The sequence below is a fragment of the Macrosteles quadrilineatus genome, unplaced genomic scaffold (genome assembly GCF_028750875.1).
Source record: "Macrosteles quadrilineatus isolate MER2022 unplaced genomic scaffold, UCM_ALF_1.0 Scaffold_8__2_contigs__length_117827958, whole genome shotgun sequence".
Taxonomy (NCBI): domain Eukaryota; kingdom Metazoa; phylum Arthropoda; class Insecta; order Hemiptera; family Cicadellidae; genus Macrosteles; species Macrosteles quadrilineatus.
This window is the reverse complement of record NW_026542601.1, coordinates 79,270,502-79,375,730: the sequence shown is the minus strand read 5'-3', so window position 1 is coordinate 79,375,730 and position 105,229 is coordinate 79,270,502. Positions and strand designations below refer to the sequence as shown.

Genomic DNA, 105,229 nt, shown 5'->3' with positions numbered 1-105,229 from the left:
TCAATTATGTTACATTTTGTATAATTTTGTTCTACTAATCAAGCCGTTTTCGGATCTTTAGTTAGTTCAAAGTGCAACAAATATTATAGAACGTAAAATATAACGTTAGAATTGTGTGAAAAAAACAATTTTCTATAAGGATTTGGACAAACCAATTAATTTATGTTACATTTTTCCTTTACCTTTCCAAACTTTAATTTTGTACAATTAAAAGAATATCGGTATAATTAAAGGTTTTCCCTCTTTCAAGTACACAACAGTATTTTTACACTGATTTGTATTTTTTGTATTTTTTACTGTAGCTTTAAGTTACAGTATTTTTGTTTTTTAAATAAAATCCAACAGAATAAATTATTTATAACATTCATAGCCATAAATTAACTTTTTTCACACACTTTTTCTACGCAAACGACATTCTACTCAATTGTTTACTCGTGAATTTTATCTGTTAATCACCAAGTGTTTATACATCTCGAGGAACAAGACGGTACACAAGGTAGAGCTCCAAGGAGCGGTGCAGCACGCTCCCCCCCACCAAGGGGGAGGGGCCGGCCCGCCCGCCAATAAAAAACCCCTCATCAACCACCAATACGAGGCGCGCTTTCCAATAGCCGGCCGCGGCGGTCAAGCCGAAATCAAGGAGGAAATTAACAATAGCGTTGTCATAAAGTCTTCGGTGAGTGTGGCGGAAGGATTTGATCGCGAAGCTCCTCCCTACCTCCCCCCCTGTCATCGGATTGATCCCCCCTCGCGATCCCGTAACTTTTCTAATCCGAGCGGAGTGTGGAAAAATGGCAGCAGTTTGCCGCCGAGCGTGGCCGCGTGTGTGAGTGGCGTGTGGAGACATGGAAGGATGATGGACGAGTGTTCTCTGAGGCCAGGAGCCACAGACTTCTCCATCGCCGCGATCATGGCACGACAGGACAGACCGAGGACCAAGAGGAGTTCCAGGAAGGAGGACTCGTCTCCAGGTAAACTAGGAATAAGTTACCTGGAAAATCATCGGGAAGATGCTTTAGAAATGAGATAAGTATTCTAAAAGGAATGACAATCATAATACCATGGTGATAAGATAAACATGTTAAGTAAAGTGTAGTTAGGAAGTGAGGAAGGATATTCTTAAAGACTTCTTAAATTAAATTAAACTAATATTAACCATAGAAGTGAAAAGATCATGTTAAGTCAAGTGGAATTGATAAAAAGTGAGGAAGGATAAAGAAATTTAACTAGTAAGGCCTTCTTGAATATTGTACAACAATCAAAGTGAGGAAGCTTATTCTTAAAGACTTCTTAAATTAAACTAAACTAGTAAGAACTTCTTAAATACTGTACAGCAATCAAAGTGAGGAAGCTTATTCTTAATGACTTCTTGAATTAAATTAACCTAGTAAGAACTTCTTGAATATTGTACATCAATCAAAGTGAGAAGGGATATTCTTAAAGACTTCTTAAACTAAATTATACTAGTGTTAACCACAGAAGTGATAAGATAAACATGTTAAGTCAAGTGTAATTGATAAGAAGTGAGGAAGGATGAAGACTTCTTGAATTAAATTAATTTAGTAAGAACTTCTTGAATATTGTACATCAATCAAAGTGAGAAGGGATATTCTTAAAGACTTCTTAAACTAAATTATACTAGTGTTAACCATAGGAGTGATACGATCAACATGTTAAGTAAATTGTAATTGATAAGAAGTGAGGAAGGATAAAGACTTCTTAAATTAGCCTATATTAAACTAGGAAGAACTTCTTGAATATCCATTGCAAAACAATGAAAGTGACTAACTTTGTTTACTTAAGATGTCATAGCAAATAGACCACGTGTAGCTAGCATGTTATATGTTATATAATGTATTTATATGATAGGCTTCATGTTATTGCATTCATAACAGTATTGTCAGTGGATCTCATACTCACTGGAGAACTAATTCTAAATACGTATGACTAAGTAAATAATACTGTCATGATGAGAAGTTATTGTCATTGATGTTTATTTTACCTCCTCATTAACTTGTACAAAACATTTCACACATTTGAAAATACACATGAACGTCTATGATAAACTATTAAAGCAAAAACATTCAATTAGTGTCATGGTACCTACACTGTTAATGTCAACATACCAGGTAAAGCCTGCTGGGAAGTCATAAAAGCACAAACCTTAAAATGTTGACAACTTAACTTTAGAAAGCATGATCATAAATTATTCGTATTAACTGTATCACAGTTGGTCTATCTTAGAGTTCTTCTTCTTCTTTTTCCTGTTTCAAATAATACGGGACATAGCCATAATGTTCATTTAAAAAGTGCTACATATCCATTATAGTAAAAAAATAAAGATAATACAGCAATATTTTTACTTTCAAAGAGTTCCGCACTTTTTAAATTGCATATTGTATAAAAGTATAACGACGATACTTTAAATAGACAAATGAATTTAAATCTATTCACTAATTGTATTGCTTGCAAGTAGTTTGAATTTTAACTCAAATTTTAATCTAAAGATCAATCAATAATCTCAATTTACACGATTGAATATTATTTTTATATTTGAGTTTATAGAATTATGCCATAAACATCTAATATGATAATTGTGATTAAGACAATTAATCAGAATTTAATACCTATAGGTCTACGAGGATACATTTATCCCTGTACAAATTGTATACATGTAACTCACTTGCGGCCTTTACACTATATGTTTAATAAAAATACATGTACACAATATCCCAACAATAATAAAATGAATATTTATTTAAAATACATCGATCCTGGCATAAAACTAAATAAGATCACAATATAACCTTAACAATCATTACCATTACCAGAATAGTCTAATTGCTCTATAGTGTATTGCACGTTGTGGTCCAAAATTTTAGTTTACAATCAAATGATAAATTGCTCTCGTTGCCACAAAATATAGCCTTTTAATTTGTCAAGGAAATTCCGAAAAAAATATGTAAATTCAAATAATGAAGTACTAAAATTCACAAATTTCCACATGTACCTATATTTAAAAAAAATCAGAAATTTTAAAACCAGACAAGTAGTTCAGCAGAGTTGCCACACGCGTACAGTGCTGCGCTCGCGGTAGCTGCGGCGGCGAGCGGAACTACGATGTTTGTTGTCAGAAGTCCGGCTCTACCACAGATCACAGAACCTGCACAAACAAAATATGTTTGTTGAACTAAGTGAAACTTGGAAATGTCAAAAATAATCATCTAAAATAATCCAAAAATTGGGCGGTCGATTAACTAAACTAAATTTTGCTCGATTTCGAGTGACAAACATAGGCCTACTAATTGTTATATCGATATAATACTATTGTTATAAAGTTGTAGTTTACTAAATCTTTCACCAAAGATTCGGTCATTGTATAATTCTTTGAAATGTAGCGGTACATTTTTGAAAACGTAATATTTGCAATGGAAGGTAAGGAATTTTGAACGAACAGCAAAAAGTGTTTATCAACCATCCTAAATGAACAAACAGTATGAAGGTTTTTTTATAAATTAACTTATTCACAGCAACATTATTCATAATATAAATTATCATTAAAATTGTCATTATGAAATTTAGAAGCCACCTAGGCGCTGTTGTGGCCCAAAATGTGAGTGAAGGATGAGTATGGAATGTGAGATGATCTGTGTCGCTTTGTGACTGACTAAAATCAGCTGTTTCATTAGTCAGGATCATTTATTCAAAGCCAAATATTCATGGTTATATCTAGGGCCTATTTCAGCATTTTATCATATATTCACTTTATCATCATTATTAAACACCAATTTATTCAAATGTTTCACTTTCTGTAATTAATTGTTTAAGTACATTTTGAATTTTTAGCAGCATATTGTTTACAAATAAATAAAGGTACTTACTCTCTTAGTTTGTTGGTTTATTTGTATCGTCACTACCAGTATTTTATGATATATAAAAACCTCTTCTGTCTACAGTAGGCTACTAGAATCTACTATGTATAAACTAAAATACAGTAATCTCTTGAATACAAATTTAAAAAATTGAAAATTAATTAAGCTTTTTAAGCTTGAGGTACATGATAAATTTTTAAATTTTCTATTCATAAACAGCTGAATCTTAAATAAAAAAGGTTAACGCGTATCTAGGCTACTACAATTTCTTATTGGTCCGGAGCCGTCGATTTTTAAAGTTCCATAATAAATCTACAGCTATGTTGATAAAACGTCATTTGCACTATTCAGTTAAAAGGTTTTACAGAACGGGCACTCCCTTCTACAAAAATAATAAACTTTCGCATACAGTACAGATTTTTTTTTTTCATTTAAATATGTAGTTTGATCATTTCAACATATACTTTAACCCCTATCACAAACTAAACCAATGGAATAGGAAAATGCCAAGTTGAACCTTGACAAATAACATTTAAACTTTTAATTTATGCGACCCACTTTTCAACAGGGTAAATAAGAAAAGTCGCCTCGCAAGAAGTTTGTTCATAAACATCTGATCTTGTGTTCGTTCTGTTCCACTTCCTTTATGACCACCTGATAAGAAAACATGCAAGAGCTTAATGAATCTAATGAAGCATTTATTCTGCCCCGAATAAGTGGGTAAAGTGCAATATATCACTTCTTTGCTTTTTATGGATCTTAGCCTGCCTGTTTTAGCCTTGTGGTCTAGTGTTTGTTATGTACGCATTGAAAAAGAAAAAAAAAATATTTTGAAAAAGTAAAAAAAACCATAAAATTTATGAAATGTAATAAGTCATACCATTATGGAAGTAAAATTTTTTTGTAATTTTATTTAAATTCCTATAAGGTGAAATACAATGAAAATAATAACATTCTGTCACTACAGTATTTTTAGCATACATATTTCCATCGATGTATATAGATACAGTAGACTAGCCACCAAATGTTAGACAATATATCAATGTACACCCTATTACTGTTATAAAAGTTATTACTGGCTTATGTGAATTTTCCATATATGAAATAAATTGTAGATGCATTAATACATATTTCTATTCAATTGTACATATATAAATTCAATTGGACTGATATTAGTACGGATAATATTACTGAAAAGTTTGTCTAAAATTAATTATAAGAACAACAACTAATTCTAAAGCTGTTTGAGACCTTCAACATATTTATTATAAATTTATTTTAACATTATTATTTTATTAGCGAATTTCCCTATAGGGAAGTAGCTATTACCGTAGGTGGCACGGTAATACCTAGACCCGGGACCGATTTACTTTTTCATTTTGATGTCCCCAGAGGCCAAAAACACCATTCGTTCAAATTTTTATATATGTATATATATATAGACTTATATATATATATATATACGTCCGTGAACGCGATAACTTGAGTAATTTTTGTCCGATTTTGATGAAATTTGGTTTAAAGGTGTAAAGCGGGATAAACTTGAATGAGTTCGCGAACCAGCACGATCGGACCATGGGAACGGGGCTTTACGGGGGGTTTTATGGGGTAAAAATTGGTTTTTCTCACTTTTGACCCTCAAAACACAAAATTTCCCGATTTCTCTTTAGACCTTTTTAAAGAGCTTAAAAAACAAATAATTTAGTATATAAAAGTATTTTTGTTCAATTATTAGTAACGGAGAAAATAAAAAAAAATTGTAAATTTAAAATTCCCATGTTATTCTTATGGAGAATATTGTCAAATGTTGTAGTTTGCTTGTTTATGGATATATTTTGATCAAACTTGGCAAATTTATTTATTTTGTACTAAGCTATCAATATTTTACTCAAAAACACGCTTTATTAGTTTCCTTGTAGCAGCAAACCTAGGTACTCGTTAAACCTAATGTTATTAAAATATATTTAACTGAAAATCAATTCAGACAAATGGAAATTCGCTTAGTCGGCAGGTTTGCTGCGGCGGGGGTATTTTATTTTTAACATAACGAGCCAACGCACAAAATAAACTAGTCCACAAATATCATTATCAAAATAAAATGAAACCTAAATGTTAAAAAAAGGTATAAGTTGTAGTATTTTAGAACAAGCGAACTATTGGTATAGTATTCCGATTCTTATAAGTCCACTATGAAAATTACAAAATTTTATTCATTCAGTTGGTTAATATCAATCATAAATGGCTATTTTAAAATTCACTACAGGGTTTTTATGATAGTCTATCTTTAATATAAAGATGCATTTAGAATACTAAATAAAAATGTATTATGCACCGATATTTTTTGAAGGCAATTTTTCTGGATGGAAGTCTAAATTGGTTGTTTTGTAAATGAAATAAGCTACTTTAATGAAAGCTGCAACACTGTGCAAATAAGTTGTTGTTATATAGTAGTGGGTAATTATTATTTGTTGATACTGGAAAGCCTAAATGATTAGTGGAAAACATACAGGTGTTCGAAACATTTTCTGATCCAATACAACAACATTTCTAACCTACTATATAAACACTACCTGAAACACTACCTACTATATAGGCTACACTACACCTACGAGACACTTAAAATATTAACAGTACCGTATGTTAAGCTTTTATTAACAATTAATCTAGAAAACGACTCACATATAGGCGTTGAGGCTACGTTTAATATTGTAATGTTTTAAAGCTGCTCGTTAATTAATTTCTACAAATCACAGACTATATTTGTCCAAACGTAAGTATAACCACTATAGCCATAAGCTTAACCAGTGCACCAAGGTAAATCATTATTACACCTTTAAGTTAATAGTACGAAGCAAAACCAATCAACAAGGCACAAAACTAAAAGAAGGCACTAACATGGATAAACTAGATAGAAACTGGATAATTTTAATGCTACGTTAGTAATTTTCTCAAAATCCCGTGGATCTTTGTGTTTAATGAACGAGCATTTTCTGGAGTTAGCATTCTTGGTCAGAAGAAATCGTTAAATGTTCATGTATTTGATTTGTTATGGCTTTTCGAACTACATTAGTTTAAAAGAGGATAATTTAAGAGCCTTTTGGTAGTATCAAAGAAGCATATGATTTATGAAAGAAGTTGAAATGGTCGAATATGCTTACCTGATTAAGTTAACTCTACAATGCTTTGGGCTGTGATGAGAATTTGAAGAGTGTTTCAACACTTTTCAAATTCAAGTTATCCAGCAGAAATATCATGAAAGTAGAAATCTATATTACATGAAGATTAACATATATACAAACATTCAATTTTGTTAGTTAATCCATTTATATGCATAAGAATGATTGATAAAAATGTTTTCACGTTAATAGAGTTAGAGCCCTAATTTATATCTTTAGGATAATAGATGTATGTGGGTAGTGGTATATTGTAAGGCTAAATTTTATCACTTTACGTCTTAGTCGATTTCATGTAGCCAAATTAAGTTAATAATTTTAAAGGTTTAAACAATGGACTTTTAATTGAATAACTAACATCACATGTTTCTTAAGGTTGTGTAGTACCTTTGACCATTTCGTGTTTTAATTATAATGTATTATAATTCGTATCACCTTTTAATAGACCTCTTCAGTTATCTGGCTATTTTTACCCAATCCTACCTACATACAGGGGGAAAATACACTGTAGAGACTGCTATAAGAAAGAAACATCAATAAGTCTTACGGCTAAGATTATTAAATTTAATTTATATTATAAATAAACAGGATCAAAATGTTTCCTTTCATTGGGAACATATTTGTGAAATCCAACACTATCCTTCGGTAGGATGCAATCCAAATAATAGATAGAGTTTTCAGAATTTACCTACACATCTCCTAAATAAAAGCCATAGTATTTATTGCGTTAAAAGTGGTAGTTTGACTTTGTATTATTTTAACAAGCTAGAGCTATTTTTTAGCTTAAAGTTAAAGTTAAAACTTTTAGGGGGTTGTCACAGAGATGAATTTAAAATTGGATATTAGATGTTCTTAGTAACTCTATACTTTGTCTACGCCACTGTGAGTTCTATGTTTCACATTCAAATAAAAATCTTTCACATCTCTTGAAATACTTTAACTACATTTAAGGTTAGTGATAACTTTCTCCTTAAAGTTAACAACTTAGATTATTTTAATTTTAATTTGAATCAAAATTATATAAGGAACAATATTTAGTTTTGCAACAGTAGCTAGAATATTTTATTTTTTCCTTAGAATGTTCTTTTTTCGCTTTTTAAATGTTCATATTCATTCCCACCCACTGCAGTTGGCTATTGATAGTGTGGGTGGTCTACTAGTAGCTGTTGTTGGGTGGCCTGCTACTAGTAGCTGCTGGTAGCACATTCTATATCCCACGTCTATAATCACCGTGCTCCAATAATGAAGCTTATGCAATCTTGAAGATTAGAGCGAGCTGGTCGATCGTGTACTTAGTTACCTGTGTCTAGAGAAACTAAGATATCAAAGTGAGTGCTCAAAGTTACAACAATCTTACTGTAGGATTAGCTAAAAAATAATCGTACTAGCTGATTCGTGCCATTGTTATACCATACTGTAATTAATTGCAGGGCGAAAGATTATTTAGACAAGGCAGTAGAAACGGTTTAGTGTATTCGGTTTAGTAACATCACATTAGTAACTTGATAAGTTTTTTTATCTATTCAAACTCAATGTCCCAAATAAATTTAACGAAAATAAACCTAAGATATGAAAGTAGATAAAAGATTTGTTTATAAATTTGAAATTTCATTATTTAGTTTACATCGTGCTGAACAAAGTAATGAATTGAATAATACATTATATTTATAGTTTTTATTGGCTTACATAGGAAATGTATATTAACTAGGAAACAATGCTAATATTGTGGTTTTGCAAAAGATAAAACACAGTAAAAATATATTGACATGATCAAAGTGAACCTATTGTCCTTATACTGTAATATATAATCAATCATCAACTTGCCAATGTTCAAATTAATCAACATTTCTTGTCGTTAAACTACGTTATATTTAAGACAGTTACTACAATTGTCTAAGAAGCATTACTGAAATTACAGTGAAGTATTAAATTAATTCTTTTTCATGAAAAAGATTAAGCCAGGTTTAGAAAATATGTATAGAAGATACGATAGTATATACATCACTGACGTAGTTTTTGTTAAAAAAGTTTAACATTTTACCACACCGAACTGAAATTGCAAATCATTATAAAACTAAAGCATCCCTACGAATTATCATTGTAAGAGAAGAAAACCTACCTAGTAAACGAGTAAATATAACTTAAATAGTTAAGACAGTCTCAATTTAAGAGAACCACATTAAAACAAGTGCTCCTTTGTAACAAACTGGCTACAGATGGTTAATATGGAGCACTTTAACTTCAAGTCAACAATACAAAGTAGAACTAGCGGAAACTTTATGATTAGAATATCAGCCAAAGGTTAGAAAAAGTTGGATAACCTTTCAGTGTATTCTGATTGGCTGCCGAGTTGCCTGATATTTGCAAATAACAATAATTTACTATTATACTGTGGAAATGGTTAATTGGAAGAGCGAATGATGCCATTAATAGGTTCACTATCAAACAAACGGTTTTTTTAACGCTTTAGATGCTCTTGCTGTACAAAGCCTTCTTGATTATTCTAATGCGTCAAGATGTTTTGTAATGAATTCCGTCAAAAATACCTAATGTAAAATCCATTATTTAACTTATGATTCCTTTCACCAATTCCGATACATGGACGGATTCAATATCAATGGCTAATTTTCAAACTGCTGTTTAAATCCTTAATGCAGTATTGATCAAGCAACGGTACTTTATCTGAAATAAAATATAACCTTTTAATGTTCATGATTAAAGATTTTATATTGTCAAAATCATTAAATTGTGATTCATTCCACTAGAACAGATACCATAATTAGGTCCAATATCCATAACGTTTTAAACCACTAAAAAGTAAAAACTGTACCGATATTTGTTTTACACAGACTGTCTTGAGTATGGTAATAAGCTTAGAAAAAAATTAAATGTTGTACGACCTGAAACCCTGTTAAAACTATTCCATTCGATCTACGATATTTTGCCAATATTGGCAACATGATTAGGCTCAACATGTATTACTGTATTTTTTATGTGGAAAACTTAATGGTTTTAAAATCTTTAAAGCAGTCTTAATCCTGATATATGATATGGTTCTTTTCTTCGTTTGAAAAGAGAATACTAAACAAATTTACGGTGAGACATTCTGATGAAATCTTAGCTCTAATTGCGATTATTATTACCAATACTAATACCATGGTTAAAATCAATATCTAAATATTTTAACCTGCATAAAAATCTCTCTTTCTAATATTCAAAACCGTCTAAATCAGGACGTGATACTTAATTTCAAAGACAAAATAAATTTTTCGTCATACTGCAGCAAAAACAGCCGTTTTTAAAGTATGCGTTTTTAGTCTCTAGGGAGTAAAAATCAACTGTTGTAAAGAGTTGTAAATTTCGGTTGTGACAATCTTATCGATCGAAATAATTTATCGATTGATTTATTAGGCAAGGCTTAGCCTTTTGTTGTCCGTCGCTCTACATTATAAAATTATATAAAAGATTATTGAATAAAAATATAACGTTCACACTTTCATACTAAACAAAAACCTTTCTCGATCTCCAATCTTCAACCCCTTCTTGATCTAGATTTTAATGCGCCTTTACAAAGATGATACTTGATGGTAAACAATCAGAAATATTGTCAAAATATAATTTCATTGCGGTTCCCCAACACGAGTTCTACGTGTTGTCGCCAGTGACACGACCGTGCGATGGTATCCGCCGTGTTGCCGTGTCGGTGTCGGTAGTGAAGACTATAATTATCCATGGTTTATCGGCAGTGTACGTTATAATCGTGCCGCTCGCCGCACCTCACTGTATAAACGCTAAATACCGCCGCCATCTTGGGGACGGACCTATTTAACTTATAGCCGGGCAATGATACTGAACTGTTAGTAGTTAATGTAGTCCGTGGGAAAATACGGGGCTGTAAAGATCAATGGTTAAAAGAAATTATGAGGAAGTCGGTTGGTTGTGGAGTAAAATAGTAGGTATACTGTGTTATTAAAGGTTAGATTGTTTGTGTGAATAAGTAAGCTAGTTTCAAAACTTTTATTTTGACTACCATGGATTTAAGCGTACTGTATGGATATAATTTTTTAAGGTTAGTTTTTACCTATAGTACTACTATGTCTGTTAACTATGTCTGTATATAGCATAGTAGTTTATAGGTTAGTAATACCTAGGTGCGTTGGTAACTGCTTTTTATTTCTTCGTATTTATCCAGAGTTAAAATATTTAGTGTGTACTACCACTGTCCTGTGGTATGACCGGAAAATAGAGGACACACTTTATCACAGACAAGTATACCAATATTTAATTATTTTTTCTATGGCACAAACCAAAGAAATTATTAAAACAATTATTCTTCAATAACATTCTCGGCCATCATACAGGCATCGTATCGTAATGTACTGTAGATGTATATTTACATTAAAAGAGAAATCCACTTAATTAAGAATAAACAATTAAGCTAAACTAAATATTTTGTATTCAAATAAGTTTATCTGGAAGTTTTAGATACAAATGTTGTGGTACTTGACTGTGTTTATGTTAACAACTTTTAAGAGTTAGGAAAAGCTGCAAACCCTAACCTTGTTATATAATGTTAAACTTCGTTAGGAAAATCATAATAATTGCTAGCTTAGTGATTAATTTCCCCCTAGAATTCATCCTCCTTAGTTGTCAGATGTGTTCATTTATGAAAATGCAGCAGCCAGTTAAATCCAGACTCACCTTGCTGGCACGAATCCCACAAGGTAATTGCTTAGAAATATCCCAAGGAGCTCTAAATAATTGGGATAAAATAACTGTGTCTATCACTCAAATCATGTGTGGCCCCTACAAAACGTATTTTGGTAGTTTGGTAGATATGCTCGGTAATTAGAAGGCTGCCGGTTCGAGCCTGAGAAAAGTCAGTATATTTTTGTTGGTTCGAAACTGTTGCACTTTGGACTTTTAAAAATGTTGCTGGGTATAATTGGTTGTTCTTAGTCAGTAACATCCACAGATCATCTCACTCCACTCTACACTAATCTTTCACTCATATTTGGGTTACACACCTAGGTGGCGTCCCCATCTCAATTGATAATGATAGTTAAAAACAGAGATATTATATAGTTAACTTTACACAAAATGACTTCGTCGTAAAAATCCAATCCAGTCCAAATCTAAATAACCTTGCTTTCTCTCCTCCTAAAGACAAACTAAACTGCCAAAAAACCCAAAATACACATTATTCATCACAAAACTCTCACACTCTCCTTCATGTTGCAGACGACAGCCGGCGGAGGGACCGCGACACTCCACCGGAGATCTCGTCGTCGACGGGTGGCCTGGGGGACGACTCTGGCGCGGGAGGTGCAGGACCAGGCTGCCCAGGAGGATTCCCCAACCCTGCTCTTCAGGAGCGCTGCAACTGTGAGGAGTTAAGGCACGTCACGTGTCATCTGGAGACCAAGGAATTGTGGGACAAGTTCAACGAGCTGGGAACCGAGATGATCATCACCAAGACTGGCAGGTTAGTGATGTTTGAGAATCCTTAGGGTAAAGTGGCTGGGAAATAGGGCAAACGCGCTATTTAGGATCCTTATCTGAACTTTCGAGTTGTTCCCCTGACCTAAAGGGGCATCCAAAGAAACGTCCGAGTTGTTCCCCTGACCTAAAGGGGCATCCAAAGAAACGTCCGAGTTTTTCCCCTGACCTAAAGGGGTATCCAAAGAAACGCCCAAGGGATGTACGATTTTAAGTGGCATAAAGTAGATGATGGAGTTTACGTTTGAAGGAGGAGGCAATATGTGTAGGATAGTATAAAGGGTTAAAGGATAGTTTTGGGGAAGATAGAAGATGTCTTATGTATGGATTGGAGATGGAAAGGGGAAGTGTATATGGTGTACTGCAGGAGTGTACTGCTAAGAGAAGCAGTAGGTATGGTAGCATCCATTGGGGGTGTACTTCATCCATGATAGTAGCATTTTAAACATCGGACGTTTGCCTGATAATCAGAAGGTCGAAATTTTCGATCCTGGGAATTGTCAACAACTTTTTAGATTAGAAATTTGATAAGACGTAATTGATTACTGTGTTTTAATAACCCCCCCTAAAACAATGCGATTTTTGTTAGTATAAAGTTTATCGTCTTTACATTCATTCTTTACATTCTGCGCTTATCCTTTATCTTCATCTTAAAATACATACCCAGATGTGTCACCATCGTAAAAATGGCAGATATGTGCGAATTTAATTGGTATTAAAGTGCAGAAATGGTGGTGACCGAGTTTGGGTTAAGGGTGGAGGTAATTGTGTGTGAGATATTGGCAAAGGTGTAAGAGTAGGGATGCTGATAGAATGAAGGGTTGTGATGATCTTAGGGAGGGTACAAAATGTCTGATGTACGGAGGTATGGGGAAGGGAAGAAGGGTGAATATTGTGTTGAGAAACAGGTTTAGTAGCATACATCAAGATGTATAACTAAATCTCTACTAATATAATAGATATAGTAATTCGATGACGTATTTGCTTTTTAAGACAATTTTATTTGTCTTTTGGCGAAAATATTAGTTCTACTTACTTAAGTTTTGGTTCGACAGATAAAAATAGGCCTATCCATTATTAAACAACGTATTTTGCGTTACAGTATATTCTAGCTAATGCACAGACTACTTATACTATACAGGGTGTTTCCAAATTGTCTGGACATATTTTGTGGACTTGTTCCTTGGGCTAAGACAAACATAAAAAGCCATATAAGTATGGGTCTAAAATGCCTAGATTTCTGTTTGTCGGCCTGTTTGTGATTTTAACAATTATTTTATATCTTGGCAATTTTTCAAGATAGAAACTTCAAAATTAGTAAAAATGTGTATTTTAGTAGGTAAAAAGAGCTTACAAAGTTTCGTTCCAAAATCTGAAGCCGTTTCAATATGGCGACCATTTTTAAATTCTCTAACTTTTTGATCTGAAAATACAATTGTCTTAATATTTATAGTTTTCATGAAATTTGCATTAAAGATTTTAAATGGCCGCCATATTGAAACGGCTTGATATATTGGAACGGAAATTTGTAAGCCCTTTTTTAACTAACTAAAATACACATTTATACCAATTTTGAAATTTCTATCTAAAAATGCCCAAGATATAAAACAATTCTTTTAAATCACAAACAGACCGACAAACTGAAATCTAGTAATTTAAGACCCATGCTTATATGGCATTTTTGTTTGTCTTAGCCAAAGGAACAAGTTTACAAAATATGTCCAGACAATTTGGAAACACCCTGTATACTTGTTCACATATACTTTTCTACAAGTCTAAGCTTACAAAATTCCAATCAAACCCTCTATGTTACAATATTAAATCAAATAAAAGCCTAACAAATTACAACATACATTCTCGGCTGCATGTGAACGTTGTTAAACCTCGGCCTGGGAACCGAGCAGCGAAGCTGGGATCTCGGAAATATTCATTAAAAGCAGTCCAAAAATATGGACTCCATTGCGGGATAATCCTGCTATTAGTCCCCGTTGTTTAACACGTCCACTGTGCGTTCTCATCGTGGAATTATCACTGTCGATAACTTGTTCTGGCTAATTATAGTGGTTGGAATTGCGATGTATTCAAATTTATCTTTATATTGATATCAACAAAATAGTGTAAACAAAATTGAAAGTATATATAGTAGTAGGTTAGAGAATAATTACTTTTAGTTACTAAATACCAGTACAATTAAAATTTAGAGTGTAGGAAATTAGAGGGACGTGCTAAACGTCTGAAACAGAGGAAAAGTATATTTTTCGTGTCTTTTAAAAGATCAGACTAAAAAGTACACGAACTTTCATCGGTAAAGTTGTGTACAAAGTTGAACTATAAATACCTTGATATAGCTCGTGTTGGGAAAACTATAATGTACTCTATCGATGGTTAGGGAAAATGTACGAAATAAAATATGTCTTCAACCTATACCTTGATTACGTGGGTGACAGTGGTGCATACATTTACATTTTTTAAACTAACTTATACAATAAATAGTTTTATAAGAATTATTTAAAAATTCATCTTTGGATAGGGATACAAATTTGTTTATGTGCCTCTACTTCAAATGGACACTAACAATTTTATTTTATTTTACTAGAAATAACCTCTTTGCCATTTTTTAAATTTTAATTTAAATTAAGGGCAATGAGAGAAAACAAACGATAACATAGGGGAAAAAATTGTGTACAATGTGTATTAAATATCTTTAAGTAACCAACATGTCATTAATCTTAAACTATCAGTAAAACGGATGTACAACTATAGGTCGGCCGCTTAGAAAACGACCTCCTCCAGCATTTGTTTAGCATTAGCGCGCAGGTCGTTTTCTAAGCGGCCGAACTATATAATTTTAATCCCAATGTTTTATTTTGTAAACACTAATTAGTCACATCAGCTTGTGAAAAACACGTAAAACGACCTTCCTCCACCGTGTCTACTTTACTAAATACACCGGATTAAAAACAAAACAAGCACATGACGCCCGGGGCGTAATATATTCTGGAGGGGGTCTTGCTGAACACCCTGTATACACAACAGATGTGGCGGATAAATAAACATAGCGACAGACGGGACCCTGTTAGGATGGAAATGCGTTGTGATTGACAACAGGGGCTGGTTGCCGGGCAACCCCCTCTACTCCCTCCAGCCACTCCAGAGAGCGGAACGGTCGGATTATTTACAGAAGCGGCGTTAAAAAAACGTGCGAGTAACAAACTAGACTTGCGTGTCTGACGTCACGGTGGGCAACGGACGAGGATTGACGGATGAACGGGGGTGATGTAAATCGAAAAATGCTCAAGGTATGTTGACAATATGAGATATTCAGATTACTGTAGATATGTCCAAAAAATTATAGATTCTTCGTTTATTTATCACTATAACTACTTCTTAGTGGACTGCAAAACGGTATCAGGGTGACCAAGAACTCTGCACATGCAAAATGTAAGATTTTATAGATAAGTACCGGGGGGCCGAGCTTGGTCTAGTTTATTTCGACTGTAAAAGCAATATGAAGGAAACTCACGTTTTTTATAACTAATTTTGGCATTTATTATTTAAGTTCCAGTGGAATTTCAATTTATTATGAATACAGATGTCCAAATTATGTATAAAAAGTGTATACAAATTGTAAAATCTACCCAAATAAGAGTGAAAGATTGAGTTGACGACAGTGCACTCAAATGGTGCCAACACGAACACTCATCAACACTGACTTGCTCTATCTCCCCTACATCGAGTAATCTTCAGTGTAATGTTTGCTAAATGGTTACAACTGATGTTCTTTTCCCTTTGTACTGTATTTTATAATTTGCTAGTATACTGTGGATGGCTTGTTATAAACACGTGTGACAAGCCTTTTGTTTACTATTTACTTGTTCAACTAATATTGTTACTTGGCAACCCATAAGGCCAATGTTAAATTTTTACATTTTCAAATGAGTTGTGTAGCAAGAAACGAATTTTCCTGAGGTAGTGGCTGTTGAATCACATTTTTAAGGCTGTAAGTCCATTCCAAATCCTTCTCGAATCAATTGAACCTGTATAGGTACAAATTCCAAAGCAATCCTGTATACAAAAGGTTGACAATTTCCAAACAGCTCTGTTTACTGATTGACATGTTTACATCACAGACGTTGAAGGTGAGCACGTGACGTCACTATTGCAGGAAGCCACGGTGATCTATTGCCGAAATTGTTGATATTAAGCTATCAAGCGATGCGTATTCACTGCGAATCAAAGTGAAACTTCCGTCCGGTGTTTTGTACTCGTGTCCAACGTCAGCGGTGTGTGGTGGACAGGTTGGCGAAGGAAGCAGCTGTCACTGGACACGGCACGCGACTGAGGGTGTCCACGGGTAATGTAGGAAGTCGTGGTCTGGACATCCTAGAGTCTCTGGAGCGCGGAGGTTTGTGATGCAACTGAGGCGTTTAAGACGCACTATCGATCTTTCCCCCGATCAAGACCCTGATCCGAGCAGGGATAAGGGAGAAGGGAGGTCGAAGGGAGCATGTTCGATAGTGTGTCAGGAGTCCGTACACCGATCCAGACGGCGAACCAGACATCAGGACGAGCAGGGAGACGAGCGGTCTGGAGGCGGTGTTTTGGTGAAAGGTAAAAGAAAAGATCGGTCCGATGTACGAACTACGGAGTGATGTACGATACGTCACGGTATACTGTATTTTTGCCCGCGGCCGCCTGGGCTAGAATGATAGTTCTAATTTAATATGGAAATAATAAATAAATGTTGGGTAATATTTTGCCTTTATATATTATAATTAGCATTTTTGTTGTAACTTTGTGGTTTGTTTGGTCAAGGTTGAAAACTGTATTTTACAAGTTGAATCGTTAAATCAATGATATCAATAATATAGTAATTGATGTTATACTTAAATTCTTTCAAAATTAATATAAACTTCAATATTATTAAAGGCAATGAAAATGATCATTCTGTAACATGTTATTCCATGTTTTATTACCGTTTTATTTATTACTGCCTCCGCGCTCTCACTAACACACGCTCTTCATCTCTATCTAAACTCCCTTTTGCCGCGCTCGGTAGAATTCGTCTTGGTCTTGTTCGGGGAAATGTTCGGATTGAAATTTTGGTGATATTTACCTCCCTTCTCCCTGTTCGGTTCGGGGTCTTGATCGGGGAAAAGATCGATAGTGTGTAAGACCTTAGTGCCTTAGTCGCCTTTAGTGTGAAAGACGAGTCAATGGGTACAGAAGACGTGTTGTCTTGGCATCCTAGAGTCCAATAGCCTATATACTCGGGATCAATAGTCAAGCGACTGGCGAGAAGTTTTATTGTCCAAAATAGACGAAATCCATTTAGACTTCCGACTGCGATGCGATCCAATTTGAATAATCGTTCTCGTAATGGAAAGATTGCGTCGAATACAGCGAACGTGAAATGCTCAGCCTTCTGTGGAAAATGATTTCCCCGAGGAAATTACTCCGCTTTTGATTATGGTTTTATTGTTGATCACGTGGCGAAACTAATCATAACCTGTGAGAATTGTGATTTCAATGTTGTGAAGTGAGTTAAATATCGGCTGGATTGTAAGTATTGTTGCTAGAGGTTTATTTAAATAAATTCAAACTGGTTTTATGTATTATCCCTTTGCAACATTTAAATAGTCTCTGATAAATATTGACTATGAGGTGTCGTTTAAACTGTTTAAAAAACTTCTATTACAATAATTAAAAATTGTATTTTAAGAATCTTGATAAATAGGTTTTGGGAGAGTGTTTATGGACATACATATTTGGAAGTGGGAATTAATACAGAATTGTTTCATTGAACCTGGTAATTTTATGTATTTGGACGCACAACATTTTATTCAAGATCCATTTTTTTATACTATATGCTTAACATTATTTATATTTTGAAACTCTTGTGTGAACAATTTTGCCATCTTGTACAAACTAAGTTGTATTTTCCTAATAGGCCACACTTTAGTAGCACAGTGTCTATTGTTATATTATTTTACTAGTTTACTCAGTGCAATCAGTTAAGGAAAACAAAACTCACAACATATTAAAATAATCAAATCATAATTGATCATTAGCTAAACGTCTGCTTCAAATTAACTTAGAACTTTCACCATGACTACTATTCTATTTGTGAGAATTTCTCTAATTGATCATGCAATTCCTTTGCGAGTTACTAAACAATAAAGTCAATATTTAAGATTAATGAAAAAAGACACCTTGCGATTTAGTACATTTTAAAATTCAACGTTTGCAGTAAATAAAAAAAGTTGCATCACAACGTTAATATAAGTCGGTACAAATTTTAAATATCTTTCATTTGGTACCAACTGCGTGTAATACGGTCCAGTAGTATGGCCAGGCTAGCTGTCATAACTTTTGAAAACGTCTTTTTAGTATATAAGATTGAATCAATGATTAACCCGTGTAACTAAAACTTTGAAACCACGCACTTTATTATTCACATAACTATTTTTTTCCAACCTCATCTTAATTTTACTCCACAACAACTTCTATAATATTTATCGATAGATGGAGTTACAACTTAAAACATGTTTCTCCGCAGTGATAGTGTTACGCCTCTTTCACACGACGCGGCGCGCGCCGTGCGGCGCCCGCCGGATCCGGCGTAGGGCTATGGGAGTATATGAGTCCTTTCACACTATGTCCGGCGCGCGCCGCGCGGCGAATTCGCCGCACGGCGCGCGAGTTACCGCCGGATGCACCTTGAGCCGGACGACAGCGCCGCGCGGCGTCCACGCCGGACAACTCGGTGAAGGTGCATTGGTTCTTATGAGAGCTTTCACACGGTGCGGCGCGCGCCGCACGGCCCAACCCCTACGCTGCCTCATTTTAGGCAAACTACCTGACCAAGAGGGTGCAACAGTTAATTAAGAAATCATATATCGTTGTATCGGAAAATAATATATTTAAAGTTATTACAAAACATACATTTTTATGTTAATCCCATGCAAATCGACCAACTTAAAGTATTAAAACAAAAATTTTCCTTTAATAACTAGAGGAGAATATTTAGTATTCAATTAATAATTTAGTAATTTATACGTAATGAAACATTTTTTTTAACTTCTAGAATACAATATTTTCAGATATGACGAATACTTATATATAATACGTGAAGGTGATTTCTACGAAATACTACTCCTCCGTCAATAATGACAGATTTTTACAAACGATGTGTCAAAATTAAGTATTTGTTGTGTACACGCCCCCTTTCTTCAATTCCTGTAGTAAAAGTCCTCGGGCTTTGCCCCTCAGGCCATCAAAATCCCAATGTATATCTTATGAAGACAAGATTTTGTTTAGTTAAACGGACGAATAATTTGTATTAATTACAGCTGTTCATAGTACACACATGATACACACAAGAGTTTTCGTTTTCAGTTTCGATAGATGGAGTGGATTGAGCGTTCGTTTTCAGAGTTTTTTTTTATCAGAATTTATTTTACAATCTGTTCGCTCACTCCACTCCATCTATCGAAACTGAAAACGAAAAGAGTTCGTTTCCAGTTTCGATAACTGGAGTGGAGTGATTGGTTACATTATCTTTGAGTTGACTCTCACACGTCAACGGAAATAGTGACAGTTATTCGTAAAAAAACACCTTTAATATTTTGCAATTGCTCAAATTCGAGCAACAGGTGCACTAGTTTATTATATTTAAAATTATCCTATTCATTTAATTTGAACTTTTAAGTGGAGTATTCATTTAAAAGCCACAACTGAACAGAAAATAATAAATATTTAGGAGTGCCGTACGGCGCGCGCCGCACGAAACCGTACTAGTGTGAAGACACACGCTTGTCCGGCGCAGCGCCGCGCGGCGGACGCCGTACGGCGCGCGCCGCTTCGTGTGAAAGAGGCGTTAGGGTTGTGCTGTGGTGCTATTGGGTGGGGGGGGGGGGTGATTAAGCCCAATATTGCCGCCGCTCGATTCGTTATCAATCGTAAACAATTTGCCGGTCTTTGTCATTAGCCAATGGCGCAATAATTCCATTGTTAATACGAACGCCGCCGCGCCTTCGGCTAAATCGGTTAGGCGCGATTTTCCAATTTGAAAGTGTTATGCCGCTCGTGATATATTTTTTCAATTTACCAGAGACAAATATTCTATTTGTCTATGGTAATATATATCTCGAAATCCAGAAGGAGGGTTTTGACCAAATTTTTAAATTAGGGAATTATAGCCCTAAAACGTGATAGGCAACAGCCACTACCTCAAGAAAAATTCGTATTTCGCTACACAACTTATTTGAAAATTTAAAAATTTTGAACATCAACATTTGGCAACCCTAATGGGTTGCCAAGTAACTATGATGGTTGAATAGAATAACAACCATGAGTGATAATCATCATTTGATGTATTTGTCGAGCAAAGATTACATTCAAGATTACTTATAGAGCAAGTCAGTGTGGAAGAGTGTTTCGTGTTGGTGCCGTTTGAGTGCACTGGCGTAAATTCAATGATTCACTCTTATTTAAAAAGTATATTTTACAATTTTTTATATTTTACATAGCTTGGATAGCTGCTGTATTGATAATAAAATGAAATTCCACCGGAACTTAAATAATAAAAGCCAAAATTTTAAAACGTAAGTTTCCTTTAAGCCCTGCACACACCAGAGCGATACTCCATGCGATACTGGAGCGGGCGCGATACTTTTTCTTGGAAATTCTCTTGCGATACCAGTGGTCCGTGCGATACCATAGAGCCTTATGGAGCCGCACACACCAGAGCGAACCGCGATACGCGATACCGAGGCGAATGCGATACCGTAGCGATAGTATCGCGGTAACGCTGCATGCACTGTTTGCAGCGCTGTATCGCGGCGATACCAATGTGGCCAAACGATGAACTACTCAGTTTTGTCTTTTCTCTGTACGTGTAAAAACAACAACATTTCGTGTATCACCGAACATTTACTTGAAGTTGTTTATACATACCCGATGCACTATGATTTATATCACGTTTTAGCAACTAGAAATTTAAAATAGGGTTCGTCTTCATTATTTGTTATTAAACTACGTTTTTCTAAAGAATTTACAATAGAATTCCCAAACATTCAGACATCTTGGATTTATTAATTATTTTAACACTCAAACATTTGATTTGAATTATCAATAGTTTTTCCAGTGCCGCTGTCAATCCAATGTTGGGTGATTGAAAATTAAGAAGTTAAACGGGGCAAAGCCCGCGGGTTACAGCTAGTTACTATTTAATAGTTCATACAATATTGTATTAGCTATAGCACAGCATATTGTAGAGGTTTTGCTAGTCAGACTAGACGAACTAGAGAGATGGTAGGTAATGGTAATTGTAATGGAGGTGGGTGGAATGCTAATTGATCCGTCAACTCATTGAAAAATATATCTACATACCAGTCTTACCTTAAAGTGATTGGGGAGCGAGCAGGCGTAGTGGTTAGAGCGCGGGACTTCAGTCCCTGAGGTCCCGGGTTCGATCCCCGCCAAGTCACCAATGGATTTTATCTAACTGGTAATGCCGCAACCCCTAGGTCTAGCCTGAAGTAATGTGAAAAACAATCCCAGGCTCGTGCCTAGCGTCCTAGAAAAAAAACCTTAAAGTGATTGCTAGCCGTTCTTCGGCACTCGCTTCACGGTAGCGGGTACTTTCCTTTTCGATAATGCCAGAAATCAAACTCAGCAACTCGTCAAAACATTCCTGATTAATTCCAGAATATGTAGAATCTTGTTTAATCTTTTCTTAACTGGGTCATGAGCGTATATGGTACTCGACCAAATCGCAGCCGTTCTTTATTTATGTCGTATACCCACATTTTCCTTGCTCTCTCATCTTCTATAATAGCACGGCTAGTTAACAGAAAAGCTTCTTCTTCATCAGACCATGTCATAGTTTTAAGTTTACACACAGTACAGTATACAAACACTAACTATAACACAACACTTTTGCAACTAGGGAGTCTCACAACCACCGCACCCTCTGAGGTGTACTGGCTTTCCCGCGCGTCCCTTTCCCGCTCTGGTGTGGAAGCACCTGTTTTCGCTGCGATATTATCGCCCAAGTATCGCAGATAAAATTCTAGGAATAGTATCGCGCGTCCCCAGCGATAAAGTATCGCTCCGGTGTGTACAGGGCTTTATATTGTTTTTACAATAGAAATAAACCATAACGAGCCATGGCTCAGTCCCCAGGTACTATAGAAACCAATTAACATTGACTATTAAATAGTTATCAACAGTCATGCTCTATCCGACTGGTTTTAATGGACTACTACTTGTATGTCATTATGTATGATAAATTTTAGAGTAGCTTAACTTGATTATTTGAGACACCTTGTCTTAATCATAATATGTACCTATAAAAGTTGTATCTAAAGAAATTTACTACACATTGTGTTGGATGGTTGATAATGATATTATTCTATCCAAATAAATTTATCTAAGTCGGTTGATCTTTACTTTTAAAGCCATTGTCACAAGCCGAGATGTTGTCATATTACGGTAGGTCAAATGACAAAAATATAAAGTGTACGCTAACAAAATATCATGTTTTTTACATTATAAAGAACAATTAACATTTATTTTCTTAAAGCTTAAAATAAGATTTCACTTTAGTTTTTACACTTTAAGATTTTAAAAATATCCCATGTTGCATAAACAAACAAGTACTAAATCATAAATGACATGTACTAACTGTGAAAAGTGTTAAATTTATTTAATAAATAACTTACAAGGATCCCAGTAAATCTAGGGGTAAACTTAATTTTCTTATACGTATATCTGAAAAATTATTATTTGCATAAATGTATTCGGTATAAACGTTTAAATAAACGTATAAGTTGTCTTAAAATTATACGGGGCCATAAGAAACCGTTTCAGGACTTTGGTATATGATTCCAAAAGAAAGAAACAGACCTATTTATTTGTTTTCTTAACATACATCTCTTCAAATTTAATATACATACCACGTTTTTTAAACATCAGTTAGAAAGTTTTAGAAGATAACAATTTATATGTATAAAAGTCAAAATGGCTGATATCTGGGTAAATATGCGTCTTCGGACGTACCTTCATAATTGTGTATTTTTTTCTTTCTTTTAGAATGAGGAATCATATCCTCCTGAATGCAAAACATTATCAGAAAAGAAATTTATTTGATGTAGTATAGCATAGATGTTGTTAAACAATAATATTGAAAAAGGTAAAACAAAAAATTTAGTATTTTTATGCTACTAGCTTGTCATAATTAAACTTTAACACCCTTACATATTTTGCAAACTTTAATACATCCAGCCATCTAAATAAAACACTTAATACTCCTATAAAATATTTACCAGAAAAACATAAAAATCGTGCACGTGAATTTCATTCCAATTTCCAATTTCGTGAATTTTTTTGAAATTCATTCCAATTTTTACTTTTGGTGAACATCATACAAAACATGATTGGATAAGAAATTAATTTCATTTATAACATAGATGTCCAACAATATTGAAAAAGGTAAAACTGATAATTTAGTACAACAGTGATCACATAAAAACGATATCTATCCAACTTCGGCAAAAATTAAACTTTGACAGAGATTTTTCGCACCAGTCTAAATAAAACATTTAATTTACTACTTCTATAAAATATAACCGGAAAAAAATAAAAATCGTGCACGTTTGACATTCAATTTTTTTTTACTTCTACCTCTATTCGCTATAATTGATTCCAACGATGTGTACGTAGTTAATTAGTAATTCCCGATGTACAATTATCACCGGTAATTGCTGGCCAATTAGTCTCAACAATGCGATAATTAATTAACAAGCCGCCGTAGAAGGACAGTAAAATCGCAAGGTTTATCTGACATCGGACGTAGTTTTTGCCCCAAAGCAATTCCACAGCTTGATCACGATAAATGGCGCGCTGATATTCCACCCCTAAAAATGGCGGGTTTTCGCGCCCGCGCTTTTTACAAGGGTGTAATCGCTCCCGCATCGACCGCCGTATCAATTAGACTCGTTATCCGAGACATAAATACTTGTAGCCTGCCAATACCTGAGATTGGCGTGTCGTGTCTGACGGCGATATCGTTACAAATTGTTTCCCCAAATCCGGCGCCGTGATGGACACCTTTACAAGCCGATGTGTTTGAGTTGGGATTTGGCTGTGATTTATCTCTTCGGGCTTTTTAAGTTGAGAGTTTTCAAATGTTTAGCTGACCCGGCGAACTTCGTAAATTCCCAAGCTAAAATGCGTTAAATTTTAGTTGGCGTGATTTTGAGTGATAAAATTAATTGTTAATGTTAAGTTTACTACAAAAATGGTAACAAAAAAAATTAGGCCATGCTGCAGCACGGGCAGCGCAACACTACGTCACAGTGGTGGATAGTTGTACTAAACTCTTACCATTAAAATCTTACAAACAGCCAGCTTGTTTATTTACCCAAAACATATTATATATGGGAATGGTGATGGCAATGAATTTATCAATTAAATCCATCCACTAGTGTGACGTCATGGATCCTGCAGCATGGCCTGGGTTCAACCCTAAATGAAATGTGGCCTTTAGTGTTAAACTCAAATAGCATGCATTTGATATAGGAAAATTAGGTTTTTTGTTATTTACACAATACCTAAAAGAGATACGAAGTAAGTGTAAATTATAAAGTTGTTAAGAATAAAAAAAAAACTATAAAATGATGTACCACTTGACGTATGTTGCTATTTGAAAATTTTGAACGATGGGCATTTGCAAATTTAAAAAAATCAATTTTTTTATTTTTATTATTAAAAACCCGTTACTTGTAGCATATCACAGTAAAGCTAATTTCATAACGTGTAAGAAAGTCCAACCGGAGAAGGCCTAAGTACATTGGTAAAGGAAACACTCATAAATATTGTAAAATGATAAATTTTATATTATGTAATGGCATGCAAGTTGTAAAATTTGCAAACAGTTATGTTTGTTTGAAATGCCACTTTCATATATTAAGGAAATTCTGTAAATTTTACGTTATTAATAGTAACACTACTTAGGTAAACTGAATGTTTTAACCAATGGTAAAGACCTAAGGTAGCACCATATTTATATATTTTAAAGACTATAAACAACAAATACTCATATTAAAGTTCAACTATCGCCAATCTATAGCTATAATTTTTTTTTAAATAGATGAGTAATAAACTAGACAGCTCCACGATAAGGTCCATCCCTTGTCTGTTTATCAGCCATTTAAATGTACGCGTGTGTGCAAGGGGTGGGTGATTGTAATGGGCCATTTACTCGGCTAATCCCCTCTCGTCACGGGCCGAATAAAGGGTTGTTTAAGATGTTTAACCGTGTCAAATATTTTGACTTATCCCCCTCCCCTGACGAATGGGATTGCGACGAACTGCGGTGTCTGAAAGGAGGCTAGGGGATCAAAATGATAAAGGCTCTTTGTAGCTTGATTTCACAGTTAAACTATCCATAAATCGTTAGGGGTGATTTGTGCCGTGTGAAATTTAAGGGATTTGTTTAAACTACTGTATATAGATAGTAGATGTTTGAGTATACACAGATTTCTGTACAGTTATAATATAATGTTACAAATTAAAGGTGGGCAATGATAAGTATGTAATATTGAAAAAAAGTTTGTTCATTCTGCGAATTTAAGATGACTGTCACAAATTAATCAAGACCTTGATAAAAGGTTTGGGTAGTTTGTTTTTATATACTCATTGAAACGTACATTGGTATAGAGTTTTATTGCTTGGTAAACCTTTGGTTAACATATACCTACAGTATTTAGGCAAGTACCTTTGGTTGAGATAAGTTTTAGGGAAAATAATTTGTGCCGATAGTATATTTAATACATTCTGGGAATTTTCGGATTGATAAATTAAGATTAAGAGAGTCAAAATCGTAGATTTCTAAATAAATAAAACACTTCATAACATTTTTAGCGAATTTCCTTATAGGGAAGTAGCTATTACCATAGGTCTCATGGTAAGACCTAGGCCCGGGACCGATTTACTTTTTCATTTAGATGTCCCCAAAGGCAAACAACGCTATTCGTTCTAATTGTCGGCAGGATTGCTGCAGCGGGGGCATTTTGTATACAAACTGGTCACAGGATTGACTTATATGATTAAAAGATAAAAATGCAAAGCAACCAATATGTTTCTATTAAAATCCTCAACTAATTTTTATATTCTGATAGGTATTTTTACAATACATTTTATACAGATAAAGACATTGAGGAATCCAAACAAGTAGCCGACCTCCAAAATAATGTATTATTCTAGTATGTCTTTTGGTTTCATTAGTTATAAAATTAAGATTAGCATGTGGAATCTTAAACCCAATTTTAATTTTTCCTTATTACAGTATATTTGCAAAACTGCTGAATATTTATGTGCTTAAGAACATCCTAGTACGGTAAATTATGGTCAAAGAACATTTAAATTGAGATTAAATTTAAATTTTTTTAAATTATTTTGGATTAGATTGTTAAACTTATTTATCGACTGGAAATTCTTGTGTCGTTCAGTCCCGCTGTAGTCCACAGTTAATTATTAAACGGTGTTGTCAAAGTTTTTAGTAAGTAGGCTAAGAAGGGTTCTCTAAGACCTGAGATTTGATTTATGTAATTAATATTAGTTGTCGAAATTGATTGTAACGTATGTAATTCAATGGTGGATAGATAATTAATTTACACTACGTAGGAGTGCGTATATTAACGCTAAAGGGACTGAACGTTGAGTGTTGCATGAATAATAGCTTTGCTGATTATGATCAGCTTAACCTTTAGCTTGACCGTTAAATATTGACCGTCAGAAACAGCTGATTCAGTTTAGAGCAATCATAAAATATATTGACTTTTCTCAGGATCGAGACTGCAATCTTCAAATACTAATGAGAAAAGACAATAGTATTTTGATAGTTCGAAAATTGACCCAGCTGTCCCAGTTAAAAATGATCCTGTCTAATGAAACAGCTGATCTTAGTTAGTAAGAAAGCTACACAGATCATCTAACAACATTCTACACTCATCCTTCGCCCAATTTAGGGCTATAATACACAACTATAAAAAATAGGTGGCGTCCCCATCTCAATGATCGATTATTGATAATACTGTTTTTGTCAGCAATTACTGTGGGCGGGCATTAATTGCGCCAACTGACCTGAGTCTGGTAGTCGGGTATTCCTGAATTGCGGCAACTACTCCTGGGCACAGAAAACATGTCCTGGGAACCTCCCGATACGTTCCTTGACTGCGCCAAGTGCCCCTCTTTGACTTATTTAATTTAGTATGGTTAGGTTAGTTTAGGTTAGGATGAAACGTAAGCTAGGGCATTCCTTCTGCCGGTAAACTCACCCCTACCTGGCTACCGAACCTTACTGAGTGTTTTGTTACATTTTGATTTGTAAAAGTACAAGTGAACTTTTTAAAACCCCTCGAAGTACCGACCCCTAGCCGGGCCTACCCCTCTTCCCTGAGGATACACTCGCTTCGTTCCACCCACTGACCACAGATTGCATGTTCTCCCCTCTATATTTAATTGATCTATTCATTACCATCTAAATGTCCCGCCATTGTAGTACTGTCACTGCTGCCGGATTATTTTACTGCATAATCTGTCTAAGCCCTCTAAAGTCAACACCGCCAGCTTGTCCATGCTGTGTGGTCCAAGATGTTGCAGACATAGTTTCTTTCAGCTTTTGTTTCTAACACGAAATAGGATATTTGACTAGTTAGTTGTATAAAATATGGGAATTGACGAAATTTTCTAAAAGCATGCACGATACTCGAAAATGACCCAAAGAGTTTCCTTCAATCATGGAAATGCATTTATGAAATCAATTCAATTTCAAATTGTTTGCAGATTTTCCTAATATCGCTTTTTTAGTCAAATCTGTCCCGCTAAGGTAACCTAAAGAACTTTGATTGGGTGTTTTTTTTTTGTTGGGTGTGTTGCGCTTCAGTTAGTGTCGGGGACTTCGGAATGAAAAGGAGTTCGATAACGACGTATCGGCAAAAATATTGATCGGGTTGAACTTCCTACGAAAGCTTTTAATTTTGACAATTACAGAGCGTCAATATCGTTGAAACAACAAAAGTGTGACTGTAAACTATTACCTTACCTTACCTCCTTGGCCGTTGAAACCTCAGATGGGTTTTGGCCTTGCCAACGATGCTTCTTACTCTTCTCTATTCTCTTCTGCCTCAGGAGTAGTGTCCAACACAGCCACATCCTTTAGCACCTGACTCCTTAATCGCAGTCTCGGCCTGCCGAGTGGTCTTCTGCCTTCTGGTTTGTTCCGGTCCACAGGTTTTATTCATGATTAGTTCTCTCTCAGTAAACTATTTAGTCATTCTTAATCAAGATTCTGGTTTATTGTACTACCCCTCGAGTCCTCAAATTTGCTGATTCACAAATATTAAACTGATTTATTCATGTGACATTTATTTCAACGTTTTTTATTCCTGAGGTTCTGTTCAAAGAAGATCTACACACTCTGAAATTCCATAATTTCCAGACATGTTTAAGACCTCTAGTTTGTTGGTGTTTTACTTATTACTGCTTCTGAAACTATGAATGAACTCTTGCACATTACTCCTTCGTGGCCAGTCAAGTGATTTAAATTTCACAGTTGTTTCGTGCACACCTTTGGGTGTTCTGTCCTGAAGACGATCCTACACACCAGAAACTCCATAAACTACATGACAATGCGGTAGACGTATCCCTACAGTGTACTTCTGCTACAATGAATGAACCTCCTACCCAGCACATTACTCAGTGACCAGCGGTGCCCGGAAGCCCGCGCCCGTGAGTGTGTGTGCGCGTGTGGAAGCCACCCCAGGGTGTCCGCAGCCGAGGATCCGCAGGGGGTCGGTTAGTCCACGGGTTATCCGCATTCATCACAATTAGTCATGTTTTTTGTGTTCAGCTTAATCCGGCCGATTTGAATGACGCTTCATTTTCATAAGTCCACACTGGGCGTGTTTGATTCACGATTGGTCACATTTAAAAGGTTTTGAGGCTTTTGGGAATGGAGAGTGCCAGATAATGGGTGGGATTTTATAATCAATTATTGCCCTTGGGTCGTGGGTACGGGTGATATGGGTGTGCGCCAGGATGAAGCTGTGATTTGGGTCTTGATTTTTGTGTTACTCGTAACTTTCTTGGAGTTTGAGGAGTAATTATATCGTTGATGAACTGTAAGTGCATCGTGGCTAAGTGAGTTTTCCAGAAGGAAATAAACAATAACACCACATTTTCTTCACGGCGAAACCTTTGAGTTCCTTTACTGGTGTAATAAAAACTTAAGACTCAAAGGATAGCCGATAGGTCGATGGTTCTTGAATGAAGTTGAGACTTGCAGATTTTAATACCTTGGGTATTCTAGTGTTAATTTGTATGGGGTAACTCTTTTATTTGTAAATGAAAAATAGTAGGCTCTAATCTTTTTATTACCTTACAGACGCTTAAGACGATACCAAAGTGGTTCGTCCAATTGAATTGTTGCATCGCCATCTAAATGTTTAAAATCTTTAAAAACTCCTCAATTAAGTGTTAGCTGTAAAACTTCTACATCGTGAATCCCATCGTATCTTCACTCAGGACTATTTCGACTGGAGATTATTTCGTGTACGAAGCCTACTATTTGTTTTGAACAATGTTTTCGTGTCAAATAAAACGTCAGTCGGTGCTTACATCGTAATCTTGCTGTCAGGGTGACGACGTGGCCTCGGGCTCGCCTCGTAATTAATGTGCACTCGCCGACTGACCTGATGATGGCCGGCGTTCCTTGTAATTCGAAACGTTCCGAGTGATGCGGACATAATGTGTTTTGGGCCTAAATGAAATCTTAATGATGCTATCATGGAGGAAGTTAACAAAGCTTCCGTCATACCGAGGTTGTAGGTGTTTGGGATGTCAAATTCCTTGTATTTTAATTTTTAATTTGTAATTATGAGTGTAATTTGATTTACAATATGCGTGGTGATAACTTGGTGATGATTAAATCTTTATGGAGTTATTTGGACGATGATGAATAATTTTTCTAGCTCACATAGTGGTTGTGCATTTAAATCAGCAATGGTATAGTTCACCATTTTATAATTTCCGTTCATATTTATCATGTTGTATATAAATTAATTTAAACTTTACATTCAGCTTATGGATGTAGAGAGAATCCTGTACTTGGCAAGGTAAAATAATTACCCTAATTAATATCAGACATCTATAAATACATTGGTTAGATGAAAAGGTCCCAGCTCTAGGATCCCGTTCTTTGAACACACTCAACTAGTAAAAACTTGAACTCCAACGAAACAGTTACTGAATCAGCTCAAAGATAATAGACCACCTATTTATAATACAACATTTTTTGCAGTAACTGCGCAACTTATTTTTTGTTAAATTTTATTTCTCTGAGTCGCCTATTACTAATAACACTCAACTAACAAACCTACACGCTGGTAAAGATCTTCACAATTTCACACTTTGACTTGAGGAATCTCCAAACGATGCGGTTTAGTTACCACGTAACTGTTACAGCATAATATGAAATAGGACAAATATCACTTAGAAAACTCGAGAACTGAAGGACTGACGTTACAAGAACTTTCCAATTCACAAGAACATCTGTTATTTAAAGAGTTGAGACGTCAGACAAGCGACAGACGAAGGAAAAATTGTCGACTTGCAGAACTTTCAACTCAGCTCTCGGGGCGTATTAAATAAATCAGCAAGAGCAGGAAGTGCGGTTCGTCAGTTATTCAAAAAGTTTCCAACTTGCTGGATAAGGAACGACGGATCCTGAACTGTTGGTTGACACGGGAACGACGGACGCGTGAATCGACGATGAGGGTTGTTCGATATGCAGCTTGCCGCTCCGAACACTACTGCCTTTTACGGCGTTTCCAGCTTTTGCTATTTTGTGACAGGTTATGTTTTATGCCTTGGTGAACTTTTGCAAACACACGTTAAATATGTAACAGCTTACGCATTCATCTAAATCTACTCTTTAGTTTACTACCTAAGAATTCTTCGCCTCATCCTCAGGAATTATTGCCTTTAAACGTCCATACACATAAGCTAAAGGGTAATTCTTGCTGCTATTATGAAATTTTTCTTTGTACACGATTAAAATTAAAATCCCCTAATATTTTATTGCGGGGAATTAAACACTTTAGAGAGACCCGTGTCATTCATAATTTATTAGGATGTTCCAACTTGCTGGATAAGGAACGACGGATCCTGAACTGTTGGTTGACACGGGAACGACGGACGCGTGAATCGACGATGAGGGTTGTTCGATATGCACAAGGTTACTTCGTCACCAATTTATTGATTCTTTAGTTAGTCCAAAATAGTATAAGGTAGCTTTCCAGAAGCGACTGTAATCAAAGTACTTGTAAGGTTTATCTTTTAATTATACTATAACGCAAGCAAACCCCCAATTTGACTACAGCTACAACCGCATTAAAAACACATTTTTAAGAAAAACAATATTTACTATCTGTGTTCTTTGACTATCCAATTTCCAAAGTGCCATAGATTGATTAAAAGACTCAAAGGTCGACTGAGGACTCATCAATAGTCTCTCATTCAGACAGAGGTTGTACAGAAGCCGCCCGAACACGCGATATTCCCGCCGGAATTGAATTTTAGCGGGAATCGTCACGCGAACGCCGATTAAAACGGAGCCATAAACACAAACGATAATCATCCTCGTGTCGTTTACTGTTTTTGTTATGCCACGACCGTGTGAAAGGTGGAATCGAACTCGAGCTCGAGGGGAAAAATCCAGCTGAGAATGGGTGAAACTAGCAATTGTTTGATGGTGTACTTTCCTTTGAAAATAAAACATAGGATTGCGTTTGGTAAACACTTTTTTGTAGGTTTTGATGTTATTTACGTAAAGGTTCTACTCATTCGGTTACAGATTGTTTCGATAATACCATAATCACATGAGTAGTAATTTTTTTACTTTACTTTTTTACTTTTGTTCGAAAAAAAAACTCCTTTAAAACGGGTTTGTGAATGTCAACTTGAGGATGCTCCCTTAAAAGTCATGAAAATAACTTAAATCCGAACACTAGAATTAAAAAATAGTTTTTCAATAAGCAGCTTTTGACTTGCAACCTTTTGAGGACTTAGGATTATGTAGACTAGCAATTTCCCTTAAAAAAGGGAGGAGTTGATCCACCTCCAGAAACGTTGTGTACAGTATATTTAACACAAGAAAGTTGAAAAAAATAACTAAAAAGAGCATATGGAATCTACAATACTCCATACATTTCCCCTTATCTATAAATACAGCTAACTCCACGCCACCACATCAACCTCGGTTGATTCCTCCATAAACTAATCTCTACCACAAGCTAGAAACGCCGGGAGAGTGCGATATAACTCAGTGGGAAGAAGGCGGCAACTCGTTGCGGTAGCCGGGTCGTTGGTTCTTCCGGTTAAATGAGGCTTTCACAAAGTGTCAAACAGCCGGTTGGACAAAGGTAATTAGATGAGTGTAATAGAGGAGGCAGTACTAATAGCGTCTCAATTAGAGAGAAGCGTCGTTGTGCCAAGAGAGGCAGGCGTCCCGACGCGGTGACGATTTGTCAAAGTCCACCGCCACGCCGCCTCTGAGTTATGGGGTATTGATGAGTCGATGGGTCTGGACTTGAATCTGATGTTCAGATTGATGAGGATTAAGGAGTTATTGGCGTCTAGGTGATCTTGGCTTTGTGTAGTGCTCCTGATGCAACAGAAGGTTCCTGATTGAAGTTCAAGTTTGCAGATCCAATAGCACTTTTAAATAAGAGAGTGAGGCAAAAATCCTTTTGGAGATTGTGACACGATATATACGGAAAGCCTGTAGCGCAATAACTCATGCAAATCGTATCCACTTAATTAGGAATGATACTCAAACTCGATTAAACTAAAAAGGCATATTATTTATGTACTGTATACGCTACAACCATTTTAGACGAATTTGAGCTACAGTCTTTTGTAATTTAAAAACAACCAACTCATTCCCCAGGGAGATTTGTTCAAGGTTATTTCGGAACAAGTTATCCAGTAGGTCACATCTGGGATCAGAGTTTCTTTGAGAACAGGTTTTCACCAAATATGATTGATGAGTTCTGCAAATACCTTCTTTGTGAACAGTGTGACATTTTCAACACTATAAGATCCCTTGCAGGAAAATCCTATCTTCCAGACGGAAGATCAGGTGAAACTTGTTGGTAATCACAAACTCCACTTCAGCAAAACCTCGTGCTTATCCTTTCTCCTTGTTGCAGACGGATGTTCCCGACGCTGAGAGTATCCTTCACAGGCCTGAGGCCGGACCAGAGGTACGCCGTTCTGATGGACGTAGTCCCCGTGGACAACAAGAGGTACAGGTACACCTACCATCGGTCCTCGTGGTTGGTAGCAGGCAAAGCTGATCCTCCGGCGCCTTGCCGCCTCTACATGCATCCTGACTCTCCCTTCACCGGGGAACAGCTGAGGAAGCAGGTCGTGTCCTTCGAGAAGGTCAAACTCACCAACAACGAGATGGACAAGAACGGCCATGTGAGTATATTTGAACGATTTAGTAGAAGCTCAAGGCACTTTCAAGGGATGGATTTTGGTGCTGCTGAGTTGATCTTTTGAGATTACATAGTTTGAAAATGGTTGAATGGTTGATATACAAATTATACCTTATACAAATTATGGTAAAGTTGACCTTTCTTGATCACTTTGGCATTCATTCAAGTCTAGTTCTTGTCACTCGACTCGAAACTAAATCCACCTTCCAAAATTAGGCTTTGATTAAATCTAAATGACACACACACACACACACACACAATTCTATGTAATACTTTTAAACATACAGGAACTTCGAAGCACGTTGTAATTTTTCAAGCAATCTTCGAAAAGAAATAAACTTATTTGATATGTAACACGGTAACTACATTTGAGACTAGAGTTCCAAGCTTAACAAATAGTTTTCTTGTTTGAGAATTTGTTATTTGGTCAGTTACCATGATAATCAGCCAATCAATCACCTTACCAATTTAAACTACCAGTTTTACAACTATTCCTGCAAAACTATTTTGTTAGCTTCAGGAAAGACTCTTAACACCTAAAAGTAGTACCTACTGCAGTACTTTGGCAGAATACATCACCAATTAAAACCCCATATCGTATAGTCAAGCTTCGATCCTCCGAAATATTTATGCCGCAAACAAATTCGCTTATATGGAGTTATGGTTTTCACCCCAGTCGTTTTTCAAATATCGGACCACATGTAGATATCCAAAATGCATCCGGAAACCCTAAGGTGAATCGTAACTCAAGTCAAAATACGGCAACTCCCAATCGTCCCCACAGGGCATAAAATTTTACGGGCCCTCCATATGTATGGCGGGGCCAATGCAATGCGGCGGGTAAGCTACGACTTGATGTGAATCTACTCGTTTTACTGATATCAATAAATGTTTGCCGGCCGACATTTTCAGACATCTGATTCAGAAGCGCATCGTCCGTCTTTATGCAATCGGCCTCGTCAAGTTTTACGATTATGCCCGTCGTTCTTTCTTCGATTCGGTGTTTACAAACGCTCGGCGAACATGTTGGAAAATCCGCGATTTATGACTTATAGGTTTTATAACGCAATTCTAATTGTTACCGGAATATATTGATTAAATGTACAATAATTAGAACTTGAGGTTGTCTAGGTTGTCTAGTGGTCGAATACTTGATAAAAAATATGTAATGTACAGACTTCTCCATTTTTACCCCACACTGTAAATAAAACATGTGATTGGAATTTCTTCCATGTGTGTTAATTTTCTGTTTATATTTCGTTGTTATTTCGTCACCAGCATGGCAACCCATAAGGCCTATGTTTTTCAAAATTTTAAATGCATTTGTTGTGCTTATTTTTTAGCATATTTTAATTTATAAAGCGATTCTCTACATCTACAAAAAAATATGTTTCTAACATGCGTAGATTTTCACTGTGATGCACACGAGCTGAAAAAAGGTTTTCAAGAAACATGATTGGCTATTAATATATAGTGTGAAGTTGTATTTTTAGAAAAGAGATATGTCAACTGTACAATTCCTGTACCGTATTAAAGTAATTTTATTAAAATGTTCTGTCTAAACTAGATGTATAACGCACTTGGAATTGACGATTTATACAGTCAAGCAACAAAATGTTATTTCTTTTGATTACCTCGATTTTTGTCAGTATCTTTCATCGCTTACCACTAAGTGTAAAATTGTTGCTACATACAACATTTACTGTATACTGTATACATACATGTATACTGAATTTAGTTAATTGTATGATTATGATTGTTTTTATCATTTTATTTTTTTTGTGTATTGTTCTACTATTTCTAATAATATAACGCCTTGTCCTACACACCGGGGGTACCCTATTCAGAAACTAAATTTATGAAAGGAATTTTGGTTTTTGAATTTGATAATATGTTTGTATAGTGATTTAGAAACAAAAATTGAATTACACTAAGACTGAAAGGGCTATTTACTCTACTGTTTGTAGTGTATTTGATAACTCATAGGATGATGGGAATATGACTAAAACTGCAGACCATGAAATTGTACAAATTTTTCTTGAATCTTACAATACTATTTCAAAGTTATAATTTTAATCACAAACTGGTAACGATGTGTATTGTATTTTACTATTGTGATGGAAAATTTACCCAAGAAACCTTTAAACAGCATAAACTGTTACGTTTATTACAATAAACCGGGCCTTACAATACAAAACTGATATGATCTACAACAGTTTAATATAAATAATAATTTCGTGAGATATACAACAGGAGTGTTATGTATCTTTGAATAAAAAAAATTAAAATGAATCTGTCACTCCATCGCTTAAGAAAGATTAAATTACTGAATTTATCTAACGGATACCGTTTGCGATTTCAATTTTAAGTCCCTCTAGGTTTATAGCAATATGGACAATCCCCTTTGGTTCACTCTTTCTGTGGATGATTTTTGGTATTTTTTTCCTCCTAGGACGCTAGCTTTACATCGTTGCGCTAGGCACGAACCTGGGATTGTTTTTCACATTACTTCAGGCTAGATTTAGGGGTTGTGGCATTATCACTTAAATAAAATCCAGTGGTGATTTGTCGGTATTTGAACCCGGGACCTCTTGGACCGAAGTCCTGTGCTCTAACCACTAGACCAGCTCGCTCCACACTACTTACCTCCACTACTTGTTGAACACTCTCGTCCTCTGTCCACAGCTGGTGCTCAACTCCATGCACAAGTACCAACCTCGAATCCACCTCGTCAAGAGACACGAGGGGAGTGTCACCGCTGCCATCACAGACCTGGACACTGAGGAGTTCAAGACCTTCGTCTACCCGGAGTCTGTCTTCACCGCCGTCACAGCCTACCAGAACCAGCTGGTCAGTGTCCTTTAAAAAATACATGAGTAAAGTGAAAACTATTAATTACCTTTGACTATTCGTACAACTAGACATTTCATCACCATGTCAAAGTTGTCACCAGTTTTTTCATCAAAATCATCGTAGTTGATGTGAGCCACCGACAGATTGTGCTGATATAAATTGCTGATTTATGTTAAATACATGATCTTTATAGCCAAGCCAAAATATTGGCAAGACTTATAGTGAGCTATAGCAACTATTATGACCCATCAAATATGTTAGCAACAACAAATAAGGAGACAAAAATAATTTCTTAAACTAGGGCAATCTGTGAATTGCTCACACAACTATGTTTTTTAATAAAAAAAAGCTGGTCTATATAGATGGGATGTCTACTATAGTATCCAAATCCTAATTAATATTTTCAAATATGGAAATGAAGCAGATGTGTTTAAGCAAAAAGTTGCTAACAATATATAATTATACGTTTAAGGTTATGTTTATTTTGCAGTCAATACGCACTATGCTGAAACACAGCAACACTAGCTATGTCTATTACATTTTCATTGTTGAACAGTAAAACAGCTGATTTAAATTATAAAAATATATGTTAACAACACTAGCGTACGAAGTGGGAAAATAATAGAGAACTGATTGAGAGCAAGGGAATAGCTATGTGTGTATTAAGAGCGCAAAGTACGTCATTGCCGATCGAGAACTGTAGATGGCACGAAGCTTTTAGCTTGCTTATTAGTCTATTATGAAACGAACATTTTAATTTATTAACATATTAAAAAATTAAAAATATGTTAATTTTCCTCACTTCTACACTTGCAAATGGAAGTTTTACACAGCCATTGAATATGACTCCACCTAGTAACTGTGCCGTAATTTAATTACTAGAAAGCTCGCGCAGCTCGTTTGGCAGTTTAAAAGAGTGTTTAAATCAATGTAGAAGTGAGAGAGAGCGAGAGAGAGGTATGTTAGTGTCGCCCAACGGCAGATTATAGAATACTTGATGTGAGCCTAATGGTGGCACGCATTAGCCCCAGTCGTGCAACATTACGCCACAAATAAATGTGTCGACTGATGTGGCTGGATAATTACCACTCAGTGTTGCCACCAACACGGTATTTCGGGAGTCAATAATTGACCTGGCATTCCCATATGATCAAAGGACATTGTTGATTGGTTGGGGGCTTTTACACTTTGCTTGTTGGCAACATTGCTGTCTTCAGTGTACTCTGTGGAGTACTAGTAACTTATGTGTAAACAAGGAATATATATTTATACATAATTATATAAAACATAAGTAAGTAGTAAATGAGTCTTCCTCCATACTTTTTATATACGTTAAATAGGGTATTAACTCTTGACCACCACTAATTTGGATTGAGAAGTTTTTTAAGAATTTTTTACGATAAAATGAGGATTTTGATACTATTTTTCAATGAAGCCTCCATATGATAAATATTGAGAAAAAACAGTCATGTTGTGTTCGTGAATATCACTACTATCCACACAAAATGAGCACAAATATGGCGTTAATAAATAATTTAAAAAAATGTAAAATAAAAAAAGTTGAAAAAATAATTTTTAAAACCATGAAAATACCAATTCGCTTACAACTTTGCTAACAAATAAACACATAGGTAAACTTAAAAATAATAAACATTCAAATGAAACTAACAAACAATTGGTGATTTACTGACGGTTTTAGTTCCTTTGAAAATTACAGCCACATTTCGTTCTCACTCAATTCTTACGTCTTTTGGTTTAAAAACTACATAGTAATATTTTTTGTAAATCGTCACTATCAGATCTTTGCATCTTACACAGAACTTTCCAACACAATCAGCCCTCCCCCTCAAACAACTCCTTGATCTTAAACTCCTCCCAATTCAAACATTTCTTGAAAGTTTGGAAGTGAGATCCGAGTGTTAATCCTTGCAAGTGACGTGTGACCTCCCCCTTGTGACTGTGGCGTGCTAGTCTGTACCACCAATGGTGGTCGTATATCGTGTGTCTGTCTGTCTGTCTGTCAGTGCAGCGTAGTAAATCAGTGCTACCAACACCAACACACCACAAGGTGTTACGTTGTCACTGTAATGATCACCACGTGGTGCCAACCGTCAACAGTTTTATACCGGGAAATAATCAGCTGTTAGGAGGTCCTGGGATTTGTGCATTTTTTCATATAATTTAGTAAGGTTGGACGTGCTATTAAATTTTTTTTCAGACTTATAAATGTAAACATCTATCATGGTGGAAGGAAAATACATAGTTGTGCTATTCCCGTCATATGCTGACGTCACTCAGATTGCAAACACCATTTTACCATTTAGAAAAATTATAAAAACAATAAAAATCAAATCAAAACAAATATATACTTTTATGGCAATACAATCAGCAGAATTTTGGTTTGCAATCTGGGTGACGTCAGCATTTAACGGGAATTAGCACACCTATGTATTTTCCTTCCACCATGACCATCTATTGAGTTTCTAAGCTAATTAGTTTTTTTTATATTTTGATGATTTTACCAGATCATTCATTAAATTCCTATGAAGGTGGTTCATGGTGGAATAATTTGTCTGCAATGTTCATTTTAGCTTGGTATAGACATTTTAAAACCTGTAGATAGAGTGCATACTAATTATGTAAAAAAAATACAGTTATTCAACTATCAATAAGTGTGAAATTGTTTTATCAAACAGTTTCGAACTTGTAGTTATCTTTTATCATTTTACTGAGAATTTTGCTATTTGACACAACAAAAGACAGTCTCTTGTATCCAAATTTTAATGTTTATTTATTGGTGAAATTTTCTTAAGTATAATGGAGCTCGGTTAAAACAACATTAAATCACTCCTACTGGTCATTTCTCAACTATTCTGTACTGTAATATTTCAAGTCCAAACGTAGAACTATGGATGAATGAATTACTAACATTTAAGTATATTGCAATATGATATTTGCCCATATCGGTCAAAGATTATGCCTGTGTTAAGATGAAAGCCTGTATAAATAAATGATTTTTCATTTCATTTCATTTCATTTTTCATTTCATTTAAAAAAAATACCCCCGCCGCAGCAAACCTGCATACTAAGCGAATTTCCATTCGCCTGATTGGATTTACACTAAACTGTCTCCTTAAAAATATCACATTTATTCCCTATTTAAATAACATTAGTTTGAGTACTTAGGTTTGCTGCAACAGGGAGGGTAATAATGTGTTTTTTTGTAAAATGTTAATAGTTTAGTATGAAATGAATGCATTTTCCAAATTTGATCAAAATATGTTCATAAACAAGCAAACTACAACAGTTAACTTATTCTCCATAAGAATAACATGGGTATTTTAAAATTACAGATTTTTGGAATTTTCTCCGTAACCATTAGGCGCATAGTAACGCTTTAATATACTAAATTATTTGTTTTTTTAAGCTCTACAAAATAGTTTGAAAAGAAATTGCTAAATTTTAAGTTTTTAGGGTCAAAAATGGGAAAAACCTATTTTTACCCCATAAAACCCCCCATAAACCCCTGTTCCCATAGTCCGATCATGCTGGTTCGCGAACTCGTTCGAATAAACATAGGTTTACACGTTTGTACCAAATTTCATCAAAATCGGATCATTTTTGCTCAAGTTATCGCGCTAACGGACACATATATAAATATATATATATATATATATATATATATATATATATATATATATATGAATTTGATTGGATGGTGTTTTTGGCCTCTAGGGACCTCAAAACGAAAAAATAAATCGGTCCCGGGTCCAGGTCTCACCATGAGTACTACGGTAATAGCTTATTCCCTATAGGGGAAATTCGCTAAAAAGATTGAATTTTAACTGCTTTCGTTGAAAATAATAACTGTTTGAATGTAGGTATTTTCATTGAAACCACAGAAAACATAGGTACTATTATACTAGCACCCTCCGCTATCCAACTTGTGGATTTCACCGATGTATCGAAAGTGACAGCCAACTTTGCGTTCTAGCTCTTAAAATTTAATTTTGTGACAATTATCTGTTTCATTGATAGATAAAAATATTGGATACCATGTTGAAAGGAGAAAGTTTTCTAGAAACACAAAATGAGGAAATACCTAATATATTTTCCATGTAATTTAACTAACCATCTTGTTTTTAGGGGATTTCGTTTAAAAATTAATTTCTCTCATGAGAAAAAAAAACCCAAAACATAAAATAGTAGATCATTTTTTCCTAACTTAAATATAACATAGCCCCTAACCGACATAAAAAATAAAATATATTCCTGATAGTCCGTTTCCACTTTTCAGTCCACACATTTTGACCCTTCTAGCCATTATGATTGATCGACAGGAAAAGAGTTATAATTTGAGCCCAACAAGAGTTGCAAGTACAAACAGAAGTCAGCTGAGGGGCTATAAAACAAATACAAGCCGAGGGGTAGGCGTGAAGATTATTTGTAGGGGCCCTTGTCAATTAAGGGCGGGCGTTGGTGGTCCCCATAAATCTTTGAGTGCATTCCGAACATCATCTCGCGCCCCAGGCCTCCGTAACACGACCTTTGGGAATAAAAGTTGTACTCTATGATGGATTGTGGTGTAACAGTTGGGAGAAGAAGAAGAAAATGTACAAATGCGTAGAGCACATTACTTGATCCACTATTCCTTTAATCTCTTGAAAATACAAATTAAGATTTCAGAGGTTAAAACATGCGATAAATTAATTACTTGTCAAGAAACTTCACTGTTTGGGTAAATACTCGCAACTAATTTCGATGAAACTTCGTTATATTTTATTGAAATGTTTTAAAGTTGGGGAAATCTATCTTCTATAATATTAAAACGAAACAGTGTTTTTTTATTTCACGATTCTGAATCAACCACTCGACGGATTTTCATGATTTTTGTGTTGAAAGAAAGATAATTTTGAGAACCAGGGAATGTCGAAGCCATAATTTTAGTTTAGGGTCCCAGTTTTTTAGAAATTAAGTTTTAATTTTTAAAAAGTCTAGCAGCCGACGCTAAGATTCTAAACTAGCTTTTGGTATAAAATAATTTGCTTAACATAACAGCTGTAAACATTCAGCTTTTTGTCACAAATTCAGCATTTGGATAAAAATGTAAAGACATATAGGGTTGACTTATTTATACTATGTGTAATGCCAATCATTGATACGTTCAATTCTTCTGTAAGAGGATGACAGATTAATTAAATATACATAGTAAAATACTAGGATGTTCAAATTATTTTTTAAAGCTATCTTTGTAATCTTCGATTTGTCTTAGAGCAATATAATTTGTTTTAACTAACAGCTGGTTAAATATAAACTATGGAACTATGAGGTTATTTTATTTACTCTTATTTTGTCATTGATTATAGGAAATAAGTAAGATTAGTAGAGATAATTGGACCACAGTTTAAAATAGTTTAGACCAAAATTAATTAAACCACAGTACAAATCGAGGCTCTGTACACGAGTCTTGATAAAAAAGGATAAATGCAAATTACTTTACTGCTCCACTTTTCAAGGAAAGAATAGAAAAATAACAATGTTTACATGTTTTAATTCTTCATGGTAGCTTATTGTTTACAATTAATGTTTGTCTGCTTTAACTTTGTTTGGATTAGGCCCGGATATATTGATGTCATAAACAGAAGATCAAGAATAATCAGGAATCACGATTTTAAATTACCACCACACCTCAGCCGGCTTTTATACACAGATAAATATATGGATGACATAGATTGAACACAACGTCAACATTGACCTAGGATACTGCAATTAGACAAACCATCCTTTTATGAAATCGTGTTCTTTTATGGTTACGTTTGGGGGTGCCTATATCAGCGCCCCAAACGTGAAAATATCACTTTTATTTCAACTATGAATGTATTGTAGTTTAAATTAACTAATATGGGAAATTACGATGTACATTTATTAAATGAGGGTGGGTAATTATCAAAGATAGAACTGATAACGGTATGGATAATAAACATTGACAATTACGTTATTAGCTTTACTAGCGTGTTTACTTTTTATATTCCTGCTACATGTGACCAGTTTTTTTTTCAAATGAATGTTATTTGAACCAAACAGCTGTTTCAAAACAAACTGTTATTGTTTTTACTTTTCTTTGTTTACACTTATTTATTTAGCAATTAATGCAGTGAAATAATTGATAATAAAGGATAGGTGTGACGATTAGTTTTGATGTTAGAACACCAAAGTTAAATTATGTGTACTGTGAATTTTATTGGATATTATTGTTTTATTTTAGGTCGTTTCTATTCAGAAATTGTGTATAGTAGTTGTATTGTGGTGATAATAATAATGGAAGAAGCAGGTATGCTATGGAAGGTGGAATCGTTGACTAAGTCTATACACTTCTCAATTGACTATTACTATCTCTACTGTAGGCTACTTATAATCAGTGTGCGTATATGCGAATCGACTGCAAATCTCACTTCAACGCTTTTCACATCGTAAAAATTGCAGAATTGCTGTTTTATTGTAAAATTATTGGATTTAAAATGCATATCGTGTAGGCCTATGATGGAATAAAAACATATTTGTTCACACAACATTTGTTTACAAGATGATTTTTTCACATTAAAACTGCAAGAAACTTTGTCTTTATATGTGTAAACTATAGCTGATCTGAATTGTACACGGTTTTAAATTCCCGTACGTAGGACGGGCTAACACCTCGTTATGAATATAAATAGTAAAGAGAAAAACGCACACTACCTTACTGCCCCCCCTCCCCCGCCCCCAGAAAGTCACCTTAATATTGCCTTCAGGAGCAAAATAATGGTAAACATATTTAGTAGGTAGTATTTTTGGATCAATGCTTTCGAACTATTTTAGTATGGAAAGTTTTCCATTGTCAGTTCATTCATACCGTGGTGCAAAGGGGCATTAATAAAATCTAGCAATTTCAATCTTCCAACAAATGTAGATAAAAAGTAGGGGTTTTGATCTATTTTCACACTTGGAGTGTTTATTAATGATTAATAACTTGATAGGTTTATCTTAATAGGTTCATAGTTCAAGTATTATCAGTTGCATGTATTTGGCACAGTTCAACTAGAAATACTGTGTTTTTGTGTTTAAGTAATGAAACCATCAGAAAGACGAACTTATACCAATGTACTAATTTCGTATATGCTACAGGGATTATATTATTTGTCTATAGCTACGTATAATTATGCTCTATATTATGATGGAGTCAATCTAATTATTTTGGTAAAACAAAACTCAGAAAATTATAGAATCTCGCAGAAGGGAACAGAAAAGAACAGGGTTTTTACAAACATATTAAAGAGCTTTAAAGTTTTGAACAATTTACAGACTTCTGACAATATTATTATCATTTAATTATGGCAAGACTTTTACAGATTTGTATAATGAACAATGTTTGAAGATGTTAATTTTATCATAGACATGTTTTTATCATTACACAGTAAAAACTTAATTTTCGTCTTTAAATGTCTGTTGATCTTAATCTGTTTAGTTTGCTAAAAGAAATTTCTCCATACTATATAGATTTAAAAATAATAAAAAATTTCCCCTTAAAGTTAAATCAATATCGTACTTTTGCTTACAAGATTCAAATTTTATATCAAATCTTAAAACGGGAATATAGTTTTGTTTAAATTCATACGATACGAGAGATGAGAACTAAATTAATCTTAATCGTTTTCTTCAAAAATAACATTGGACCAAATACCAATGAACTTATTCATCTTTCCTTGGTTTGCAGCTTACTCAAAACTCTGTTCATGAAAAAAATATCAAATAAATCTAACTTCAAATAAATTAAAAAATCCCTTTGAAAAGACAAATATTTACGTTACAAACTTTCAAAGGGGAGAATAGTTTTCCTATCCTCCGATACCGGTACCAAAAGAAATCTTAACCTTATTAACAAGTACAAGAAAAAAACGTGAATCCTTTAACCCTCTGAATTTACTGGATTCCCCAATATGTTGTGTCTCAACAATCAAACAGCTGACTAGCAGCCCCCGCAACAATGACCGTGTCATGTGATCTAGTCACTTGGTAGACGGACCGAAGATCCCAGGGTTAAAATTGACCTGAGAATTGTTTACCTGTTTTGGCGAGGCTTGACCGAAGATCCCAGCACCATGAGGGGTCGAGCGGGGACCTTCAGTCAAGCCTCGCTCTTGGGATCTTCATAGAGTTTGATGAGGGTTGACAAGGGGCACCGATAACACCTCACACCATGGGTCACTTAAATTTTGCAGTAATTTAAAATAAAATATTAAGTAATAGTTGGGGGCCATGGGAAGGCCAGCAGTCAGTTTATTTATATGACTTGAAGTAATATGCCAACAATTACAAACAAAAATATGTTACTTTGACAGATCACTCATTGATTATGAACATATTATGCAATTATTTGTTTTATAGGTCTTAGCTTAGTATTATTAGTAGCGGCGAATATGAAGGAAATCCTCGTAGCCTTTTTCGCGATAATTGTGCAACCAACCAATCACGCAAATATTGATCATAAAAGAGTAGAGGATTATTTCCTTATGTGGGTAATCCATAGATGAAACATACTCCCTTAGTAGATTTCTCAACCTTATGGAACAGCTGAAGCCAATTTTATACTTCTGTTCGGTGCGAATGTGTGTTATTTGCCATCACTGTATACCTGGCTGAGTGAGTCATCAGCCCCAACTCTAGTCCATCGGTCATCACCCCTCGAGGCCTGAGCCTTCATAACTCCGAGTATTTCATAAATGCAGTCACCAAAGTAGAGTTAAGACCCCAGAATGTTTTGTTTGAATCAGTAATGAATTAAAAATAAGATTGTCTTTAAAAACTGCTTTAATGAAATCTTAAATAAATATTACGTGAATACAGGGTGAACAACTTAATCACCATTGCTATCTAAGACACTATTAGATTTAGGGAAAACATCAAAGGGAACTTCAACTATTTTCTTGTGACATACAAAAGTATGAATTCCACTTTTAAAAAATCGCCAGTATTTTCCAATATGGAGGTTAACTTTAAAATTACTTATTAGACAACTTGTAACCTATTTTATGATGATTTTAGAATGTAAATGCAATTTTCAATTTTAAGACTAATTTATTGCATTTCTTCTCAAAGCTTACTCGTTCAGGAGCTATCATGCAGAATGTTCCAAAAAGCCACTTTTCCCAAAATGCAACACATTGTAACTCCTAAATGTAGCTTTATAGACGAAATTCAACTAATGAAAACGTTTTTAAAATTACAGTCTAAACTCGTCATAAAATACAAGGTGTTCCATAAGAAATTTGTAAGTTACCTGCCATATTGAAAATATCAGCCATTAAAAAAAGAAATTCATATTCTTGTATGTTGTAAGATAAAAGTTGGATTTTCCCATATAATGTTTTTTGCCCTGTATATTCGCAGAATATTAAACACTGAAACTGTGGTTATTAAGGTAATATTTCAAGTATTTTAATGAAATTTAACCTTATAGATGCATCATGTACTGTGCCAAATGTCATTTCTATATTATCTATTGTGATAACTAATCTTAGGCCCTATAAGGAATATTCAAATAGTTTAAAATACCTTGACATAGGTAGGCCTATTCTGTTTAACTTGCGATTATGTGAACTTTTTTGCGTCTTTTTTAGCCGAACAAGATGGTAAAATTAATTTTCACAATTCATAGTTGTAACTGGAGTTAGCCTATAACCATTAATTTAATATACAAACAAATATAAGTACAACTATATGGTTGTGACATATAGGAACGGTCAAGGCAGGAATTCCGGGAACTGGCCCTACTGGTGGAAAAGGACACTGGTGGCAAATAGTAGGACACCGTTCGGTGCACTGTAGATGTCGTGTTTGTTTACAATATTCATTTCTTGTTGTTTGAGTCATTTGAACCCCCGTTTAACCAAATAAAACTATATAATCATAAATAATAACCAATCCTCTACTTATATAATCAAACAGTAAAGCACAAATCATCAAATTAACTTTAAAATAATGGAAACAAAATTTCGTCGACACTAGCCACCAGTGTCACCGGACATGTACGAGACACGAAAAACTACTTTCAAAATTTACAATGGAATGGGAAGTCTACTTGTTTTGGTTAGTCTATGGTAGTTCACTGTTTTTTGTAATTATGATAGACTAGCAGAGTACCCGTCCTTCGTACGGGGTTGGCATATAAGTTTAAATTGCTTATTGCAGTTAAACTCAAGCTTTGCGTTTGCAATGGGGGAGGACAAAGTTTGATAAAAATTGCTTCTAAAAATTGACGGTATACTATGGTATTACACATTTACCATAGCCATAATGTTCTACCTCTTCACCTAAACAATAAAGAAAAATAAAATATTACAATTTTAAAAAATCACAAATTATTCATGACATAATCATAACTGTAAACAATCCTACTTTGACAGTTGTCATTGCGTATCACAGTTGTTTGTTGCTGCTTAGTTCAAATTAGCTGTTTACATAAATGCAAAAAAATATATAGTGCTGCACCCTGTTGGTAAATCTTATAACTTTTTAATGCTTTTGTATATCATAGAACCAACTTTTTTAGTTGAAACAGCTGACTAAATTCTTTAATTCCCTTTAAATATGAATACTCATAAGATTAACATGGGGAACTACAGAGCCACTGGGGCGGAGCCCGAAGGGATTTTTGAGATAAGAATATGCCTATATGTTAATCGGGAATGTGAGCTATCATCATGCCAAATTCCAGCCCAATCCATCCACTGGTTTATTCGTGATTGAACTTCAAACACACAAACAAACGAACAAACAAACACACAAACTTTCACATTTATAATATAAGTAAGATAAGATTTCACCTATATATTTTCTTATATTAAAAAATATATCATACTAATATCCTAAATGTGACATTTTGGATGTATGTATGGATGAATGTTTCGTCACCCAAACACGACCGAACCTATTAAGGTATACAATATTTCACTATAGCCTCACGCGTAAAATGTTCTCTTGCCCCAAAATAAAGCTTTTGAGACGAGTATTGAACGATAAGTTTTATCACGATGTAAATAACAACCCTAAACTTTAACAAAATTATCTGATCTTTCACAGTCTAGTAAATTTCAATAAGTAAACACAACACGGTTTTACAAATAAAGTAGGAAGTTTGAACAAAGAATTTCAAAAGCAAATAAAGACCAATAACTACAAATAAATAGGGCTCCTGTTGAACAAAACGGAAACTTCCATTGTTTATGGCAGGACAATTTAAATCCAGTTTGCACATCTGCAAACCTAGACGCGCGTTTCAGTGTATAATAGTGGTGGTAAAGAGAAAGCCTTACTTTTTTCAGTTGTCACTTAGCGTATTAATAATATAGCTAGATTTGTCGATATAGGCTTAACGGTTCACTAAGGATTTTATTAAAAATCAAAATACACATTCCAGGATATAATGTTATTATATTAGCCCCAGTTACTATTTCTATGACATAATTTTAAACTCTTAAGACGGATGTGAACAGAAAATGTATTTGCATAATAACTGTATAACATGTAATTAATATTAAATATTACATTTACTGAATAAGCGTTTGTTACGTTATAAATAGTTTACAAGTATAACGAAAACCCAAAGACTGATTTTCATGGGAAAAACACATGCTGGGAAGAAAATTATATGTAATTTCAACTAAATATATTGAAAAACGAATTGTGTTAATTTTTTTCAGTTTTAATTTGGTGCGGTTATGCTTTTGCAGTTGTATAAAGTTATACGCTATATAAATTTAATCATAGTCTGGGTGCTAAAAAATGACACATAGCCTGTTATTTTGTTGTCTGTTTAAAACAAACTTGTTAGTTTAGTTTAATAATTATGGTTTAAGACTAGCAGGAAAACAAAGTTTTAGTCTAAGATTTGCAATACAAATCATATATCACGGATGTGAGCTTGGAACTAATTATGAAGGAGGATATAGACAGATAGTCATAGCTAGTCCCAGCGGTTCTCCACCCCTGGCGGCAGGTAGAGGCGGAGGCCCGAGTCCCGAGTGCTGTATACCTGTTTTTCGAGGCTTGACTGAAGATCCCAGGACTAATGAGGGCTAGGGAGGGGATCCTGAGTCAAGCATCGCCAAAATATTTTACGATCGACCCTTGATTGGGCTACCCTGGGATCTTCAGTCCTACAATCCTAGTCACTTACCTCACAGGTCCTCGGGGATGAACAGCTGATGTAGAAGGGTTGTATCTGTTGCGTGTACAGACAGACAGCGAAGGGATGGTCTACGCTCGTCCTCTGGGGAAATTAGTCTTGATTTGAATCTCGTTCCGTTTACAACTTCGAAATCGTTTAGCTCCAACACTCACGCGAGAGTTGAATCCGATTGAGAATTAAAGGTTCTGTTATCTAAGTGTGCAATTCAGAGGTGGAGAAAACTGCAAGGTGGTATTTTGTAATTGGTCTAAATTTATTTGAATTTTAAAACCATGACTATTGTGCTTAAAATGTTCAATTTGACGTACAAAAACTATGAGTAAAAAATATAGTATATATTTTCGCTTGTAGAGATTCTTGTGTAATCCAATACAATTTAAATCGTAGTATATTTTCCATTTTTTTTATTTTTTTATTTTTAGTAGTTCAAACACTTACCGTATGAATTTGTGTCGACGATTTTCACTTTACATCTCGTTGGTATGAAAACATTCTCACATTATGTACAAAAGCTTCAAATATATACAGTATTAACACTTTTTTTGCTCATTTAAACTGGATAAATTTTTAACCAAAAATGTGTTTCTGCACTAGTTCTCATTTCTCTTTTTTTCGTACAGTATCCATATATCTCCTATTTTCCACACCTTCATCATAATTAATCTATTAAATTTTAACCACCATAAATTGCTTATTTTCAATATTTTGTGAATTGCTTGATGCCAAATGTTCCAAATAAAAAGGTTGACAGCCATATTGAAGCTATAACTGCTTGAAACCCCAACGCTTTGTAGTGATGATATCTTTGTCATCTTGATATCTTCGCCTTGGAGTTGTGTAGCTTTGGAATGTTGCCCACCTTGTGATTCTGCCAACATGACGGCTGAAAACACCAATTAACGAGTTAAACGCAGACTGTGAAATAATTATGAAGCATTAAATATATAGTGCTAATTTTAGATGGATTTTTTTTAGAAACGACATTTTAAGGAGAAAAAAATGTATTGATTTAGTTTTCCTTGCCCCCATAAAATAATGTGAGGATCTTTTAAAGGGTTTCAATTTACATATATTAACTAATTCATATACATTTTGGGCAAGAGACACAAATATGAGTCAATAATTTGTACAGAATATATAATATTGACAAGTTCAATAGCATGCAAAGTAATTGATTCACAAGGAGGAATTACAATTATATTCAGTGCCATACTTTGCGACGATGCTTTCTGCACTGAAAAAAATAAATATTAGTAAGTGCAGTCGCAGCAGTTGCAACCGTTTGCCGGGGATAGCTCAGCCTACAATGGCCGGGTAAAGTTCCAGGGTCTGCGACAAGGTCAGGGAAACCACTATGCCAAAAGCCGGGTCTAACCGGTATAGGACTGGCTCATACACGGGCACTGTGAACAAGTCAAAAACAAGTCACCAAAACAAACGTGCAATAATCACTACCAGGCCTACGCCGATTCTCCACACTCCTAGGGGGTCGTTGCTGACTACGCAACTCGGGCTTCGTCCTAACTATCCAATAGTTAAGCCCAGAGTGCCTAAAACACGGTGAGTTACACGACGACTTGCCAATAAAAACCACAACGCGTGTTATCACCAGGCGGGGTCTACTAGGCCACTATAATCCAATACACAACTCTAATGCCCAAGCTAAGAATCAAACAGTTCACTCAATAATCGTACCACATAATAATATACAAGTACACTATACGTAGAGTGACTACACCACTAGTAGCTGGTCTCAATAAATACCAAGCCAAACTAAATGGCAATTGCACTATTAAAATATTGAGCTACTTAGTAGCAGATAAATAAATATTAACTACGTTCCAAACACTAGATAAATATATTATCTGGTAGCCGGTACTCCGCTATCCAAGCTACCAAGCTAACGTGTTGGATTACTAAGCAAGCTGTTCAGGTTAAATTAAAATAATTAAATGATTAATCAATACCAACCCTACTGCTACTACCACTACTGCTACTATATCAACGTTATATTGCTTAGCCGGGCTTCTGTTAATAGGCTAATAATGTTAGCTAGAGATATAAAGTCAATGCAACTAGCCTACTGGCCACGTGTTTCCAACTACGCACGCTAAATCGTGCAGCCTAGGTTTGTCGGGCCTCAGAGTTATTAGTAATATAACTAACTCCTGGTACAACGCAAAATAATAACTACTACAGTCAATTAAATTATATTATTTGCGCTCTGGCACCTGCCCAGAACCGTCAGGAATATACTTTAATATTATTCCTGACTAATAAATAAATCCTAACTATCGTCAGGCTTTGACTAGCATGGTTACAACTCTAACTCTCTAACTCTCTTAAACCAAAATATAATAAAACGTCGTCCACTCACCACAAGTGGGTCACTGACTCACTACCCAACTTGAATGCCGACACTCACTCCTTGAGCACCAATATCACACGACACCGTACACTTCTCTGTACCACCCACGTACGTCGGCCGTCTCCACTGGACACCAACACTGCCTTCTTCACTGTACGGGATCCACCACTCTAATGTCCATCCTAGGCTATCCTGAACATCTAGGATATCCCAGGCTTATCGGCACTGATAAGCCGGGTCAAAGGGCGCTCGCTAGCTTCGCCGCCGCCGCTAGCTCACCTCAACAATCGGTGCGCGGCCAAATAGCAAAAATATACCCCCCTAGGGAAAATAGCTCGTTACACCCCCCACTTACATCGGGATGAAAAAAAAAGAAAACGGCCAAAAGAAAAAAAAATCTTTGAACTACGGCCAAAACAAAATACTCCAACCTCTAACCCAATGGTGAATCCTACACCACAGGTCTCAAACTTAAAACAAATAAAAAATCTTCTACTTGCCACTACCAGCCAACAAGGTGCTGACTGATTTAGCATCAGGAACCAGACGGGGATTTCCATTGCAAAGGGCCTTCGGGGTCTTTGTCACCAATTTTGACCCTGTCTATGCGGCCACCTTGGCCAGAACAGTCATCACCCACGCCCATTCTTACTACCTCTGTCACGACCGTCACAAGTCCGAGATGTCGTATGACATCCATACCCAAAATCATATCCGTGGTAAGAGTGGGAACGTACAAGGCGTCTCCAACCCACCGTCTTCCCGCAGCCTCCCCTGCCAATCTGAACGAATACTCGGCCATAGACCGCGACCCATCTGCCATCCTTAGAGGAGAGGGTTTCTTAAAAGGTTCTACCCCCTGGCGTTGCAGATGATCGGCCACTTTTCGCCCAACCAGGTTAACTACGGACCCAGTGTCCAATAACGCCTTAAAAACGCTGCCCATCAGCACAACTTCAACAAAGGGCCTTGTCTCCGAACCCAGCCGGTTCTCGTCTACCCCACCAACCAGGCTGTTTAGTTTTCCGAGCCACTCGGACCACTCTTCTGAGGTCGTTCGTTTTGGGTGGCCTTGCCCAGTTGACCTCCTGATGTCTGGGCTGGCCTGCCGTTTCCCGCCCGACATCCACACTGACTCACCGTCAAACCAGGTTCGCCACACCCATAACAGGAGACGGTCCTTGGTTTACCACATTCTCGGGCAAAGTGACCAATCTCCTGGCACCTAAAACATTTCACCGTCCCCTTTGGACCCTCAGGCGCTCTAGCTGCTGTCACGGTCCGTTGACCGTGGACCCGATTCGACTTCAAAGCTACCCGCCCACGCGACTCAGCTTCCGGAGATGGTCTCTCGAAACTCCGCTTCTCGACGGCGGCAGTTTCGGCGCGCTTCTCCACCTTCTTTTTGGGTGTGTAGGCGGTTTCCAAAACCAGCGCTACGTTCGGAGGAGGAGGAGGTCTAAAGGCCGCCTTCTCTCGCAGATAGGCCTCGTAGTCTTCGGCCAACTCAACCACCTCGGCCAGATTGCGGAAGTCCCGCCGTCGCACCATGAGTTTGTACTCAGGTCGCATGTTGTTGTAGATCAAGTCCAACCTACTATGCTCCGACAACGTACCACTACGCCTAAGCAAGGTACTTATGGCCACGACATAATCTCGGAAGTGTTCGCCTTCACCCTGTGTCCTTTTCCGGATCTCCTCATCCAAGTTCCTCCAATATCCTGGTGGGAAGAACTGGACCTCAAATTGATGCCGGAAAGCTTCAAAAGAATACAGGAGCTCCTTGCAGTTCCTATACCAAAGAAGTGCTGAACCTTGCAGCAGCTCCGGTAGCGCTCTGAGCAGGTCCTCCGACGATATAGAGTACGAGACCATCAGCTCTTCAAGACGCTCCAGGAATGACACAGGGTCTCTACGTCCATCAAACTTCAAACCCCACTTTCGGACCATGTCACATATCTTGGAGCAATTCTTCGGCTCCACCCTGCTGGCCTCACTCGAGAGCATACCCGATCCACGTGGCACCTCCACACTAGAAGGACGGACTGGTCTCTCCGAATGATCGTTAGGTCGCTGCCATCCCTCGGGTCTACTTGGTAACCCAAAGGTAGACAGCTGATCAGCCACAACAGGGGACGCAGGGTTGGCGGGTCTTTCGAACCCATAGCCGACCTCATTACTCGGCGAGCCTCTCGCCTGTCGCACCACCGATGCCAGATGTTCTCTAAGAGTCCGGGTATCGGTCTCCGAAGACAACCCAAGGATCTCTTTAATCGCCTCTAACTCCCTGCTAAGCTCCCCTATCTCTATTTGGCCCGAATCAGTACTACCCAGTACCTGAGGTACGGTTCTCGGGGGGTCAGGAAGTCCCACAGTTGTAGTAGCCGGCGGTACATATGCCGGTGCAGCAGCCCCAGCCGTACACAGCCTATCATCGCTGTACCGACGGGCATTCCGCTGCTTCCAAAACGACGAGAATCTCTGCCGTAATTCCGCAGAAGTTCCAGTGGTCACCAAACCATACTGGTCCATCGTCCTCATGAGCTCCCCTTTCGAGAGGTCATATATCCAACCCACGCGACCGTCCCGGGGCTGCGACCCCAAGGACATAGTCGCTGGCGCGGAATAGGTCAGAGACGTTGTCACCGTCGTACCCACGACCGATGAAATAGTCGGCCAAACAGGCGAAGACGCAGGCCACAATGACGACGTCGTCATCACCGACAGTTCGGAGCTAACCCCAGAACTAGTTGTAACAATAGCAGACGTAATAGGCGTACCGCCCAGCACAGACGTCGTACTCGTAGTGACAACCATATTTAAAATCCAAATACCACGACTAATCCGCAAAAATAAGAGCGAAACCAATTAAAATATATTTAACACCGTTATAATAAATCAAACCAATTATAGGTGTGAAAGTCAAACCACAAATACACAATAAGGGTTCTCACTCAAATAATATTCAATGATAAAGCTCAATTAATTAGCAAAATTAAAATTACTAACTAATATCTATGTATACAACCACTAAATAAATTAGGGTTCACAACACACCACGCTGTAACAGAAAACAGGTTAGGCCTACCCAACCGACTATAAAATCACAGCAGGTCTGCCTAAAACTCTGCTCAACAGCTCAGGTCCGCAGCCAATCTGCATAAGTCCGCAGCAAATAAAATTTTTTGTTCGGGCGCCGTTAATACGTCAGCAACTCAGCACCACTGCCAACCTCAGTCCCTGTTCGCAGGCGCCATCTTGCGACGATGCTTTCTGCACTGAAAAAAATAAATATTAGTAAGTGCAGTCGCAGCAGTTGCAACCGTTTGCCGGGGATAGCTCAGCCTACAATGGCCGGGTAAAGTTCCAGGGTCTGCGACAAGGTCAGGGAAACCACTATGCCAAAAGCCGGGTCTAACCGGTATAGGACTGGCTCATACACGGGCACTGTGAACAAGTCAAAAACAAGTCACCAAAACAAACGTGCAATAATCACTACCAGGCCTACGCCGATTCTCCACACTCCTAGGGGGTCGTTGCTGACTACGCAACTCGGGCTTCGTCCTAACTATCCAATAGTTAAGCCCAGAGTGCCTAAAACACGGTGAGTTACACGACGACTTGCCAATAAAAACCACAACGCGTGTTATCACCAGGCGGGGTCTACTAGGCCACTATAATCCAATACACAACTCTAATGCCCAAGCTAAGAATCAAACAGTTCACTCAATAATCGTACCACATAATAATATACAAGTACACTATACGTAGAGTGACTACACCACTAGTAGCTGGTCTCAATAAATACCAAGCCAAACTAAATGGCAATTGCACTATTAAAATATTGAGCTACTTAGTAGCAGATAAATAAATATTAACTACGTTCCAAACACTAGATAAATATATTATCTGGTAGCCGGTACTCCGCTATCCAAGCTACCAAGCTAACGTGTTGGATTACTAAGCAAGCTGTTCAGGTTAAATTAAAATAATTAAATGATTAATCAATACCAACCCTACTGCTACTACCACTACTGCTACTATATCAACGTTATATTGCTTAGCCGGGCTTCTGTTAATAGGCTAATAATGTTAGCTAGAGATATAAAGTCAATGCAACTAGCCTACTGGCCACGTGTTTCCAACTACGCACGCTAAATCGTGCAGCCTAGGTTTGTCGGGCCTCAGAGTTATTAGTAATATAACTAACTCCTGGTACAACGCAAAATAATAACTACTACAGTCAATTAAATTATATTATTTGCGCTCTGGCACCTGCCCAGAACCGTCAGGAATATACTTTAATATTATTCCTGACTAATAAATAAATCCTAACTATCGTCAGGCTTTGACTAGCATGGTTACAACTCTAACTCTCTAACTCTCTTAAACCAAAATATAATAAAACGTCGTCCACTCACCACAAGTGGGTCACTGACTCACTACCCAACTTGAATGCCGACACTCACTCCTTGAGCACCAATATCACACGACACCGTACACTTCTCTGTACCACCCACGTACGTCGGCCGTCTCCACTGGACACCAACACTGCCTTCTTCACTGTACGGGATCCACCACTCTAATGTCCATCCTAGGCTATCCTGAACATCTAGGATATCCCAGGCTTATCGGCACTGATAAGCCGGGTCAAAGGGCGCTCGCTAGCTTCGCCGCCGCCGCTAGCTCACCTCAACAATCGGTGCGCGGCCAAATAGCAAAAATATACCCCCCTAGGGAAAATAGCTCGTTACAACTTTTAACAGTTACATGAAAAAAAACATAAAACCATATGACTAACTTTCCATTGTTAATGTTAAAATCCCATTCATAGAATTTAGAAGCCGTTACATCCTCGACGCATTTATGCCGTTACATTAACATAAAACATCGCGAAAGACACGAACTTGCACACATTTATTTTCACTTACAGCAGTGTCTGGCAAAGATAATAATTAAGTATGTAAATATACTTGATATCACCGACAATGTGTAGTAGGCCGCACGCATACATGGGACAGTGTATAGTGTGTAAGCTATCTCCATGCAATCTTGCAAGAGACATGCAACTTGTTTAATTGTTTTGACAATTATCTTACAGAGCTATAAATGTCTCTTGGCTAATGAACTTGGATATTTTTACACTAGTTGCTAAGTGAGGTTGGAAAACAAGCGGAAAGATTGTGCTATTTGAGGTACCTATTGGCGTAGTATATAAATCATTTCTCTATTAGCAGTAGAGTGGAAATTATAGTGCATTGTTTTTAACCATTAGAAATCATCACTGTAAAATAGTAATCTGGTTTTACAGTGTTACAATGTTTTCGTATTCTTATGATATATTTAGGATGTGCAACAAATACGAAAACGTTGTGGGCATTACAAAATTGCATGAAAATAGTAGTAGGAAAAAATTAAATTTCTCTGTTTTATTTTGTACTTTCGTGTTTCAGATCACCAAGCTGAAGATCGACAGCAACCCGTTCGCCAAAGGGTTCAGGGACTCTTCGCGTCTCACGGACTTTGAAAGGTAATCACTACTCCCAGTCAGTCCAGTCTGTATCCCTCTGTTGTCACTACATGCTATAGTCTGATACCAGTCTGTATTGCAGAGAGACGATGGAGACGATGCTGAACGAGCAGCACTTCCTGAGGTCGCCTCTACTAGACAACGCCAACCTCACTCTGGAGGAACGCGCGATGTTCGCCGCGAGGTTCCAGCTGTCTCTACGGGCGGCGGCGGAGGCGGCGGGGGCGGTAGGAGCCGTGGGGGCGGCACCTTATCTATCACCTATGTACATGTACGGCGCCGGCAGCAGTCAGAACCCTCTGTGGAGCCAATGGGCGTGTCTAGGTCCTACACTGCTGGCGCAGCAACAACTCGCTGCTGCCAACCCGGCGCTGCTGAGGCCGCTGTATCCTCGGCTGGCTACCAACAGGTTCGCACCCTACACGGTCCCTCAGCACACCAAGCCGTCCCCAGGGTCTTCGCCCTCGCCGGACAGTGGTAGAGAGGACGCGAGTCCTAGGCATAGTCCGGCGCAACCGTCGCCGTCGTCACCCTTCGCGTCGGCTTCCCCTAGCAGTCCGTGAACAGAGAGAGTAGGGTGAGTGTGGAGTGTGGGTCGCTAAACAATACACTTCATAGAGAAACAATCAACTTTACAATTAGACAATACACATTGAGATTAGGAAATTTACTACAACTTATGTCTTGGATGCTACAGTAACATGTTTGTACTCGATATTGATTGGGACACAAGATATATACTACAATTTCAACATTATCTACCTCACAAAATAGGTTCAAATTTTAAGTGTTATGGAGGAAATCTTTTTAATGTATTTGGGATTCGAGGAGAACAATCAATAGATACTAGGACAAATTTAAATTTGTTGAAAATCAGTTGAGTGGAACGCTATGCTTTAGACTGTCATTTGATGCACCATTCATTGTGCTATGATTCATATTAACATGAAATACGATTATTTTTTAATGAGATTTACACAATAACGAATATAGGATCTAGACAGGAGGATACTCAACTACAATTCTTAAATTGTACATTTTTAAATTAAATATGAACAGTTATATCTAGCAAACATACTATGCATCCATCAAAATTATGTAAGTACACCTTGAAACACTCGTCTTTAATAATTTAAAATATAACATAGAAATGTAAATAAAACTATGCGATAAAAAATCAACATATACGAACCACGAAAAAAGGAATTATTTGGTACAGCTAGTTCTATTTATTTTACCAACAAAACGCGAAATCGCTTAAATTGTTGTAGCGATCCACATTTCTTCCACTCAAACCAATGTGAAACGTCTGTGAAAAAACGCTATACCCGCGCAAAGTGTCGTCTTGTTAGCTTTCTTGGACAATTTAATTGTTGTGCATTCGTACAGCTGATCATTAAACAGCTGAGTAGAGATCGCTTGCTAGACCTGCAGTCAGCTTTCGAGTGAAAACGCGCTATGGACACCAGAACTCCGTGATATGGAGATGTTTAAATCTATGTACAGTCCTTGTAAATTGTGCTTACAACATTTGCAGCTTTGTTTGCAAGTGAACTACGATAATATGTGATATACTTATATTTACCAATGTAAATTTAATATAGTGTAAATAGTCTATGTGGATCTATGATATTTAAGTTAAATCTATCACTTGATGTATTATGTTTTTTATGATTTTTAAAATCGCCAACTAAAATAAGTATTTTATTTGCTAAGGCCAAGTACTTACAGTTTGAGTTTTTCTAATTAGGCACAAGTTAATTTAAGGGTTGACAAAATTCATGGAATAAAATATTAAACGGGAGATAAGATAAAGTTCAGAGGGACGTAACCAATAAGGGTTTCAAGCAGGATTTTTAATTAAATAACTTTCAGTCTGGTCAAAATATTAATAGATTTGGTTTTGTAAAAATTGAGAGATAAAAATCAGTTTTCAAAATAAATTTTAAATATATGTTATTCATTGTGACCCTTGGTTGGAATATATTAAAGGACTAGCAGAGTACCCGTCCTTCGTACGGGGTTGGCATAGAAGTATAAAATGCTTATACATATGGTTTGACAGCTCCATTTAAGTGATGTTAAATAATGTTTACATTTAGGCTAGTGACATCATTATTTTAATTTATAATCCTTACCCTCTCTGTTCTAATATTCGTGCAGTATTTAATATGTTTGAACCAGCTGTGTGGAATTGTAAAATCAAAATTCATTTGACAGTTAGTTCTGCTTGTTTACATTTTTAAACTTTGTAGGTTTGTTCTTTGTTACCATGGATACCATCAATCAATATTTACTTTTAAATCTCTCACCTCAAATTTTTGAATGCCCATGGGGCAGAGCCGTAGGACAATATCGAAGCGGGAATAGTTCTATATGTATCCTCGGAACTGTAGCTTCATTTGTGTGCAATTTGAGCCCAGTAGGTTCAGTAGTTTTTTAGATTAGCTCATACAAACACACACACACACAGACACCACCTCTTCTTTATAATAGTATAGATTACCTTATCCAAACACAGTTGCTGTTATGACAACTAGTTTCGTTCCTTAGAATTTCGTCAGGTCATTGTATACAACCACATCATCAATGTAATACATTGTGGTATGTCAAAAGATTCTTTAAAATACTGTCAAAATCACAATAGTCAAAACTAGTCATGTTTGACTAAAATCATTGTTTGTAAAAAGTGATAAAGCTGGGTTAAAACTGTAAAGGCTGGCTGACTGAAAAAAAAACTAACTGAAATACTGGTGGTACTGGAGAGAAGAAAACACCTCACGATTCAGTCAGTTTTATTTAGTCAGTGACAGTGATAAGACAGTGCTGGCCAGCCTTTACAGTTTTAACCAGTTTTATTACTTTTTATTCCATTTTAATCATTTGATCAACATGACAATTTTTATTATTGTGATTTTGACAGTGTTTTAAAGAAGCTTCTGACATACCACAATTAATACATTGTTGATGTGGTCGCATACAATGACTTGACGAAGTCCTAAGGAACGAAACTAGTTGTCATATAAGGTAATCCTTTTATTTTATCAATAAACTTTAAATGAGTATGACCATTTAACACTATTTAATCAAAATTGCACTACCTGGTAAAAAACTATAATATTTATTTGCTATTAAAAATAGGAATATTTATGCTGTGAAAATGTGTATTAAGCTTTAATGATTATGTGTTCATTTGTAAATATTGTATATTTTTGGGTTTTGTATTATCGTTCCTTGTTCCTCATACATACAGTATTTTACAACTTCTATTGCTTACTGTATGTGTTTAGCAGCAATAACTGCTTATAAACAATTTAAGCCTGTTCCAATAGCCGAATTTAGGATTTGTTATTACTCACGCCATTGAAAAGTTAGTATTTATTTGATAAAATTAATAATTAAAACCTGTTGTTTGAGAACGTTTTATTTATATTTTGTTAAAAAACTATAAAACAATATTTTGTTTTGGAAAGTAAACTTTGAAATCATTCTATTACCATTTCCTTCAGTATTAAAATAATGTATTGTGAATAAACATATCTATTTATAATTGTGTTTGTTTTTCCTTGGTTCCAATCTAGACATGGTACAGGTAAGTTTGGTACTATTATCCTAGATAAGAACCGCCAAGAAATGACACATCAATGTCATAGCTTATGGTTCAAGTTTAACTAAGTTTCAACTAAATTTCAAAAAGTCAGTGTTACTTTCTATTAACAAATCTGCTGTAAAGAACCATATTTAATATACATGATGTTTAGTGATTGAACAAAATTTAAAATAATCAGCTTGAGTTTATAATACGCTTATATTGGCGTAGAAAAGTCCATAATATCTGAATATTGTTGTTTTATAGATTGTTTTTTTATGAGTAAATTTTCAAGTGGATTTTGGTAGAGTGTTGTTAACATACTATTTCTAACTGATAAACTACATACTAACTTTAAATGATAAATACAGTCCAACCTCAGTATAACGAATCTGAAGGGACCGAACTGAATATTCGTTATATCAAGGATTTCGTTAAAACGAGGTTCGTTATATAGAGGTTATGTTTGCAGGAATTTCGCTAAGTCGAGGTTCAGAACCAGCGTCGGTCAATATAGGTCGGGATTAGACATCATTAAAACACAATTAAGGTAGCATAGGCTACAATGTACTTTACAGTACAGTGTTTACATTCTACAGTAGAACCTAAATTATCCGGCATAAAAAAGGGGAGGGATCTTGAATATTGCGCAATCATGAAAATGGCATTGACCTTGGTACAGGTTAAAAACTGTAAGTTTAAAATCACAGCTTGTTCTAACCCTCCTAAAACCTAGTCAAACACTGTATTGCGTAGTCATAAACCATGTAAAGAACAAAACAAAACACTAGTAGAAAGTTTTGTAAGCTACTGCACGTAATAGGCCGGTAGGCTACTTAGGCCGGGGCCACACGACGCGGATCATCCGCGCGGACGGACCACGCGGATGATCCGCGTGGTCCGACAACACATTGAATCAAATGAGAGTGGCCACACGGGGCGATCCTAAGCCGCCTGGGCGGATTGTCCGCGCCATGTCGCGGATTGTCCGCGCGATCATAAGCCGCGTTGGAGGGGATGACACACGTAGTCTTATGAGAGTGGCCACACGATACGGATTGTCCGCGCGGTTGGAGCTCATTTTCAAGCATTTGTATTGGTTTTTTTGTAGTTTGTGCTTGTGCATTTCGGTTTATAGGTGTAAAATGTTCGATACAGACATATCAGTAGAACTTGTTAAAGATAATGTGGGATTTCTCATGTTGTACATTTCTCATGAGTATATCTTCCTTAGTTATATGCGGTCAAAGCAATTGAAGTAGATTGTCAAACGATGCTATCTACACGCTATAGTAACAAAAAAAGACTCCGAACTATGGTTTCGCATGTGCTCGTAAAAGGTTTGGAACACAAATGGTTTATCGGTTATGAAATGATGATTTCGGTTTGCCTTCGGTTGCCTTGTGGTGAGGCTCTAGCTCACCACACGCTTCTAATGCACAAACTAACATACGTGTTTCTTCCATGACTACAACGAGGACGAGTGAATTAAACCATGTTAGAATCTCAGTAGGCCTACGTAGGCTGAGAAACCTCAACCGGAAGCGGTTCATCCGCTACGTGTGGCCGGGACATCGTCGCGCGGCTTATGATCGTACGATCATAAGCCGCGCGGACGATCCGCCACGTGTGGCCCCGGCCTTTACAGTACAGTACTGATTTATCACAACAGAGGAATGTCAATAATAATCATTAACTATAGCATTGGTATTTGGTGTTGCTAGTTGAAACAAATCGTATTGAAAACAATAAATTTTTAGATAAGTCATTATAAAAGTGTACTGTATAATCATAGCCAACTTAAAGATACAGTAATAAAAACACTCGAAAAAGGAGTGTTAAAATAACGATGTTATGCTATTCTTTCTCTTTGGTTTTGTTTTTATATTCTTTCTTAGGTTCTCTTTATCCAAAAATTGTACAATTCACCAGAGTAACTTATCGCCCAATCACAGCTTACTAAACATTACGTCGTCATCAGTCCTCATGAATGAAATCAGTTCTCAGTTGCAACATAGCGCGCGCAGCGACAGCAGACAGATATGTGTAAAACGGAGCAGACGAATGTAGCGCAAGCGATGACGTCACCTTTCCATTTCATCTTATAAAGAAACAGATTTTACAAAAACAATAATGGGGTGGGGGATTTGTTATATCGAGGGAAAGACGTAGACAATTCGTTATGCAGAGGTTAAATTCGCAATGTAGAGGTTCTGACAATGATAAATTCGCTATATTGAGGTGTCTTATTTTAGCCGAAATCACGAAAAATTCGTTAAATCAAGGTCGTTGTTATGGTTTGTTCGTTATGTAGAGGTAAAATATACATTGTGTCTTATGGAGAGTTCTAGGGGATTAAAAAAAATCGTTATATAAAGGAATTCGTTGTATCGAGGTTCGTTATATCAAGGTTAGACTGTACATAAACATTAATACAACAGCTTATACAAAGTAGTACAACGTGTAAAGTTGAAAATTGAATTAATTTACTTTTTTCAACTTTTTAAGTTTTATAACACATTAAAGAATATGCCTACAAAAAGTGTGAAAATTAAAAAGGTGACTTCGACTGTTAATTGGTAAGTACTTAATAATATGCATTAGAGTTCGGTTAACAAGCATTAGACCTATGTCCAATATTCAATATTCAAGATTTATTGAGTCGTTTGTAATTGACACCAAGTCACTAAAACTACCTCTTGACTCACAAAGTACAGAAAACACACAAAAAATTCAAAAAGAACACAATGCAAAATAAATAAAACTACTGTTATCGTGTAACTAACTAAACACTTGTGATGGCAAAGCTTTAGGTGCATTTGGTTGGGTAAAAACAAGAACAAGTATAGGTTTATAAGGCTAAAACATTTTACTAAAATCCAACTGACTTTTGGGTATCTTATTAACGACTTACAAATAAATCTGAATCAACGTATATTTTTCTAAGTTTCAAGACGCACATAAAAACCAACCAAAAATGAATATACTTTCAAATTCAAATTCAAGTTCAAATATGTTTATTCAAGATATCACATGCATAGCCTCGCAAGGTTTACAAAACTTGTCGGCGAGGACCAATAGATTAAAAAAAATTACAAACAAAGTTTACAGAATTTTTTGTTTAGTTTTTCCTAGGTATAAAAAATTTATGATAATAGTTCTAAGGCGGTTAGTGGCAGGCACTTGTTTCATAAAAAGAGTATTTTTACTCTATTTAGTTTTAGACTTACAAGTACAAATTCTACATGAACTTAGGTCCAAATTAATCTTGGCCAGCATAATATAGTTTGACAAAATTTTTATTTAGCTTAATCTCGTTTTACCATATTGGTGGAAACCCTAAACCATAAAAATATTCTAAGGACAGTCTGCGAGACCGCGACCCTCCAGAAGGCGTTGCTAGGAGACCATCTACGAGGGGTTTCTTCTCCTACGCCGACGGGCGCGATGCATTATTAAGATAGTCGAGAAATACGAGGGCAATCCGACGATAAGACGGTTGCGAGTTCGCACTCTATCGCGCCTCTGGACGCTAGGGACGCGTACTACGAGCGTCGCAACGCGCGGCGTCGAGCATTAGACGCCGATATCTACAACAGATAGCGGGAATGGCCATTCCTCCAGTTGTTTGCAGTTTGGAGCTCTATCTCGTACATTTATCGTTTTTATTGCGCTTCAGAGAGTGTTATGTAAAGTTAAAGTTGGGACATGGCGCTTGTGCATAATAGGGTTATGTATTGGTGTTAGACGAATTTAGTATTCGGTGGTTATTAATTATTCGTGTTTGTATTTTTAAGTACCTATTGGCCAATATCACAAATCAATATATTTCTTTTGTAATTGATAGTTAGCTGTATAGGCTATTAATTAAAACATATGTATCCAAGCATTTTTGTCTATGGTCTAAGGAACATGTCGGTCTTTCACTAACAAGACTACAAGATTGCGCCACTCATCCCTACACTCTTCTCCATCAATGAATACAATCCTTTTAAGAAGCGAAAATCTTATGGAGAATACTCCATTCATACTTCAACAACAATGTTTTAAAACACACCAAATAAACATACAAGCAGAAGTAGGGATATTTTCCAAACAACACTTCAATAATAATAATTTTAACATCAAACAACAGTTTCTGTTGACGTCTAGTGTGTTGGTTGATCAAAATCGACTTAACGGATTGGTATATTTGTAACTGTTCAAACAAATAATTCACATTTAAATCTTTATTTAAATCGAAAAGTTTTTTACGCGCTTAGAAAACACATTACCAAATATCTAGACTTTATACTACCTTAGTTTAGAGATATTTATATTGAAAACACACAATGATGTAATTAAAACATGATCTACATATATCAAAGTAGTAGGTAGACATTAATTTTTAAACAATTATTCAAAGAAACTGTATAGTCATCTAACAACATAGTAAAAACCTTGATGTAGCCTAAACATTACACCTATAAAACTTATGTAAACGTTTGTAATCAGTTTGTGAACATGAGATCAAAACAAAGAGCACCACAAAACTTAAATCTTAATACAAAAGAATTCATCTTGATTTAATTATGTTTCAAAATTTAGAACACATCCTACCCCAAAAATCCCGAATATCAATTAAACCACTTAACACAGCCAACTAAATAAAATTAATATTGCAAAACATAAAAATCAAACAAGCAGTGAACACCAAACATCAACAGTTATCACGAGAGCTCCACATATCTCACGATGGAAATTGAGTTTTCCCACTGACCATAAACGGGATGTGAGCTCCGGGGGGGGGGGGGAGTCAATGAAAATGATATCGCAACTAATTGAGGGCAAGCTCTCCCCCTCAATAAATAATGTCTTCTAATTTGATGGAGCTGTAAGAGCCTGGGAGATATTGAATACATTACAATGCTCGGGGGAGTGGCCCACTTCAATCATATCTCCCTAAACTGGCCATCATTTTTGAGTGTCACGCGGTATGTGATTACCGGACCTATAACCGCAAACCGGGAAGTCGCTGATCCCTGGGGAACTGTGGAAAATCGTCATCCCTAGGGTGACTGTAGCAGTGGGGTAGTTATGTCGTAATCACATTTACAAATCGGCTTTCAGCTTCGGTGACGGTGTGAGTTCAATAATTTTGTTTGGATATATTCACCGCTGTCAAACATTCACTATACCGATCTGAAGTACCCTCGGTTTAACAAAATTGTATGATGTGTCTATTGAATGCGAAATGGATCAAACAAGGAAGTTATAGCTTAGGCCCAAACCTAATGTTCTAATGCATTATGCTCAATGAGTATACTTACGTTTGCTACTTTGGAGGAAAACACATTATAGTCTTACAACAAAAATTTAAAATGCAAAAAATAAATACATTTGTTAAATTTTAAGAAAATTCATAAATAAATGAACAATCTATATTGATCAATTACTTGATTTTCCTTTGACAGTATTTTAGACGACGTAATTAATTTAGTAATCTGAATATTAACTTATAGTAATAACACTTGTAATAAAATAAATATACGATTTATTTATCATTCTAGGATAAATTTTCATAAGCCTTGAAACACATTAAAGAAGATGTAACATTTTATGCGCAAAGTGGATGATACGGTGAATATTATGAAGTAGTTAGAGATTTTATTTATACTAAACGGTTATAAATAGTTAATGTTAGATTGGTAGAAATGTTATCTACAAAATAAGTTAAGACTTTTAACAATCCAGTGAGAAGGATAGTCAAATTTTACCTTGTTGGATGTAAATTGTAGACGTTTTAAAATAAACATATAAACGTTTGAGATGAAATTGTTGTTATATACAATGTTGACAGGAAAACTAAAGGTGCTATTTAATGAATGCGAAATGAGGAAAATTTTAAACCAATGTAAATAATCGAGAATAGGACATCCTTATCATTGTTGATATAGCTCAACAATAGGTGTATAAGCAATTCCTAATAAAAATAACTATATAGTATAGCTATGAAATTACTGTCTACTTGTTGGGCAAATTCAGATCATTTAGGTTGTTAACTTGTATACTTAATTGTATTTGGCAGAAACCCAATTTTTTTTAAATATTATGACGATAATAATACACACACAAAATATAAATACAGTAGTTTTAGTGAGCTGCACACAAGTTTACGTCTAAACAACATATGGGTCCTACTCCATCGAAGGTGCGTAGGTTTACATCCTTTAGATATATTTCTTAGCCAAACAATCAATCATTACCCTTGCTCTACATGGTTTTTTAAAGTATATAGTAATTTACATTTGACTTTAGTGTAGTTTGATTTTGTACTATTACTCTTACACAAATTAATTAACTGTAAAACCCCAGTGTTAAAAATAATGGATTTATTCCGGGTACAAAACGTTTGACTTAGGTATTATAACCATCTCGAATCCCAAAAGATTTATGTGGGGACACATTTCTTCGATCTATTATCTTATTTTTTATTTATAGGTAGTCTCTGAATATATAAACTTAAAGTAAACATATAAAACAACACTTAGCTTAAAACATCATTGTATTTATTTTTACTGTTCAGAAACAAATGACACTTACTATACAAAACCTTACGAAAGTATTGAAGATTGGTTATTATAAACCACGAGGCCAAGAGCCAGTTGGTTGTGTGTTCGAGAAGTTGTGTTTCTTGTGGTTACCTTGTCTCAGAATTCGTTGCGGATTCAATTCCCGGCACATACACAAAACTTAAATGTGTTTGGAGCATTTTCCCCTGGAAAGCATTTAATCAAACTTTGACTTGAACCGAAATGCCACTGGCATAGAAAAGATCAATTCTCGGTAGCAGATACATCACATCAATTTCGATCGCCGCCTCCAGTACAACACATCCTGGTTCCAGGATTCCCGTCAGGAGAGTATTACCGTCAAGGCCCCGAGGGTTGAGTTCATTAAACAGGAGCGTTTTGTCACTTTACATCCATCTTATCCCAGGAGGGGGATGAGAAGCAGTTTTTGTTGACACGATCTAATGAGGCAAAGGAACTGCTATCAGCTGACGCCTGCCTGCCCAGGATTACCAACTTAATCGGATCAAACAGTCGTAGGACCACCCACGGTAGACAGGGCTGCCACTCTGATAACTTCGATTGATATTCCATTAAACCGAACGTAATGTTACGGTAACGCCCTGTTGTGCAGGAATGCGGGACTATTTGTGTTGCGCGAGCGCCAAAGATACGTTTCACCAGAATTGGGGTTGATGGACACTTTGATTTCATTTGTTTCGTTTTGTTGGGAGGTTGATTAACTATGATGTGACACCTTGTACATACAATTTTGGTGCACATTATTTTAATTTTTCACTGGAATCAAATACTTTATTTGCATTCTTTTGGGGCTTTCATAAAATTTCGTTACGCTTACCATTTTAATTATGTTGGAAGTTTAAGTTATTATTAAAATAAGTTTAGTTTTAGAAAGTTTTGTTTATAGTGACTAGCTGAGTGGCTATAGTGGTCACCTAGCAATCATAAGTAATCAGGTCGTCGGTTCGATCCTGAGAAATGTATGACGGTATTGCTGGTTGGAAACTGGACATAGCTTTCCTTTATGAAACAGGCAATTAGCAGTTGAGCATTTCTTGGCAGTAGATTTTGTTGTTGACGTTCTTCATTGTAGTTTTCGTTACGGATCTGTTGGTTGTAGATAAATTTTGGCTGTATAATTGATGGCACAGTAGCAATTGTTGATTGTGAACACATATTTCTACAGCGTTCTGAAGGCAAATTTCGCACATTTCCTGGCAGTAGGTTTTGTTGTTACGGTTCTTCGTAGTAGTGTTCGTTAAGAGTCCTTGGAGCTTATACGTTCTAACTCGTCAAACAAATAAAGAACTACAAAGAAAATTTATAATCTTACAGAGTACAAGATATTTAAATTACAATCACTCTGGTGTCTGGAAAAATATTTTGAGATGGTAAATAGCTCTTTAGCGGCTGTTTGAAATTAACGAAATTAACATTGCTCTTAAGGTGGACAAATCCAAGATGGCCGTTAGCTTCCATGGACTCCCTTGGAGAACAATTTAAAACTACAAAGAACATTTCTAATCTCAAAGATATTTAAAATATAATCACTTTGGTGTAAAATGTTTTTGGACGATAAATAACTCTTCAGCAGCTGTTTGAAATTATCCATGATGGCAGCTAGCTCTTAGGATCTTAGTAGAAGCTGTTGGTTGTAGATACATTTCCCTGTACAATCGATGGTACTGTACAGCAGGGTAGTTTCTCAACCGTCTGCTAAGGTGACACATTTGACCGCGGGTTTTCATTACCCCAACATCTGTTGCTCGTGTGAGTTGTCAGACGGCTTTGTGTATATGACGTATCACCACTACACACACACTGCCTCGTGTTGGATTTATGCGCTTCTTCGCCCCACCAGGTAAATCTCTCCGCCATTGCAGCTGTCAGAGCGCCGCTAATGGGAGAGGAGGTAAAATATGCAGTTTGTGTGGTTTTGTACGGCTTCAAGTGTTTTATAGACTTACCCGCACTGCGAGTGAAACGTTGGAATATACAGTTTCACCATCATTCTCTAGTCATTCGCCTATTCGGGCTGATGATTGGAGTGTCCAATCGAAATCGATCACTTCTCACCATCTTTCCGTTTTTTGAGTGAACAGTATGGACCTAAGTGTATAAATATTATAACAAGTGTTATTAAAAAATATCTTTTTGTATTTTCAGGTATTTTCAAATACAGGTATTCGTGCTATAGTTACAGTATAATATTGAGAGTCGAGAAATATTGAGAGTACATTAATGTATGTGTACGAAGATTGAAAGTTAGAAAAACGCAGTAATTTTTCATTGTTGACATAATGCAGTCTGTGAAATACGTTGATACGAGTAGGCCTATATTTGATATTTTTGGTGCCCTATCTTCACTTCAGCTGTAATATCCTTGTTCAATGAGTTCACAACTCAATTTGTGAACATTCAATTTCATGAAAAACTGTTAGTACTTAATGTTTATATAGCTCATTGTGCTTAATCCCTAAACGATTATTCTCCTTTTGCCATGTTTTCATCACTTTCTAAAATTTCGTCCACAAAACAAAAGTAAATTTTTGCTGCCGCTTACAAGAGCTGATAATTCATTTTCCCCCTAAAAACAACGTGAAATAATTTCAAACAAATATTAGTGGCAAATATATTCTCTATATCAACGATTATTGAGAACAACAAGAAAAACATAACAAACTGTTTGTAGTCTGAAATTGCATTTTCACCAGTTTACTGATTTATTACACGACGTGTAAATAATTAGGTCCGCAATTCAAACTCAAGAGTTCTGAAAGCTTTTGATCTCATCAACTACGCTCTTGCATCACATCAAGCCTTGCTTTTTCAACCCCCACTGCAAAAATACACCTACTCACTCCAGAACAGTTACGGATTAATCAAATTAGCATAAGCACATTTAGCCATAAGAATGTATCACATAAAAACACCTTGGGCCACGAGACAGTTTTTACAACATAACAATAAATCTGTCTTATCAAAGGCTACAATTAGTTAATACGGCTTGCAGCTTGCAGACATTGCAGGCAACACGCAATGCTCTTATCACTAGTCTGCATGTCCAGCTCTTATCACTAGTCTGCATGTCCAGCTCTTATCACTACCACCTGCTGACCTCTGCGACACAACTGTATTTCCGGCGCATGTTTGAATAAGAGCAGAAGGATTTTATCGTGATAAACGCGACACTTATACAGGGTGTGTGATCATCAGTGTTACACATTTTTTGTGTAAGCACAAAGTAAATGGTGTGATGATGAATATAAAAGGTTCCAAGTCTAAAAATTAGATTCACAAAGGATTATTTTAAGTTTCCAAAAATTACCATGTTTTAATACAATCCAGCAATTTCTCAATTACCTGAAAATAGATTTGAGTAGAAAATGTCATTTTCGTGTTCTATACATAAAATTTTGACTAAGAATAATATAAAATGATGGATGTTCAATAGTAAAAAATCCATTGTAAATAGTTCAAAAGATTAAAATTAAGCTCTATGATAAAATTTAATAGAAATTAGTCTATTGCACTTTTCTACACCCTGCCTGCAAGAAGGTAGCAAATATGTTAAAAACTGCTCCACTTGTATTTTTGTTTCAGTTTGAACAGTAAAAACAGTAAAAAAGGCCCCTGTTTTCTATTATTCAAACCACTAAAACAAACAAAATCAGACCTAAACCTCAATAAAGTAGCATATGGTTGGAAAGCTTATAAGTTGGTGCAGTTTGTTACATATTTTGTTACCTTGTTGTATTCAGGGTGTAGAAAAATGCAAAACAACAATACGATGTACAAAGTCTTTGTACCTAAAGTCTTTGACCGTGTCATCCAACTCCTATGTTAATTCGTAGTGGCCAGCCTTTTTTAAATCGACGAAGTTGAATCCACACAAGTTACCGACCTAGGTCTAGCCGACGAACTACAGTACAATATCATTTGTCATATTGCACCCTCATTTAAGATATTTAAAGCAAAGAACAAAACCAAAATTTGGACAATTAAATAAACTAACAAAGGAGTTTTCATCTTGTTGCACCATAGAATTCGGACAGTTGTCCATCGTTATTTGGACTACTTAAATATAAATATTACTTTGCCGTCACAATGACATTTAAATTGTTCCAATTTGTAATTGAATTCAAGGCAAAATTATCAATAGGTATTATCAAATAGGTATGTATAGTAGTATTATCTATAGTTTAACTCGATGATTAACCGAAATACATTTGATTAAGGATACGATTGTATATTTTTTCGTAAAAATCTTAATTTTCTTTGCGGAAAATTTAAAGATAATATCGTTGACTAAAGCAGAGTCATTACATTTTAGGATAAAGATCTACTTTGTCTGCAAACGCATGCATTGGCAACAGATTTTTGCTAAAATTATCATCCCTAACCACTTACAATAGCTCAAGTAAGGTCGGGTAAGCACCCCGGTAATGTCTCCATAAGTAGCTTCGGTTTCCAAACCTCAAACGACAAAAACGTCTCTTCACAATACCACAAAAATAGTGCCGCAAACCTAACCTCAAACAAGCCGGCGGCAGGCTTACATTGTTGGAGATGATGGAGAGGATCCATCCATCCAGGACATCCAACACGTCACAACACCATGATGGATCACCCAAGGCACATGTCCTGGTACTGTTAAACTGTTATAATTAAATACATTGGAAGATAACCTCCCCACAGAGGGTCGGTGATTGAGCTGCTCATGTTTTTGTGTCTTTATCATGTAGACAGTGGGGTTTTAAAAGAGGGGTTGTTTTTAGATTCTTAGACTAGCCGTGAGTACAGAATATTTTTTATTAAAGATCGTGTGTCCTCGATAACCTACTATCTTTGACTATTAAAACCACTAGACATTACATCCTCATTCAAAATGTATAGCTGGTTTTAATCCAAACCGTCGTAGTTGAAATGAGCAACCTACAGATTGCGCTGATCTAAATCACTAGTTTTTGTCAAATGCACAGACTTTTCAACAAAGTCAAACTAATGACATAGATGAAGTAATATAATACTTCATCTATGCTAATGGTATACACAATACACAACACAGACAGGATGTATTGTATATACAATATACAACACAGACAGGATAAGATGTATTGTATACACAATATACAACTCAGATAGGATGTATACAACAGATAGGACAGATACAACAGATAGGATAAGATGTATTGTATACACAATATACAACACAGACACTATAAGATGTATTGTATAAACAATATACACCACAGACAGGACAAGATGTATTGTATACACAATATACAACACAGGCAGGACAAGATGTATTGTATACACAATATACAACACAGACAGGACAGGATGATTGTATACACAATATACAACACAGACAGGATGATTGTATAGACAATATACAAAACTGACAGGACATAATGTTTTGTATACACAATATACAACACAGGCAGGACAAGATGTATTGTATAAACAATATACAACACAGACAGGCCAAGATGTATTGTATACACAATATACAACACAGGCAGGACAAGATGTATTGTATACACAATATACAACACTGACATGACAGGATGTGTTGTATACACAATATACAACACTGACAGGACAAGATGTATTATACACAATACACAACACAGACAGGACAGGATGATTGTATACACAATATACAACACTGACAGGACAGGATGCATTCTATACACAACATACAACACAGACAGGACATAATGTATTGTATACACAATATACAACACAAGCAGGACAAGATGTATTGTACACACAATATACAATACAGAGAGGACAGGATGATTGTATACACAATATACAACACAGACAGGCCAAGATGTATTGTATACTCAATATACAACACAGACAGGATGAATGGGGTAGTGAAAGCGACACGACGGTGCTGTTGAACAGATAATGCTCAACTTGGGCCTTCCATGCGCTGAATACTAACACTTGTCCGCATATGCTCAACCTTCCCGCCAAAACCACCCCTTCCGCGCGAAAACTACCCCTGTATACCACACGGTGCAACTTTGCATACAGAGTCCTTTTTCTTTGTCGTGTTTCTTGAAAACTCGGCCTTGATTTAATAAAATAGCATTTGAAACCTTTTCATTTGTCAACAAGACTTGCGTTAAATAATGTAGTTAGTTTTGTAGTATATTTAACTCAAATTTGCAAGTGTAGTGTGAATATCATGATAAGTTTATTATTTCAGCTAATCTACGTCACAAGGATCTTCTTCTTCTTTATGATGGTTAGAGAAAAAGCTATAACCTAAATAATTTTTAACATCAGGAATTGTGAGCTATGTTAAAAAATTATGTTGGGAATTATGCTTCGATTTAAGTTTCCATTATTCAGATTTGAAAATGTTATTACCCTCTAAAGTATTGAAATTCCCCTAACACCAATAGCAGTACACAATAAACAGAAGCCATGCTTGTTAATTTCCAATTCCCCACTGAATCCATGCTAACCCCAAACAAGCTTCAAAATTATGAATCACCTTCGTCAAGATGCAAATATAATTCAGAAAACCTCCAGCGCGACCTTTCCTCAGAATACACACATCCTGTGTCAATGTCAGTGTCATATTCCCGCTGTCTCTACAGTTGCATTATGTTTACTTGGCCGTGCAACCTGATAAGGCTGTATGTCACCGTGGACCGCCAAGTTAGAGGAGTTGCAGTGTAGGAGCGACCGAGGCGCGGCGTGGCGCCACATGAGTTAAGTCCTTCTTCACCAATAAAACCCTAGAGGGATATAGTTACACCGGGGACGTTATCTCTACTATCTCTCTGAGTTTACATAACTCGAGCCACCTCCCAGTGGCAAGCGACCTCTTAATTGTGCAGTGTAGAATGCAAGGTTGATTGAATTAGAGGTTAAATTGAAATGTTGACATAGTAAACTTCTACTTTTGTAATATTCTCTAATAAATCTAAGTTTTGTATATTTGAAGCAGTTTGAGTACCATGATTTGGAAGGCATAAGTCATGTTTGTGATATTATAGATTGTTTCCTTTGCATGCATGAAGTGTCCCACGTGTTAAAAGCAAACAATTGAGTTGTAACTTTAATGGCGGAGATAAAACCACCCAGTAGTATTGCTTCAACCTAAAAATGGTTTTAATTATTTTTCACCACACTATGGATGTTTTAAACGTTTTACAAAACGTTTATTGGAGGCCGAAAGCTACATATTGCTGTCCAGCTGTCATCGTCATTTGGGGACCGAGCAGCTTTCTACATCCCTAGGTCCGAAAATCAGCTGTTCGCTTCTTAAACCATGAATACATATTAAATACACAATCAGTATACATAGCATTGCAATGGAATTGTTTATTGTCACCGCTACCTAGCAACTATTTATTATTATTTTTGCGGATTCCTTAAATTATTTCTTCACATAACCTTAAAGTTGTAGTTGTGTTGACTGTGAGGCTATTAGTGTGCATTTATTGTATATATTTTCTCAATTTTGTATAGTGTTGTGAAAAATAGCGTTCGTACCCGAAGAGGCTTTGCAGCTCTCGATCGTTATACGAGCAAAATGTAACACGGTAAAAACTGGTTTTCAGCCCTAGGTACGAAATATACTATTTCAATTTGTATTATAGCCTTGTATGTATATTAAGATGGTTCCACAGGACATAATTAATTAATGAATTGTAATTTCTTCTGATTTGTGAGGAATGCATAGATATACAGAGCACATAACTCGTATATTTTTAGAGTATTTTTCGTAGGGGGAGGGGTAATTCTTTGCATGTTTCAAATGTTAAAAGATAATCCATGTTATCAAACCACTCCAATCCAATGAGGGTTTATTTATTTACTGTTACAACATTCATGGCAATACCTCCCAAATGGAAGTGTACGTCATTTGAGGGGAGCAGGTGTCGACTCAATAGTTTTAGAGTACAGAATTATTTTTTCAATCACCAGAAAACTATTTGGACCTGGTTGAAACGTAAGTGTAAAAAATGTTTGAAATGAAAGTCAAAGTATGCGGGGTTTGTGCTAATGCGAGAAGCGGCCCGGACGGACGATGGATCTTTACGTCCGACGAATACCTCATAAGGATTTTTTCTCCCTGGGGTACAAACAAAACCTTCTCACATTCCCGAGATATTTATATTATGGTTCAAAATATAGCTTCTGAGGGATTGTTGCATTTCATATGTAGAGCTATGACGAAAACAAGATTTACTCACCGTCGTCTTGGCTTTCTTATTCTTTGTTTTTAGCGAATGTTTTTTTCCCAAATATGGGGGCTATTACTGTAGGTCTCATGGTAAGACCTGCTTTGCGATAACTCAAGCAAAGATTTTCTGATTTTGATTAAATTTGGTACAAACGTGTAAACTTACGTTTCTTCGAACGAGAACACGAACCAGCATGATCGGACTATGGTAGAGTACAGATTATGTATATTATGTATTTTTTGACTCTAAATCATAAAATTCCTCAATTTATTTCTAAACTATTTTGTAGACCTTAAGTAAAGAAATAATTAAGTATATTCAAGAATTGTTGTATGCCTAGCGTTTATGGAGAAAATAAAAAAAACGTGTAAATTACGAAATAAACCGTCGTAGTTTGCTTGTTTATGGATATATTATAATCAAATTTGTAAATTTTGTTTATACCATACTAAGCTGTCAACTTTTCAATAACAAATCGCATTACCATCCCTGTAGCAGCAAACCTAATTACTTATTACAATCGATGTTATTTAAACAGGAAATAAATCTTACAACTTTAAGGGAATATTTTAGTGGAAATCTAGCATTGGGTCTGCAGGTTTGCTGAGGCGGGGGTATTTTTCAATTCCAACCCTAACTTATCTCCTTATCTCCATATTCGGAAAGAATTCTTTCGTGTAATTGAGTGTGTGACACTGTATAATTGCCCCTCTAAGCTAATCATTCCGAATTTTGTCACACCCCCCCCTCAATATAATCAACCCTCGCTGGTACGTCACTCTGGCGGTTTAATCGAATTTCACGTCGAGTCAAAAAACAAGTGTCACCATAATTGTGTAATAGGTCGGTTGACATGTAAAACTAATCTTTCAGCTTGTGATTGTTTTTTTCGTTTATTTAGTTTTTAATTGCTCCACCGATTGATTGACGTTGAGAATATCAGCCATTTGCTATATTAAATGGCGGAATGGAATTATTGTGGATGTCGGACGTTTCAAACTAAAAATTGGCAATCAGGATTCAATTATTTTTATATTGAAGGTTTTTCGATGCGAATAATTATTGTAGGACGAAGTTGAATGCAAAACAGCCAAAGTGTATAATGTAATATAAATTGTGTTACAAACGTTAACATTTTCAATCTCTATCTCGCAATGCTTTACTTTACTTAATAGTTGATTTTTCGTTATTTTTACGAAGAACATTAACTGAAGAATATTTGTATATAAAAGTAGTCAAATATTTCATGTTTTAATGTTTTGTATATATGTTCGTGTGTGCGTGTTTAATGTTTCGACGACCTCATAAAGAGTGAAGTTTGATGTTCTTGACTAGCATCTGAAGAAGGGGACAAAGTCGCTGAAACGATCGTCACCCAACCTTATAGAAGGTATAAGAGTCACAAGATGATACCATAGATAAAACATAGGTCTAGCAGCCGTATGTTTTATCTATGATGATACTAAGGTAAATTAACCTCTTGTTTATATGTTAAGTGACTCGAGGCAACACAAAAATGAAAAGATATAACTTGAAGTTATACAAAATATTAACATTCTACTCCAGCCAAACTTCAACGTAGGAAGTTATATACATACCAAGATAACCTAAGACGGTACTTTCCTGTTAAAGGAATATATCTATCTATAATATTAAAACGAAACAGTGTTTTTTTATTTCACGATTCTGAATCAACCACTCGACGGATTTACATGATTTTTGTGTTGAAAGAAAGATAATTTTGAGAACTAGGGAATGTCGAAGCCATAATTTTAGTTTTGGGTCCCAGTTTTTTAGAAATTAAGTTTTGATTTTTAAAAAGTCTAGCAGCCGACGCTAAGATTCTAAACAAGCTTTCGGCATAATAATTTGCTTAATATAACAGCTGTAAACATTCAGCTTTTGTGTCACAAATTCAGCATTTGGATAAAAATGTAAAGACATACTTAGCGTTGACTTATTTATACTATGTGTAATGCTAATCATTGATACGATCAATTCTTCTGTAAGAGGATGACAGATTAATTATACATAGTAAAATACTAGGATGTTAAAATTATTTTTTTTTTTTAATCTTTGTATTCTTCGATATGTTTTAGGGCAATATAATTTGTTTTAACTAACAGCTGGTTAAATATAAACTATGGAACTATGACGTTATTTTATTTACTCTTATTTTGTCATTGATTATAGGAAATAAGTAAGATTAGTAGAGATAATTAGACCACAGTTTAAAATAGTTTAGACCAAAATTAATTAAACCACAGGACAAATCGAGGCTCTGTACACATATCTTAATAAAAAAGGATAAATGCAAATTATTTTACTGCTCCACTTTTCAAGGAAAGATTAGAAAAATAAAAATGTTTACATGTTTTAATTCTTCATGGTAGCTTTTTGTTTACAATTATGTTTGTCTGCTTTAACTTTATTTAGATTAGGCCCGGAAATATTGATGTCATAAAAAGAAGATCAAGAATAATTAGGAATCACGATTTTAAATTACCACCACAACCTCAGCCGGGTTTTATACAAAGATAAAAAGATGGATGACATGGATTGAACACAACGTCAACATTGACCTAGGATACTGCAATTAGACAAACCATCCTTTTATGAAATCGTGTTCAGTTGTGGTTACGTTTGGGGGTGCCTATATCAGCGCCCCCAAACGTGAAAATATCACTTTTATTTCAACTATGAATATATTGTAGTTTAAATTAAATAATATAAAAAAATTACGATGTACATTTATTCAATGGGGGTGGGTAATTATCAAGGATAGAACTGATAACGGTATGGATTATAAACATTGACAATTACGTCATTAGCTTTACTAGCGTGTTTACTTTTTATATTCCTGCTACTATGTGACCAGTTCTTTTTTTTCAAATGAATGTTATTTGAACCAAACAGCTGTTTCAAAACAAACTGTTATTGTTTTTACTTTTCTTTGTTTACTGTACACTTATTTATTTAGCAATTAGTGCAGTGAAATTGGTATAAAGGATAGGTGTGACGATTATTTTGTGGTTTTGATGTTAGGACACCAAAGTTAAATTATGTGTACTGTGAATTTTATTAGATATTATCGTTTTATTTTGGGTCGTTTCTATTCAGACCTACTGCAAATTGTGTATAGTAGTTGTATTGTGGTGATAGTAATTATGGAAGAGGCAGGTATGCTTTGGAAGGTGGTATCATTGACTAGGGTGCAGTATATTTACTAAGGTGACTAAGGTGCATGAGAAGGTCTATACACTTCTCAATTGACTATTACTTTCTCTACTGTAGGCTACTTATAATCAGTGTGCGTCTGTGCGAATCGGCTGCAAATCTTACTTCAACGCTTTTCACATCGTAAAAATTGCAGAATTGCTGTTTTATTGTAAAATTATCGGATTTAAAATGCATATCGTATAGGCCTATGCGATGGAATAAAAACATATTTGGTCACACAACATTTGTTTACAAGATGATTTGTCACATTAAAACTGCAAGAAACTTTGTCTTTATATGTGTAAACTAGCTGATCTGAATTGTACACGGTTTTAACTGGCTACTGAATTCCCGTACGTAGGACGGGCTAATAGCTCGTTTTCGTTATATCGACATTAAAAAATTGAAACATATCAGCTGACAACTACAATAAATATTGTTCAGTATATGAAACTGTTCTAAAAAAATAACCTAACATAACTAACCAAACTTGCTGTGACATTTAAAAATTCCGTGTTTAACTTGCCTTTTCTATTATCAAACCCAAACGGAAGTTTTAAATGGTACAGCAAGTTTGGTTGGTTATGTTAGGTTAGCTTAGAACAGTTTCATTTCTTAATCCATACCTATAGACTATTTTAGCCTAAACAAGATCAGTTAGTTGTTGTTGTCAATTTGTAATAGATCTGATCGGAAACAAACATATCGATATATCGAGAAAAAAATCATCGATAATAATGAATGTTCCCTTAAACAGGAAAGTACCCCTAAGACAATGCAAGACCAAGACAATGTACAATATCGTTGGTAAAATGGGACTTATGCACGAAAAATAAAGATAGCAACTAACTGATTTTTCTCGTACCAAATGTCTGTCTCTAGTAAAATACACCTAATCAACTTTTCAAGTTTTAAATAATTACAGTCTTATGTCTTTTCGTCTTGGTTACTAACTGTAGTAACCAAGACGAAGTGTAGTGGTTAGTAACTGCCAGAAAATTATTTTACTAGCTTGGCGATTTTTTTCTCTACAAGAGTATTAAATTGTTTTCTCAACTTTGGAATACTCTCAAACCTTTCTGTAAAATGTTGATTTCAATTTAAATTATATTTGTGGGATTGTGACAAACAGACTGTAAATGTTCTATATTAAGACTGTGTCAACGGATTGTTTATGTTTATTGACTGCATTCAAAATGACAGATCGAGCTCCTCTCACTAATATTACCGGTTCCATAAGTATAGCACAGAGTACAGTATTAATATAAACACTATGAACTCTATGGTTCTATTCCATTTTTTCTCCTTTAAAACGACTTCCACGATAAAACAACATCCAATAAAATCAAGTAGTGTGTCCCCAGCCGTATGATTTATTTATGAAACATAATATCTGTAAATAAGACTGAACAACTCTTTTACAAATCTAACAAGGTTCAGAAACATTCTCAACACATCGTCTAGCCGAGTTTAACAGTTGGCAAATTAAATTGCCATATCCGGGCTTTTTCTCGGCGTAATTTGGAAATCGTCAACCGCGTGTGGTCTGGGCGAAATCGGTCTGGATTTATGACTTCTGGAGGCAATGGGGCGGCACGGGGCGGCGCGGACTCACGCTTTAATCTATTATTTGGCGGGAAAACACGCGTCGTGGACCCGCGGGACCGCGGGTTTGCTGTACATGGGAAACGAGACATCTGTGAACCAGGGTGACATGTATATCTGTGGAAACCGTGCTCTCAGGAGACACGGTTTTGGTGGGAACTGGCGTATTTTGGAGGGAAATTTTGGTTTTCAACGTAATGCAGTTTTTGGTTATCGATCTTAAAATATTGCGTTTGGAGTGACTTTCTGATTTTTTTTAGAGAAGACTCATCTTATATAACATTATTAAATTACTAGTGGCCTGTAGGGGCCATAGCCCCTAATTTAGACTACAATAAAAAACCGTATATAAAAAGACAAATAGTTACAAAGGTTAAAGGTTAGTTAGGTTAGTTACAAATAGTTAAAAACATTCGAAATATGTTTTTAAAATTATCAATTTTATGTTACGGTACTTAAAATTTACAGTGTTTCTTGTTTTATATCTTGGTTTCCTTCCGTTGGAGTCGTATATTAGTTGATTCTGATGTGTCAATGAAATACAATTGTAAAATAATGATAAAATCAATAACACAACATATTAACAAATGGAAACGTGCACACGGTTTGGCCTGCGCCCGGAGAACGACGAATCAGAGCTGAAATCATACAGCCAAACATTGCACATCTTTTCTAGTTTAAAATTGTAGATTTGTTTTGTAATCTTACGAATTCTGTTATAGTTTCCATTTTAAGAACCAAATGCAAATGTAAAGGTTAAAATTATTATTAATTATTATGAAGGCAACTCCCCATTTCACGGTAGTAAGTCAGAAATATATCTATGAATTTGTCCCTGAATTTTAAAACAGTAAGGCCCATTTCCCGGAATCTCTTTTTGTGTGGCGGAAAGCGACGCAAAAGCCATTGCACTGTTACACTGTTCACTCATTATAAAACGGGAAAAAAATAAACACAATTCATTTTAAACCTTATTTACCAAAATTGACTTTTGGAATAAATGTAAACATTGCAAATGAATAAGTAACAGCTGATAGAATGCAGACGTTTTTCAGTCCCCATGCATTTCTTAAGGTGGATATTTTACGTTATATCTCGTTTTCTGGTAACTTTATGGGAATTCTGCTATGTTTTCCGAGTCCCTGGGGTCAAGACCTTTAATTTAAGACCCCTCCCACTTTTCTGCGACTTACCAGACGTCCTCAATTTTCTGGTAAAAATTTGGTCTTACAGAATTATATATATAGATGTTTGTGATATCATTTCTTCATTATTGCCAGTTTCTCTGAATTTGGCCATAACAATTTAACATCGTAAATAATAGAGTACTATTTTCAACTCATAGTTTGACTCGTCCCACCCAAAAACTAGTAGGTGTTTTTTTACTATGCTTTATTTAGCTTTAGCTTTTTTAGGAGCGAAACTTAATCTCTAAGCAAAGTAAGCTAAACTGTAAGAGGTTTTCAGAAAAAATCTCAACGTCTACGCAAGAGTTCTTCAACTATTCTCAACTTCTCCAGCATGCTGAAAGTTTTAATAGTTTAATAGTAATTTACGCAACGATCGCGTAAAGATATTCTTTATGACACGGTTAGAAAGATTTAAGGCACGAGCCTTGGAGAGTGTCTTAAACGAATGTCTTAAAGGCTAATTACGCGAATTGCGTACACTACTTTACCTACGATCAATTTTTAATTACTGACAATCACTACTCATAACGTCTAAGATTTTAAGTCTGTAAGAGAGGTTATATGTTTTCGTTTATAGCTTCGCATAGCCACAAACATCGATCTCTATTATTACTACATAATAATATTGATATAATATTGTAATAATAGAGATCGATGGCCACAAATTGTGATTCGACAACTTATTGTCCCAACCACTCACTCATTGTTTAATCAATTAAATTGGTCTTAACAGCTGATAAGTGGACGTCCAAGTATTACAATTTTACTTATTTTCTCTCAATCCTTGAACCCTATTTGGGCCACACTTGTACTGTAAAGTAACAAAACAATGTAAAGTAAGTAAACTATACTAAAAATTGAATGTTTTTAATTCTACGAACGGAATGGAACAAGCCTATTTGAAAAAAAAACATCTTAGGTAAACTCATTTAATTTCATTGCAGTGGGCATCGTTACCACAGTCGACAAAGAATTATGGGGGGCCCTGCCTTGAACCCCGTTATATTTAGTACGCAACCTTTACACCAATATTACTGTAACTCCTTACACCTTTACAAGATATGATCTCAGTGGGACAACCAGAGCTAAGTCTAACTACCTACATGACATTATGGTGTCACACTCCACCGAGTTAGTTGTGAAATGGGTATGTGAGAATATGAGGCGTATACTGCGTACAACACCTAGATAAGCTTGACATTCCAAGCCTGAATCAATAACAAATTAAATTAAATCTCCGATTTTAGCTTTAATTCCCAACAACCATTTTTTTCTTTTGTGTCCCAGCTTCACATCCTAGGACGCTAGGTGCTAGCATAGCCTGGAACTATTTACACATTACTTCAGGCTAGTCCTAGAGGGTCGTGGCATTCTAGATAAAATCCATTGGGGATTGGCGGGATTTGAACCCGTGACCTCGGTCTCCGAAGCCCAGCGCTCTTTATAGACCAGCTCGCTCCACAACAAGATGTATTGAGTAAAAGGCTCCACAACACAATAGGCTATTGATGCTTCACGTGTAATTTTAATACATGTGCATTTTACCATAAAGATTTGTATTATAAAATGTCCACTTTCCGAAATCGTGTATAAGGGAACAACTCACCTTAATACCTTATGGAATAATAATGATAATAATTATGGAATAATACCTTACATGGAACCTTGATAACGAGACCCTCAATAACAAGTCACCCTTGATAACAAGTCTGGTTTTTAAATCCCCTAGAATTTATTTTACTCCTATTCACATGTGATTGCAAACCTTGATAAGAAGTCATTATTGATAACAAGTCTTATTTAATAATCCCCACGAGAGTCTTGTTACCAAGGTCCTACTCTATTATGTTTCTGATGATAAATAAACCATGTTACCGGTACCTAATAGTTTATGTTTAGAAATAAATGCTAAATCTGAACTCCATACAATTTATAGGGAAAACGAAACGTCTAGCAGTATTTTTACTCATTTTCGCTTTAAACTGATATTTTAGTTACTGAAAAATATATTAATTTTATATCAACCTTGACACCTTTAATATTTTTACCATAAGTAAGATTTACTTACTTTTGTCTGAAGGTAAAAGAATGAAGGAGTAAACATTTTACAACTTCATGCAAACGTAAGTAAATCTTACCTATAGTGAAAAATATATATTGAATAAACAGTTTATTTGACAAAATGAAACAAAAATGTTGACCATTAAATAAAGACGAGCCCTTATCTTGACTTTTGCATATTGACTATTAACACTTGATGGGTACGTAGTCTAATAACCCTATTTTCTAAGTCAGCCAAACCTACAACAATTATTGAAAAACTTATTATTCATCATTGCTATAAAATTATTGAACAGTGTATTGACAAAACTTGATTCAACGTGTTTCTCATATATTGAGACTTAGTCAACCACTAACTGAGGACCGAGTGTACATCAATAATTGACTCCAAATTGGTGTAAAATTAGAGATCCTCCCTAATCCACCAGTTTATTGAGTTGTCCGGGTCGTGGGGGAGGGTGGCGCGATTTATAGCAGGGTGGTGTCGTTATCAGCTGTGATTAGTGGCGTTGGCGGGAAGTGATTCTGATTTTGGCGGGAAGGGAAGTGTGACTGCAACGAGTTAGTTCCGCGATAGCCATCTGTCCGGTCCGAAACGGTTTTGGAAACAAATTTATTTTGTGAATCCTGTGTATGATTTGAAAGTTTTTTTGCGAGTTACACTTTGACAACGATGAACAATTGTTTTGTGGTGAACGATATTATGTTACGTTTTACTGTAAATTAACCATCCAAGCCAATATTGAATTCGATTTGAGTATGATCAAACTAAAAATTTTGTAATATTTTAGACGCTCATATAAATTTGTTCTGCTAATTTTATTACAACATATTTAATCATATGGTAATTTATATGTAACATTTAATTAATTACTGATATAATATATTTCCAATACTACTCGGGGAGCGAGGTGGTCTAGTGGTTAGAGCGCGGGACTTCGGTCCCTGAGGCTTCGGGTTCAAATCTCGCCAAATCACCGATGGATTTTATCTAAGTGATAGTGCCGCAACCACTAGGTCTAGCCTGAAGAATGTGCAAAACAATTCTGGGCTCGTGTCAAGCTAGCGTCCTATAGGACAAAATAAAATATTATTATTGTTCATAGTGGCTCATTTTTACTTTTCAACAATCTACGCTCATTTAGACTGGTTATAAATTATTACCGAAATTAATTTATGAACAAAGTTTACCAATAGTCTATAATGGTTACCAAGTACTGTACGACCGGAACACTTTCAGATTCATCTTACAAGAGCTCTGGGATTGTTTCAAATTTTGTTTTCGTCTTTCTATACAAAGCATTATATTTCCTCACTTTTCATGTGTCCCATTGTTGTTACTAAAGTTCAAATCCTCCCAAAGTTCATTCCTTTGTCATAAAACTGTCTAAATATTTACTAATCTTTTTAACACAATCTCAATCTTGTTTCTACATTTATTTAGCAAATCTCTCAGTAGGGTGAGAAAATTCTCTCCACAAAACCTCCTCACATCGTTTGCACAATCTGTCTCCTCCTGACAATCATTCTGAGATGAACCTGACAGACTTAGGTGCGACTCAGATCGGAAATCGTTCTGTAGAGCAACAAACGACATTCTAACTGCTAGGGAGGCTTGTTAGGGCTAATCAACCCCACGTGTGCTCCACATCCCCCGATAGTGACATCTCCCTGGGGATCATCCCTGGCTGCTCGGTGGTCCGACCCGGCACTAATTGGCGATCAGCTGTTTAACTGCTTAAGTTTACATTACATGCTGTCAAAACATAAACAATTCGTAATATGTGATCTTGACCTGACTTTTTAAATGCAAAGATTATATAAATTAGTCAATTTATGTACGCTACGCTCATAAACATAATACCTAGTAGATTTCTCATCCTTATGGAACGTCTGAAGACAATTTTATAGTTAGTTCTGTCCGGTGCACTGTAGAAGTCGTGTTTTGTTTACAATCCGTTTCTTGTTATTTCAGGAATATGAAACCTTGTTTAACCTAATACAACTATCCAATCACGAACAATAACTAGGGAACTAGTTATATAACCAAACATTAAAGCACACATCGTGAAATTACTGAAATTAACCCTAAAATAACAGAAACAAAATTTCGTCTACACTAGCGATCAGTGTCACCAACATGAACTAGACACAAAAAACGAGCTTCAAAAGAATGGAATAAGACCAACTAAAGTTTTTATAACGCTCTGTTACAATCGTTCAACAGAAATAAAGTTTGTAGTACTTGAGTCGGCAAAAGCCTTTGAAGCCCATTAGGACGTGCAAAAATTAGATCAATTTCATTAAACCTATCATCATCTTTTATAAAAAAGTGAATTAATAATTACTTTCACTAACCGATTTCAAAGTTAAAACACGTCACGTCATATTAGTGATGAGTCAAGAAGTAGTAGATTGTTCATAGATAAATTTATATGCTACTTTATCAAACACTGCTTAGTGTTTATACATTATGTCTTTGGTGGATGTTATGCAGCTAGAAAGAAATTAGTTTCGCAAGTGTTTCGCAATTTAATTTTCTCTTGTCGTATACCATACGTTAGTTTCTCATGGGACATTAACTAAACGTGTATGTGTTGTTTTTTTTAGTATTCTCTCTATATATTTCATAGGTAGATTTCAAGTTGTAGTTCTGATATGCACAAGATGGGCGAATCCAACTTGAACACTAATAATCTTTGACACTTCCATATGTGAAGTTTTAGATCTGTCCATTTATGACTGTATTATGTGCAGTTCCCGTTGCGGAAATACCTAAAACCCCTCCGTAATATTACGCTTCTTCTAACGGCGCGAGTAGGCAGGCTCCATTCACTCGAAGGGGAAAAACTTCTCTCCGGGCGCCACGTTACATTCATAAAGCCAATTTTCATGGCTTCGCTTCTCGAGGAGTTGAAAGCTTGCGACATCACGAGTCTAGACGTAATGAGCAAAGAAAAAATTAAAATGTCGGAGTCGGTAGCCGGTCTTACTGTCCCCACTAATCAGCTTTACGGCGCTCGCCTACGTGACGGTACAAAGTGAGGGACGCCGACGCGAGCTGGGGGGCGGCACGACGACAAACAGTACTACAAGTACTACTGCGACATTCACTGCACTACGACAAACACTACCTACTACAAGTACTACAACGACATTCACTGCACTACGACAAACAGGGCTACAACCAAATACTACTACGACAAACAGTACTACTGTACAAGTACTACTGCGACATTCACTGCAGGACGACAAACAGTACCACAAGTACTACTGCGACATTCACTGCAGGACGACAAACAGTACCACAAGTACTACTGCGACATTCACTGCAGGACGACAAACAGTACTACAAGTTCTACTGCGACATTCACTACACGACAAACAGTGCTACAAGTACTACTGCGACATTCACTACACGACGACAAACAGTACTATAAGTACTACTGCATCAACGACAAACAGGGCTACGACAAATACTACTGCGACAAGCACAACGACGACAAACAGTACTACAAGTACTACTGCAACAAAGGCAAACAGGGCTACGACAAATACTACTGCAACAAGCACAACGACTACAAACAGTACTACAAGTACTACTGCAACATTCACTGCACGACGACAAACAGTACTACAAGTACTACTGCGACATTCACTACAGGACGACAAACAGTACTACAAGTACTACTGGGACATTCACTGCATGACGACAAACAGTACCACAAGTACTACTGCGACATTCACTACAGGACGACAAACAGTACTACGACAAGTACTACTGCGACATTCACTTCACGACGACAAACAGTACTACAAGTACTACTGCGACATTCACTACACGACGGCAAACAGTACTTAGTACTACAAGTACTACTGCGACATTCACTGCACTACGACAAACAGTACTACGAGTACTACTGTGACAACGACAAACAAGGCTACAACAAATACTACTGCGACAAGCACAACGACGACAAACAGTACTACAAGTGCTACTGCAACAACGGCAAACAGGGCTACGACAAATACTACTGCAACAAGCACAACGACGACAAACAGTACTTCAAGTACTACTGCAACATTCACTGCACGACGACAAACAGTACTACAAGTACTACTGCGACATTCACTACAGGACGACAAACAGTACTACAAGTACTACTGCGACATTCACTGCACTATGACAGTACTACAAGTACTACTGCGAAATTCACTGCACTATGACAAACAGTACTACGACAAGTACTACTGCGACATCCACTTCACGACGACAAACAGTACTACAAGTACTACTGCGACATTCACTACAGGACGACAAACAGTACTACGACAAGTACTACTGCGACATTCACTGCACTATGACAAACAGTACTACAAGTACTACTGCGAAATTCACTGCACTATGACAAACAGTACTACGACAAGTACTACTGCGACATCCACTACACGACGACAAACAGTACTACAAGTACTACTGCGACATTCACTACAGGATGACAAACAGCACTACCACAAATACTATTAGGACAAAAAGTACTACAACAAGTACTACCCTGACAAACAGTACTACCACAAATACTACTACGACAAACGTTGGTCACTACTATGACCAACCAGCGCTACTATGAACAGAGCATAACTACGACAAACACCAAACACTACTTTCACAAGTACAACAAACTATGACAAGTACTACTTCGACACACACTGCACTATACTACTACAAGTGCTTCTACGAAAAGTGGTACCTGTACTACGAAAACCACTGGTGCTCCTCTGAAACTGTTTGTACAGTGACAAGGTTCCCTTCCCTACGCGTGCGCGGGAGACCGTATCTGAAGGAGTATTTGGAAACTATAATGATAAATTTTGGTCCAGTTGCCTGTGTAGTTTTGGTACACTCTTAGTTTTTATCAAGATTGTTGACCCACTAAGTAGTGTGTCTAGACACACAGGAAAATTGTATTTTATCGACTAGCACACATTGAATGAATACATGTTACAGTTTTTACTGATTAACCTAGATTTCGATACCCGTAATATCCACACGAATATTAGGTGTTTGAAAAGCTTTAACATTACTGTTTTTGACCCTTTCTTACAAAATAGACTTAGCAATAGTTTTGAATACTCCCGATCTTCCCCAGTATGTGATCCTCCGACCTCCCCACATGAGTCACTCGCCCCGACACGGCCTTGCGCACAAGGCGCGGGTGATTCGGCGTTTATGTGCTGTGAAACTAGCCAACACCCCGCCCGAATACACTCTTGTTTTCATGAATATAAATCGTACAATTTGCAGACCCACTTCTCCAGAGAAATACCTTGGGTGGTGTTAACTCGGTACAGATTGGAACGAGGAAGGGACATTTGAAATATTTTCCTTCTGGAGGTCTGGTTTTGAGTTGTACAGAATTGGGAATGTAAACTTAACATTTCTTGAAAATATTAAAAAGAGTAGGTAGGTACTTGACCTCGGGAAAATTTCAAATGAAAATGCAAATATTTTTATCAAAGAAAGTTTATTAGCTATCTGAAGGAAAGGAAATTACATATTGGTGGCTTCACGAATCTTCTTTTGGTCACGCTGAAGTTGTGTTCATGTTTGTAATGTTATATGGTCTGTACAAAGGTCGCTAGTAAATTTTTAAAGAGTGTGTTAAGGGAAATTTTGTAAACAACCTATTTGTTTATTTTGTAATTGTTAAAAGTTGTTATTTCTATTTCTACTCAGCCCATATTGGTTATCATGATTCAATTTGTTGCAAGGCTAACTTTAGTTGCTTGTTTAGCAAAATCTGTTCGAGAGAGTTTGAAAATGTCTTTATTTTATTCAAGCCTTTAGAGTTGTACAAACAATTTTGTTGTGTTTCACGAAGTAAAAATTACTCATAGAAAATATCATATTGTGTAATGATGTATAAGTGCACATTAACATTTACTGTGAATTTTAATTTATTTGATTACTAACTGGATACAAATTTAACTTTTATATTTTGAAGAAGCTAGAAATTAGTTTGATGTGCTGGTTTGCTCAGGGAGTTAGGGGATAAATGTGACATTCAACACGTTTAAGAGTACATCCCATATTTTGTATCTTTTAACCAGAAGAATCAAGTTATTTCTAATACATTAACAACTTGATGTAGGCAGTATTCCCAATTTCATCCCTCCATGTTGGACGACTCTACATTCTACAACCCTCTTCGTGCATTAGGCAGATTGGCCCTTGCCCAAGGGATTGGCCAGGTAAGGGTCTGAGGTATTCTAATAAACAATTTGGACATTTCTTAGTCGATTAGCCGGCTATTAGGAGCACGGGCTAACGATCGCGAGGCACGACACCAGTTTGCGTGCAGCGTGCAGCTAGCGCCGTGTGTGTCGACAGCGAGCAATTATACAAAAAACTTGTAAAGAGATTGGCTTCAAACGCGCCGCCAGAACGTGAGCCGGAATAGAAACTGATAAACTCTTCCGTAACAGTGCAAAATAGCTACTACCGTTCTAAACTATTGAGAGGGGGGTGTATAGGTAACTTCCACTCCAATGACCAGTGTTGAAAAAGGTAAATCTTTGCTAAAAATCCAGCGTCACTTGTATCGACGACTCAGCCAAAATACAATTTTTAGACAAAGGAAAGGAAAACGTACATTTTTCACGTTTCAATTATGTAAATTACTACTATGGCATTTCATTTATGATGTTAGCCTCCGGATTACGTTGAATATATAAATTGGTGTAAAATACCTGCTTCTAAGTACAGTAGTCCAAATTGCTGCAAAGACACGCAACTAGTTTCAACTTCACGAAGTCATCATCATGTGTCCAGGGGATGTCAAAATCGCTTCATTAGAAGGTCGTTGATACACATATTCCGCATTTATACACTAACACGGACGAAATAGTATATTTCGTACCTAGGGCCGAAAATGAGGTTTTGCCGGCTCGAGATCGTTTTTAAGTTCGAGACGAAGTCAAGATTTTTTTTTCACCACACTATTTTTCACCACACTATACCCTATTACCACTATTCACCACTATAATAATGCACACTGATAGTCAACACAACTACAACTTTAAGGTTATGTGAAGAAATAATTTGAGGAATCAGCAAAAATAAAAATAAATAGTTGCTAGGCAACGGTGACAATAACACAATTCTATTGCAATGCTATGGATTTTGATTGTGTATTTAAAATGCATTCATGTTTTAAGTAAGTAAGCGGACAGCTGATTTTGCGGCACCGGGCTGTAAAAACCTGCTTGGTCCCCAAATTACGATGACAGCTGGCATGGCCAGCAAAACGTAACTTTCAGCCACCAATTAACGTATGTAATACAGCCAAAAACATCATAGTGTGGTGAAAACATAGTTACGAATAAGGTACATTTACAAAGAGTAGAAGATGAATAAAGATTCTAATTTAGGGATGGAGTGACACGACCGGATGGATCCACCAGGATTCGCAACTGGAGTAGCAAACTGGACGCCTGATGGCGAAGTCGAAACTAGTTGCATGTCTTTGCAACAAGTTGGATTAGAAGCAGGTATCACACAAATTTATACTACGGTATGTATATATCACATTAAACACCTTAGAGATGTCTTAGAGAATTCTTGGACTAAGCTCTTTTTCATTTCATAATCGGATAAAGGAAAATAGAGGTAAATAGAGACCCAGAGCACCCTTCCTTTTATCCATCGAGGGATAAAGTAGTCTTCTTTGGAATAACCTAAAAGTTAAATACGAAATCTTTTATAACTAAAGCTGTCAGTTCCCAAGACTAAACATAGGACCATCCATCTTGGCAGCACTATGATTTCAAAGCCCTTTTCACGTTTAATAGCAATATATAAATATTGAAAAACACCTGCCGGTGGCACGTAATATAATTATGTCTTTTGTAATATCTTCAGCATCTTTATAAGTACTTAACAGAAGGAATAATACATGGTAAAACGCATTAATTCGCTTCGTATTTCAAACCGCCGTTCGGAATCGACCATTTTCTTCACGTTACCGTTTTAAGGCATGCGAGCGGATATTGGTAATATACAAACGATTTACTGCAGAACCGAGTTCCCCAAGAATGCTCTCTGCAGTTGCCGCTCAGGGAGCCGAACTCATTAAAGTAGTCATAACACGCCATTCCTATTGTTGAATTTTATTTGTGAGTAATTAAAATTCTCGCCCGTTTATGAGCCATAACGGGTGCGATGCAACAGAATTGCCGACTGCAGCTGTGCCTGGGACTGTAGGCATGCAGGATCGGTACCAAAGCATAAAGAATCAGGACCAAGCATGGAGAATCGACCATTGAACGATGGATTGGCACTAATGCATAAGCGGCGTAAAGGGATTAGCTATTTTAGTAAGTGAGCAGCCCTCGTGAATGAGGAATCAGCGTTATCCTGAAAGCTCAGAAGAAGAATCAATATAATTTCAAGAAGGATCAGCATGATAGCTTAAAATCATCGCATGGCCTCCTTCATTGCTAACAAAATTTTTTGGGACTTTTCTTGGTAAGATAAACTTATATTTTATAGGGGGCAATTCATTATACTTTGTTTTCTCATACCAATTCAATGCTTTTACTATTCACATAAAGAGTTACTATAAAGAGTTTTTAAAGTTTTTTTTGGTGCTGGTAACATTACCACCTGCCTTGAAATATTTCCCAGGAAAACCCCTATTTTTCTAATTATCTTTTCCTTAATTTATTTTTTTGGTCCAAAGACTTTTTCCATGTGACAATTTCGCTGTGAATTTGTCGATGGATCCCGTTGCTGCTTTGGTTATGATTGGTTGTCTTAACTTTTTCAATTTAGATGTTTTGCTTGGTTAATGTTGTTGGTGTTTAGTCTAACAAGAAGCGAGGATAATACCCCTTGGAAAAGCCCCACATGACCAAGACACTACAGAAATTTCCCGAAACACTTCGGCTTAGTCCGAAGAAATCTAATGAGACTCCTGAGCCAGACAGAAAGAAACGGAGTGGTGGATGAGGAAAATGACGATAAGACAGGAGAGAAACAGACAAATAAAGTAGATCCAATTGTCATAAAAGAATAAAATTGATCACTAGTTGTCTTTGGTTTGGGTAGTGAGAATGAAGCAATGTGGACTGCAGTGGACATAATTATAACTGGTTGGATGTGTCACGATCAAAACGGATGAACTGCGTGGTTTTAGGCCTGAGGACAAAGCTCCATCAGAGTGTTTAGGCTGCCGTTTGCAGTAAGATTTGATTTCAAAATCGTGAATTCTGATCCAAATTGTTTCATGTCTGCACAATCATTTCATTTCAAAGGTAGCTTAGATAATGTTACTAGTCAAACTCTAGTAGAAATTCCGAAATGAAGAAAGCTCCGCCTATAACGGCATTAATAACGCAAACGAGAGGAACACTCAGGATAATTTAAAATTGTAAGTTAATGACTGAAGCACTTTCAAAATGTAGATGACCCGAATGTACTCTTCATTCAATTCTGATTATTCATATGGCTAATGACGTTGTCAGTTGAGCTCTTTGTAGTAAGTCTTTCCTCATTTCCATCAGTAATTTAATGCAGGCTGGAATAATAACGTGGGCAGAACCAGAAATTAATAAAGTTATTAATGTAGTTGCTAATGAGCGGCAGCTGCTGGGAGTTCAGCTGTCCGAGGCAACATTGAGGAGTTGGGGAATCTGGAGTTGGAAAATTGCGACGGGAACAGTAAACCCAAGCTTTGCTAAGTAATCTGTCCGTAATGACCACCGATGTAATCACATACATTCTTGATAGCTCGCTTTAAGGATACGCGAAGAGGGACCACAAAAATCCAAAGTTGGATCGCAACTTATGATTCTCTATTAGTTTGGATGATCATCACTTTTTTCTAATACTGAATCCTTAATCGCTCATGCTGAATATGCTTCCACTCATCCTACTAACACTTTTTAATTGATACAGTTAATTTAACCTATTTGCACGCTAAAACTATTAAATCATTTCTTAACCTCCAACGCCCACACACTAAACACTACCAAGCAAACTGTATGCAGCACTAATGTGCAAAACTTGTGCCGCAAATCGCACCGCCCCATCAAACCGCACTTACGATTGCATTACCGTGGCAAATAGTTTTTGCCCGGCGATAAATCAAGATCGGTGGCGGGATTCTATTAGGGACCACCCGGGCCCCTTTCACCACCGCCAATTAGACCATAAATATCCCGGACACCTTTTTAACTTGTTTCGGCTCATCATCATCAGGGTGTAATAGCCTTTGCCCCCGATGGTATTTTGACACCGCGCCGCGCCGGACCGAGCTACGTGATCGTCCCGCGCATGTGTCCGAGATTGCCGCCTACGGTAATGGTCTGCGGTGGCTGTAATGAAATTTCGAATTCACTAGTCGCACGTGAAACATTACTTCCCGAATCTTCTTTGGAATGCGGGCTGAAAATTCGATTCGAGAGCGATTCCATGTCGTGCGCGCCGTCGTTTCTCTGTTTTCGGTTGTGGGTGACGTAACTGCAAAGTTTCACTTCGAGGATTTTGTTAACACAATTGAGTAGAGCTGCTCCTTTAACTTCAGTATGGTTTTACCAGGGTAAATACAGTTCACTACTTGAGGGACTGAATGAAGCTATCCCTTTTTATACTCAGGTGCTTTGAACAAGTCCCAAGTTAGATGTAATTGCCATCAGATATCCTTGTATGTTATACGTCTTTCGAAGCGTCAAGACCACATTGTTAACATTTGACGGACTCAGATTCACAATCTCAGAACACAAGAAGCAAACTGGCCGCTCTACTCAATAATGACCGTTTCCGAACCGATCGAGAAAATTACATATTTTAGCGAATCCGTCTCATAAAATCCGACGATTTCACTTAGCCCGCACTAAAATTCACTTAACGGCGCTACATAGGCGGTCGGCTGATCTTAGTCCATTAATCAAAGCATTTTCACGCCACTGCCGCCCTGGGCTGGCGGGAGTTTCGGCGCGAACTTGCCGCCATTAGCTGCAGACTACAGATCTGATCGGGCTTCGCTCGCTACCGGCACCGCCAAGCTCGTATCAATTAGCCCAAAGGACGTACATAATGCTGATTTATCGGGGCATTAGGCAAGCGTTTCAAAACAATTAACAATTCGTTCCGTCCCATTTCCGGCGCGGTAGTTATACCGGTCAGATGTCACCCACTGGTCGCCTTGGGCTGAGCGTTAGCGCACCTCGTCGTGCGGGCAGCATATTGAATATCCGCGCTGTTTAATGGGAGAGTCTACCAAAGGCCCCTACTATACGGACGCTAAATGCGCCACGTAAAATACGCTGCACTATTCCTCGTTTTGGATGGCAATACAAGTTAAAGTGAATTAATTGCGACTCCCTTATACGAATATTGACCATTTTTTAAGAACTATCAAAATTTTCCCTATGTAAATTATGCCTATCCTAACCTATCTTAACTACATAATTGAAATCATCTTCAGTTGCAAAGTGAATAATACCAATAATGACAGCCCCCTTCTTGATTATTATCAAGGTCCCCTCGAACGTATGAGGTGACGAATCCATTTGCCTCATACGTAAAGTCAAAATAAGACTTTTCTGTAGGCAAGGACCTTAGGTTCATAAAAGTCTTTGCTGTAAATCATAAACAAAAGACATTATATCAATTTACCAGAAAAAATCATATGATTCAGACAAAAACTTCTGAAAATAGAATGCTGTAAAATTGGCAAAGAGACGTAATGAGAAAATTCTTCTTGATTGCAGACGAGTTTGTTCGCAACTCCACTGTAATTATAACTTGCCGGATCACAAAGTGCGAAGTTAACAAATCCTGCGCAAGGAAGTAGCAGCTAACAGGGTGTTTCCGGTCGCAGAGGAAAGCTTCCGGTCATGCAAGGGCGTCTGCAGCACCACCCCTAGAGGAAACTGAATCAACTGACGTGCAAACAGCAAACGAGAGCATCCGCAGAAGACACAGTCATTTTTCATGAGTATAAAATCCATCAATTTAAAATCAGAATTTAGAAAAGTATAAAATTATCCGAGCTATACAAAAAATAAAAATTACCCATCGTTTAATGGTCCTTCTTGTGGCTCTGCTGGCCTAGTAGAATTAGTCTGTCCTGAAAGCCTAAAGGAAACACTTCTTTGGTTGGATGTATGGTGGTTCGAAGCATACTTCAAGATGTTGGCCTGCCTATAAAGTATATAAAATATGAGTTATCATTGGCAAAAATGTCTCTTTTTTCATGATCTTATACGAAAAGTCAAAAAGGCATTTTGTCTAATTAGTCTAGTCTTTTGAACTCAGTGACACAGGCATCGGTTGCCTTCTGATTGACCAGCCCATGTTGCACGGGTAACGAAAAGACTTGTGTCGTGCTCTAGAACTTATTTGAACTAAAGTTTCTCCATAGTCGTCAAATTTGGTGAAGCAAAGCAGCTAACGGGATTCCACTTGGATGAGTCCAATCCCATCTTAGTTCCTCCATCCAAGGCTCTTCTACATTAGCCCTACACTAAAGTACAACTGTAAAATTGCATTTCATAAAGCAAAAATATGAAAATATTTGCTCAGATGAAGAGCAATAGAGAGCCAAGGAGGTGGATGTCCACACTCCACAGTGGATATACCAGCACTGATTGAGGGACCTTTAATACTTTACTTTAATACTTTTCAACGAAATGGCGACCATACAAAGTAGGTATTTTAAGCCAAAGTATGAATGGAGATGAGTGTAGGATGATCCCATAAAGCTAATGGAAACTAAGGGACCTACAGTTTATAGTGGAATCCGAACCACATTTTTGCCTTGGTATATACGAATTGGTCTAATTTTCAGGATACTACTGCGGATAGTCATAGTACTCACTCGTGCTGACGTTAATCCACACCAGGGAGTATCGCATCCACAGTGCATGCCTATAAATATCCACAATTCCACACGCCACCTCCCTGGGACAACAATATTTATTGTCTTTAACGATTGATTAATTATTATTAATAATAAAAAAATTATAATTCGTCTTACTGTGTGTAATCAGTTATAATATCCTGTTTGTCTCTTAGTAACTGATTGTTTTTTAATGCTCATAAATTAAACATTGATCTTATTTTTTGTGTTTTCTACGCCTATGGTTTTTTTACGTTTTGAAATGTTCCAAATCCTGGTCTTGTTACTGTCTAACGGTGACCGTTTTGTTAGATAGCGTCATTAATTCATAGCCCAATGAAAGTTAAAATATAAATAATTCTCTCAAATTAAATATTACTGAAGTATTTCAATATAAACCCAGGCTGAACAAAATCTGATCTCTAACCGACCTTAACTAATTCCATATGTGGAATAAAGCGTCTTTCTTAAAGCTCTTCACAAATTTCAGGAAAATCAGAAAACTGTATAACGAGTAAAAACGTTCATGCAAAATTTGTATGAATAAATACGACTCTCATAACACTTTAAACACAATAATATTTAACTAATTTGACATTATACATTCTCCACAACTGTGGAGATGTGTAGGAAAACATAAATTAACCTCAAATAGTCGCGGAATCTATTCTGCTACTTGTATCGGAACGGAAGCTATGAAACTAATGACTAACATAGCTTAAAGCCCTCAATAAGGAAGGAATGGGTTCACTTCATCCCCTTGGGTCATTCCTTGTACCTTTAACTGTTAACCGTACGATTACCAACTACCAATTACCAACTCCGCATATGCCTCGAGCCTAGAAACTTCATTACTCTTTCATTCTCCCGCGTATGGACGAATTTCATCAACTTCGTTTCGTTTTGGCCAATCATTGGATTATAAGTAGGAGTAAAATTGTCATTAGTTTTAAGATTAGTCTAGATTCGATGTATTTATTTGGTAATTGAGTGTTATCACTCAATTTAAATATTACCTTTAATTTATGCCCGTACGCTGTTAGTGAATGATTGAAAATCAATGAAAAAAAAAACGAATACTAAACAGTTTCAGCAAGTTTATATGGCAGTCTTATATTAATTTCGTTATTTGCCACAACACTGCTGTAATCAAAGGCAAAGTAATTTCCTCCAATATAGAAAGGAATCGATAGTTTTACTCATTACAATTAAGAAAATTAAGGGTTTATGAATTTCTATGATAATTCGTTTGCATAAAAAGGGGTTCCAACGTGAGATAAATTGTTAAACCTAATTTCCTAATATTTCATTAGGAGTTCCATTGATTCATGGGCCTACCGATAATGATTTCGTTGATATTTGATCATATTAACCTTTCCCAGCAGCCATAACTTTATCAAAGTTTTCCGACCAACAAATACCCAATTATAAGAAAAACATTCCTGAATTTTTAAAATTGTATTTTCCAAGTATATAAATTGCTACTTTCTTCACCAACTGTTAGCGTCTTATATCAAGGGCACCTAACACCTGCGCTAATAAATGATATTTACAACTTGTTGCGTTCATTTAATAAAACAGTGCATTTTATGCGGGCCACTTCCGCTCGCTAACTAAGGCGATAAGTGGTGCGGTTTATAGCGAAAAGTCCCCAGCACGCTTCCCACTGTGCAACGGTGCGAAGCTTGGTCCCCAGCACGCTTCCCACTGTGCATCGGTGTCAAGCTTGTTCACCAGCACTCTTCCCACTGTGCATCAGTGCCAAGCTTGGACCCCAGCACGCTTACCACTGTGCAACGGTGCCAAGCTTGGTCCCCAGCACTCTTCCCACTGTGCAACGGTGCTTAGCTTGTTCACCAGCACTCTTCCTACTGTACAACAGTGGCAAGCTTGGTCCCCAGCATGCTTCCCACTTTGCAATGGTGCCAAGCTTGGTCCCCAGCACGATTGCCACTGTGCATCGGTGCCAAGCTTGTTCCCCAGCACGCTTCCCACTGTGTATCGGTGTCAAGCTTGTTCCCCAGCACGCTTACCACTGTGCATCGGTGCCAAGCTTGGTCTCCAGCACGCTTCCCACTTTGCAATAGTGCCAAGCTTGGTCCCCAGCACGATTGCCACTGTGCATCGGTGCCAAGCTTGTTCCCCAGCACGCTTCCCACTGTGCATCGGTGTCAAGCTTGATCCCCAGCACGCTTACCACTGCGCAACGGTGCCAAGCTTGGTCCCCAGCATGCTTCTTACTGTGCAATGGTGCCTTAAAGTTACTGATATCACACTAACTATACCTTTATAAGATAAGAAGTGGTATATTCTGCAAAATACGTTAAAATTTACATTACAAACCTTGAAATAAACAAGATTTTGTTCTAAAATCAGTTGATCTTTTGGACAGTAAAGCAGGAGGTAAACTTAACACTTGAAGTTTTAAGTGATACAGCAAGATTGTGCATCAGCTCTTTTTCCTAATAATCTAACATTTTGATATATTTATTTTTGAGAGTGTAATGAGTATACAATCGCATATTAACTTTAAAATTTATTCTTGAATAATACTGTATCGCTCTTATTTAGCTGTGAATAAATTAATGCTATTTATACATTCTAACGGGCAAGATTAATTTTTAGTGACTAATCTAAGACTGAGTTTATTTATAAAATGCCTACTAAATTCAATATCACCCTTCAATGACTTTACACTATCTGTAAATAAACTTTGAAAACAAAAATCTAATTTTTTTGGCATTAAGAACCTTCTAGGTTATTTAGAATAACCACCACTAATAACTAAACAAATTATATTACATTGAAACTTTATCTAAAAAAAAAATAAAAATTGATTTTTTTTTCTTTTATTGAAGAAAACACACATCTATATAAAATACGTAAATTTATTTACGTTTCACAATATTTTCAGTTTCCACTTGTTTTAAACCACACCAAGTGTTATTATATTTTTTGCCTAGACACCCTCGCCGCCTTCAATATTTCCTCGCTGACCTAAGAGGAGTGTTCTCGATAACCTACCCTTTGAAGTCCGCCGCCCCCTCATAACTTATTGCCCTACTTATTTACTACCGGAGTTCGGCTCCAAAATTAATCTCTGAGCCTAATTTCAATTATCATCAAAGGAGTGGAGGGCAAGGGTCAGCCGGCTGGCGCCTCGCGCTGCCCCTGAGACGCGTGCAAGTGTAGAGTGCAGTGTCTCGCAGTGTCTTGTCAACAGAGTAAAGAAATATACAGGGTGTCTTTTAATAATTGAATATTTACCGTACCCAATAGTAACGAACTAGTTGCTATTGTTAACTTTTCAGCTTTGCTTGGTAAAAAATGATCGTACTAGACCAAAATGAGTACTATACTTTTCTCCATATTGTTTGTTAATAATATCAAAAACACATGCTACACAACGCACTTTATTGGCCCCTCAACAACTTTCAAGTGTTTCTAAAACCTGCTACAACTTTAGCATACGAAAGAATTATTAGTTTTACCCATTAAATCAATAATTGTACATGGCACGTATTGTTACAAAGAACACACTTAACAAGAGATTCTATTTCACATTTACATTATCTACAAGACCCACACAATGATATAACACGTTTTCATATCAAATCCAAAATGGCGTCAAGTCTGAATCTGTTTGCTGATTGGTACGACTGTGGTTTCCTAGTCAGCTGATAGTCACAGCTTCGCGGGAACCAATCAGCTGGGACTGTCAGCTGATACAGAGCCAAAAAGCGTGACATCATAAAAAGAGGTGGGGAGAGTAAGTTTGATTCTTAGTACACGACACACGTCATAATTTTAATTTAAGAGATTTACCTTAAAATACAACTTCACTAATGAAAAAAATAGTGACGCTCTTTTACAATGCTGTAGAATCTAATTCTAAAGTAGTCTTTACAAAACTGTACTGTAAAAATGCTTATGTTGTAGAATGTTAGAAACCATGAATATTAGCTCCAAGTATGAAAAAGTGTGAATGTATAATATTAGATAAACTGGGACTAGAGATATATCTATGTAGTGTACTATGAGGAAATCACGAGCTGTTCTTCCCGTTCTTCACAACGGGAGGAGAACGCTGAAGAGAATAATGATGTTATTTAGATCTGCTGAATAATTTAATTACACATCTATTATTTGTTTTTTAATATAAACTTTATTTTACCATTTTGTGAAGTAAAATTGTTTTCTTTATATTCAGATAAGTGGCTAAAATTTCTTAGGCAACATTACAGTTAAGTGGTGATGTGAGTTTTTACTCTATAATTTTATATGAAAACATCAAGTTATAAGTGTAGACTTACTTACTTCTAAAACCTTACTTATACTTTATGTCAATTGATCCAAAATAATCGAACAACATACCTTAGTGTAGCAGTCACACCAATTGCTTCATGTTGTTTCTTCATGAAAAATATGTTTCACCTTAATTTTTCATTTTTAGTCAAGCCTCTTTATCTGCAGCATACCATAAAATTAAAAAGAAAACCACTAGCAATATACTACACAACTTTCACTATCTTTCATAGCCAAACCATTGAAACATAACCATCCTACTAAACAAAAAACAAATTTATACGATGTAAATAAAGTTCTATAATTAATTCTATCAAGTAAATAAACAAACACCTGTTAATTGAACGAACCAGCTATTCCATTTAGTTAAATAATTTCAAACTAGTGTACATGTTGCTCGAAATCGAGCAATTGCAAAGAAGTACAGGAGTTATTTATAAACAAATAACTTGTGTAAAAACTAATTACAGTCATAATTTACGATAATTTTAAAAGAGTCGACTAAAAGATTATTAACTAATGGGAATACTCACAAATTACATAACAGTCCTATTCCAGTTTAAAGGGTTAATTTTTAACAATCAAACTGCCCATGGACGGGAAAAGGTAAGCTTACAATTTAAGTCAGCGTAAAAAGGCTGTCAGCTTTATAATGTACCATGTACCTAAATTATTGAGGCAATTTGTAGATAATAAGGTGCAGGCTACTTTAAACTCTACATAACAGAGTTAGGCAAAAACTGGCAGAACTCTTAAATGGTGTTATTTATCATAGGCATACTCATATGCCAAATCCTTAAAATAAAAATTCAATGATTAATAACTTACACAAACCAACATCCAAAACTATACACATTTTTAATACAACATATATAATTTACACATTGACTGTTTACAATTAACATATGTTCTTCTTTTCACTTTTATTTTTTGCTTCGCAACGGGAAAGATCTGTTTCATAATCATTGATATAGATTTAATCTATAATAAAGTTTAAGGTCAAATAAACCTACCACATAGTTGTTTTATTTTTTTGGATCAGCTGTCTGAAATTGTGAAATAGGCATTTGACAGTTCTGGTTGTTTACATTTAAATGTCAAAGCAAATGTAAACATTCTGAATTTTCACATGCTTCCATGGAGTCCAATTATTAATATTTAATTTCTGACAACAGCTGGAGTTTCAAAACAATGTTTGTTTCCCATGTTGTTTCCCATGTCTTATGGAAAAATAAGAAAATTTAAAGGGCCCCAGGGCCTCACTCTCTAATTATTTCCCTAAAAAGAAAGTTTCCTGCACAGTTTTACGTTACGCTCTTTCCAATGACACCAAAAACATGTCAATCGGTTCAGTAGTTTCGGAGGAGTAATTGTCACAAAAATCCTGCTTGCGTATTAAATAAGTACTAGTTGCCCTGCCCGTGCTTCGCTACGGGGTAAGAATGCAGAAAAGAATAATTTGGTTTTACTATAAGATATACTATAAGAAACAGTTACAACACACTTACCAGGAATCATATAGGCAAAGGCTCAATCGTGCTTTTTGATTATTTAAATGAAGATCTCTTAATGTATTACTATCACTTTATATAGTGTATTGCATTTAAAATATAATGCAAATTAATAATTCATTGAACACATGGAACCAAGAAACAATTCTCAAATTAAGAACAGCATTTCTGACAACAGCTGGAGTTTCATAACAATGTTTGTTTCCCATGTTAATCTTATGGAGAAATACAAAACTTTAAAGGACCCCAGGGCCTCACTCTCTAATTATTTCCCTAAAAAGAAAGTTTCCTGCACAACTTCACGTTACGCTCTTTCCAATGACACCTAAAACATGTCAATCGGTTCAGTAGTTTCGGAGGAGTAATTGTCACAAAAAACCTGCTTGCGTATTAAATAAGTAAATATAGATATAGAATATAGATATAGATTTAGAAGCATGTAAGCTATGTAAGGATCTTTGAAAATCTGTCTGTGGGCAGTAAGAACTTCGTTCATACCAATACTTTTTGGCAAATCTACAATATCTAAGTTTCATTGTGATATATTTTTATATTTTTATATTTTTATTTGGTAAAATTCTTTAAACGATTACTAAAAATTTGACAGTAGATTATCACTTTACAGAGAGCCTAGAATAAGTTTTATAATTTACCATCAAATCAATAGATACACGTTTAATCGTTCCAAACACACTTGCTATGAATTTTACCGCAGAACGAGAGTTGAGTCTAGAGGTATTATCTGCAACATTGAAAGGCCAATAACACGATTGTTTTTTTGTAGAAAAAATAAGAGAAGAAAACTTATAAAAAGATTTCACAAGTAAAATTAAACGAGCAAACTAATCCACATAACAAATTTCCATACGACAAGCGGTTAGCCCACTTACATAAACTGCGTCCGGCTAAGCTTAGGTACAGGAAGTATTAGTCTTGTTCACATTTGGTAATTATCCCCTATTACAACCTAGTCATATTAAATATGTATTTTTCTCTCGCTCTTAATTTTATGTCAAAAGTTTATGGAGGAACCAACCAATTTTCCCACCGAAGAAGTGTCGATTATGGATAACTTTTTGTAAAGTCTTCGTCTTTCAAAGTAGACAGTTTAGGCCCTTTTTTATAATTATTATGTATTTAGGTAAATGTCATTTTTTTACATTGATCGATTTCTCACATATTACCTGTATGAATATTTCCTTCCACCAAGCCATACCATCTTCTTTCTTTCTGGTTTTTTAGTTCTGTCTAATTTTCAGGTCTCAATGACCAAAGTTCTTTTAGGATCTCAATTTAAGGACATAATGCTGTCCTAAAATTTGTCTGATCTTAAGCGGCCTACACACTACACGTGCATTGCACGCCGTGCAAGCACGTCGTGCCAAAAACTGACAAAACGTGCAAGTGTGTGGTGAACACCGTGCAAGCACGGCGTGCATTGGCATGGCACGGTGGAAATCAAAACGAGTTTGATTTTCGGCGTGCCGTGCCAAAGCACGCCGTTCCAACGTGCTAGTGTGTAGGCGATCCCCGTGCCACGTGCTGGTAGTTCATCCACTTTTGACAGGATTTGGCCCTATAATAGTACTTTCTTATTAGTGAATCAACGGCATTTTGTCTTGGCCATTTGCAACACAGATTAAATACGCACATAGTGGCGTCCCCATTTTAAATAATTGATAATAATTGATAATTATTGATAATTGATAATTGATAATTATTGATAATTGATAATTTATAATTATTGATAATTGATAATTTGCACGACCATCGAGATTATAACATAATGGATCGCGCGCTGTATGTGATGCGTGACCCGAGACGCAGTCATAGATCTCTATATAATATATCATATGTATATATAATATACTATCATATGTATATATAATATACATCCTCCACCACAATTTGGTATTGTGAACCAAGTGCCCTGCCGGCGTATATCTGTACGGCAGCGAGGTGCAAGGTCTGGACTAACCTAGGCACTTAAGGCGGCTTAGTGCTGCTGCCTTGTGTCTATTTTTAATGATTAATCAATAATGTCTTTGAAAAACACGTGTGTGTTCTGCATTTCATTTGTACGAACAGACGATGTAATTAAGCACGTTGCAGGCTACACTGGAGATCAAGTGTGTGGGCAAAATGTGCCGTGCAAAGCACGTCGTGCCAAAATAAAAAATGGCACGGCGTGCAATGCACGTGTAGTGTGTAGGCCGCTTTAGGGAAAAGTTAAATATGAAGTAAGTTTCAATAATGATACAGACGTCCGGTGTTTAATCGGTTTTCGGCCATAGTAATTATTCTGATGTCCCTGAACCACTTAACCCCCTATTATCTATGAACACCAAAAATCACCTTTGTTTCATTCAAAAGTAATTAATCATGTGCAATAGTTAATAATTTATATATGAAAAAATTACAATCATTGGCTCTTTGTAAGATAAAGAAGTAACAATCATCACTAACTTTAATCTGAATTAGATCAGTTTTATGGATTTAAGTACTTAAAAGATTCTTCTTTCTGGCAAAAAATCGTATTAAAAATATTTTTTTAGAAACCTATTAAGATTGCAACAAATTAGTAAATACAAATAATGAGTCTATACATAAGTACGTTATTATAAACACTATGTCATTATTTGCAAATTATGTTAATTACAGTCATAACCAAATACTTGTGGTTAACTTGTACTTAATTTTGTAGATTGCAGTAAAACTATTACTTTTAGTTGCAAGGGTGGTCGTTTCTTCTACATGTACCAGTCGTAGCCAACGTTTTGTTTAAGTAGTTAAGTAGTACAAATTATTTGAATGAGCCACTTACAGGGTGAGAAATTAGTCAGAACTCTATTGTCTCCCAGTTAATGATACTTCTTATAAACATGTTATATATACTATGTATACACCTGATTGGCTGGGTAGCTGAGTTGTTATAGCGTTTGCCTCACGATCAAAAGGTTGCCAGTTCG

At 36.1% G+C, this 105,229-nt stretch overlaps 1 protein-coding gene across 1 annotated transcript; it reads left to right on the top strand.

The window, feature by feature from the left end:
* The first annotated feature begins 768 nt into the window (after nucleotides 1–768).
* Nucleotides 769–57,650, top strand: LOC129000496 (T-box transcription factor TBX20-like). The gene is made up of 6 exons (XM_054427458.1): nucleotides 769–971; nucleotides 12,287–12,530; nucleotides 33,823–34,096; nucleotides 36,799–36,963; nucleotides 57,011–57,087; nucleotides 57,170–57,650. Exons 1-6 carry the CDS (start codon nucleotides 854–856, stop codon nucleotides 57,648–57,650), a joined length of 1,359 nt encoding a protein of 452 aa, XP_054283433.1. The 5' UTR covers nucleotides 769–853.
* The last annotated feature ends 47,579 nt before the right edge of the window (nucleotides 57,651–105,229 follow it).

Excerpts from the sequence above, each read along its gene's own strand:
- LOC129000496 (XM_054427458.1), top strand. The coding sequence starts at position 854 with ATGATGGACGAGTGTTCTCTGAGGCCAGGAGCCACAGACTTCTCCATC. Across the intron at positions 36,964-57,010 it reads CAGCCTACCAGAACCAGCTG|ATCACCAAGCTGAAGATCGA; the intron begins GTCAGTGTCCTT and ends TTCGTGTTTCAG. Across the intron at positions 57,088-57,169 it reads CGTCTCACGGACTTTGAAAG|AGAGACGATGGAGACGATGC; the intron begins GTAATCACTACT and ends TCTGTATTGCAG.